This window comes from Eretmochelys imbricata, chromosome 1 (assembly GCF_965152235.1).
Source record: "Eretmochelys imbricata isolate rEreImb1 chromosome 1, rEreImb1.hap1, whole genome shotgun sequence".
NCBI classification, from domain to species: Eukaryota; Metazoa; Chordata; order Testudines; family Cheloniidae; genus Eretmochelys; species Eretmochelys imbricata.
The window spans coordinates 97,225,714-97,365,501 of NC_135572.1; the positions used below are offsets into that span (position 1 = coordinate 97,225,714).

General features: G+C 42.1%; 2 protein-coding genes and 1 non-coding gene across 5 annotated transcripts; 1 reads left to right on the forward strand and 2 right to left on the reverse strand.

Moving 5' to 3' along the window:
• Window positions 1–19,933: 19,933 nt before the first annotated feature.
• Window positions 19,934–20,006, reverse strand: TRNAF-GAA (transfer RNA phenylalanine (anticodon GAA)). The gene has a single exon. It is a non-coding gene; the product is annotated as a tRNA-Phe (tRNA).
• A 13,139-nt stretch (window positions 20,007–33,145) lies between these two features.
• Window positions 33,146–66,117, reverse strand: TGDS (TDP-glucose 4,6-dehydratase). Of its 3 annotated transcripts, none has more exons than XM_077812669.1 (12): window positions 65,900–66,114; window positions 59,353–59,419; window positions 57,116–57,184; window positions 52,319–52,409; window positions 49,262–49,404; window positions 44,896–44,994; window positions 42,933–42,992; window positions 40,937–40,980; window positions 40,406–40,571; window positions 39,382–39,440; window positions 34,989–35,086; window positions 33,146–34,508 (listed from the first exon to the last, which is right to left on the reverse strand). In XM_077812669.1, exons 1-12 carry the CDS (start codon window positions 65,986–65,988, stop codon window positions 34,408–34,410), a joined length of 1,086 nt encoding a protein of 361 aa, XP_077668795.1. In that variant the 5' UTR covers window positions 65,989–66,114; the 3' UTR covers window positions 33,146–34,407. The 3 variants fall into 3 exon arrangements, with proteins under 3 accessions (XP_077668795.1, XP_077668804.1, XP_077668811.1); XM_077812678.1 differs by lacking the exon at window positions 65,900–66,114 and adding an exon at window positions 65,276–65,628; XM_077812685.1 differs by lacking the exon at window positions 49,262–49,404 and having other exon boundaries at window positions 52,323–52,409; window positions 65,900–66,117.
• A 1,337-nt stretch (window positions 66,118–67,454) lies between these two features.
• Window positions 67,455–100,681, forward strand: GPR180 (G protein-coupled receptor 180). Its single transcript, XM_077807036.1, has 9 exons — window positions 67,455–67,596; window positions 72,282–72,440; window positions 77,076–77,276; window positions 84,239–84,419; window positions 85,962–86,011; window positions 91,431–91,588; window positions 97,768–97,959; window positions 98,297–98,374; window positions 100,078–100,681. The coding sequence occupies exons 1-9, from the start codon at window positions 67,455–67,457 to the stop codon at window positions 100,234–100,236; spliced, it is 1,320 nt and encodes a 439-aa protein (XP_077663162.1). The 3' UTR covers window positions 100,237–100,681.
• Window positions 100,682–139,788: the final 39,107 nt, after the last annotated feature.

Sequence of the window (139,788 nt, forward strand, 5' to 3'; positions counted from 1 at the left end):
ACTCTGGTCTCAAGGAAAGCCTGGTGGGCGCAGCAGGCCAGTACTAATAGTGAGCACAACTGTATTAGCACTCCAGCTGTGACTGTCTGGTGAATATGAGTCGGCTCCGGCTTTAAAGGTATGGGGGTGCTGCTTGAGATTAAGGGAGCTTTAAGTATCTCTGTGGCAGGCTGGTACAACTTGTCTAGTACTGTCAGCCCCTACTTTTCAAAGGTCTCGTGGGCACTGCGGCAGGCACTGCAAAGCACTTGTGTATCTTTGTGGGCCAGGTACCTACCACTTAAGGAAAAGATGGCTGTTAGGACATTTGGAATCAATGGATGGGACAAGCAGATCAATAAAAATTCACTGTAACACAGCGTGAATTTATTTGGAAAAGGCAAAAATCCATGGGCCTGTGATGGAGTATACCAAGCCCTCTGAGGCCCTGCTGGAGGCCTCATGGCCCTGCCACACCCCACCCCCAAAACGGACAGTGGAGAGGGTCCTCCAAGCTACCTAGAGTGGCTGTGTGGGACACAGCCAATCAGGGCCCAGCAGCCTAGTATAAGAAGAGCTGCAGGGTGTATGGCTGACTGACTGATGGAGCTGCAGAACCCTGGGCTGGGCTGGGCTGGGCTGGGCTGCCCTGCCCTGCCCTGCCCTGCCCTGCCCTGCCCTGCCCGAAGCCAGGGAGAGCAAGAAGGAGCCCTGAGCTGGTTTCTGGGACTCCATTAGTATAAGGCCCTCAGGTAAGGGTGAAGTTGGCTTGGGGAAGTGGCCCAGGGAATTAGAGAAGCCATGTGACATAGTTAAAGGGACACAGCAGATAGCTGCAATCTACAGGGTCTGTGGGCTGGGACCCAGAATAGTGGGTGGGTCTGGGTCACTCCCAGCCCCCCATTAGCCACTGGGGGGAAGTGGCTTGGACATTGAGGCACCCCAGAAGGGGAACTGAAGCATAGGGGCCCAGCTGAAGAGCTGAAGCCAGAAAGCCCAAGAGGGCGAAGACATTGTCTCCAGGGAAGGAGCCCTGGGGCACTGCTCTATCCTGGAGCAGGAATAAACTGAGAAAGAGACTGCAGGCACATGCATTTGGCCAAGGGGGCGCTTACGAGAGGTGAGTGCACCCTGTTACAGGGCTGATGATTTGTTTTAGGGAGAAAATGTGTTGGAAAAACTATGCAGTAGTTGGGAAAACTGTGACAGCTAAGCGTACCCCAAATAAAAAGATGAGAAAGCAAGCTCTCCTCTATGGCCTAGTGATGGTTTCTAGGGAACTCCGTGAACATGTAAAATCAAAACAGAAAACCATTTTCCAAGTAAGAGTGGGTGGTTAGCAGAGAGGCTGAAACAGAGAAACTATCAGCCCAGATATTAAACCACTCTCTACAGATAAATCAATCAGAGCAGCAAATTAAAGAATTCAATATAGATTTAACAAAGAGAGATAAAGAAAACTTTATTTTAGTAAAGAAAATGGAAGATTCCCAGACTGCTGTTAGAGAACTGGTCAAAGAGGTTAAAAATACAAAGGACGATTCTGGGAATCACTCTTCTATTAATTATAAAACCAGTGTTTTAAAAGAGAAGCTAAGAAAAGTCTAAGGGATGGTTAGTGCCCTGAACATGGACCCCTTAAGGATGTAAGAATCTAAAGGTTCTGATTCTGAAGGAGAAGAATTAGATGATGGTTTGAATCCATGGAAGAAACAATGGTACAGACTCAACCTTCTGTTCCTCAGGAGTTAGTGGGGCCTGACGTAAGGGAGGAGGGGATACAGCAACACATCCCAATGGCACCAATCACCACAACTGCGGTGAACTACGGCCCTAATAGGCCAACAGAGACCCGGTACAAGACCAGGCCATATGTGCCTGACCAGACCAGGGCAATGGGGAAAAATCTGGCACCTGTCAATAAAGACACTGCCTTGGATTGGCTAGCCAAGATCAGCAGCATGGCTGCGATTAGTAAGGAAGACACTGGCTTTCCTAAGAGAATGCATGAATGGGAAAGACTTTGGGGCTCTGTCGGGTGAAGTACAAGTAGCCAATGTGGAAGAGATGGCAGAGATATATGGTGCAGTATTTAAGATTTACTTCCCACATGAAAATATTTTTGGAAAAATTTATTCCAAAAGACAGAGGTCAGGAGAAAGGCGTGAGAGGTTCTTAGCTAGAAAAAGTCTATTATACTAGCTGTCTGGTATGTCCCCAAGGCCCTGACCATCAATGGGATGGCAACTTGTGACACACAGGAATCTAAAGAAGCTTTTGTGCAAGGACTATCATCCACTTTGAAAATCACCTTGGGGCCAGTCAAACCTAAAACCATCACCCTTCAAGTGCTGGAGGACAGGATCCGAGATGCATTCGAGCTGCAGCATGAGGCTTTCCCAAGCCATTGGAACAAGAAGAAAATTGCTACTGTGAAGTAGGCAAACAGTGTAAAGCCAGTGAGCTGAAGAGAAAAGGAAGTCACTTTGAAAGCAAAAATCAAGCAGCAGCATCTGAAAGGAGCCTTCCCCATCAGTGAGAGTCAGCAAGGAATCGGGAGTACAGGATACTGCAGCTGAAATGAAGGGATTTCAATCAGTATTATGGAAAAAACTGTTCAAATGCAAGAAAAGGGATCCAATTGATCATCTTCCTACAGAGGAACTGTTTAGAAGGCTGGCTAGGTACTAAGGTGGGCATGGCAGTTCTTCAGCAGAAGCTGCATCAAGACAGCCAGAGCTGCAAGAACAATGAGAGCGCCTGCTCTAAGGACATCGAGCTCTCCCACCTCCCTCCTTTGTGGCACCCATTGAGAATGATATATGGGGGAGGCCAGTAACTGAAACCATTGGAGAAATTAAATAAGTAATGATACTGGACCCAGGTGCCACTATGTCATTAATATGTACTAAAGCAGCTCCAGAGATTAAAAGACTTCCAGTGCAAGAGGTTAGGATACTGGAGGGGAAGACTGGAAAGAGTACAGTCCCCTTTCTGAAGTCTTTCTCATGCATAATAGGCACACTGATTACAGAAGCCACATTTGGGATGCAAGCATTAAACAGACATGGCTTCATCAGAATGGACATATTAAAGAAATGGGACTTAGTGGTCAACTTACCTAACCGAATGCTGAACAAATCTGAACATAAAGAAGGTGGCTTTGTTGTACCTGCATCGCACAGAGTTGCAGCCCTGAAGACCCTGGGGAGAATGGAAACACCTAGAAAGGAGGAAGCAGTTGTACAGATAACCAGCCAGTACCCAGGAACTTTCGCCAACAATAAGCTCCAATGTAGGAAAATTAAAGTGGAGGGATAATTGGGGGTCTCGACCCCAAACCACAGAAACAGAATCGATCCTCTCAAAAGCCAAGGAGGGGATCTGGGATACCATCAACTCCCTCCTGGAACAAGAAGTGCTGGTTGAAACAACAAGCACTTGTAACTCTCCTATCTGGCCTTTATTGAAGGCAGGTAAGACCACCTGGAAACTCACAGTTGACTACCAAGAACTGAGCCATGTTACACCAAGGTTAACTCTAGTAGGGGCAAAGTTCCAGGAGATCATGGTGGCCATTGCTGCAGGTGCACAATGCTTTACCATTCTTGATCTGCCGAACGCCGCCTTTTCAATTCCTCTGCACTCTAGTGCCTGGTACAAATTCAGCTATGACCACCGTCAGCTCATGTTCAGTTGGGTACCCCAGGGGTATCGCAACGTGCCATCGCTGCACCACAAGTATGTGTCTAGCATGTGGGAGTGCTACAACAACAGAGAAGATCATAAGTTACGTGGATGATATTTGAATAGCCACAGTAACCAGAAAAAACCTGAAAATCCTGAATGATGTATTAAAGAAGGTGCAGGAGACTGGATTCATCATTAGCCCTACCAAGGCTCAGATGCTCCAAAAAAAGACATACTTAGGGATGGAGCTCGGCATCCATGGACATCGATCTTATGCCATCAGGGTCGAACTGATATGCAAGCTGCCTGCACCTCAGGACATTTCAGCACTTAGATCATTTTGGGGTTTATATGGTGTTTTTGTCTGTGAGGTGGCCCGATTCTACTGTAATTAGCATGCTTTAGGTTACTTGAATTTTGAAGGGCAAATTCTCCTTTCAGCTACACCCATGAAAGTGTAGTCACTGGGGTTGAAAGGCAGATTTAGACTCAGTACATTTAGAGAAAGATAGTATGAACACCCACACAATGCATGAAAATAGCTCCTGAATGACTTTCAAAAGTACATTTTCTCAGTGTTTCCTGAGGCTCCCCCTTTCTGCCTGTCTGCATCCACTTCTTGTTGCTTGTCTTGTAGTGGATTGTAAGCTCCTGGGGCAGGGACCATCTTTATGTTTTGTACAGTACCTAGCACAATGGGGCCTTGGTCCATGACTAAGGTGTGTTAGGCACTCCTGCAAAATAAATAATAAAACATTTTATAGCAGTAGGAAGTCTAAGCCTTCACGTCCTGAGTTTATTTATTAACACCCATCTATGACAGCAACTTACATTGTCCTTGAGCTTGTGATGCTGTCAGGATGCATACAGCAACATTTCAAATATACCATGTGGATCACATTCTAGAAATATATAAAGACTTTAATTCAGTAAATTGTTTTTCTTTAAGCAGTTAAAAAAAAGGAAAAGACCATTTTTTCCCTCACAATTTAACATCCCAGAACAACCTCTTGACCAAAAAACCCCAAGCCCTTCTCTAATCTGTAGGTCTTAATTAACTACTTCCCGTTCACAATATATCAAGAATTAAAATGCTGATGCCTGGCTGTCTTGAGAACTGGCACATAATTTACTCTCTTTTTCTGATCAAGGAAGGAAAGTGAAAGAGGGTAATGACAAAATTTATCCATTCCCATAGCAATGACTACAATGAAGTTGGGAAACTATACATGAGGCTCAGGAGGAGAGCAGTCCTATGAGTTTCATGAAAGCAAGGATTTGTTTTGTATAGGTTTTTTGTTTTCACGACAGGCTATGTCATAACAATAAATTAAGCCTTATTATTTGGTTAAACGTCAAATACTTACTAGGGCAATCAGCCTGCTTTCCTCCCATCATGCATTATTGTAATACAATAATACATAAGAGCAGAGTGGTTTGTTTATGCTGTATTCACAGTATCATGCCCTAAACGTGGCTTGAAGATGAGATCAAGTTTTATTTCTCTGGTTTTGGCAGTAAATAGATTATATTTTAATTTAATGAGACAACTTATAATTGTGCAATATAAATCAGAGTTATAAGCAACCCTTACAAGTTCCAATTAGGATCAGCGACCGGCTCTTCTCTCCTTCCCCCTCAAAGTTTAGATACTTATTGTGATCACATTTTAAAAGGGAAAATTATTGCATGGAGAAGAGTGTGTGTGTTTGGAATGTCTTTATCAGTGGGCCATGGGGGCAAAAACCCTCCTCCCTCCCTCAACACAACTAGCAATGCTCTCTTCTTCTCTCCTAAACTTCAAAATGAAAAATCAGAATAGTTTACAATAAAGGGTGTGTTGGTTGACAGGAACAATAATTTCCACTCTGTGGCCTCTGTGCCTACTGTGTTCTCCTAACCCCATCTCTTTCCTGAATTTTATATCCCCCGCTGCAGGGTGGGTTCCTTTATTTTTTTTTCAAATGTTTTCTCACATTTATTCTGGGTCCTATTTCATTTCTAAGCTATGTCTACACTACAGCCTATGTTGGCATAATTTAGATCAGTCAGGGTTGTGAACAAACCATCCCAGTGAGCAACATGTTACGCTGACATTAGCACTTGTGTGCACAGTGCTATGTCGGTGGGAGAGATTCTCCTACACACAGAGCTTCTGCCATTCATGGAGGTGGGGTTTTTTATGCTGATGGTAGAGGTCTCTCCCATCAGCACGGAGCAGCTTTACCAGATGCAGCTTTGCCACTGCAGCACTGTACATGTAGACATGGCCTTAATCCGTTTTTTGTGTCTGAACTCTGACCTCCTGCTTTTCTCCTCACTCGTCTGTTTTTTCTCCTTCCTTTATTATCTCCCCATATCTGGTCTCTCTTTACCTTCCTTCAACTTATATACCTTCTTTCTTCCCTCGCTTTCAACCTTCGTATGTCACCTCATTCTTGCTATCCCTGCTCTCTGTCACACCCACACTCAGATTCTCACTCAATCTCCCCTTCCTTGCTTTGTACCAATGTTAATCATTTCCCTCCCCTCAGTGTAAACCCATTCTCTGTCTCTCTGGCTTGGGACTACTGTTCCCTCTAAGCTGTGCATGTGTGCACACGCACACATCCTAAACCCCGCGCACATGGCAAAACACCGCCCGCACAAAAATTTGCACAGAGGAAATTTTTTGTGCACACAGCCTGGCAAAAATTAGAGGGAACATTGCTTGGGACTATGAGAATGGGGCCAAAGTTTGGGCTTGAAGAGTGGTCCTAACGTCAGGGCCGGCTCCAGGATTCTTGCCGCCCCAAGCAAAAAAAATTTTGGCTGCCCCTGCTTTTTTTTTTTTTGTGCCCCCCTTCATCCACCCCAACTCCGCCCCTTCCCAACCTCTTCCCCAAATCCACAGCCCTGCCTCCTCCCCTCATTGCTTCCTGAGGCTCCCCCTCCTCAATCCCCTGCCCTAGCTCCCCTCCGCTCTGCCTGCTCCCCTGAACACGCCGCCGCTCTGCTTCTTCCCCCTCCCTCTCAGGTAAGGGAAGAGGCAGCGCATTCAGGGGAGCAGGCGGAGGCAAGCTGGGGCGGCAGGAGAACATTTCTAGGGGCGGCATGGCTGGCGCTGGAATGCTGCCCCTAGAAATGTGCTGTCCCAAGCACCTGCTTCTTTTGCTGGTGCCTAGAGCCGGCCCTGCCTAGCATTAGGGCAGTATCCCCAGACTTTCTTAAGAAACAATCAGCTATTGGCCTGTCTCTCTCAATGGCATTTATCTATTCCCTTCTAATGTGCCCATCATCATAATAACTGGATGCCAGCTTTTGTCCCCTGGGAAAGATCACTGTAAAGCTGGTGGGGAACAAACTCCTATGGCATATCATATTCATGGATCTTTCTGAGGTTTAAAATCTATTATGATCATCTTGTCTGATTAACTGCACAACACAGGCCAGGAAACTGAGGCCAAGAGTTTAGCAAGATTCAGAGACTGAGCATTTGCATGGAAAAGAAGATTACATAGTTGTAATAGTTAATGCTAACCAAAAAAAGGGGGGGGGATTGGAAGAGAGAACTTTGTTTCACGGTTAATTATTAGGGATTCAAATAAGACTTTTATGGGGCTCAGATTACTCCATATCTGCCTATGTGCACCTTCCTCTTATGCAGCTGGTGTGGGTCATTGTTGGAGACAGAAAACGGGACTAGATGGACCACAGCTCTGACCCAGTATGGCTATTCCTATGTTCCTACTTTCATCCTGCAATGAGTTTAATAACTTGTGGCTGAACTAGAACATCTTTCAGCAAGACATCCAATCTTCAATAAAATATTCCAAGTGATGAGGAATATCTCAAATTGCTTGGTAGACTGTTAAATTACTTTAATTGTTTAAAAAATGTGTATTTTTTCCAGTTTGAATTTTTCAGCTTTCAGTTATTAAATCTTGTTCTGTATTTGCCTGCTAGATTAAAGAGCCATTTAGTATCTTCTCACTGTGCTTTTAGACCATGATCAAGTTGCCTCTTATGCCCTTTTTGACCAAAGTTTTGTCAGGTTTGAGACCCACTGGACGTTCCAGTTGGCAGTAGAAATTGGTGTCAGTCAGGTATTTCTTTTCAATTTTGTTTATTCGCAAAGAATGCACAGTCCTAGATCTCTGAATGCAGAAGTACTCAAATAGCAGGAAACAGCTTCTTTAATTCACAGCATCAAGAACACCCTTTCCAGGCTGCACCCCGATCCATAAACCTCTCTAGGTTTCTTCCAGGGTCAGTCACTGTGCTTTCATCTGTTCCTTTTGGGTGTCTGTCGCCCAGTCTTGTCTGTTCTTAATTTCTTTGTGTTCTATCTCCTACCCCACCCAAAATATTCACCTCTGGGACACAGTCACACACTCCTTTTATCTTTGATGGGGCTTATGTTTACAGGTATGTTCATTGACCCTCCCCGCTGGCTAAGGTACATTTGAGTTACACCCTTTCCAGGTATTAAAGCCCAAAAATAAAGGATTACTATGCACTCAAAACTAGAGTCATCTAAGGAGTCTTCAGTGGGACCCCACGCACCTACTTAGGGCTTGTCTTCATGTAGCCATTACTCTTATTCAGTCCTCCTGGGCCCAGGAAGCTCATCTAGGCAGCAAGTTGTCTCACGCCATTGGCTGACAACAGGCTTCCCTCACCAAGGAAGAACCAGAACTCTGATCTCCTGCCTGGTCAGCCCCAAACTGAGCTGGGCCTCTTCATTTTAACTCCCTCTCTACACCTGACATCTGCTACAGGTGTAGCAGGGCAGGGCCAATTGAGTCCACAGGCTCTCATTAACCCGCTCCCTGCCAGTATGAGCCCTATATGTCCCATCACAAATAGCATTATTTATTGTTAAGGATAACTCTGTTGGTGTGTATGATGTGTGACACTGGCAGACCAGGTGCCAACTCTTGGTAAGGCATTAGGCCTCAGCTGAGCACTGACAAATTCATTGCTGGAAATGAATCTGTTTCACCTTTGTGTTAGTATGGTTAAGATGGGTACTGGACTACTAACAATGTGTGTAGTGTTTAGACTTCATGAAATGCTTGTAAGTTGCTGCCTTCATTAATCTCTTAGAATTTCTATATCAGCTGCTATAAGGTAATTAAGTTTTTTTGCTTTGTAACTGGAAAAAATGTTTGCTCTGAAACCGTGAACTGCATCAGAAGGGATCTGCCCATCAAGAAGGCCTACCAAAACTAATTGGGCCACTGTGGGACATCATAATACAGATTTATTTTTTTTTAAATTTCCACCTTGCAGCCATGAAGAGGCTAGCGCAAAAGGGCTCATCCCATCAGCTTGCATTCTGAAAAGAGAAATAAAAAATAGCCAACATGAGAATTTTTCATTTCTTTTGCTGTTTGGGCTCTCAAGTCGGAGCTACAAAACAGAACGAGATCCCCTGGGTTAACCCTAAAAGACATTCCGAACTGACAGATTACTACAGTTCTGTCACCTTTTTAAAATCATATAAACACAAATGAGTTGCAGCCTATGTGCTTGCCTGCTTTAACCTTGTAATAACACTCTCATTTCTTTTCTTAATTAATAAATCCTTACATAGTTTACTATAGAACTGACTACAAGCATTGTTTTTGCTGTGAGATCTAAGGTACAAGTTGACCTGGGGTAAGTGACTGGTCCTTTGGGGCTGGGAGTATCCTGAATATTTAGTGAGCTTTGGTGTATAGCAACCATCTATCACTGGGTGGAAAGATAGACTGGAATGCCCCAGGAGACTGTCTGTAACTCTATGATAAGACTGTTATAGTGCTTTAGAAGTTCACCCCTGTTACTGGGTTGATGAAATTTGGGGTCTCTGCCCTGCTTCTTGACAATATGTCCTTAGGTCAGCCCTCACAGCCATGAGCAACTCCATGACATGGTGCTTTACGGACGTGGTGCAAAAGGCTTGGAATCCAGCTAACTCAAGGTTTGCCTCTGTGGCCCATCAGACAACATGCATTCAGGAATTCTTAAGCTAAGAAGGGTGAATCTCAAAGGCAGGGCATCCTCGACAGCAGGCCCTCACCTCTGAAATTCTCTAAAATCCAGGCCTTGCCACATAAGGAAAGAATTATAAGAGGTGTTTTTTGGGGGGCGGGGATCAAAGCTTTTTAATAACTGCTGGCTACATTGTTTAGTCTTCGAGGAAGAGTTCCTCACTGCTGTCCTTTTAAAGTCTATATGCTGACAGGAGCGTATATATGGGAAATGCCATTGTCTTAATTTAAATGGCTTACAGTGCTCGCAGAGAGCATAGTGATAAGCAACATATAAATGCCTGAGTTCAGTATGGCTAAGTAAAGGTCTTCATACAAATATTTGACCCCAACTGGAATTTCACTTGAGTGAGGGATCAGATCAGTGAAGGATCAGATCATAAGGCTCAACCTTTAGAGGGGTTGGGTCTTTGCTCCTCCATCCACTGTCTCCTCCCTTCCCTCCAGCAGACACTCAGCATAGCAAGAAGTAGCTCCAGAGGTGCTGCACACAGCCAGAAGCAGCACTGGTCACTTCTTGAAAATTTGGAAAGAGAAACAGAAATTTGAGTAAATGATTGGTATGGCTGACCATGAGACACTGCTGTCTTGCCTGAGATGGCAGCAGGAGTCCAAGATAAAGTGCTAAAATGGTTTGAGTCCTTCCTGCAGGGAGGCACCTAAGGCATAGTGATAGGAAAGTTTCTGCACCTTCATCATTAGACCTCCTCGTTGGTGGACTCCCACAAAGATCAGTCCTCTCCAGGGCTTAAATTCTCAGACTATTTTCCAGCCCCCTCCACACACACCCCATTCAGGGCTCCAGGCTTCAGCTGCGGGGTGGGAGGTCTCAGGATTGGACATATGTTCTCCAAGCACATGGACTAAGGGTATAAAATAGAACACAGGGGTCCCATGCTTGGCCTTTTCTCCTCCCACCACCTATGCTGCAAGCAACCAGAATGCTCAGAAGACTGAAGACTCCAACAGATGAGACTCGCCCAAGTTTCAAGGGTGATATTTGTGTATTATGAACTGCAATATACAGTGAGATGAGAAACTGCTTAATCTAGATATTGCCCAGCCTAATAGGGTTGAGTGTTTAGACTGCGTGCTTATGTTTTAGTTTCTTTTGACAACTAACTCAGGCAAAAAGTCAATCACCTATGATCACTTAAAATCTATCTTTTTGTAATCAATGAACTTACTTTAATGTTTATCCTTACCAGTGAGTATGACTGAGGTAACTGGTAAATCTGCTTCAGTTACAAAGGCTACTGTATATCCATTTTCCATTGATGAAGTGGTGAACCAATTAATAAACTTGCTTTGCTCAAGAAAGGGTCTTGAACAATGCAAGATAGTATATTCCTAGGGTACAAGGCTGGGAGGATTTGGCTGGTGCCTTTCTTTGTGCATGAATGCTTCCAGAGCCACTCATGAATCACAATCTAGCTGGGTGTACGGCTCCACATGCAGTTGAACTGAGTAGAGACAGCACCTGGAGGGGTTTGCTGCCTCACACCAGTAAGGCAGTGTGAGAGACAACCCAGGATAGTGAGAAAAGGGGCACAGCGGTTCCACAATCCCAGGTTGCACCCAGGGGATCCCGTCACAAAAATATATAGTGAAATTGCTTAATGCACTACTGGAAGGTGCTCAGATACTATGGTGATGTGTGGTATAAAACTATATAGAATATAATGTCTACAAATGCTTTTCTGATGTAAACTACTCAAGTACATGTAGCATATGGTTATTAAATGCAAAACTCTATGTGGGTCAGCTTTCCTATAAACTACGTCCTTCAAAGTAGCATTGCTAGCAGGCAAAGTGGTACTTCTGCCAACAAAATGATTCTTTTCACTGTCACACTTCTATATGTTAAACAATGGTAGCATTTATAATCTTTTATTTCTGAAACAGATTTCTGTATAAATATGACTATTAGATTCATTTGCTAAAGTTATGTCTTCCTCAGCAGACTGTCATATGATCATAGAGAAGAGCCCAAATAAATCTTATTAATTCCCCCTGAAACTGTTAGGACCTTCCATTTATTTCTTTGTGAGGAGACAACTCAGTAATTATGTATAACTCTTAATTAATTAATGTGGTCACTGGAGAATACAGAATCAGAGTGGCCTTAATCACCTAACCCAAACTAATACGTGGAGAGCTGTCTGCATACTGTAAATATTGTTTAAGGCAGACAATTTCCAGGTGCTCCTAAGTACTCAGTAGAGGCGGCCTTTCCGGGCAGATATTAGTAAATGTCTTCTTTAGCATCTTTCCTGAAACTAATATCCATGGCATTGGATTCCTGCATTCAAGACATGGGCATTTGCCTACCTCACAGGGGTATTATGAAGACTACTCACATTACATACTAAGCATTTTGTGCTAAGTATTATTAATTATAGCCATGACAGGCAAAGAAGGCAGGGTGGGGAACTTGCAGGTACAAGGAAGCTCCAAATAAACTCGAGACATTTTCCACAGAGGATGTCAGAGACATACTTAGTGCTGGAAAAGGCAAGATATGTTGCTTTGTAGAGCTTTACCAAACTTCTAGAGGACTGTGAGTAAAGTGATTAATGTTTAAAGTTCCCCATATGTTATATACTGCTATACTTTAAAATAAATACAACAGCTTTCCTTTTTATCGCATCTGTACTGAATGTGTCTGTTCTGTGTGAGAAAATACTGATTGTTACTCTCTTGAAGTATGAGAACTTTCTTGCCTCTAATTCTACAAGAAGGTAATAGAGAAAAGGGAATTAACTATTGCGCTGGCAGTCTGGGGTACTCAGACTTAAGGTATGCATTGGCTGGAGAGTTAACACAGGCTCTTACTTGGGTGTTGCCACTAATCCGTCTCCCATCCACACACAAAAACTGTCACCTGAGTTAAGGGTTCTTTCAGCCCGGTCTAGCTGGCCCAGCTGGGTGTGGGGGTTAGAACCCAGGTTCTGCTTTCACTTGGGCTGGTATACCACACCCACTTTGCAACAAGGACACAGGCTCAATCACTCAAGTTCTGATAGTTGTCCAGTCTCTTTCCACAATTCCCCTACGTGCCCAGAAGAGCAGACAAATTCTCCCCCATTTCACCAGGAACAAATCATGGGTAGGTCAGCTTACGGCAGCACAAAGACCCATGACATGTGCCCCTAGAAGTTCTAGCGACACACAGTTGGGTGCAGCATAAGTGGAGACCCAATAACTTTGGGAGAGTTTTGTAGTTTAGCTGCTCAGACCCGGGTGCTGATAACCCAGGTTAACTCTATAGCAAAGATAGACCCTTAGAGGCCCACTCTCACTGGAATTGGTACTGTTTATAAGTAGGCTGAGCCCTGAAAGAGAAACAGACTGGGGGGGGAAGAATTTTGTGCACAAACAAATTTGCACTAAATATAAACATAATGTTTCCCCTTTTGACCTAAGGGGTTATTCAGGGTCTTGCTGGTTGTTTCTCTTAGGAAGAGAAATTAATGATTGAGTCAGTACTTCTTTAGAGCAAACATATTTGTTTACGAAGAATGTACACAAAGTCCTGTTTCCCTGAACACAGTCAGACTCAAACAACAGGAGACAGTTTAGTTAGTCAATCCTCCAAGCCTCTTTCTACAACCAGTATTCTGTCGAAAAAACTCTCTTTTAGCCTTCTCTCAGTAAAATTGCAAGTGCATCGCTGGCTGTCCTGGGCTTTCTGCATGTGGTGCTTCTCACTCTGTCCACACAAACATACACACTCCACTCTGCCAAAACAATACCCAGTGCCCTGCATTTGCATTCAGACCCCAGTGAAAGCACTTTGCCCACAAAGCTCAGCTACTGATTGACCTTGCATGTGGGCTGCGTTTTGGGGGGTGGCTTCCATTGTCTCAGCAATCTTATTCCATAAAAAAGCTTAACTGCTTTTTCACTTGTATCCTGAATAAAGGGCAGCTAACATGCTCACCATCTTCAACATGGTTTCACCCAACCCTAGCAAAACAATTCCATACAGTTTTTGGATCAGATATAGTACATTATATTTTTATACAAATCTAATAACCATTTCTAACAAAGATGAGCACATATCGTATATGAATTTTTAACATAAGTTTGGAAATGTTTAGATCTAGAATTTTGGGTTGGCTCATTATAGAGGTTGGATCCAACTGCAAAATTCTGGATTCAGCGCCATACCACTCATCCACAAAATTTCAGGTTGTTAAGATGTAGAATTCTGCTCAAAGCAGCTCTTATTTTTCAATTCAAGGATAGAAAAATAAATGCTATTTTAAGGCTTTGTCTAACTTTTGAATGTTCTTCCATGCTTCTAAAACTAAAAATAAGCTTTTAAACAAAAATTTTCAAGATATTAATCCATAATGATTAATGTTTTGTAGGTTTTAAAATCATAAGATCCAGGTTATTAAAGTTGGAATATGGTCTGCTTGTACATATGCTGTATAATACTCTTATTTGTTTAATATGCATCTGAATTTCAGAACAGCTTCTATATATGGATTGACATGAAAAATCATATTGGCCTCCGAACAGCCACTTAATGCCATACCATGTCAAAATACTCATTTGAAAGCATCTCTGTACCACCAAACACAATTTTTTAATGCTGTCAGAAACCTTTAGTACAAAAATTAACTCTGGTCTAATGCTAGCACTTCTAGGGACAATGCCAGGAGACATTATTTATTCACGTTACTACAATAATTGCTAACCTGTGAAAAGCTGTCTGTTGTACTCATTTAGACGACGGTGTCAACATAACCCAGTCCAGGGGTTCTCAGAACCAATTATTTGGTGGCCTCAGAGTGCGGCCACCAACTCTTGCTGGTGGCTGCTCTGACAATTTTTTGTGAAATTCTTAATTAACTTTGGGAAAAACAAATAAATATGCACATATACACGTCCAAAGCATTGTCATTTATTGGTAGCTAGTAAGTCTGCTGTGAAAAGTGATATTAACAAACATACAAATATCATACACAAACATACACTTTTCACACCAGACTTACTCAGTTCTGGCAAGCCTGGGGACAAATTAAACCCTGGATGGGTCATCAGGGGAGGTAGCGGGGGCCAGAGAGGCGGGGGGGAGGGTTAGAGCTCGAAGCCCCATAGCCCAAGGACAGAGCCCAAAGCCACACAGCCGGAGCCTGGGGCCTGCCGCAGTGCAGCCGGAGCCCAGGGCTGGAGCCTGAAGCCCTACAGCTAGAGCCTGCCACCCCGCCACCCCAGGACTGAAGCCCAAAGAGTCCCACTGCCCCTGGGAAGGTAGGGTTATGCCCCAGGTGTCTCCAGAAGGGGGCAGGGCCCAACCCCTGCTGGCGGCCCCAGAAACCAACACCAAGGTGGTATATCTAGGAGCACCAGGGAAGGGGAGTGGCCACTACTTTCCCCTCCCTCCCATCACAGCTCAGGAGGCCGTGGCTGCAAGAAAAGCTCCTGATGGCCACATGCAGCCATGGTGGCCGCATTTGAGAAATGCTGACCCAGTCACTGTCAAACATTAAAGAGTGTTAAACAGGTCCAGGGCTTGGTTATAGACAGGCCCCAACCTGCTTAGACCAGTGGTTCCCAAACTTGTTCCGCCGCTTGTGCAGGGAAAGCCCCTGGCGGGCCGGGCCGGTTTGTTTACCTGCCGCGTCCGCAGGTTCGGCCGATCGCGGCTCCCAGTGGCCGCGGTTCGCTGCTCCAGGCCAATAAGAGCTGCTGGAAGCGGAGGCCAGTACGTCCCTCGGCCTGTGCCACTTCCAGCAGCTCCCATTGGCCTGGAGCAGCAAACCATGGCCACTGGGAGCCGCGATCGGCCGAACCTGCGGACACGGCAGGTAAACAAACCAGCCCGGCCCACCAGGGGCTTTCCCTGCACAAGCGGCGGAACAAGTTTGGGAACCACTGGCTTAGATCCATTGCAAACACACCATTAAAAATCCTTTTAACCTTTTATTAAAGTGATAGCCTTTGAAATGTAAAGTATTAAGTAAACCTCTTGTTTTTAACAATTTCCCTTGTTCCCTTCCTCTTTAGCTGGACAGAGTTTTTAGAAGGAAAAAAACCCCTTGTTTGACAGCCAGCTGGTATTGTTTCTATTGTACTATCATGTTGCACTTCAGTAGGGATTTGTTCTCCTGTCTGTGCAATATACTGTAAATGCAAATGTAACAGTATCAGAGATGGTAATAACTGTCCCTGTGGCGAAAAGAGAAGAAGATAGTTGAGATGAGGCTGGTGCTGCTATTGTTGCTACTGTTGTTAAAGTCTGATCCCGTTTCATCTCAAATGCTGTTTGGGATTCCACTGGAGCTGGTAGGGTTGGTCATCTCAGCTGGATCCCTCTCTCTGGTCTATCTGGTCAGCACATCCCATAGGATTAGGACAAAGAAGGTTTGGGGTCCCAGGAGGGCAGGAGTGCCAGCCATGATGGTGAAGCTCGCTCCAGTAGCCTCCATCTGTTCTTCTATATACTTCCCTTCCCCCGATCCCAGCATCTTTTCTTTTAAGGACCCAAAAAGGGAGTTGTGGGCGGAATAGTTCATCCCTCATTATTTTGTCTACCAAGTTGGCCAAATAGATAACACACTAATTTTGGTTCATTAATTTCTGGTTCTACATCTTCTGTTTTTAACCAAGCATTATTTCAGCATAGTCCTTGAATTATATCAACATGGCCTTATTTATTTATTTATTTTGTTTGAGCTAATTTAAGCTCTCTGTCTGATTCTCTTATAGCATCCATTATTAAATGCATCTTGACTTATTTTCCATCAACATTTACTATCGGTTATTGTAACATCTTATATACATTTACACCCTTTTTACAGTTGACCTCAGCCCAATTATGTCTCACTAGCAAACAGAAGGGGAAATAAGGATGGACAAGTGGGATGAAACAAAAAGCACTTTAGCCCAAAATGATGAATGGTTCATTTAGTGTAAGAAAGCAGCATATGAACGGGTATATAGAAATTAACAAGCATGCCCAGAAAAACCCCATGTTGTTTCAGAATCACCAGTTAATAAAGATAACATTGATAAACAAATGGAGAGTGAAGGCTAAATTTTCATAAATGGGCTGTTCCAAATCAGGCTTAACACACAAAAAAGGGTACATTGAAAACTCTACATTTTCATACAAAAAACATCCAGCCATTATTTGAACTGTTTGAAAATATACTGTTGGGTTTTTAGGCTTGCCTGTGTGCTCTTCCCGCTCCAGCATCTCCAGTGTTGCCAGCTCTAGTGATACCTGCTGTTTGCAAAGAGTTATAGATTCCAAGGCCAGAAGGGACCAATGTGAGATCATCTTCTGTCCCTCTAGTCTAACACAGGCCACAGGACTTCCCCCAAAATAAATCCTAGAGCATATTTTAGAAAAACATCCAGCCTTGATTTAAAAATTGTCCATGGTGGAGAATCCATCACAATTCTTGGTAAATTGTTCCAATGGCTAATTACTCTTACCATTAAAAATTTTACACCTTATTTCCAGTATGAATTTGTCTAGCTCACGGGTAGGCAAACTTTTTGGCCTGAGGGCCACATTGCAGAATAGAAATTGTATGGCGGGCCATGAATGCTCACAAAATTGGGGTTGGGGTGAGGGAAGGGGTGCAGGTTCCGGCTGGGGGTGCGGGCTCTGGGGTGGGGCTGGGGATGAGAGGTTTGGGGTGCAGGAGGGTGCTCCCTGCTGGGATTGAGGGGATTGGACAGTGGGAGGGGGATCAGGGCTGGGGAAGAGGGGTGAGGTGTGGGGAGAGGCTCGGGGTGCAGGCTCCGAGCGGTGCTTACCTCAAGCGGCTCCTGGAAACAGTGGCATGTCCCTTCTCCAGCTCCCAGTCTGGGAACAACCCCTGACCCTCAGGGCAGGGCCATGCCATGGTTTCCAGGAGCCACGTGGTGTGACCCCCAACCCTGCGCCCCGGCTGGAGAACCAGAGTGGGGCCAAGCTGTGTGGTGTGGCCTCGATCAGGCACCGCAGCAGAAGCTCGCGGGCTGGCTTAAAACGGCTCTCGGGCCAGATCTGGCCTGCAGGCCGTAGTTTGCCCACCCGTGCTCTAGCTTCAACTTACAGTCATTGGATTCTGTTATATCTTTCCCTGCTAGATTGAAGCCCATTATTAAATATTGTTCCTCAGGTAGCTACTTATAGGCTGTAATCAAATCACCCCTTAAACTTCTCTTTGTTAAGATAAATAGAGTGAACGCTTTGAGTCTCTTGTTATACACATGTTTCTAATCCTTTAGTCGTTTTCGTGGCTTGTCTCTGAACTCTCTCCAATTTATCAACATCCTTCTTGAATTGTGGGTACCAGAATTAGACACAGTATTCCAGCAGCAATTTCACCAGTGCTAAATAGAGGGAAAGTAACCTCTCTACCCGGGTATCTGTCAGAGAAAAAAATACAACCACCCCATGCTCCGGGTGTCCCTAGCTTGACTGCCAGAAGCTAGAAGTGGATGACAGGAAATGACTCACTCAGTGATTGCCTGTTCTGCTCATTTCCTCTGAAGCACCTGGCACTAGCCACAGTCGGAAAACAGGATACTGGGCTAGATGGATTACTAATCTGACACAGTATGGCTGTTCTTATGTTCATCATCCAAGGAGTTCCTCAGGTACAAAGAAAACAACCTTAATGATTCTAAAAGTAGAAGCTTCAGCTAGAGAAGATGTGCTGAATCTACTTCTCAGTAGATGATCCATCTTGAAAAGAGAAAAAGCAAACCAATTCATCTGGAGAAAAATAATGGAAATAGAGGTAGTTGTTGGGAAGGAGAAACCTGGAAAGTGGTAATTAGCATGAGTTTGAATGTGGTATGACACAAAGGTAATAAAACAGAACAATATGGTTGATTTTCCCACAGCCTGTTAGGGTATGTCTACACTGGAACAAAATTCCCAAATGGGCAAAATGAACCCAGGTCAGCTCACTTGGATTCCTTAGTCTTGAGTTTCAGGGCTAAATATTGCAGTGTAAATGTTAAGGCTCAGTATTGAGACAAAATAACAGTTGAGAAAGGCAATCCTCACCTGAGCTTCATTGGAGGATCAAAGGCAACTGAAGAAAGAGTAAATTTGTGGTATTGGTGAGGGGGGAGCGGGGGAATTAAAACTTTAGAAATAAATTAGTAAATTACAAACTTACAGTGACAACCAAGTGCTATACTGTACTACAAAACACAGAGATGTGATTGCTTAAGCTACTACAGTGGTTCCTAAACTTTTTACCTCACATCCCCGACTCCAGCCAAGGCCAGGGTCCGGGCCATGGCTCTGGGAAGGGGGCTGAGGCCAGGGGTAAGAAGCAGAGGCTGGGGCCACAGCCGGGGGCAGGGACAGGAGCAGCGTGGAGTGGGGTGGCGCCAGTATTCCTATTTTCCATTCGTATTTTCAGGGCTTGCTTGCTATTAAAAATGTAAATTCAATAGCACAATGACAAAACCTGCCCGAACCAGGGTAAAAGTTAGCGTGCACAGAACACTAGGAGAAGATTTTTTTTTTTTAAATGGTAAGGAAGGGAGGTCCAGTTGGCGCCAGTTACAGAAGAAAAGGAAGGCCGAGGGCGGCAAAGGAGAAGAGAAGCCAAAGGGGTGCCGGGCCCGTGGGTTCCCCGCCTGACGCCGGGGGGAGGCCGCCAAGCGCGGCTGCGCGGCACGGACACCCCGCGAGCGGGGTGGACCTGGGGGCTAGGCTCTGGGCGCTCGAGAGTCAAATACTTCACTGACCGGAGTCCCCTCGAGCCGCCCCCCTGCCTCAAACGTCTTGGGCCTTTAACCCCACGGCCCAGCCAGCAGGGAACACGCGCCCCGCGGCCACCCCCACGCCGCCCCCTTTCCGGCAGCTTTTCTCGCCGCCGGCCCCCTCGCCCCGGGGCGCACTTCGGCCCCGGCACACGGGGAGGCCCGCCGCGGCGGAGCCGAGGCGGTCGGGAAGGGAGCGCGGTGCCGCGGCTGGCTGCTGCCTCGGAGGCTGCGGCGCCTGTCTGGGGGCTGCCCGCCACCCCCTTCTCCAAGGCCGGGGGCACCAGGCTGGGGAGGCCGGTCTCTCTCCGCACTGCAGCAGAGAAATGCCCCTTCCCCGGCCACTGGGAGTGCTGCTCCCCCAGCCTCTCTGCGCCTATAGGTGGGGTGCAATAGGGCCCCCCCGCGGCATGGGGCCAGGGGCCGGAGCTAAGGCGGCGGCGGGAAGAGACGAGCGGGGAGATTGCCATTGACTTCGCATTAAGCACGCAAAAGGAAAAAAAAAAATCATCTGCCGAAACCCGGGATCGAACCAGGGACCTTTAGATCTTCAGTCTAACGCTCTCCCAACTGAGCTATTTCGGCTCATGTTTAAAAGGTTTCAGGGACTCCTTGAAAAGTCATTTCACTGTGATCATCCTCCCTTTTTTCTTGTTTTATATTCATTGTGCATTATTATTTGCTAAGTACTAAAGTGGTGCGTGGGGAAAATATAGGGAAATATACATTCTCTTCCCTTCAGCAGCTCATAAACTAGTTAGTGTTTCCCATTGTGCTTGTATTAAATTACGTAATGAAATGTTTATGTTGGCACCCCCATCTCCACCATCAGTGTGACACACATGCAAGAGAACCTGAGGGAATACTTGTTTTGCACATTCTCATTGTTTTTGAGGTATATGTAAATAAAACAAATCAACCCTTGAAATAAAAAAAGCCGGTTGCTGCTAAACACATCTATTACCTACTGCATAGAATATAGCAAAAACAATATTTGCCAACAGATCCCGGTAAATACATTTTGCCTACTATATATAGATAATTATGATTAATAATAATATAAAATCCTTTGTACCCCTCTATTTCCAGATGCATATAATTTTCTGGAGAGAAAAAAAAAGATCTTTAGCAATAAAATTTCTTGTATTGCTCCTGAGTCCCAAAATATTTGCTTTGATTTTTGGTGCTGTTTAAAGGCTGATCAGGTCTGTATGGCCATCTTGGAGTTATCAAAACATGAATGAAGTGTGATGTTTTTTCATAGCACAACACTTTGAATGCCTTTATTTTGCTCCCTGATACCTCATAAACAGTAGCAGGTGTGGAGAGAGTTGTCCAGCTTGACAGTGCCCAGCCCTCCACCCTCTGGTCTTAGGAACATATAGAGTAGTTTTTCCCTCAACGTCTCCAAGGGTTTGTTTATCACCTAGTGCTCCAGCTACATGTTCTGTATGTGGAGCTCTGCACAAATTCCTTGGTTTATTTGAGTGTCTAACTCCACATCCTTGCAAAAACACAGCTTATTCTCAGTGTATACATTTATTTCAATATATACAATTATTTTAATAATATAAAGCTTTGGGGGTTACAGGGCTTTATGTACATGCATGTGGGAGTAGCTAGAGCTGGAGCAACTCATATTTGGCTCTCACACCTCTGTGCATTTATTTGCAACTCACAGCATTCCAGAAGGATCAGACTGGAAGGGGTAGCACTGTTTATATTTCCGTTGGATAGAGGGGAAAGATCACCCCCTCACTCTACTCCACCTTCTGTTTGGTAGCTTAGGTTGTTGATGGGCCCATCACTTTCTTCTTTCCAGGGGTGGGTGGAGCAAAAGAGGCCACTCCCAGACATGCCAGCTCAGGTGGAGATTGTCCAATGACGTTGTCCACATGGAGGTGGACGATATCACAGGAAACCCACATAATAGACGACTGTAAGTACCAAGCAAGAAGAACCTGCATTGAAGATAGGATACTTCATGGATACAGGTTTGAAAAGTGGAATTGAACATGGGAGCAATTTTTTTCTACTAATCTTTAAAAAAACAAATATATTGTTCCATCAGTCTGAGCACTAGGCAGCACTAAGCACCCAAATAATTTTGAGGGTTGTCCTGGTCTCTTCTGCCACACTCCTCCACATTGCCCTGTTACTCCCCTCATTGCATCTGCAGTTAGCCTGTAAGCTCCTTAGGGGACAGGAGATTGCTTTGATTTGTACTAGAAGACAGCACCCTAGGCTTGGTTACAGATGACTTAAGTCAGGGGTCTCAAACTGGGGGCCGGGACCCCTCAGGGGGGCACGAAGTTATTACACGGGGGGTTGTGAGCTGTCAACCTTCACCCCAAACCCCGCTTTGCCTCCAGTATTTATAATGGCATTAAATATATAAAAAAAAGTTTTTAAATTATAAGGGAAGTCACACTCAGAGACTTATGTGAAAAAGTAAAAAAAGTTTGAGAGCCATTGACTTAAGTTCTAGTCTTGTCTTTGCCATTAGTCTGGGCAAGTCATGTCATTTCTCTGTGGCTCAGTTTCCCTCTCTGTAAAAAAGATGATACTGACCTCCTCTGTAAAGTGCTTTGGGATCTACTACTGAAAACCAGTATGAAGCACAAGGTATTAGTATTATTATTACTGGACTGTGCCAAGCACATTGTTGAAGCATCAATGACATAATAAAAAAGAATTAATATTTGTCTTACCAAGGGGGAGGGAGTGTGTGCATTTAAGGATAGCTCTTGCACAGAGTGTAATTGTGCCTCATAAAGTGCACCTACTGGTGACTAGTTATTTACTGAGATTTGAATAGAACTTGGTGAAGGTACCTGAGAGATTTCTCTCTTTCTGAGGGCTAACCCTCAAAAGCCTTACCATCATGATCCTGCTGTCTGCTGCAGGATACAGGAAGCAATGCACCACAGCCTCTGCCCAGGCAGCCCCTAGAGAAGAACATGGTGGCATATGTCACCTCATTTATATCTTTTTTTAAGCTTTAGACCAAGCATCAGCTTTCTCAAGCTATCCCACTACCCCTTGGGAGTTCTTTTGCTATCCACTGCTTTCCCTAGCATTCGGCATGTAGCAGCGCTAGACGAGACATACACTTTCAGAACTCAGAGTAACAGCCGTGTTAGTCTGTATTCGCAAAAGGAAAAGGAGTACTTGTGGCACCTTAGAGACTAACCAATTTATTTGAGCATAAGCTTTCTTGAGCTACAGCTCACTTATGCATCCAATGAAGTGAGCTGTAGCTCACGAAAGCTTATGCTCAAATAAATTGGTTAGTCTCTAAGGTGCCACAAGTACTCCTTTTCTTTTTACTTTCAGAACTAGAAATGCTGAGGATATGATCAGTGGTTGCTCATGAAGACATCTCAAGAACAAAGCAAACAAAAGAAAAACAGGTGGAAGATTTCAATTGCAGAGAGCGGAAAAAACCCTCATTTTGCTTAGTGGAAAGGTGCTCTAAAGCAGCAATCATTTATGACAAAATGAAAATCTTGGCGTCTCATATTCTTTTCATAATTTTCCATTGCTCTGGTTATGACTGGCTTGTTCAAAACCGATGCATGTAATCAATTAGTGAGCACATCTTCCAGTGAACTAGCTCGCCTAATCTTGTAATCTTTAGAATCTTTTTAAACTCTACAGCATGTGTGACCATATTCATAAAATTTGAAATACTAGTTCCAGGAGAGTTTTCACAGCCATTACACCCAGAGCAGCAAGGGCCTTTCGGCTGGCCCTGACCTTTCTAAAATGTTTGTATTTGTTCCAGTTGATGGCAGCTACATCAGCATTCTCTCTGCAGCCAACATCAGCAGTGTAGAAGTGCTGGTCAAGAAACACCAACTCCGTACATATACCTGACACTTGCCTCCCGAAGCAAGTACTCTTCTCTCCCTTAAGTCAGGGACGAATGGCTTGCAGAGTGCAGCAAAAGTGCTTCAAAGACATACTGAAAGTACACCTTAAAAAGGGAGGCCTCAACCCAACAAACTGGGAGGACTTGGCGTGGAACAGAACACACCAACCCACAGCTCACTTTCAGGAGAACAGATGTGCTCATGAGACAGAGAAGCAACAAAGGAGGAGAGAAAGGGCACAACAGTCCAGCTGTCTATGTCTCCTCCAAGATTACATCTGTCACTTCTGTGGGAAAATCTGCAGGGCACGAATTGGGCTCCTCAGTCACCTAAAAACTCAGCAATGAACCCCCTCGGCGGACATCATCCCCATATCAAGGGATAGCCGAAGGAGGAGGCTGCTGACTTTGGGTAGTGTGTATGCAAAACTCACTTGGAAAGGTAAACTCAGTTTATAGTATAATTGTGATGGGTACCCCAGACTGAGTACCTTGTTACCCCCAGCCTCAGTAAGAGGGAGTCTTACTTGTGCTAAACTTGGAGTCAGCTCCCTAATAACACCAACCTGTTATAGTAACCCAAGCACTCTCCTCTGGGCTATGCCAGCCCTTACTTTCCCTTGCAAATTAACAATAAGTGCACCTGAGTCCCTTTGAAGCCACCCCCTGTAGTGTCTCATCCCTTATCCACTGAACACTCATAGAAATACCAGGTCTGTCGTGCACACACCACGCTTGTAAGATTCAGCAATTTGCTTAACACTACAGCACTGAGAAACTTATTTTTGTTTTCATTAAAAACATATAATTAAAAACTAGAGTTTCAGAAGATAACGAGGAAGACTATTGGAAACAAATGGTTACATGTAAAACATACAATTGTAACATGCTTTCTAGAGACTAAACTAACAAGTTAAGCTTCTTTAGATGGGAGCTTCTCATATCCCAAGTCCTTTGCAGTGTTTTCAACCAAGCTTGGCTGAAATCCCATGTTCCTGAATGTAATTGCACTGTCCATTTATTGTTTAGGTGCAGGAAGAGGGGATCTCTTCTTTCTTTCCTAAATATACAACCAATGTTCATTGTTTGTACTCAGACAGGATAACCACCCATGGCTTGTTTTTCCTATGTGTTGCTTCCCTATTGATTTCACATTGCTTTGTTAACATTTGACTTCATATGTGTGTTAAGTGTTACATCCTGACAGACAGGTATGCATTTCTTACCTCTTGTCTGATGGAAAAGCTGTCTTTCACCTTTGCTTGAGACTGATACCTTGATACAGACTTTAAAAAACATATTTTCAGTATAAATACACAACCTCTTACATAGCATCTGTACATATATTTCACAACAGTATTAACAACCAGCATGACCTTGGCTTTCATTTAAGACCTCACCGATATTCTCTGGGGAACCAGAATGTACACACCAGAATCAGGATATGCCAGTAAGCCAGTTGGCATTAAAATTTTCTTGGGTCACAATAATATATTTTACAGTTTATAGTGCAGGGTAATTAAGGTGGGCAGACATTCCTGCTACTGTTTATTTGCATTATGATAGCATGCAGAGGCCCCAGCCAAGAATAGGGTCCCCTCATACTAGGTATTGTACAAACAGAGAGTGCATACAATCTAAATAAACAAGACAGACAAAGCATAGGAGAAAGGAAGAGTTATTATCCCCATCTTACAGATGGGAAACAGAGGTAGAGAGACACCTGGCAATGGAACCAACATCCCTTAAATCACACTTCATTTCTTTCATCACAAGGCCAGCCTTTTGCTCCAAGGAGCCACCATCGATTGAACTGTTGTGCATAATTCCCTTGCTGTGTTCAATATTTATTGCTATGATTTCAACTTGTCATGTAACGTTACACTTCCCTCTATCAGCAGGACACTAGAGGACCACTGTCCTTCCACAGTAGAAGCAGATGTGATAAAGGTAAAAAAATATTCCTCCCGGGACATTTCCCTGACAGGGCAATCTGACCTGCTGAATCTAACCAGCAGGTGATAGGGGAAAAGAAATGGGGAAACTGCTGCTTGAGAACATTGGGTCAAGGAGAGCAGGAAGTGGTTGAAATGTGGGATTTTCAAAAGCACAACTTGGGCTAGGATTTTCAGATGTGATTAAGTGACATAGACTCACAAGTCCCACTGACCCTCAATAAGTCCTAAGTCACTTAATCACATCTGAAAATCCTATCCAACCTCATTTCAGTAATATTACTCACATGACAGTTATACCACTGTTAGCTAAGTCAGTGCTTCTCAGCCTTTGTAGATTACTATAACCCTTTCACGCATCTGATTGGTCTTGCATACCCCAACTTTCACCTCACTTAAAAACTACTTGCTTACAAAATCAGACATAAAAAACACAAAAGTGTCACAGCACATTATTACTGAAAAATTGCTTACATCCTCATTTTTACCATACAATTTTCAAATAGATTGATTGGAATATAAATATTGTACTTATGTTTGTGTGATACTTGAGCCTGTTTTTCACTTGTGAACCTTGTGTGAAGCCTGAACCCAGGCAGCAGGGCTGAAGCATGTATCTTAGCTCCACGGAGCACCCTATAGCGTGGAACCCTGGGCATTTATCCTGCTTGCCATCCCCTGATGCCAGCCCTGCACTTGCTACCGTCCCGAAACCCATCCCCTGAGGGCTGCAATCCCCAGGTTGAGAAACACTGTCTAGATGAGTGGAGTACCCCCTGGGGTACATGTACCACTGGGCTAAGTTAATAGCTCAAGATCAAACATCTTTGTTTAGGACACCTTTCAACAGTGATAGAGATGAGTGGGATTTCTCCAACACATCCTCCCTCCTGCTGCAGTGAGAACAAATGCAGAAGAAATACAATTTTGCAGGGCAGTTTACAAAAGCAGCCATTTGAAATATCTAAACTACCTAAAATATATGACTCCTGAACAAGAAGAAGATAAAGTAATTCTTCTGCTTGTTAAAGAGACTATATCTGGGGACAGCTTGTGATTAAGCATGTATTCAGACAATATTCAAATTCTACTTGAAATAAACCTGTTTGCTAGACTGAAATTTAAAAAAATCCCTTTTTTAAAGGATGAGATTTAAAATGATTGTTTAGTTCTATTTTTAGTCTAATGTATTTAGCCCCATATGCCTGCAAGAACTTTATTAATTAGGTGTTCGGTTACTGGCACTGAATCCTGTGCTTCTTGTGTCCTTCCAGAATATGAGCTTAATTTCCAAAACACAAATATGGAAAAGCCATGAAATGCACAGTTAAGGTGATACTTCTCACACAGCACAGCCATGCAACTTTAAATCTGCCTCCTTGAATTCCTACCTTATGGAGTCAGGGGGGTGTGGGTGGGGTGTATATTTGATTGCCAATTATTTCAAGTTAGCTACAATGCTAGCCTGGACACTCCACAAACACTTGTACTTCACCCTAGGCTGAGCCACAATCATATGTCCTGGAACAAATGTTTGCGAAGTGACCTGACTAGCATGCACAAATATGTTTGCTTACTCCAATTAATTGGCAATTAACTCACATTAAAAGCTCCACTGTATACATACCCTCAGGGAACTTGTCTTGTAACTCGAGGTAAAATCCAAGTGAATACTAGACTTTAAGCCTACCTGCTAACTCCCATGTCTTCCCTAGGATTAAGAACACACCTTTTTCCATCGTGAAAACAATGCCATGGGAATCACAGCATGTCATCCCTTCCTCAACCTTTCTGCACAGGCAAAGCGCTGCCAACCAGCGGCAAGTACTCCCCAAATCAACGGCGTATACAAACTGAAAGGACAGTGGGAGTGCATGAAATGGCGTGCTTAAGTGGAGCTTCAGGCACAGAAGAAAAACAGCAACCCACTGTTACAGTGCCAGTTCCTATTGCCAGCACCGCAGGGACGCTGACTGCATTTTTCGTCTGGAAAGTGTGACCATAGCGCCGTATTTCCTGATTACCCACCATTTGCCTTTTGGGAGTTAAACGCTCACATTTTGGAGGGGTCTAGGATACCCTTGGAATAACCATAACTCCACATTAATGACACTTTTGCACGTGAATTTCCCTTGTTTGAGTAAGTGGGCATGACTCAGAGGCAATCGCAAAAGGAACGGAGCTGTGAGAAGGTTTCCTGAGCACTCATCAGCTACCAGATGGAGGCAGTGCCAGAACGTGAGGGACTGCCTCACGGACCCCCAGACTGCATACTTTCCCATCAGGGCCCATACTCCTTTCTGCATGTTGGGAACTTCAGGAGGTTCATGTCTGTGCACCAGAGGTAGGTCATGGCTAAGCACTCCAGGAGGTCACCTGTTCACAGCTCCCCACCCCAGTCTTGGCTCTCTGGACTGGTTCCACAAAGGAACGAATGGCTAACTTTTAGATGACCAGAAAATCCCTGGAACAACATTGGGATCCACAAAACCTAAGTTAGGCACCTAGGCTCCCTATACAATGAACACCTCAGAATGCAATCAACAAAGCCACCACACTAGGTAGGGAGCTGCTTAAGAATCATCATGCTAGTAGTGTCCACCTTATAACTTTTACTCTAGGGGTTAGAACACTCATTTGTGATGTGGGAGACTCAGGTTCAATTCCTCACCCCCTCTGCCTGACAGAGAGAAAAGATTTAAACAGTGGTTTCCTACTACTCAGGAGCTTTAGAATATTATGATTTGAGTTTCCACCATCTTTCCTGTTTCACTATGGATTAAATAATTAGTCTTTGGAGCAGGTGGACTGGAGCCTAAGGATATGTCTGCACTGCAATTAGACACCCAGGGCTGGCCTATACCAGCTAACCCAGGCTCAGAGAAGAGGCTGTCTAATTGTGGTATAGATATTCAGGCTCAGGTTACAGCCTGAGCTCTGGGACCTACCTCGCTGGGTCCTAGAGCCCGGACTTCAGCCCAAGCCCAAATGTCCACACTGCAATTAAATAGCCCCTTAGTCCAAGTCAGCTGGCACAGACCAGCTGCAGATTTTTAACTGTAGTGTGGAAATACCCTAAGTCTCCTCACCACAAGATGGGTTTCCTAACCAGGCTAGAGTCATTCTTGCACGCTCTCTTGAGCCCATCTCCCTCCCCATATAAGCACTGCGAGGTTCTAACAGAGGGGCAGGATCATGTGGTACTCCTCCTTGCCTGGGTTCAAAGATACAATCTAAGTGTTATGTCAAGCACAACACTGGCTGACAGGCCTGCAGCCTCAACAGATATCTCCCATAAGTCTCCTCCTAAACCCCCATCCCCTGAAGTACCTTAACCTTAGAACACTCCACATCCCCCAAATCAACCAAAACCCTCCCCTAAACAGATTAAAAACTGGCTGACAGGTTTCACAGGGTAATTATAAGTGATCCTTGACTAAGGGACTCTAGTAGGGTCCCACAGGGACCAATTCTTGGCCCTATGCTATTTAACATTTTTATCAATGACCTGGAAACAAAAATAACTGATGAAGTTTGCACATGACAAAGACTGGGGGAGTGGTAAATAATAAGAGGACAGGTTATTGATACTGAGAAATCTAGATTGCCTGGTAAGCCTAGTGCAAGCAAACTGTGTATGCTTTAATATGGTGAAATGTAAAGCTATATAACTAGGAACAAAGAAGGTCAGTCATACTTACAGGATGAGGGGACTCTATCCTAAGAAGCAGTAATGCTGAAAAAGACTTGGAAGTCATTGTGGATAATCAACCAAACATGAGCTGGCAGTGTCACACTGTGGTCAAAAGGGCTAATGTGATCCTTGGATGTATAAACAGGGGAACCTTGAGTAAGAGTTGAGAGGCTGTATTACATCTGTATTTGGTACTGATGCGACAGCTACTGGAACACCACATCCAGTGCTGGTGTTCACAACTCAAGAAGGATGTGGATAAATTGAAGAGAGTTTGGCGAAGAGCCATGACAATGATTAAAAGACTGGAAAATCCACCTTACGGTGATTGAGCTCCTTGAATCTATCTATTTAGCTTATGAAAGGGAAGCTGAAAGGGTGACTTGATTACAGTTTATAACTATGTGAGGAACAAAAATTTAAAGCTAGATAAATTCAGACCAAAAATAAGGCGTAATTTTTAACAGAGAGTAATTAACCACAAACAATTTACTAATGGAGGTGGTGGATTTCCCATCACTTGCATTTTTTCAATCAAGGTTGGATGTTTTTCTAAAAGAGATGCTCTAGTTCAAAGAGGAATTAACTGAAGGAAGTCCTTTGGCCCATGTTATACAGGTCAGACTAGATCGGCAGATGAACACATTTTTGGGGTCAGAACCCATTTGTAAATCTTGTAGCCTGTTGTGACTCAGAGACCTCCAAAAATCCAATGTCCCCCTCACCTGGAAGGGTCTGGCAGGGGACAATAGGTTTCAAAGCGAAGATTCCAGATGCAACTGGGGGAGGGGCAGTGAGCCAAGACTATCCCCCTCCCCCAAATATACACATCCCATAAGGGGCAAAGGGAAAGTGGAAGTTGGGGGCCTGGAGGGAAAGTGGAGAGAGTGGGGGGTCTCAGGGTGCAGAGGAAGGAGCTGGGGAAAGGATATGGAGACTGGTGACCAAATAGCACCCCAGAAAACAGCCCCCACATGTAAAGGGATGGGGAAAGATCTGGGAGGCTGGGGTCCAGGATGGGTAGTGTGACAGAGGGGGAGTTGCCCAGCCGCCGAGGAGGGATATATTGGTGGGCCCAGGCTGAGAGGCCAGATGGGGGTTTGGAACACAGGGTGTAATCCAGCTGCAGGGTGGTACAACAAGGGGCCAGGACTGGAGAATGGGATAGAAACTACTTTCTCCCAGCTCCTGTCCCAGAGGGGTCTGGGCTTGGCTCCCCTCTCTGGGCATTGCAGCAAGCTGGGTTACATTGCTGCTCAGGTTTGGCCTAGCCTTCTTGACAGGAGGCTGGCCAAGCTCAATTTGTGAGAATGGTGTTGCAACCTAGTACATGGGGTTGAAGTGCCAGTCACTCAGATTTGGCCCAGTAGGCCCCCTGTCACCATTTATGCCATCTATTGCACTGGGTGCTTATGCTGTAAGCCAACCCTGAGTGACTGTAACCTTGTGCAGCGGATGGCAAGGTCTGGAGCGGAGGGCTGAGCCCAGCCTGTCCCGCAACCCTTTAACACATTCTGATGACCCAATTTTGAGTCATGACCCAAAGACAGAGAAACCCTGAACTAGATGATCACAGTGGTCACTTCCAGCCTTAAAAAAAAAAATTTATGACAGCCACCTCTGCCTTAAAAGAAAGGAGATTTAATCCACTCCTGTTTCCAAGACTGAACTGCTTTTTAAGGACAAATCATTTTAGAAACTCCCTACTGGAAAAACATGGGAGCTACCTGCCACAATCCCAGAGAGGAAGACCAGAAGCCAGCTACATCAAGCTTGTAATGTTCAACATGTACCAGGCAATTTAACTGCCAAGGAAGTGTACCACAGAAAAATGGCAATGGCAATATCAAGGGAAAGGAGACTAGACGAGCCCCCTTCTCCTTGATGTTCTACCCTTCAGATAGGTGGGATGACTCCAATAACTATGGGGGGGGGAAAAAAAAGATATAAAATTATCTGATGCCCCATCACAGCCTGAAAACCAAGGTAGAACCACCAGGAAACCTTGTTTAGTAAAAGGGAGAAGCCTCCAATGATACAAACTGATCTGCAGGGGTGAACCTCTATTTGTTCACACAAGCCCAGCTGGGTGACTGGAGACGCAGATCAACATCCAGCTGAAACTACAAAAGAATATAAAGAGAATTACAAATACCAAGCCAAATTCAATCAAGCCACAAGATCTCTACTCTTGCAAAAGTAATAGTTCTTTCACACAAAAAGTGGCCATGTACTCAGTAACATCTCCTCTGCATTACAATACCAAGACCTGCAGCATTATGAGATCAATACTAAACCAGTGCCCCAGCAGAAGGAAGAATATCACCTACTTAATCAACATTAGGACTTTCCCTGAAGGGCTCTAGTCCAAAATCTGACCCAGGTAGATGCTGCTAAGCTTGTGAGATGTCACAGAATCACAGCACAAACTGGTAGGCCTATTTGCCAAGGCAAAAAATTTTGAATTGGATCTTGAAGTGATTAAAGAGGCAGTTAAGCTGTTAGAGGACAAGCTGATGCGATCATAAGTCCTGGTACAGACAAGTAAGTGCAGAATAGCAGCATACGACAGAGGTGAGGGATCCAGGATTTATGGAGACTACAGATTAGGGAGCTGCAGTTTTCAAGATCAGAGATAATGAACTGTCATTACTATGAAAAACGAGATTGCAGTGTTGTTGTAGCAGTGTTGGTCCCTTGATATGAGAGAGACAAGGTAGGTGAGTTAATATCCTTTATTGGACAAACTGCTGGTAGTGGAAGGGACAAGTTTTTGAGCTTCACAGAGTTCTTCCTCAGGTCTAGACATGGTAACCAAAGTGACCAAGCTAAATGCAAGTTGAGACAGACTATTAAGCATAAGGGGTTCACACATGTTGTAGGGACCATTTAAAATGAAGTGGACAATTAATACCTCTGCAGTTTTTGCCAAACAAGGACATTCCACTCGAGAAGTAGATTGTATCATGGAATGGCCACCCAAATACCTCAGGAGAGCCTGCTTCAATACAGAGGGAAAAAACCCACTGCCTGCACATCTCTAGTAGTCACCCCTCAACCCACAACAGAACCTATTTGGGGCAGCAAACACTTACAACCCATATTTGATGGGGACTACATCCTGAAAGAAATCTTTCCCAAACCCCCTCTTCTGGCCTTCAAAACAACCCAACCTCATCACGAGAAGCAAGCTCCTTACTGACCAGGACACACCAACCAAAGCAGCACAAGACCCTGCCAGAACAGATGCAAAACCTGCAGTCATAGCTCCACTACTATGATGACCAATACCCCCCGCCCCAAAACACATCAAAACACAAAATCCATAGGTCCTACATACACCTGTTACAAAATAGGGTGTACCTCACCCAATATATCAAATGCCCCAACAACTATGTGGATGAAATCAATCACTGTGCTCTCTAATGAACTCAGGCAGCACAATGATAAGACAAAAATATTGTATTACCTATGAGTGAACACTTCACAAAGCAATCACTCCATATCCAGCCTCAGTCCTCATCCTCAAAGGAAACCTCAAAAGACGAGCCTGAGACCTTAAATTCATAACTTTGCTCAACACTACAAACCATGGACTTAGCAAATACACTGGTTTTATGGCTCATTAGAACAACCCGTAACACACTCTGCTGCTTAACGTTCCATCATCCTACGACTGCAGAGCTATTCATTGCCTACTTAATTTTAAGTCGTCTCCTACAAAACGTGCAAACCCTTATGCTTAACAATATGTCCCACCTTGCATTTAGATCTGACACTGTGGTTACCTTCTCTAGACCAGAGGAATAACTCTGTGAAGCTCAAAAGCTTGTCCCTTCCACCAACAGCAGTTGGTCAAATAAAAGATATTATCTCACTATCTTGTTCTCTACAAAAACCTTGGCTTTTTCCATTCCTTATGTGTTTAGTGTTACAAGCATGAGCTTATATTAAAATAGTTTATGAAACACAATTTCCCTGGTGACCATTTAATGCTCTCTCTACTTATTCACATCCTTGTCATCTCCAAGAGAGGGTAATGTCTTGTTCTCGACTTAGGGCTACTCTTCAAGGCCCCTGGAAGATTCAATTAATATACAATGCCATCATTTAACTTTTTACCAAGAGAGGCACAAATTGAATCAACTCACGCATACCAGAAGATAATCAAGTTAGACAAAAAGAAAAGGAATACTTGTGGCACCTTAGAGACTGACCAATTTATTTGAGCATAAGCTTTTGTGAGCTACAGCTCACTTCATCGGATGCATTCAGTGGAAGAAGTTAGACAAGCACTTTATATTCAAAAATCAACATTGAAAAATCCATATTAGCAGCTTTTCCATAATTATAGTTTTCTACAGAATTTTGTGAAAATTCAGGATATTTCTCCCTTAAAAAAAAACAAACAAAAAAAACATTTTACAAGGAAGTTTTACTAACAAGCAATGTTTCATTGATATGATGATCTAAACTCTGATAATGCAAACCATCCCACAACTCAGTGGGACAAAAAACTATTTAGCTTTTATTCCTCCGGCAAAAAATATTCTTCATATCACAGGACATTATAACATTTGAAATACTGTAACAAATTTCGCATTCAAGTTTTTCCAAACATTCCAATTGTAAACATGAAGGAGAAAAATTATTTGGGGTAATACAAGAGGTAATAACTGGATAATGATCACAGTGACAAAATCCTTTGAAAATAATGGAGACAGATAATGGAATGAAATTAAATACAAGCTTCATGAAAGATCTATTAGGGTGAGAACAATTTCCCAAGAAAGGTGATACATACTATTTAGGATATTTAAAATTAGACCAGACAATGTTCTAGAAATGTGATCTATAGAGAACAATACTGCAATGGCAGGGAAATAGACTGTAACCATTTAGGTCTCATCTCTACCTTTTGTGATTCTGTATACCTTTGGCAGAGTATAGAACATTTGGCTCCTTAATGTTTAAACAGCTGAACAGAAAATATAATCTTGCAGCTAACATGATGGAACAAGTATAAGAAGTGATGACCTCTCTAGTACATATGATACATTTCTGAACTTAAACATACCAATAACTTATTTTCATCAAAAATACCAAGAGTTGTATTCAAAATGTTTCTTAATCAAAGTGAACAAAACAGGTTTAAAATCAAGCGTATCAATGTATAGTGTTATAAAAATCCTTCATATAGTTATTTAAAATAAATTTCGATAAAAATTTAAAGATATTGCACTGAAAACTGATGTTAACAGATTTACATCTATAAAATCAAGTATTAAAAAGCTCTGAAAATCTTTCCCATTTTGTTCCTTATATACAACTGTGAATTCATAATTGTCCATGTATCTTGAAATATGAAAAGACTTCAGCTTGGTCACTTGACTGCAAGTTTCTATAAAGAAGACATGGTCACGAGGAGAAAGGATGAATTTCCTTTATGTTCTCTCTTCCTCCCTATAGTACATCAAGCTGTGCAAATAGTTCTCTCACAGGAAAGGGTTCCAAAGCTTTCTCCGCATTCTTCCAGTTGCGAAAATTGTCTCTGTACCATTCAACTAGCATAAACGAGAAGGTTGAATTTAAGACATAGATCAAATTAAACAGAGAAACAGACAGTTATATTTGTACCCTTTTCCAGATACCACAAGGAAGCTAACACAGCAGTAGTATAGTTATACATAAATTGCATTTTGTGAAATATATAGCTAATAGTATTTGGAATCTTCAGTGAAGTCCTTAACCAAGATACTATTGTACCATATCAAAATGTCTACTTTATTTTTGCCCCTGTTTTTAAATTATATTAATAATGTTAAGGTGACTTAATGGGTTTCTTTTTAAAAAAATACTAATAGGAACATAAGCTACTTAAAGAGGAATTAGTTCTACTGGCTAGTTTGAAGAAGTAAGCTTGGCAGCGTTCTAATTTTAGCTACTCCTAAGATAACAGTAAATTTCAAAACCAAAATAGTCTCTACTTCTTTACTCCCAAATAACCACCCCTAAGTGAGTTACAGATATTAAATGTAGCATACTTGTTTTCTTTATTCCTTCCTTCCACGGAACTTTAGGTTTCCATCCTAAGTTGTGCATTTTTTCTGAATTCATTGGATATCTTAGGTCATTGGTAGGTCTTAAAAAACAAATACAAAAATACAAGTTTAAAAAAAATACAGTTAAAGCATGTACAATATTTTTCAAAACAATTCAGTGTACAGCACTTTGCCTAATATGAGTGCTTGAGGGCACTGTAGAGCATTCTTTAATTAAAAATGATTTCCCCATTCAAACAGATCTACTTTGTCACATTTTCAAAACATTTCTATCATGCATGTGATCATGCACAAAACTCATCATGTGCAGCTGCCCAGGGAGAAAAATGAGGAGTTCGGCCCCTACAGTAACTTAAACCCCACTGTGTTAGTGTGTTTATATTTCCACCCATCCACCCACTCTGGAGGGCTTTAGAACCCAGATGGTGCTTCCCACCAACCCATGTGGCCTTTGGAGAAAACTGCAGAGAAGCTACCAGAGACTCCAGCTGATAGCGGCAGAAGCACCCAAAGCTGAGACCTCTGGTCCTTTGGGCATTCGGAGAATCTTGTACAGTTTTCACTGGACTTTCTCTGCCCGCTGCTGGTTTGCTGTTTGATCCTCTCCTTCCCCTTCCCCCACCCCCAAGTCTTTTCACCTTAGTTTCACTCCACATCTGTCCCTCTTACCCTCTTCTCCTCTACCTTTTCTTTCTCCCTTCACCCCGTTTCCTTCCCTTTGCGTTCCGTTTAACTTATTCCTACCTAACTAACTGTGTGTGTGTCCCCCAAGTTATGGAACTAACTTGATCATGGAAATTTATGTCCAGAAGAAACCTCAAGAGGTCATCAGTCCATCTGGCTGTGCTCAGACAGGACTAAATATACCTCCCAGACCATTCTTAAAGATATTTGTCTAGCCCATTCCTAAAAAACTCCAATAACTGGGATACCACAAGCTCCCTAGGCAACCCATTCTAATGCTTATCTATCTCTCTGAACTGAACTGATTAATTCTTGTCTTACCATCAGAGAACATGAAGAACAAGTGATCACCATGCTCTTTATGATACCACATAATGATATGATAGCCTTTTACATATTTGAAACCTTCAGCCTTTGCACCTTGAGAGTCAACAGGCCCAATTATTTCAGCTTTCCTCAGAGGTCATATTTTCCAAACAACCTCTTATTTTGTTCTCTGGGCTCTCCCTAATTTATTCACTTCTTAAAGCTGAAGCCTCACCAGCGCTGGGTAGGGCAGAATAATTACTTTCCATGTTTTACATAACATGCCTGTTAAGACACTGCAGAATTATATTTGCCTTTTTTGCAACAGCACCACACTGATGACTCATTCAATTTGTAATTCACTATAACCTCCAGATTCTTTTCTGCAGGACCACTGCCTAGCCAGTTATTCCCCATTTTGCAGTTGTGCGTTAGATTTTTTTTTTCCTTCTTAAGTGCAATACTTTGCACTTGTCTTTATTGAATTTCATCTTGTGGATTTCAGATCAATTCTCCAATGTTTCAAGAAACCTAATTCTGTCCTCCAAAGTGCTTGCAACCTCTCCCAGGGTGGTGGTATCTGCAAATTTTACAAGCATACTACCTCACTCCATCATCCAAGTTTTTAATGAAAATAACAATAGTACTGGACCCTGAACAGACCCCTGCAAGACCTCACTGGATAGGTCTTCCAAGTTTGACAGCAAACCACTGATAAATATTCTTGAGTAGTTTTTCAACAAGTTATGCACTCACCTTATAGTAATTTCATCTAAACCACATTTCCCCAGTTTGCTTACAAGAATATCATGTAGGATAATGTAAAAAGTCCAGATATATTATGTCTACTGCTTCCCACCCCCCCCAACCACTAGACCAGTTACCTTGTGAAAGAAAGCAATTAGATTTGACATCATTTGTTCTCGAGAAATCCATGCTGGCTATTAATTTTCACCTTATTTTTCTGTAGGTTTGAGCAAATTGATTATTTAATAATTTATTTCAGAATCTCTACAGATATCAGGCTGAGTGGTCTATAATTCCCCAGGTCCTGTTTTTATCTCTTTTTGAAGAGAGGTACTATGTTTACTTTTTTATAGTCCTCTGGGAGGTCATTCATCCTCCATGAATTGTTGAAGACAACAGTTAATGATTCAGAGATTGCTTCAACTAGTTCCTTAAGAATAGTAGGGTGAATTTCGTCATTGTCTGCTGTCACCACACAGTTTCTTCTGCTTAAGTGTTCTACCCTTCTAGCACTCTGTGTCTGTTTTATCTATTTATATTTTAAGCTCTTTGGGACTGGGACCATATACTACCCTTTGTACAATGCGTAGCACAGTGGGGGTCCATTTGGAGTTGGCTCTTCAGCACAACCATACTAAACATTATTAGTAATAGATACTAATAATACGCTGTTAGGAAGCTTCAAATATTCACCTTGTTTGAAGCTCTGAAGATATGGCAGTACTCTAGAAATCTAGAACAGCAACATCACTATTAGTGAGAGCTCAGTGCTGCTCAATACATGGAACCTAAATGTACCAATATCCACTGATGGAAAGTGAATGAGGAGAATCCTACTTATGTATTGCACCTTTTATCGAAAGTGCTGCTTACTTGAGGAGAAAAGCTGCTATATCACTGCATCTAGGAGCTCATGCACCTAGGCAGTAAGCCATAGCTACATTCCAGGAGTTGACATAAGACACAGATGCTGCTGAACCGTTTGGGTGCCAGTGGAAATATGGATAAACTATTTTCAACACTGTTCCAGTAACTGTAGTGATTTCTGTCACATAGACACAAAAGTCTTGTCTGTTAGTCTCCTCAACCACATACCTTCCAGACATTGAATAACCGTTACTTAAATCAAATAGAATATAAAGTGTCTTCTGCTACATTTTAAGATGTTATAGTACTGTCACCATAATTATTTTCCAAGATGCAGCCTACAGAGCTAGTCTTTCCAATTTCCCTGCTTTATGTTTGTTCACAGCAAGTGAGGCAGGGTTTATATTTTATAGAAAACTTAGTTTTCATAGGACAATGTCCTATTCTTCTTCAACACTTCAGGGCTCATGTGTTCCCATCTCTAAAGTTCATAAGTCTCTTGATCTTATCAACAGCACAATGACAGCTTGTGTATTTAATGCTCTAGGAATTATTCTGGGGAAGTTCTATGGCTTGTGTTATACAGGTCACACTAGATGATCACAATGGTCCCCTCTGGCCTTGGAGACATCCATCAGTCTAAATTACAGTCAAAGGGCTGCATTTGGCCCATCTGACGTATTTATGCAGCCCATGTAATTACATTCAGATTGTCCACAATCTAAGGTTTAATCTTTTTAAGTTAATAAATTTAAAGGCCTCCGAGCTGCCAAGACAACCTTCAAAATATGAACAGAATAACTGATAGTTATGGATAAGATTCTATCCCAGAGGTCACAGATTCCATGACTTTCTGGGACCTCTCTGACTTCTGGGGCAGGGCTGAAGCAGCGGCCGGCCCCTGGACGGTCAAAGCAGCTGCCGGCCCCCTGGAGCTGGAGCAGCAGTGGTCATCAGGGCTGGAGCAGCTGCAAGCCGCAGCAGCGCTCTGACAGTGTGTTGTCCTCCCCGCCCTGCAGGGTATTTTAAGTAAAAGTCAGAGACAGGACATGGGCAATATATCCATGACAGAATCTTAACCTGATAGTCTTTCTGAGCCTGCAGATCAACTGAAACAATGGCTCAGAGGTGTGACCCTCCTGCTCCATACTAATCTCACTGGGGGTGTCAATTCTAAAGCCGTTGATGCCATGTTAATGGTGATATTAACTATTCCATTATTGATCATTTCAGAATAGAGAATGGGGGCACAAGTGAAGCCTGCAGAAAGGTGGGAAATTGGGAGTTGCTTCAAGGAAGGAAATGCAGATGGAGAACAGAGACGGCACACAAAAACAGGAAGTTAAACAAATGACAGAAATAAGACTGGTTGTAAAGGTCAGAGTTTCTTCCATCCTGCATGATGGTGAATGTAACAAGGTACTGAACAAACAAATTAAGACAGTTTAGTTACGACATAAAGGCCATATTTCTACACTTTATCTTTGTGCAAATCTCCTACTGACAGTAGGCATTCCTCTGTGGATTAAGGGGAGGAAGTACCACTGTACACACACACCTTGGCCTATGACTAAACGGAATATGCCCTTCAGGGTGAGCCTGACATCACTGATCTATGCAGGAACAGACTAGTGTCACAAAAGGAGATAATTAGATTTTTTTTTGTTTTTGTTTTTTTGCGCAGTGGTACAAAGAAAGTACAACACAAAAAAAGATAGAACACATCTTTAAGATAAAAAATCCCCCAATAGACTGTTAACCAATTCCTCACCTGTCTTTGACATAATCCACCCAATGTTCCATTTCAGATTCTGAATTGGTCTTTTTTATCTGTCAACCAGAAAAGAATAAATCGTTTTCTATATTACAAACCTAGTTACAATGCACAGAAATAAATCAATATTAAGGTCTGAATTTAACACTGGATTAAGAACCACCATTTCTGTATGCTTTTTCGTTTAAATTTTATGACCTGTGGCTGGTGAAATTATTGCAAGTTAACTAGTTTTGACCATTTATAGTGATTCCAATGGCCACTCTTCTCCAGATACCTTCCAATACTTGTTTAATAACTGGATTTTTGTATATTTCTAAATTATAGCAAGATTTTACTTATGGCAATTCCACATTCCCTGACCAAAATGAAACACAGTATCAAGAAGTAGTTGTCAATTGATGACTGGTCATTAGCCTGCATGAAAAGCAGGTGGAGAGCTCTCAATGCTGCCCCCTTTAAAAAAAAGCCTTGCAACAGTGAGAAACAATAATAATATCACCACCTATTTCTTATACAGCACTTTTCATCACTAGATCTCAAAATCCTTCAAAGTCTTTAAATGTATTTATCCTCACAACATCCCATTTTACAGATGAGGAATTGAAGCACTAAGAGGCTACATTACATGCCCAAGGTCACACAGGAAGTTTATGGCATAACAGGAAATTGAACCCAGGTCTCCCAAGACCTAGGAAGATTGCATTAGTATGGAGACTGAGCTATCTTCAGACTTCTAGATAATTTCTTCCAGGTCAGGATCCCAGGAGGAATGACAAAAGTCTGTAGTGTGGGGTAGCTTGCACAGCTGTTTTGTGCACTATACCTGTGCTACCTGTTCTGTGGATCTATGGCACTTCTGTCTCTCTAGGGGACTGTCAAACCTCATCTTTCCTACCCTTTGAACATTAAACTCACATAAGCCCAAAGTAATTCAAATCCTCTGCAGTTCAATTGCAGGTGTACCATTAAGAAGAAAAGAAACCACAAATACTCTGAACTGTCTACATTGTTTACTTACTAGATGGATTAATTCTTTAGCAAGCTGTACAATGGACATTTCAAAATTGGTTCCAATGTTATAAATTTCACCTGGCTTCCCCTTCTTTAGAACAGTAAGGAATGCTTCTACTACATCAGTGGCGTAAAGAAAATTCCTTCTTTGAAGCCCAGAACCATGAACGCAGCTAAACAGGAAAAAAAGATACTGTGTGGTATAAAAAATTCTTTTAAAAACAGAAGTATCCAGTTATTCTATCAACATTTAGACGTGTGTTTTTAAGTGGATAAAACTATTAAAAATCAAATATGCTTTTTGGTTGAAAGAAGATTCTGTTTGAGTTAATTTTAAAAATAGCCTTTTTTGGTTCCTGATTGCAATGTAACTAAAATGCAAGTAAGTTATGAACATACTCAGATTACTAATGGGACTAATTTTAAAAACATTAAATTTATGAAGAACACTGCATTGATTACAATTATAACCAAAGCTTTTCCACCACATACTCCCTGCCACAAACCAAAAAAACACTGTAGAAAACAAGTTACATACCATTTCCTGTTCTGATGCAACAAAGATATAAACTTTGGAATAACCTAAACAGCAATAAATAAATAAAGTCTGTTCATTTTAGAAAAAGCTGAAGCTCTACAAGGACTTGCAAGGTGAAATCATGGCCTCACTGAAGTAAATGGGCCCAGGATTTCACCCATAAAGAAGATCTATTTAAAAACAGAGCAAAACAAAATTGAAAGTTAGATGGAAGAACTGACCTAATATATCCATTTGAATTTTAAAAGCTGTTTAATAGAAAAAAGTTTAGGGTTTTTTTAAAAGCATATTTGTGAGAATGCATGCCTTGCAACATTCATCCTAACACCCAAGCTAAAAGTTCCTTGGGCATGGAAGTTACATGCATATTTATTTTCTTGTTCAAAGTGAACATTTATATACATATCAGAAGTCTGTTCAAAGGATTTTACTCGAGACAGGAAATATGATCTCCGATTCTATGATACAAACCAGTGTAATAGTAGATAACCAGAATGGGGAACTAGAATTCATAATCTTCTGCTCTAAAAATCACTGGAGATCACAGGATCAGTAGTTTTAAATCTTACTCTCTTTAGGGAGCCAGTGAGGTCCTGATCCTACGAATATGCTTAACTTTATGCATATGAGGAGTCCCACGGACATCTGTGGGGTTACTCAAGTGCATAAAGTTAAGCACATGTGAAAGCATTTGCAGGATCAAGGCAAATGGGGCTAACCACTTGAGCAAGTATGAGCCTACCTTGCAAAGAGCTGTCACACCCAAACATCCACATGTAGGCAAAAAATTACTCAAACATCTGTGAGCATGAGTTAAAATCCGGTGGTCTGGTACCTACCTGTAACAAATCAATAGCTACAAACAATGGTTACTACAGTTGCCAGCTAAACAGCACAAACACGGCACAAAGATAGAAAGATTGAGATACTAATTTTTGAGCAAGAGTCCCAGGCTACCTGTAAGTACTTAAGTTGGCAATCGTGGTATACAGCTGTGGCCAAGTATTCATCAAAAACATATAGCTTCCTACAGAACTTTAAAATGGTTGTTCCAGGAGTTATTTTTTTCTAACTATAAACAGCTATAGATTTTAGTTCATTTTGACTCTTCATTAGTCAGTCCATTAAGTCCCTAAATATTTTTTCTTTATTCTTCTATGAGTTACCTCCAATTTGTCTAAATTTTTCCAAGATGGTCAGAACTAAAAGCAGTGCAGAGAGGCACAACCTCACAAAAATAGCACAAATATGCCTTTGCAAAATGCTGCATTTCTTCATCAAAATGTGCATTAACTTTCATTGTCATTTATCCACTATCACCCACATGTATCCCATGTTTGGATAGTAGCAATACAAAACACAACTCCCTCCTATTTAATATCTATTTTGAATTATTCCTTTCCACAAGATAAACCTAGACAAACGCAATCCACTTCAATTTCATTTCTGACCAGATTTCTGACTTTTTTAGGCTTATTTTTGTCTTTACTGATGCAACTCCACCTTCTTTCATATCTGAGGTATTTTTTAAAAAACATACTGTTCACTTCACTTTCATATTATCAATGGAGTTGTTAATTAAGACTGGAATTAACACCAATCCCTGTGGCACCCTAATATTCTCTGAAAATCTAGAAGCATTGAGTATTGTCAGAATTTTTTACAAATAGGTATATGAGACACTCTAGCAAATGCTTTATTGGAAAAATGTAGTTCCCGCTTTCCCCTACATCAACCAACATGAGTCATCTATTCTAGGTAGTTAGTTTGGTAGGTTATTAGTATCAGACTAGGCCAGATGGTGCTAATTGAGCTTGACCCATTTTGCCTGCGATACAAATTATTTTCTTTGGAAAACATTGTAAGTATATTCTGACCAAAAAAAACAAAAGAAAACCCCCCCAAAACCAAAAAAAAACCAGTGGTAAAACATCTAAACCACCTTTTTACAATGGATTAGAGAGTTAAGATAGAAACAAGCATCTAACTTACTTACTTTTTCTGGATACTGATGTGGTCCATAAACATTGCTGCTTCGTGTGATAACAACTGGGAACTTTAAAATATTAAGCACATGAGTATTATCTGTTAAGGACTGTAGACCCAAACTGCCTTAGCTTCTTCACCGACCAATTAATAGTAGCAATTCACAATTTTGTAGTGCCTATCCAAATATCTGGAAGCACTTTATGAATAAATGAACCCCCAAGACACACCTGCCAGTAGACAAGTACCTCCAGTTTAGAGATGGAGACATGCAGTCAGCAACAGAAGTTTCTGATCCCCATTCTCATTTGCATTCCTGTCTAGAGGACACTACAAACATGTCTACGGTAGACTCTATAAAGAGCCTTTATGTGACATTTCTTATTCAAAAGAAATGTTTCACTGTCACTAACAGACATCTTTTCCTGAGTTTTCCCCATCCCAAGACAACAAACTTATGAAGAACCTTCAAAGGGCCTGAAAAAAATATGATGAAGAATGAAGCAAGACAGTTTACAATTGAAATGTTTAAACAAACCAGGATCTGCATAGCAATTTAAAGCTTCAAATAAAAATAAATAAGGGAAGATGGAAGGTTGCTTTCCCCATGGGAGCAGACAATGCAATTTGGTTACCGTAACTTTGCACACCCCTACTTTGGAATATATGATTTCTTTTACGTTTAGCTCTAATTTAGAAACTAGGGCATTTAGAGTTATTTTTGATAGACTGGTAGAAGAAAGATGATAATTCAGAAGTTTACAATTACAATGAAAAAAGAGACAATCTTTGCAAGGGGCAGATGTGCCTGACTGAATGGGAGAGGCTAGGGCTCAGCCAGTCTGCATGGAGCAAGCTCCCTAACAATCCCTTTCCGCCCCCACAAATAACTGGTTCCATATTTTTCCCACCCATACCCAACACAACTCCCTCCTATTTAATATCTATCCAAGTTCACACCCAGGCTCCTTCCCAGCAATTTACTTCCCTCCCCCTCAGCTCCTCCGCTACCCCTGAGTCCCCCAAGCCTTTGCACTGCTTCTGAGGGATGTGGGAAATACGATTCTGTATTGTAGTTTAAATGAATTATTACTCAGAGTTCTGTATTAATATGCCTAGTAAGGAATATATTGGTCAAAAAACATTTCCTGAATCTTTTTTGTTGTCTGTATTGTTACAGACGTATTTGCTGACAGGCATTTTGAAATAAATGACCAAAAATAATTGAAACTGGTGTGATTATATTGTGTTATTTTGACAAATAAAATATGCAGAATTTTAAAATATTGTGCACGGAACTTTTTATTTTTTGGCATGGAATTCCCCCAGGAATATCAATGTAAGCATATACTTCCTTATATTCTATACCCCTAGCAATGACACAATTATAAGCAATAGCCAAAATGTAACAGATTCAGGCCCAGAAGGTACCTTTCTATCATGGCATGATTCCAAAAGGGTCAGTGCTTTTCTGTACCAAGAACTCCTAAAAAAATAATGTCATTACTGGTTATTGGACCTTAATGAAAGTTACCTGAAACAGTTTAGCGCTACACTTTGCTCTCTTCTGGGTTTCCCTATCTTATTTTGCTGTGTTTTCCCCTAGCCACTGTACTCCACATGTCTTTCTAAACAAACTTACATAACTAATCATTTACTGCATCTAGTATCCAATCTATCATGTTTTCCTTATTTTTAGTATTCAGCCCAAACTTTAAATATTTCTAGGGTCACTATAAGTTTAACAAACAACCCCTCTTTCTCATAATCTCATTATTTTTGGTCATGTGCTTCACGCCTATTACTTATGTCAAAATCCAAACTCAATTTAAAACTATAATTCATTCAGATCTAATGTGGGCTTACATTCCTACACACAGTGTTTACACATTGTGGGACATTTTCCTTTGACATATATGGAAGGGATGCTATTGCAATGAACCTTATAGCTTCTGAAACCTGAATAAGCTTACCTGATACCTTTCCCAGTAAGACTGAACAAAGCATTCTGCAGCTGCTTTAGATGAGGCATAAGGATTTGTTGGTCGTTTGGGTGAAGCTTCATCAAATTCCTGAAATAAAAAGAATGATAACTTTCATTACATAACAGCTTTCACCCCAAAGAATCCTACAATGGTTTTAAAGCCTCATATTGAAGCTATGGTCAGACCATTTCTACTAGAACTGGGGAAACATACAGTAGTTGTTTGACAGTACTGGAAGTGAAGAATACATCATTCAGCTGAGAACAAAGGAGAAATTTAAGGCAGAGTATAAATGCCCATACTGAAAATGGGCCAAAACAGCAGGGCTAACATTCTTACACTTTCAGAAATACCTCACCTTTTGTGAAAGAGCCTCAAAGGATAAGGATCTCTGTTTTCCGTCTTGTGTAAACCAGTATCTCCAGAAAAGTGCCTTAACACCATAAACATTATTCATACCTCAACACTGGTGGGACATTAATTCAATTCTTATTTAGACCTCAATCCTCCAGAGTTCCACATGGGCAGATCCCATTGACATCAATGGAATCAGCCCATACAGAGTTCAGTGCAGAACAGATGCCTTGGATCAACACCACATCATGCAGCAGCTGGTTCCTCAAATGTCTCCCATCCACTTACAACACATGTCCAACTCTGCTTAGTTTAAAAAGATCAGTCTGTCTCAGGTGGCACGGCTACAAGCCATAAAGATGTACGAGTTTTTTTTTTTAAATCATGGATGATGCCAAGAAAATGCTATTTTAGAACTCTACCTTAAATTCACATTGAAGTCAAAATCTCCTTTTCATAAGAAATATTCTTGATGTATTTAGTGTACAAGTAATGAAGAAGATCACATTAACTGAATGCATCCGATGAAGTGAGCTGTAGTTCATGAAAGCTTATGCTCAAATAAATTTGTTAGTCTCTAAGGTGCCACAAGTCCTCCTTTTCTATTAACATACTAGAAGGCAATAAGCAAAAACCTGAACCCTACAAAACAAATATATCTTCCCACCATACTGCAAAGGCTTACTAGGCCAACTCATCAGTATTCACTTCTCTCTAGTCAAAAATTATCTGAATCCTCTTTGCCAGTCAAACAGTATTTTGAATGGACTCCCCCAGACAGTTACATCAAGCCCAGGGCAATCAGCAGCCAGCCACCTACCTCATGAGGCCAAAGCAGAAACACTGAGACCTTCACCTCATGGTGATCAGCACATCAGTGGTCAATTAATCCTTCACTATCTATGAACTTTTCATCAAAAAGTCACCTGCTCTTTTATGCATCACAAACATTTGGCTGACACTGCAGGCCCAGTGTCGGTTCACCTCACCCCTTGAGGCTACTCTAACAACACAGGCCTAAGGAGAACAAATCCACAAGCATCGTAGCCATTCTATTCCCTTGTGGGCTCAGATGCAAGAAGAATTCACTCAAAATAGAATCAACAGAGCTAGTCCACTTAACCTACAACTGGCATTTTATTAATCTACAGACCTTCAGATGTCCAAATTTTAGGCTATGCCTACACTGCACTTTCATCGGTAAAACTTTTGTTGGTCGGGGGTGTGAAAAAACACACCCGATGGACAATAGTTTTACAGACGAAAACTGCTGATGTGGAGCGCTCTCCTGCGGACAAAGAGTGGCTACACTGTGTACCTTACAGTGGCACTGCTGTTGTGGCACAGCTGCGCTCCTGTAAAGTGTGCAGTGTAAACATAGCCTTAGTAAAGGAACTGACTGAGGTTCTGTCTGATATGGTGATGAAATTCACACCACTTATCGTGGGAAAACTTTAAAATCCACACGATCAATGGCACAAAACCTCCTACCCAATCTCTCTACTTTCTTGAAGGCAATCTCCAGACCCACACACAGCTACACCCCAGACTGGATGAGTTCTTTAGAGCAACATACCCCTGTGATCCCAGTGGGGTCTGCTGCAATTTAGAAGCAATTGGTACTGAAAAAGACTCTCTTATCACTAATTTGCTACGATGCGTAACCTTACAAATTGGTAGATCTGAGATGAGAACCTCTTAGTTAACTGGATATAGATCCAAAGTAGGCCATATAAAATTCTTTAGTGCAAGAACATAACGGCGGCCATACTGGGTCAGACCAAAGGTCCATCTAGACCAGTATCCTGTCTTCCGACATTGACCAATGCCAGGTGCCCCGAGAACAGAACAGGTAATCATCAAGTGATCCATCCCGTTGCTCATTCCTAGCTTCTGGCAAACAGGGACACCATCCGTGACTATCCTGGCTAATAGCCATTGATGGACCTATCCTTCATGAACTTATCTAGTTCTTTTTTTAACCCTGTTATAGTTTTGGCCGTCACAACATCCTCTGGCAAAGAGTTCCACAGATTGACTGAGCGTTGTGTGGAAAAACTACTTCCTTTTGTTTTAAACCTGCCGCCTATTAATTTCATTTGGTGACCCCTTCGTTCTTGTGTTATGAGTAGGAGTAAATAACACTTCCTTATTTACTTTCTCTATACCACTCATGATTGTATAGACCTCAATCATATCCCCCCTTAGTCGTCTCTTTTCCAAACTGAAAAGTCCCAGTCTTATTAATCTCGCCTCATATGGATGCCGTTCAATACCCTAATCATTTTTGTTGTCCTTTTCTGTACCTTTTCCAATCCCAGTAAATCTTTTTTGAAATGGGGCAACCACATCTGCACGCAGTATTCAAGATGTGGGCGTACCAGGGATTTATATAGCAGCAATATGATATTTTCTGTCTTATTATCTATCCCTTTCTTAATGATTCCCAGCATTCTGCTTGCTTTTTTGATTGCCTCTGCACACTGTGATGTTTTCAGAGAACTATCCATAATGACTCCAAGATCTCTTTCTTGAATGGTAACAGCTAATTTATACCCCATCATTTTATATGTGTAGTTGGGATTATGTTTTCCAATGTGCATTACTTTGTGTTTATCAACAACGAATTTCATCTGCCATTTTGCTGTCCAGTCACCCAGTTTTATGAGATCCTTTTGTAGCTCTTTGCAGTCTGCCTGGGACTTAAACTATCTTGTTAAGTTTTGTATCATCTGCAAATTTTACCACTTATCAAAATTTTGTATCATCTGCAAATCACCTCACTATTTACCCCTTTTTCCAGATAATTTATGAGAGGACCTTCCCTCTTATCCCATGAGAGCTTACTTTGCTTAGGAGCCTTTGGTGAGGGACCTTGTTAAAGGCTTTTTGAAAATCTAAGTACACTATATCCACTGGATCCCCCTTGTTCACATGCTTGTTGACCCCCTCAAAGAGTTCTAGTAGATTGGCGAGGCATGATTTCCCTTTACTAAACCATGTTGACCCTCCCACAACAAATTATGTTTATCTATGTGTCTTAACAATTTTGGGATTAATCTATGAGAAATAGTATTCCTTTTCTCTTTCTTTTAATCAAAGCGGGCTTAAGTTGTACAATTCTCCCTGCTGATTAAAAAAGAAGTTGTGAATGGGTAGTAATCAGTAAGGTTTCACCGCAATACTGAGAAGTAGTTATCGCCATTACTTTTTGCACTGATGAAGGAATCACTGCCACAAACTGTCAAACAAGGCTATGTCTTTCCTTATTTACAAAATGCCCAAAAGTGTGTTCGGTATTTTAGGGCTTTTCTACATGGCAAGTTATTGTGCTGCAACCCAGGGTGTGAATCTACAGTGCACTAGATTGCTGCACAGTAACATCCTCTGTTGTCACAGCTACAGCTCAGTGAATGTCCAGGGGTGCAGCTTGACATACTGCTACTTGAAAGCGTAGTTTGCCAAACTATGCAGATTTACACGCGGGTTTGCCACACAGTAACTTACCATGTACACAAGCTCTTAAATATATAGCAAAACAAGTTCCTGCCACATAAAGCTTACATTCTAAGTAGACAACACACAAAGAATGCCAGAAAGAACAAAATGTTCTTTAAATAAAGACAGGCTCAAAAGCACCCTGGGCAGAATTTGTGACAGGACGTTCTTTCCATACCACTTAAAATGTATTTCTTCAAATGCATTTGTTTGTTATTTTTTTTAACTGTCTACCCATTGTTCTAGGCATTTTGCATTAAATGTAATGCACAAATGATAAAAGATGATGAATAAGAGACTGTTACTAAACTATGTTTTAGTAACTATCAGTACTTGTTTATAAGTTTCATCATCTTCAGGAACAGCACAGACAGTATACGATAGTTCATTCACAGAAGTCATGGGAAGTTATTAAAATCTTATTTTTTTCTGTTTGAAATCTTTAAAAATATGCATAAAACAAGCAGAGGTACAAAAAATACAGCTGTGTTTTCAAGCTCACCTCATCAATGCTACCTCCATATACTTCATCTGTGCTGACATAAATGAACTTCTCCACACTGGCTTCATATGCAGCAGTGACCAGAACATGAGTGCCATAAACATTCACATAGGTGAATTCCAGGGAACGCCAAAATGAAAGATCTACAATGGAATGAGTTTATTTTAAAATTTAATCTCACTAGGGTAGAGAATGAAAAAAAGTTTTCAATTCAGGCACTGAAGACTTTAAAAAGATGACTTGGCATAGAGAGATTAACAGTGAACCATATCATGAGGCACTGTAGAGATGAAAGTTTCTGGTGGTGTTTTAACATGAGTTACTTGATTATAATCATGTTAATTGGCAAAGACAAATATAGACACTCCCAATATCTGCTCCAAGACAAACATTTGTACCTGGTAACAAACCATGACCAATTCCAGAGTGAACTACAACCAGGAATAAAATGTTTGCCGAGTACTTATATTTGCCTTTACAGTAGTGTTAGTTAACTACTGTATATACTTGTTCATAAGCCAAATTTTTTTTAGTAAAAAAAGGGAAGCATCAGAGAAGGGGGTCAATTTATGAACGGGTATAGAGAAGGGGAGTGGTGACACTTTTCACATCTGACCTGAGAGCAAAAAGGGCATCACCCAGTCCAAAGTCTCACAAATGACTTACAATCCAAATGTCTTGGTTTGTGAAAAGGAGTTCAGAATCCAAAAAGCCAGGTTTTCCTAATACAAGTACTACAGATGTTCAAGGTATTGTGCATGAGGGTGGGGTGGGGGAGAGGAGGGCACTGAAGTAACCTTTTAAGGCCCAGTCTCATGAACTGACAGTGCAAGAAACAAATTTGAAGGAAATTTCCTGTCTAATGGTACAAAGGTCCCATTCTAGTCAGGATGGTCCTGTGATGCTAAACTTTAAACTTATCCCTGGACCAAAAATGAACCATGCCCAGCACCTAATACCAGTATAATTTCTCGGGGGAGAGGGAGAATGGTGTGGGAGAATGGCAAAGGGAAAAAAAAAGTAAAGGAATATTTTCTCTAGCTGATAGCTTTTAAGAAAATAGGAGCTGACTGAAACTGCTCACAGTCTGGAATGTTGGTAGCAGTACCATTGGAGATGAATTACGGTGCGGAGAGCAGATAATGGTGGTCAAAAGGCATGTGAATAATGGACTTTATCATATTGATACCTTCTCTTGACAGTTCCATTGAATAATGTTAGTTCGTATTTAGGCACTTAAGTGTAGGGTTTTTTTTAAATCCTTTGGTGTCCTGCACTTTCCTGGATGTTTACATGACTCATTGATTATAAACCTCTGAAAATAGGTTTGTAATGGAAATGCTGACAGAAAGGGCCGGATTATGACATTTTGATAAGTTATGTCAAGTGTAAGATGCCCCATACCATAAAAAAAAATATATTATTTTCACAGAAAGGACACTGAATATATGAACATGAAAGCTTTATATATGCATATATACAAAAATAGAATAATAATCTAACTAAAACATATGTCTTGCAATATGCCTGTTTGCATTATAAAATAGCTTCAAATTAACATATTTTCATCTAAGATTTCTTAATTTGTAGATATGAAAACTTTATATCTACAACACAAAATCAGCTATACAGACCAGTTTACTTAAAGGAAGCTGTACAGCCTGCCGTATGTCTGTTTGCACATCACATTAATTTTAACACTGAAATTTAAAACGTTTTCCTTTGTGATTTTTGGAGAGCAAAGTCACTGATGGTGTCCTCAAATTATAAGCTATGGAGTTTGTCACTTTCGATGCACAGAATGCTTAGGTGGATAGATGTCTGCCAAGAAAATGCTGCAAGAAAAGCTCTCTTCGTGTTCACTTCTCTAGCCTCTGTCTCCTCCAGGACTATTAATTAATCTCGAGTAAACACCTCGGACACACAGTGATAACAAGCTATATGCGCGAAAGAAAAAGAATTTACCAGAAAAGAGAGACTGGTAATCTCTAGACAGGCATTGAGAAAGTGAGAAAAGCTAGCCTATATTCAAGCAAATATAATGAATATCATAGCCTATTAAAGCCTATAAATCATATATGCACATAGTTTGAAATAACTTGCTCAGCAAGTACTCAGAATATTTTGATATATAAGTATATCTTCCTTCACTTCTCTCAAAACCCTCTATCTATCCTTTTGTCAGCACTCTGATATTTACTGTGAGGGTTCTTCAAACTGACAGAGGGAAACCAACACAAATTTATCCTCAAGAGCCACTCGAACCAAGTCCATAAGAGATCACCTGCAAATTCAATCACGTGAAGCATGAATAGTGCATAAAGCAGAAAGCGGTGTGCCCTAAAATACACAACAGTATGTATGAAAAGATCAAAAGAAGAAAGAACACACTAACTCTTAAGAAAACTTAGAAAAACAGGAATGAAGGCACTATATGACTGAGCGTGCTGGACCGTAAACAAAAGATGGAGGCCTTCCAGCTATTACCAGCCAAGGGGGACAGTATACGAGAAGCAGCTGGCCAACAAAATGCTGCCTTAGGAGACTGACAGCAGACTTACTCATAAAAATACTAATTTTATAAGTGCAATTATTGTTTTTCTTCCCCTCAGCCAGGCCTCTCACCTGTCAATAACAAACAATTAGTGAAGGGTAACAGAGGTCAAGGGTATTTGTGTAGCCAGATGTGTATATTTGTCATATTTGAACGAAAGTGTCTATATTTAGAGAGAATTTCCTTTTTCCCCCCCATCTCCTTTATTTATCAGCCAATTTTGATAACATTTGAAATGGAGTCAGTTTTTTCTTTTTTAGAGGCCCCTCATATTGTGAGGCCCTAAGCTGTATCTTAGTTATCTTATGCCTTAATCCAGCCTTGCTGACAGACCCTGAGCCTTAACGGTGCTACTTGGTGTTGCTATAATAAATAGACAATTATCATCCTTTAGTTTAATATGAAGTGACAGGAATGAAAACAGCACCAATATGAATAGGTTACTTATTTCAAACAAAACACCTAGAAGATTTATTACAATAACCACATGCAACAATGCTCACCTACGTGGGTTTGTGCTGCAAAATGTAGTACTATATCAATTTTCTCAGTTTCAAAAAGTAGTTTTATAAAATGGGGTTCACAGATGTCACCCTAAAGAGAAAAACAATTAGATTAAAAACAAAGATAGCAATCCAAGTCAGCTTTTAATAATGGAGTCACGACTCTTAACTCTACCAAGTTTTATCTATAGTGTGAAAACAGCATGTAGTCTGTTTTGTTCATTTTATCCATGACTTGATGCAGGTCTGCATTCCTGTTGATTACTTGTAATACTACCACGTCAGTCCATATTTACTGAATAGCTTATTTTTAAAAAAACATAGTACACAAGAATCAAAAAGAGCTAAGCACTTACATACAAGTGGGACTACCTCAATAAGTAAATGCTCACCAGCATGAGTAAGGGCTTTACAAATTTGGCTTAGAGTTATGAAGAATGTACCCTTTGGCATTGCCGTCTATCACTGTAAAATATACTAGAAGTCTTCTCCCCCTCCAGACTCTCTGCCTGCCCTGAATTAACGCTCTTAAATTATAGTTGGAAATTTTTAACTCAAAAACTTCCTTTTTCATGAGATAGAAATATGTATTTTTTCTGAAGAGGGTGAAGGGAATGGGGAGCCGTGAGATGAACAATTCCATTTCAGCTAGTACGGTTTCTCTTCCCTCACACCAAATTCTCATTTTGGATGGAAACATATTCTACTGGCAGTTGCACCAACATACTCCTAACCCACTCTTCAAATAGCAAGGCAAATAGCTGTGTCAGTCGCCTAATTAGGTCAGCAAGGTATACAAATTGGGCAGTGTGTAATACCCTATAACACAATTACTGTTAATCTATAAACATAAAATCATAGGGGAAGTACTCTGTTGATACTTACAATAAGCTATTACATAAAATAAATTACCAAATCATGTCCAGGTGTCATTCAGTTGTTCCCTCAACACATTTTATAGCTAAAGAAATAAAATACTGTGTAACCCTCATACTTGCAGTCAAACTAGCCATACTCTTAAAATAGCAGAAATGTTACTTTAAACATAAAATGACCAGTTAATTTAACCTATACTCATTAATTGAATAAAGTTCATATTAAAAAGCCACAATCTCATGAGGGGAGGGGGGAATTCAAACCAACAGCCTCCTTGTCAGAACCTGTTGGTGATGATAAAAGAAGGATATTCTTAAATTTTAGAACTAGCTGCAGTCAATGTTAAAATAGTTTTTAAATTACACAGAACAAATATTAAGTGAATTAGCAATGGCAAGAGACACTACGTTTATTAGAGAAAACTGCAAAAATTACATCTTTGAAATGATCTAATTAGTTTACTTCAGCACTTACACTTCGAAGTTAATGTGCATTTTCATGAATTGGAATGTGAACTATCACAAAAACAGCAAGTGAAAAAACTCTCCCCTAAAACAATCTTCGTGAAGCCAGAATTCATAGGCTAAGCCACAGGGTCAAAAGTTCTGTTATTTGAAAGAATAAGTCAGTTAACAGAAAATTAAAACAGCCCATAGGAAAAAAGTAAAGTCTTCAAAGAGCAAGCAAAAGCACTGCTAAAAACAAAGAAAAGAATCACATATCTAATTTTTTTAAAAAGTGATTCAAAAACTATGCTTTCCTGTAGTTTATGCATTAATAGAGAACAAACTATAGCTACCTCTAAAAATGAGGAAACAGAAATGTACTTCATGCTTTTCAAGCAAGGTTCTCCAATATATTCAGAATCATATTTGATTTTTAAATCTCAGGATTAATTTATGTACATTACCCATTAAATATGAAGCTAAATTATCACCACTAGAAATTTTATAAACATCTCCTATACTAATATTCAAACTACTTACAAGTTTTAGCTATACTATACATAAACCATAAAGATGTTATGAATAATTAGTGAACAAACAGTGACACCTACTGGCTTTAAAAAAAGGCAGATGAACTGAACTGAAGATCATTCTAGGATCCAGTTCATAGTTTTCAGAACTGGCTGGCAATAGTTCCAATAATATAACTATTCTGTATAACTACACAGGCAAAGGTGTTAGTTTACCTTTGCTCAAAATACTACACACCAAAACACACACTAGGGAAACATTAGGTTGACATTTTCCCATTTCTCCACCTCAAAGCTAACACACACTAGTAAATGTTCTTTAAACAGCATCAGCATTATTTAGCCTTTGCTACTAAAGGTTCGCAGATTTTGACAACTCTACTGTAGGTTGCTGAGTTCCCATTTTTACGGAAACCAGTGCGTCTTCAAAAAGTCGATGAAGGATTTAAAATAATGTGTGTTCCTTATTCTACCTCCAGAGAAATACACCCTTGAGTCATCAAAATTTCAGTAATTTTCAGTGGGGAATGCTGAACAATGCTAATACTCTTAAAATTATACACATATATTAGAACCTGCAGGTTTTTGGTTTTGGTCCTTGCAATGCATAGCGCATAATACTTGGTATAACTAAATACTTTGTAGTATGCTCTTATAATCTTAAAATATATCACCAGCTCAATTATTTTTTACATTAACATTCTTCCCAGTTTCAGAAGCACTTTACAAACATCAGCTAACTAATCCGCACAACGCCCTTGTGAGGTGTGTAATGAAGTATTATCCCCATTTTACAAAGGAGGAAGCTGAGGCATGTAAGATTTAAGTAACTTGCAGAACAATCCCCTTCATCTGTCAGGGAAAAGAAGCTCTTTACTACACCAGTATATTGTTTTTAAAAGAAGAGGGGACACCATCTAACCTAATTTTATCTGAAGAAACAGCAGGAGAAACCCTAATGGTAGGGCTTATCTATATATAGGAAAGTTATTAGGTATAAATTGCCTCATGTCCACACACACTGGGTTTTTTTAACCTTATCTGGCATCTTATCCCACTTTAATTAATCCTCTTTGGAAGATACGCAACTATTTTGGAGTGAGTTATACTGGAATATAGTTTGTATGGACCCTTCCCTATTTCAGATTAACCATACCACTTCTGGAAGTCCTTCCACTGCCATCCCACAGTGCACTGTTTCACATTTAGGTCAGCCTGTTTACCTGTATGCTTTCTACTGCTCTGGGATCATCTTGACTGGATGTCACCATCCTGTTTAAATACTAGCATGTTCCCAGGTACACCCCTTTGTGATTCCAGCTCATGGCAAGCTCATACACATGAAGTTACATACCTATTACATCAGCAGCCATGCCACATTCACATCCTCGACTTTGGCTCCCTGACCAGCTGGAACATTTTGCAGAGGCACCGTCTCTTGCTGTTCACAATGTTAACAAAGTAGCTCCTTTCTCCTATCTAAGCCCTCAGTAAGCCATCATAAACCAGGTAAGCTGAGTCTCCCAGAATGACAGGGGAATCACACCAACATTCACGTTCATAGTGGTCTTGGGAGCAAGTGTCCCATTTTTCCTTGCATAAAACAATGCTGAGTTTCTGAAGTTCCTAGCATCACAGATTCCCACACTATCCCATATTAACCCTGGTTGCCCTTCCATAGCGATCAGCCAGGTCTTGCAGCATCCTGGTGAAATACACTTTTCTCCGAATGAACTCGGAGGTCTGGTTTTGGGGACAAAGACTGGACACCTGGGTCCCATCAATGACCCCAATACAATTCGAAACGCCACTGTGCAAATCCACCATCAATAACTTTCTATGGTGTGTCCAGGTTCTATGATCAGCCAGCAGCATCTGTTCTACAGCAGCATAGACCTCCATGACAACAACCCAACCACCTGATCTACCAACACCAAACTAGTTATAGCAAAAAACAGCATACCAAAGAAACTCCCCCATTCAGAAAAGCCCCTAGTCACAGAAGTTCAGGATTCATGTCTGTGTTCTCATCTTGAATTTCCACTTCAATACTCATAACTAATGCACATACAAGGTCATTCTGCTGTCTACACTTGCACTCATTCCCTGGAATCTATATCATGCCATCCTATAACCAGGCATTGTATCAGTCTGACTAGGGCAGCGGTATGAAATTGGGTTTAAACTGGTAACCTTTATAAAAGCTGTAAATACCACTTCTTCAGCAATGCCACATGCCTCCTTAGCCGACATGCCTCTCAACTCATAGCATTTCACGTGTTTACACTTACGTTACTAAACTGAATATCTGAACAGTGGGAAAGAGGAAGCCAGAGGATAAACAGGCATTTAAGGCTTCTAAACGGGCAGGCTATGTTTAAACACACATTTGTGAAATCTTCCAAGTACAGTTGAGACTTTGAGTCATGGAACAGATAACATTACCAGCAGATCAACAAGCGCACGGGAATTGACATAATAGAACATACTAGCAGCCCATATAATTCAGTATTCTGCTCTGGCAGTGGTCTGTATTTGATACTCCAAAGTACAGTTATTCATAAAGTTAGCTTAAAAGTTAGGAGAGTAAAACAAAGATCACTCCATTATGATGCAGAGGCTTGATTAAATTCTAACCTTTAGTCTATAATTATGTCTTTCAGTTTTTGAGGGGTTATGCCATGCGTTGGTGGCATATACTTTTGGATTACAGCAACTGTATCAGAAGTATGCAGTAATATGCCATGTTCACACCCATATACACATGGCCAAAAGTGGAAGTTATATAGTGTAACCAAAAGCAGAAGCCATAGTTCCATGAGAAGAAAATGATGGAGATTCCCAAATCAGGTCTCAGTTCTGCAGAAGCCCAGATATAAAAGCCTGTCCAACTTCAGATTTTACAACCATAACTTGCTAGTTTGCTACTAAAAAGTCTGCCATACCTGGATAAACTTGTAGTTTTGCTTCTCAGAAATGGTTTCAAGATTCTTCAAGCTTGCACAATAGTCCAGCTTAAGAAAAAAAAACAAAACAGAATATTACTATGAAGAGGAGTTTTCTTTAAAGATTCTATATTAGATTCTGCTTATTTACTAACTGAGCAAGTCTCTAATTAACAGTCTTGAGGAGAAGGTGCTAAACTATTGTTTAAAATAAATCTGCAGAGAGGTCAACTTCTCTGTTTAAAAGGTGTATTGTGTCATTATGTGATGATTGACAAATCTAGCAATAATCAATTAAATAAAATCTGAGAATCCTAGTCCCCCAGAATTGATCCATCTGCCCACACTTACTTTGTTGACAACATAACTCTCGGATATCATTTGGTAGCCAAAACAGATGATTATTAGATGGGGAAATAAAAATGAGAAACAGTTAAGTCTTCCAAAACAGAACCATTTTCATATGAATGCTCTGTAATAGAGAGTGTGGAAGGAATTTATGGAAGTTGTCAGCTGAGCTGTCTCTAAATGAGATTTTTCCTCACAATCTTTCAGACATAATCTGCTTTCAAAAAGTTGCTGAAAACTAGATTAATTCACTGAAGATTTCAAAAGACCTTGTCATTATTCCATGGATACATCATTAACAAGTCACAAGTTGTGTACTCAACTTTGTGCACAATTCTTTGAGGTATATAAACAGGTTTATAATGTAACTGCATAATATCATAACTCCAAGGCCAATTAGCGACCTCAAGTATTTTTAGGCAAAGGAGCACAGAAAGTATTGTGACCAGCCAGAACACTCAACTCTTTGTGCTTTATAGAAGAACCACTTGGGTGCACTGGGACACAAAAAGGTTTAAATATTTTAAAAATCCTATTTTGTCTAGTATTTATTAACGAACTGCCCTTAAATCTTCTGGAGGGACTGCTCGATCCCCATACTCTCAGGGCACAAACCAGTGGCATTACTGTTAGCGAGACGCCCTCCATAGCACCTCAGTACTTAGTTACATTGGGATTTTCACATAAAGCAGGACTAAAACACTTCTGTTTTATGCTTCAATTGAAAACAGTCTAAAAGTTTAGACACAATCTCTCACGGGTCCTTTAATTTTCAATAATTTTGGGGTAAAATCTTAAATTTTGGCAGAGGAAACATTTGAAAGTGATCCTCTTTTTAAAAATTCCCAGACTCGTTTTTTCACCCTGTAGAGATAACATTATAGATTCTGATTCTAATAATACATACATGATTAAGCATCTGCTACAGTGGGATTACTCACATGAGTAAAGTTAAGCTTCTGTACCAGTATTTTCAGGATTGGGCCAGACTTTGCTAGGACACATGCTGTTGTGGTTGGTTATATTATGAAGTGGAAACGAGTTTGTTGTGAAGGTGAAGAGTCTTTGAAACTTTTGCTCTGAGGATTACCTTACCTGGAGATTTTCAGTGATTGTGTTTTATGGGATCTGCAGTTGAGCAATCGCTACTCTAATCCAATGACTCTCAGCCTTTCCAGAATACCGTACCCCTTTCATGAGTCTGATTTGTCTTGCATACCTCCAATTACACCTCACTTAAAAAAACACTTGCTTACAAAATAAAACATAAAAATACAAACACACTATTACTGAAAAATTGATTACTTTACCGTTTTTACCATATAATTATAAAATAAATCAATTTCCACATAAATATTGTACTTACATTTTAGTGTATAGTATATCGAGTAATTAAACAAGTCTCTTAAGAAATTTTAGTTTGTACTGACTTTGCTAGTGCTTTTTATGTAGCCTGTTGTAAAACTAGGCAAACATCTAGATGAGTTGATGTACCCCCTGGAAGGCCTCTGCATACCCCTGATTGAGAATCACTGTCTAACCAAATAAGTTGTCTGGAGTAGGAGTTTCAAACCCACTGTAGAAATCATGACATGGCTGAGAAGCGGATTTGAAACTCATGGCTACTCCAAAAAAAACCACCTTTGTTTGTTAGAGTTAATGTATGTGAAACAAAGAACATGTTAGCAGAACTGAGGTGGGCTTTGAGAATTGGGCTTTGGATCAGGCCCTAAATTAGCACATAAAACGTGCCAACTCTGAATTTTAAGAAATTCAAGGTCTAATGTAAAACTTTCCATACCAAGCAAACTTTCAACATATTGTATATTAACTGATGCATATTATTTCACATTTCTTTAGAGAGAAAAAAAAGAACACAAAAAACGTACCTTATCTAGATTTATAATCAGATAGTTTGGATAGTTTTCTACAAGAGACACAACCACATGTGATGCACTGCAGGTTTAAAAAAAGAATAATCCTGTTTTAAATTACGATTATAGAGAGAACTTTAGGATATCAGATGCCTACAGACAAAACCCTAATTGACACAAAAATACACTGATTTTTTTTTTAATTTGCTACTGTTTCTTTTTTTAATCTGTTTAATAAGCATGTAATGTTAGTGAATTAAAAGCTAGAGAAATAATTTTATTCTATAATTAAAGTTCTGATTTTCTAGCCACTTCCCCTGCCCCCCCAAAAAAATCAATAAAATCATCTCATTTGTTCAATTTCAGAGTTTTCTAACAAACTGTATAAACCACATATCAGCATATCTTTGACCTCAATTGTGCATATACTTATACATGGCTTTAAAATTTACAGGTGTGTGGTTCCACTGCACAGATAAAAAAATGACTGTTTGCAAGACTGACATCTGTGTAACCTTAAGCCAGCTCAAACATTTTTTTTTTTTTTTTTAAGAGCTGATCCATCCTGGGCCACACCAATAGTCCCAATGATCTGTGCTTCAATACTGAGCTGTGAACCCCCACATTTGTTTTCACTTACCGTGGTTCTGTTCATACATTACATTCGTTTCTACACCTAAGCATATTTCAGAATTTGTTTTTTTGCATTTCTCTCTGCACCTCAATTGACCAATTAAGGTAGAGAGAGAAATGCATCACACATGGAGCCCCATTCATCTGGTTAGCAAATCTAGGAGCTTCAGACACTTCTGGAGGTGGGGGGCACAAAGAGCCCCAACATAGAGAGAAGGGGGAAATGGGCAACTTGCATACCATTTCTCCCCCCAAGCTCCCTGTGGACCATCCTCACAGCCCATCTATTTCAGGGATTCTTGTCAATTCTGCCCACCCACCCCCATCAAGGGGCTCTGTATGCCACTCCCATATCCCCCTCCACCATATTATTGTCCTTCATTCTCCCTCCAAGCCAGGGGCCGTGTGTCCCTCCTTCCCCTCTGTGCTCATACTACAGTACTCCATTCTCTACCCAATCCCCTATGCCAGGGGGTCCATGTGCCTCCCATTCCTTCCATGCAAGGGTCCCTCACTCTCTTTGCCATGTCCTTTCTTCTCCATGGCTCCCCAACATTCTTATTTCTTTTATTTCTGTCTTGAAGATAAGTAATTGAGGTTGTCAACACTTTTAAAATATTAGGAGGATGAACAGAGCTGAGATGGGGCATATTATGCTGGAAGGTGTTCACGGCTTTGATTAACCAGTTCTTTGATCTACAGATCATATCTCTGAGCTTCTATTGTAACTAAAACTTCAGGAATGGAGGTTCTTAATAACTCTGAACATACATCATGGTGGTTCTTTCAAAAGTTTACAACTGAACATTGACTTAATACAACTTTGAAACTTTACTATGCAAAAGAAAAAAGCTGCTTTTAACCATCTTAATTTAAATGAAACAAGCACAGAAAGTTTCCTTACCTTGTACAATTTTTTTTAAACTTTCCTTTTTTAAAATAATTTACGTTTAACACAGTACTGTACTGCATTTACATTTAAAAAAAATTTTTTTTTTTTTTTTGTCTTTGCTGCTGCCTGATTATGTAGTTCTGATTCCAAATGAGGTGTGTACGGGGCCGGTCACTTCGTAACTCTGAACTGTAACCACTGTACTGAAATTGCTAATTTTGCTATCCAGACACAAGGAGTGCTTACGTGTCCTCCATTTCTCCCTTCCAGTTTTCTGATTTTCACCAAAAAGCAAAGGATTCTGCCCACTGATACTTGAAACATTCCTTGAAATTTTGGAATTGATTGAATACAGCATTTAAAAGTATCACCTATGTGGCAGGCTTGAACTTACTAGCTTCTAAGAGCCCTGTGTACGAGGGTTCAAAACCCAGGGTCCCTGACACTCAGGTCTTACTCATGTGTACAAGGGAATGATGAGGAATAAACTCCATCGCCTCTCTTTTATGAGGCAAGATTAAAAAGACTGGGACTTTTCAGTTTGGAAGACAACTAAGGAGGGGATACAACAGAGATCCATAAAATCGTGAATGGTGCCAAGAAAGTGAATAAGGAAGTGTTATTTACTCCTTCACATAAGCAACATATTTAAAACAAAATTAACTTCTTCCACAGCCTGTGGAACTCATTGCCAGGTGTGGTTGTGATGGCCAAAACTATAACTGGGTTCAAAACAGAATTAGATAAGTTCATGGAGGATAGGTTCATCAATGGCTATTAGTCAAGATGGTCAGGGATGCAACCCATGCGCTAGATGTCCCTAAGCTTCTGAATGCTAGAAGCTGGGAGTGGATGACAGGGAATGGATCACTTGGTAATTGCCCTGTTCTGTTAATTCCCTCTGAAACACCTAGTATCAGGCACTATCAGAAGACAGTATACTGGGCTAGATGGACTATTGATTTGACCCAGTATGCCTATTCCTATACACAAACAAATGTCATGGAATATACCTCGCTTTGCTTGGCTAATCAACCTAGCTTAACAGATAGAATCATAGAATATCAGGGTTGGAAGGGACCTCAGGAGGTCATCTAGTCCAAGCCCCTGCTCAAAGCAGGGCCTAATCCCCAACTACATCATGCCAGCCAGGGCTTTATCAAGCCTGACTTTAAAAACCTCTAAGAAAGGAGATTCCACCACCTCCCCAGGAACCCATTCCAGTGCTTCACCACCCTCCTAGTGAAAAACTTTTTCCTAATATCCAACCTAAACTTCCCCCACTGCAACTTGAGACCATTACTCCTTGTTCTGTCATCTGTTACCACTGAGAACAGTCTAGATCCATCCTCTTTGGAACCCCCTTTCAGGTATTTTAAAGCAGCTATCAAATCCCCCCTCATTCTTCTCTTCTGCAGACTAATCAATCCCAGTTCCCTCAGCCTCTCCTCATAAGGCATGTGCTCCAGCCCCCAATCATTTTTGTTGCCCTCCGCTGGACTCTTTCCAATTTTTCCACATCCTTCTTGTGGTGTGGGGCCCAAAACTGGACACAGTACTCCAGAGGATCCTCACCAATGCCGAATAGAGGGGAATGATCACATCCCTCGATTTGCTGGCAATGCCCCTACTTATACAGCCCAAAATGTTGTTAGCCTTCTTGGCAACAAGGGCACACTGTTGACTCATATCCAGCTTCTCATCCACCGTAACCCCTAGGTCCTTTTCTGTAGGACTAGTGCCTACCCACTCAATCCCTAGTCTGTAGCAGTGCATGGGATTCTTCCATCCTAAGTGAAGGACTCTGCACTTGTCCTTGTTGAACCTCATCAGATTTCTTTTGGCCCAATCCTCTAATTTGTCTAGGTCCCTCTGTATCCCCCTCCAGCGTACCTACCACTCCTCCCAGTTTAGTGTCATCTGCAAACTTGCTGAGGGTGCAATCCACGCCATCGTCTAGATCATTAAGATATTGAACAAAACCAGCCCCAGGACGGACCCTTGGGGCACTCCACTTGATCCCGGCTGCCAACTAGACATGGAGCCATTGATCACTACCCATTGAGCCCAATGATCTAGCCAGCTTTCTATCCACCTTATAGTCCATTTATCCAGCCCATACTACTTTAACTTGCTGGCAAGAATATTGTGGGAGACTGTATCAAAAGCTTTGCTAAAGTCAAGGAATAAGACGTCCACTGCTTTCTCCTCATCCACAGACCCAGTTATCCCATCATAGGTTAGTCAGGCATGACTTGCCCTTGGTGAATCCATGCTGATTGTTCCTGATCACTGTCTTCATTTCAAAGTGCTTGAAAATTGATTCCTTGAGGATCTGATCCATGATTTTCCCATGGACTGAGGTGAGGCTGACTGGCCTGTAGTTCCCCGGATCCTCCTTGTTCCCTTTTTTAAAGATGGGAACTATATTAGCCTTTTTCCAGTCATCTGGGACCTCGCCCGATCGCCATGAGTTTTCAAAGGTAATGGCCAATGGCTCTGCGATCACATCCGCCAACTCCTTTAGCACTCTCGGATGCAGTGCATCCAGCCCCATGGACTTGTGCTCGTCCAGCTTTTCTAAATAGTCCTGAACCACTTCTTTCTCCACAGAGGGCTGGTCACCTCCTCCCCATACTGTGCTGCCCAGTGCAGTAGTCTGGGAGCTGACCCTGGTCTTGAAGACAGAGGCAAAAAAAGCATTGAGTACGTTAGCTTTTTCCACATCCTCTGTCACTAGGTTGCCTCCCCCATTCAATAAGGGGCCCACGCTTTCCCTGACCCTCCTCTTGTTGCTAACATACCTGAAGAAACCCTTCCTGTTACTCTTAACATCTCTCACTAGCTGCAACTCCAAGTGTTGATTTGGCCTTCCTGATTTCACTCCTGTATGCCTGAGCAATATTTTTATACTCCTCCCTGGTCATTTGTCCAGTCTTCCACTTCTTGTAAGCTTCTTTTTTGTGTTTAAGATCAGCAAAGATTTCACTGTTAAGCCAAGCTGGTCGCCTGCCATATTTACTATTCTTTCTACACATCGGGATGGTTTGTTCCTGCAACCTCAATAAGGATTCTTTAAAATACAGTGAGCTCTCCTGGACTCCTTTCCCCCTCATGTTATTCTCCCAGGGGCTCCTGCCCATCAGTTCCCTGAGGGAGTCAAAGTTTGCTTTTCTGAAGTCCAGGGCTAATGTTCTGCTGCTCTCCTTTCTACCTTGTGTCAGGATCCTGAACTCAACCATCTCATGATCACTGCCTCCCAGGTTCCCATCCACTTTTGCTTCCCCTCCTAATTCTTCCCTGTTTGTGAGCAGCAGGTTGAGAAGTACAAAACACTAAGTATGCACATTCTCAAATTAATAAAAACCTATTCTTACATTGATTTAGCTGAAGTCAGTCAGGAAGAGGTTTAAGCTCAATCAGTATAAACTAGCCTTTTGCCTTGCTTTAACTAATCAATTTTCAAACCAATTTAAGTTATCCTGGTGCAAGTTCTGTATTTAAGACAAAGCTATTAATTATTATTATTATTATTATTATAATAAAGGAATAAAAAAAAATTCCTAGATATTTACCTTGTCTATACTAGGCTTTGCCAGTACAGCTCTACTGGCAAACCCTCCTAGTGGACACACCACCCTCCCCAACAACATTTTTGCTAGTGTAACTGCATCTACATTAGGGCTTTTGGCACCACTGTTATGTAGTTTTGAGATGTGATTTCCCCCCTTCCCCAGTTGAAATTGACATAACTATGCCAGCAAAACTTTTAAGTGCAGACCACACCTCAGTCTTTCACAGACAGCTAACTTGATGGATCATCCTCTCCGATCTCCATTATGTGATAACTTGCATGTGAGAAATACTTAATTTATAAGATAATTAGTATAAACGGTTATCCCTCCAACTTGGTAAAGAAAGCAGAATGAGGTTTTTGCCATAAATGGCCATTGAACTGAATAACTACTTCTGTCTGAAATTGTTTGCTTACTGCTGCTAACTAAAGCTAAGATTATGTCATGCAGGATCACAGAAGTCACAGATTCCAGACTTCCGGACACCTCCGTAACATTTTCCATTTCAGCCCCATGGCAGCAACCCCGAAACTCCAAGCCGCAGCATGGGGCAACCCCAGAGCTATGAGCCACCATGGGCAGCAGGTGCTGCACAACCCTCCCCTCTCCTTCCCTCCCCAGCAGGGCTTAGGCAAGCATCCCCTTGTCAGCCCTATTGTGTCACAGTTATTTTTAGCAAAGTCAGGGACAGGTCACAGGCTTCTGTGAATTTTTGTTTATTGCTCGTGACCTGTCCCTGACTTTTACTAAACAGTGACAAAATCTTAGCCTTACTGATCACATCCAGGAGCACTATAATGGGAAACTTCCGGTTTCTTTCTACCGACCAGTTACTTACTTCATTTGACATGCTCTCTCTCTCTATATCCCGTGTATAACCACCGCAGCCCATTTCCGAGCAGCTATCCGCCAGGGCAGAGCTGCCAGCTTCCAGGGTCAGGGCCATCACCAGCTCCCCAGCTTCAGGCGCAAAGTCTTTCACAAGGCAACCAGCGAAAGGAGGGCAACGCTGAGCGTGGGAACGTGCGGGCCCGCGGAAGCTGGCGCGGGGACTCAGCGGCAGGCGCAGCCTCTGAAGCGGCTGTTCGCGCTGGGCTGGTGCGAGCTGCCCAAGCCTGCGGTTACCTGCCCCGGTGCCAACCCGGGACTCCAGCGCTCCGGGCAGGAGCAGGCAGGCTAGGACCCCCCGGCTGCCCCGGAGGAGCAGGGGAGGCGCTCGCCCCGCCCCGCCCCGCCCCCACCCGGCTCCGGACGGCCGCACAGACAGCGAGGGGGACCCTAGCCGCTGCAGGGGGATCCGGGTCGGCAGCCCGGAGCCACCGCGGCCCAGCCCGAGGAGGCGGAGCCAGGAGCGCGGACGGCAGCGGCGGGACAGCCCCGCCCCACTCCCAAGCGCCGCCGCCGTCGCCACGGGCCCGTAGGCTGCGGGGAGAGGCAGCGCGCCCGCGCCCCCGCTACTCACATGAACCCGGCGCCGCCTGTCACCAGCAGCCGCTTGGCAAAGCCCGAAGGCCCCGCGGCAGCCCCAGGAACCCCGGCACCCGACATCATCCGCACTTTACGGCACCACCGCGGCTCGCCGTCGCTTCCTGGCGTTCTGTCTCACGCCCCCCCCCTTTTCCGCCACTGCGCATGGGCGACGCGGCCCCTCTGTCCCTGCGCCCGCACAGTGAAACCCAATACTCCTGCCCTCTTCCGCCCCGTCGGGAGCGCGGGGGTGGAGGGACGCGTCTCCAGCGGCGTGGGCCCATGCTTTGGGCCGGGGCCGCCCCCCGCCAGCAGAGGGAGGACGGAAGCTCGCTCTGGGGCGTCCCGCAAAACGTGTCCACCCCCCCACCTGCCCCCTCCGTGGCAGCCGTAAAATACGGTTTCACGACACTTGGCCGCCGTAGGGCCAAGCTAAGCAACGGACACGTCGCGGCCGGCTCTCGCTGCAGGAGGGAGGGGGGAATAACAATAGGGGAGGCTTCAGAGTAACAGCCGTGTTAGTCTGTATTCGCAAAAAGAAAAGGAGTACTTGTGGCACCTCAGAGACTAACCAATTTATTTGAGCATGAGATTTCCTGAGCTACAGCTCACTTCATCGGATGCATACCGTGGAAACTGCAGAAGACATTATATACACAGAAAGAAAAGGAGTACTTGTGGCACCTTAGAGACTAACGAATTTATTTGAGCATGAGCTTTCGTGAGCTACAGCTCACGAAAGCTCATGCTCAAATAAATTCGTTAGTCTCTAAGGTGCCACAAGTACTCCTTTTCTTTCTGCGAATACAGACTAACACGGCTGTTACTCTGAAACCTGTCATTATATACACAGAGACCATGAAACAATACCTCCTCCCGCCCCACTGTCCTGCTGGTAGTAGCTTATCTAAAGTGATCACAATGTGTATGATAATCAAGGTGGGCCATTTCCAGCACAAATCTAGGTTTTCTCTCCCCCCCCCCCCCCCACAAACTCACTCTTCTGCTGGTAATAGGAGAGTGAGTTTGTGGGGGGGCGGAGGGTGAGAAAACCTGGATTTGTGCTGGAAATGGCCCACCTTGATTATCATACACATTGTGAAGAGAGTTGTCACTTTGGATGGGCTATTACCAGCAGGAGAGTGAGTTTGTGTGTGGGGGGGTGGAGGGTGAGAAAACCTGGATTTGTGCTGGAAATGGCCCAACTTGATGATCACTTTAGATAAGCTATTACCAGCAGGAGAGTGGGGTGGGAGGAGGTATTGTTTCATGGTCTCTGTGTATATAATGTCTTCTGCAGTTTCCACAGTATGCATCCGATGAAGTGAGCTGTAGCTCACGAAAGCTCATGCTCAAATAAATTGGTTAGTCGCTAAGGTGCCACAAGTCCTCCTTTTCTTTTTGCGAATAGGGGAGGCGAGGCAGGTCCTGGCTCCGCCCCGTGGCTCGTGCTCGCTTCCCATTGGTTCTCCCTCCCCCGGCTCCAGCTGTGCTGGGGGGGACTGTCACGTGACACAGAGGTGGCGGGGTGACCCGTGCGGCTGCCGGGGATGGGGCGGCTGCTGTGGCTGCTCTGCCTGGCCGTGGGCGGCAGCCGCTGGTGGCTGCGGGGCGCCCAGGGGAAGACGCTGCGGGGCCGCTTCTCCAGCGCGGGGGGCGGGGCGCAGCTGGCGGCGCGGTTCCAGTTCCACGGTAGGTGCCCGGCGCGGGCGGCCCCGACGTCGCTCCGGGCGCGGGTGGGAGCCGCGGGACCGGTTTGCAGCGTGAAGCGCCGCCCCTGTCCCCACAGCTGGGCTGGGTGGCGAGCCCTGCCTGGCGCCCCCGAGCCCGGGGCTGCCCGCGGCTGGAGCCGGGCGCACACGCCTGCCCGGAGCCTGCCGAGAGCCGGAGGGGCCCTGCCAGAGGTTTGGAAGAGCGACTAGGGCATGTCCGCTCGACAGCGGCTACAGCCCGAGCGTGAGCGCTCCCCACAGCCCTGCAAGGGTTTTTTTCATCGCTGTAACTAACCCGCGCCGCTTTGAGAGGCAGCGGCTGCTGGATCAAAGGAAATATTCTTCCATGGACTAGACTGTGCTGACAGAGTGGGTTAAGTCGAGGTAACTATGTGGCATAGGGCATGACATTTTTAATAGCCCTGAGCATTGTCCCTAAATCAACCTAAGTTTTAGGTATAGACCAGGCCTTGGAGGTAAACCATTCATGTCTACACTGTAATTAAACCCCCAGATCTGGCCTGTGCCTGCTGACGGGAGCTTGCAGGACTTGGGCTAAGGAACTGTTTAATTGCAGTATAGCTCAGGGATCAGCAACCTTTGGCCTGCGGCCCGCCAGGGTAAGCCCCCTGGCGAGCTGGGTCGGTTTGTTTACCTGGCGCAGGTTTGGCTGATTGCAGCTCCCACTGGCCACGGTCCCCCACTCCAGGCCAATGGGGGCTGCTGGAAGCAGCAGCCAGCACATCCCTCGGCCTGCACCGCTTCCCACAGCCCCCATTGGCCTGGAGCAGCAAAACACGGCCCATGGGAGCTGCAGTCGGCCAAACCTACGGACGCAGCAGGTAAACAAACCCGCCCGGTTCACCAGGGGACTTACCCTGGTGGGCCACATGCCAAAGTTTGCCGATCCCTGGTATAGATGTTTGAGCTTGGGCTGCAGCTGGACCTCTGGGATCCTCCCACCTCACAGGTTCCTAGAGCCAGAGTACAAATGTCTACACCACAATTAAACAGCCCCTTAGCCAGACTCCTGCAACCCTGAGTCAGATAACAAGGACCGGCCACGGGTTTTTGATGTCAATGTACACATACCTGAAGAGGCCTTTCAGCAATCCCAAGCCATCTAGTTTGCCTCTGCTAGTGTCCAAATATCATAATTATATAGTAATGAAAGCACATTAAGAACTAGATACTGTTATCGGTCTGTCTCAATGACTTTGCACAGGAGGTCACTATCAGTATCTCCATTTTACAGAAAAGGTGGGGAAAGTGGGGCACGTGGAGGATAGCGACATGTCCAAGGTCACATAGCAAGCCAGTGGCAGAGCCAAAAGCTTTATGAGCTTTGGCTACAAAAGAATTACCATGTAATAATAATTTTTAAAGAAGTATCTTGAGGGTATTTTGCATTATGTTTGCTTAATTTTAACAGTAACTCAGATTATGTGTTGAATCACTAAATAGTAACTAGAATGATACTTAATACTCTACATTCTTCAATCAGAAAGTTTCAAGGAGCCTGGTAGCTTTCTCCACTTACTATTAAACTATCAGGATGTTCCCAGGATGTTGCCCTTAAAATATCAGGATGTTTCCCAGAAAATGCCTCTTCTGCAAACACCTCTGTATAGAGGTATCAGTTAATAATAATAATGGTATAAAACAATTTTTGTCTTTTATTGGGATGCATGTTTAAGAAAGATCTATTTATGCAGATGAAGAATTATTAGCCTGTACCATAGACATGCATAGTGCTTTACAGATATCTAAGACATTGTCTCTGTCACCAAGTTCTTACCATCTAAGTCCACTATCCTCCAACTAGCTCTTTGTGGTGAACCCCTGCTCCTGTGTAGAGCCCCACTGAAGTCAATGGGAGTCCACTTGCTCAGAACCAGTTGCCGCATTAGTGCTTGAATTAGATACAAGTGTAAGAGATAATACACGAGAGGGTGGAAAAGAGGTGGATGTCTTTACAGTATAAAAGCCAAACAATACCGACATAAATTTGAAGACATTTATATTTTTGCTGTTTGTATTGTTTTGACTAAATCTGACTAGAATTCTCGATTCTAAGAATTTTTTCTTTTAAGAACGGGGGGGTATGTATTATATTTAATATAAAGACCACATGATGGTGTGGTATAAATGGATTTATTGGGATGAATTTGAGGATATCTGACTTAATCACAAGTGATGAAATATTGAGTGCTGCAAGTTATCCTCAAACAATAAAACTTTTTCACCATGCCATGTATTTGCCGTGTATGTCTATACACACCCCATGTTACTGACTAACTTCTAGAAGTTCTTTTTAAAAAAAAAATTGGTGCTGTTTTGTATTCGTCCACCTTATATTTAAATATCTTAGTTCTCATCAGTTCTACTCCACAGTAGATCATAAAATAATCATAAAAAGAAAAGGAGGACTTGTGGCACCTTAGAGACTAACAAATTTGTGAGAGCATAAGCTTTCGTGAGCTACAGCTCACTTCATCGGATGCATACGGTGGAAAATATAGTGGAATCTCCCCTCCGATGAAGTGAGCTGTAGCTCACGAAAGCTTATGCTCTAATAAATTTGTTAGTCTCTAAGGTGCCACAAGTACTCCTTTTCTTTTTATGGATACAGACAAACACAGCTGCTACTCTAAAACCTAAAATAATCATGATTTTAAAGATTAGTGTCTCAAGCCCTTCCAGTTTTAGAATCAAGTGCTAAATTCCATAGGGAATTTTGGAATTTATTCTTTCTAACCCTTAGGATCACATAATATCGGATGTTTAACCACTCACTAGTACAAAACTGAACAGAACAATTCCTGGACCTTGGGCAGATGTAAATTGGGAGGAAAGGGGGACACAATTACCCCTGGAAGACTTTTTTTTTTTTAGTTGTTTAAAGTGTAACATAAACATATGTTTATGTTACTAAGGCCAGAGTTAGGATTTCGTGCAAGTTGAGATCATGAGATGGTGTTCAGTGGAGAGTAGTTGGCTGGGCTTGCAAAGGTTTTGTATTCAATTTGACAGCTTTTGTCTGTCTGTAATATAATAACTTTCGAACACCACATGCAATCAGTTCCAAAATTTCAGGGAATGTTCTTGGCATCAATGGCCATTAGTCCCTCCAGTTCCCCTGCCAGCTCTTTAGCACAACCACCACCTTAAACACCTCTGCAATTGTTAGTAGAACAAACAACAGGTTGATGGCACCTTGTAACGCCTTCCAGCATAACAGTACCCCATCTTGTCTCTGCCTATTCTCCCAGTAGAGTGTAACATGTTGACACTCTGGATAACTTATCGCTCAGACAGAAGTGGGGAGGAGGAAGAGGCAGGGAGACATGCACATAGCCCCTGGTGTGGGAGGGGGAATGCGGGTTACAGAGAGCCTCTTCCTGTGAGGGGTATGGAGGGCAGGGGGAAGTGGAAATCGGAGTGCACTCAGAGCTGCTGAGTGTGGGGTATGGGATAGGAGAATGGGAATCCATCTTGTATGGGAGGAGGTGAGATTGGAGGGCCCCCTTAGCCCCGGTCAGGAGGGAGGTGTGGGGGAGTTGCAGGGTGCCCCAGAAATAAAGGGGAATGGGAGGATGGCACACAGGGAGCATGTGGGAGGGGTGGAATACAGGGATGCATTCCACTTCTGGTGTGTGCATTAAGCTTGACCTACAGATGGTACAAAGCGTGCAACTCCCTGGTTTACCTCAATGACTGTATGACTAGTCAGTAGGTATGCTAAGGAGGTTGGCTGGAGTTAGAGGAAACCACTTCCTCCAGCTTGTCTGTAGGGGGCTGAAATTTGAAGGAGCTTGACAAATGTAAAATTACCAACAGCAGAACAAAGAAGCCAGGTGTTGTGGTGGGACAGACAACTTTGAGGGATTCTCAAAGCCAGTCAGGAACTTTGAGTAGGAGAGAAAGGAAGAGATGTGTATATTTTCATAGCAGGGGGTGGTTAGCTGCAGGACCAACCAAGGTCAAATCAAGATGACCGAGAGGGAGGCTTGGTAATTGAGAAGGCAAGCTATGTCCTCCGGCCGAGGAACCCTGGACAGCACCAGAGGACTCTGATCCCAAGCCAAAGAATGATCTGAGGTGGTAAGAAAACCAAGGCAGGAAAATGCATGCAGGGTTTATTATTTTTATATAGATGTGCATATTTCTTGTGCGATTGAATAAAGAGCAATAGTGATTTAGACTCTTGTGCAAAGTCAGTCTCTGTGTTATGTGTTCTGCCCATCGCATGCACTTGAAGAATTAACCTGTGGACCCCAGAACACCAGAAGTGCTGGAGTTCTGGGAGAGAAACTACAACGGAGACTGAGGGGTCAGTATTGATCCTAAGGGCTGATTAGTTGTACTGTGAGGTCTCAGCTCTCCAGAGAAGATGTGATATAGGAACTGCACCTCAAGAGTATGAGTAGGGATTCCAGACCAAGGGCAGTGACTGGACCATGTTTATGCTCTGGTGACCTAAAGCACACACAGCCCAATGAAGTGAGCCCCCTTATGGTAGTCTGGAGAGTGACCAAGAGTGGTCCATCTGGATCTGTAACATGCATTAAAAAGGTACTGTGATAGCTGTTTAGGTACTCTTCCAGTTTTATTTGTGTGATCCACATAAGACGAGTAGTTGATTTTATTTTTTTAAATATCAAGGCGACCATGCTGTTCTGTATATCAGAATCAACAATGTAGCAGCAGCTGTTGGAAAAGAGGCCAGACTTCACCTTTTTCAAGCACAGGAATGGCTAAAGCTTCAGGACAGCACCCAGGATTATAGCTGTGGAGAGAAACTGTCCAAAGCTCAGCTGACAAGTGAGTTTATTCTTTTTTTTTTTTTCACCTTGAAGTCTGGGTTCTTTTAACTGTATGTATTTCGGATCAATTCATGGTTTAAATGAAATCAGTAAGACTTTTGTTACCAACTTAAGTGAAACAAGAATGGTCCCTTCAGTATTTTTTTGTTTAATTACAAAGAGATGTAGTTGGTTTGCTTGTGTCATTTTTGGAGGATTTTTTATTTTACAAATGATGTCTTGTTAAACAGCTGGGATACTAATATTCCTTGACAAACCAATTAGTGAAACATTTTAAGATAGGTAATTTTATATCAAGGCTCATTATAACCCAATGCTTTCATTTGCTTAGAATTTTGAAAAATACTAGTATTTGGCTGGTTTCAGAGTAGCAGCTGTGTTAGTCTGTATCCGCAAAAAGAAAAGGAGTACTTGTGGCACCTTAGAGACTAACAAATTTATCTGAGCATAAGCTTTCGTGAGCTACAGCTCACGTCATCGGATGCATCCGATGACGTGAGCTGTAGCTCACGAAAGCTTATGCTCAGATAAATTTGTTAGTCTCTAAGGTGCCACAAGTACTCCTTTTCTTTTTAGTATTTGGCTGAAATTTTCCATATGTGGGCTCCACCTGGAGATTATTCCCATATCACAATAGTGTACGATTGTTATTGAGTGTGCAGAAAGTCTTAACAGAAGACCTTAACAAAGTGCAGTCTCCAAGCCAGTTTTCAGAATAAAATCACTATGATGTATAAATGTTTGGGGGACCTGAGGGTGAGGGCAGGAATTAGTTCTTCAGATGCACAGTTGTTGTTGGTTTTTTGGGGGGGCGGGGGAGGCGGTGTTATTAGTCTCTTTGTTAGAACAGGAGAAAACAGGTTTTATAAACAAATAATTGCAGTAGATTTCACTAATTATGAATACATTTAAGAAATGTTAAGAGGTCTCAGTCATAGTAAAAAGTGCAAGTCTGTAAGGTGAGTATAATGTCTTGTCAAAGAGTAAGGCTTCCCTAAGGGTAGCTTTTTATCTGAACCTCCCCCCTCTGTGTTTTCTTTCACACCTCCTTGTACAATAATTTTCGCATTTCTCATGTCCTTTTGTAAGTTTCATCGCTCTAAAAATTAATTCAAGACTGAATTGTGCGGTCTCATTCCACAAAGTTTGTTTAATGTTAATTTCCTTTTACCATTTAATTCTGCAGTTAACTATTCATCATTGAATCTCTAATTCAAGTGTTGTTAATATTTGAGCTGATAATTATACCAGTATAGAATATGCATGCTGTGTTGTCGTCTTTTGTTTCTAGAAGAATAATTCAATTTGTTAAGAGGTTCTTTTCCCCTATCCCTGTCGAAAATGGCGTTGTTCAAAGACAGGAAAACAAAAACAAAAGGCCAGTATCACTTCTATGGAAGTGTGAATCTGTCAGCCTTTGATGTACAAAACATTGAAGACCCTCATAAAATTCAGTTTCAAAGAAGTGTTAATCAAGATAATGCTTAATTTGTGTACTAATCTAAGTAAAAAAAGTGCAAATGGTAGAACAGCCAAACGATAAAGCATTCAATAGCTCTGATTAATTATTTAATTGAAAGATACAGATACTAAAAGCATTATTTTGTACCATTTATTGAGTATAACATTAGACATTCTAATTGAAGCAAGCATAAAGTTTCCTTTTGAAATTAAGCAGATATTAGGGACTTCATTCATCAGTATCTTACATGAATGTAGCTCTATTTTCATATATTTCCCTCAGGCAACCAAAAGACCTACCATCTGTACGGTAAATAAGTGACCTCTTTGCATGTTGTCAGAATGGAACCTTAACGCAATCTGACTGTGGTGCTGCTTCTAAGGCTACCATGTTCTGAAAACAGTTGCCTTTGTATCAGCTGTTACTATACCTATGCATGATTGATGGGACATGGATAACACTAGAATAATACATGCTTAAAAGAGCTACGCGACACACATTGCATTTATTACATATGGTGGTGGTAGTTCAGTGTACAGTCCCCCAGTGGTACTCACTGCTGGTTGCTTCACGAGAACATGGAATGTGTTTCCTCCTGAATCCAACTGTTGATTCTCTTGAAGGATAAGGGAAAATAGGCCTTTATACTTTATGCCAGGTACAGTAATTTAATTACAGCTATTCATAGTGGGTTTCCATAAAGGGAATTAGACTCTCTAAGTTGTTTGTCTCAAATATCCTGGGGCAGTGTGTACTACAAGGTTTTTTGTGTGTAATTTAAGATTATTATTTTTTAATTCACAAGTTTGCTTGTCTTCCAACTTAGACCGCTCTCTTTGTATTTTGTGAAAGGGTAGCAAGGTACTCAAGTGTCCTCTATGCTATTAATTAGTTTATAAATTTGTCACTTCTTTCAGTTCTCCTTTCCCATCTAGTCATTGTTTTTTGAATCCATAATAGTGATTTCACCCCACATTGCTAGTTGTTTAGTCATCTTTTCATTGCTAGTTTGTCTCCAAAATAGCTTCAGAGAACAAATACTATTTGCTTTGTAGCACTGAAAGCTTGAAAAGAGATCCCACAAAAATAATGCAAGTGTAGAACAAGAACCTTGTATTTCAACAATAATCTGTAATTCTGTCAGGGACCAGGAAAACTCTCAACACAAGTGATTTTTTTTTCTCCCCCTTTGTACCCAGTCACGCTATTCTTGTCAAGGAAAAGAAATAGATGGAATAAAAACCATTACATGTACAACACAGAGAGCAGTTTAGGAGCAGTTTAGGAGCAGTTAATGAAAATATTGCTTCAGTGTGGCTATGATTATTAACTGAAATGTTAGCTACATAAAGTAAAGTCCCTTTTAGGGGACAAAGTCAGTTTAGGCACCTGACTTTTCATTCATGACTTACACGGGTAACTCAGTAATGCTCTAGATGCCCCTATTTCCATTTTTCTCTGTTCCCTTTTAGTCTTGCTTCCCCACCCCAAACTCCAGCCCATCTACAAGTTTCATTCAGCAGAATCTGCAGGAAACCCACAAAGATGAATACCAGGTATATATAACTTTTTAAGTGTAGTGCAATTTGAAAGCAGCTACATTTTTAGAGAAAATGGTCTCATTCCTCAGACCCAGTTCCACCTGCTAAGTGAAACTCACTCCTTCCTTAGCATAGGAGAAAAGGAAGGAGGTGCCAAATTAGACAGTACGGCACTAGATCTTCAGTATTTACAGCCACTGGCTGTGAATAGAGTGCTGTCCCCCAGCCAGCCCAAGATTCGAGAAGCTGAAAGATGGATGAGAGTGTGTGTTCCAAACACTTCCTAAATTGCATCAAGTTTAAACTCAGCAAAAATGAAGATTTAGCCCAGAGTCTTTCTTCATACAGTTTTATGGTATGCTTCAAAGTAGAGACTGTTCCTTTTTGGAGTTTAGTTATAGTGTATAGAAATATGATTGATGCTCTAAAATTAAATAGGTACATGACCCGGGAACTCCTTAGTGCCAAATGGCGAAGGGCACAAAAGTGCATAGGGTTGTACAGGGATCCACTGAATAATAGTTCCCCGAAGGTTGGCATGTAAGGTGTATACCGAGAGCCAGTTGCCCACTGGTTGTCATTGTGATTGCAAAATGGTACAGATAATATTTAAAGAGCTATGTATCTATACTGAAATTTATGTCCTTAAGGTCCTGGAGTTAAGGCGGGTCACCAGAAGATGACATCTCTCTGAAATGTTCTCTTCAGACAAGAGATAACAAATGCTTATCTCCCTATCTGGCCATTTGTATATTTGCATAGTAAGCCAGGTGCAAATTAAGAGATTGTGAAATCTGAGAGGGTGAGGGTAGAGAGAGAGAAATTAAAAAGAAACTATGTAGGAAGAAACAAACAGCAGGGGAGTGTCCTGTTCATGAGTAAAGACAAAGGATTGGTCTGATCTATCTGGGAATGCAAAGAGGCTCACTGAATCCTTCAGGTAGGAGACAAACTGACTGTGTCCATCTCATGAAATAAGGGTAACAGCCAATCTGTCTGACTGCAAAGCACTGCAAGGTTTTTTGGTGAGCAATACAATGCAAGATGAGAGTTTCTTGTTAATTAAATCTAGGCTCTAGAATGCGGGTTTATGATTTTTTTATATATATAACCATTTGTCTCCAATAATAATTATTGCTATTACTTGAATTTCCAGGGTTTGTTAAATAAACGTTTATTCTTAATTTCATATAAGCATAATTTAGTGCTGTGTGTTAAGCAAAGCAGTGATCTGATGTGGAACTGGCAATCTGGGATGTATTGTTTCTTTGGAAACAGTAAATCTCTGAACACTGCGAGTGTCCAGTGAAATAGATGCTGGACACTCCAGGAAGATGCTTCTTAGACGGTTCAAGGGTTGGGATGTGAAAATCGCTAACCACATCAGGGCCTGCAAAACCTGGAGGGGAGTGCCTATGTTGCCCACTGGCACTGGAGTTGGGGAGCTGACCCTTGGTAGACATGGAGAAGGCTTCCTCATGCTAAGGGCAGGTAGTAGGAAGGTACCTCTCAACCTGGGTTCCCCTGGGAAGCATCACAGTGTATTATATCTGAGAAGATTTAATAGTTTTCAGAAGAGTTAGTTTGTAGTACATTAAATGCTTACTTCATTCTTTGTTTCTTTTTAAAGTGCCTATGAACCACACAGAGCAAAATCTGACAGTGACCCAGATTCCATATCCAGAAACGTGGTATGTGTTTTATGTAGACAAGTTTACCTGCGAGGAGAATTATGAAAATTCTGAATCCGAGGATATTCAATTTGAAATGGTGTTACTAAACCCAGATGCAGAAGGGAATCCATTAGATCACTTTAGCGCAGGGGAATCGGGTAAGATTTTTTTCTTGAAATTAGATCAATAAGATAAGGATCTGATCATCAAATAAATCAGTGCTCACTGTGTTTAAAAAAGTGTGTATTTGGATAAATGGATGGCTAAGCCTTTCACTTATAGGACAATACTTTCTCAGAGAGTAGGCAATCCTGATGAATTTTTCTAACATGAGCCTTTCTGGATCTTTAACCTAATTATCCAACTCTGGTCTAATCAGAGAAATAGATGAATTTAAAAGGGTAACATCAAACAGTCAGCTTGTCCAGTGTTTATCTTGAAATAACTGGGATCTGCTATGGCATATTGAAGTTTTATGTTGCTGCAGTACAAAGTAGTTGTATTGTAATCCAATGTGGGCCTTTTAGAAGTAGTAAGAAAAATATGATTTATTTAATGATTATTTTCAAAGTGCTTTACATGCATGAATTCTCAACTCCCCAAAATGGGATTGGCCTTGATCAGTTATATACCTTTAAGAGAGTACTTCATTTGTTAGGTTCTCATTTGTTGCATATTCAACAGTCCTGATAATCTAATTCACCATATACTTTATTCATTTGACATGGTTAGTTCTTTAGGTGCATTAATGGGTTTTATCTCTTAGTGTCAAGGATAGAACTGTCCTAGAATTAAGATGTTCACGATAAAGATTGAAGTTTATTGAAAATTTTGGGGAGCTTTATTGCTTGTTTGGTTTTGAACTTTTCACCAAGAATGTAGACTGCAGGAACAAGTGAAACCTCAAGCTAGCACTAAAATCAGTAATATGTTGCATTACCTTCTATAATGGGTACCTTTAGGCTTGGACTTAAAACCATTCTATATAGATTTGTTTCATTGTACCCTATTAATATTTTCATAATACTAATATGGTATGGAATTTAGTGTATTAAATTTGTTGTATTGTTTCAGTTGATTGATTGGCTATCTTGTGACAGATCATTGTGGTTGACCTACTGTCAACTTAAACTTGATCTCATTTCTCCCCTTACACACACCCATCACGCAGTTCAAAACCTCATTGTCATCTTTGACTCCTCTTTTCCCCCTAATACTTCTTCCTCATATCCAGGCTGTCACCAAATCATGTCAGTTCTTCCTGTACATCGCTTCAAAAATCTATGCTATCTCTCTCTACCTCTAGAATGCACTTGTCCAAACCTTAGTCCTCTTCTCCTCCCTGCTTCTTGTTTTAGTCATCTTCAATCTGTCCAAAGCACTGCTGCTAAAATCTGTACTTCACGGATCTCTCTGTGGCACTCCCCTCTTCATATCCATTCATAGGCTTATTCTTGCCTTTCACATGAAGGCTTGTATTGTTGAAGGAGCCTGAGTGGGATTTTAGCATGGAATGCTTTTGCATCTGCACAGTTATATCCCTAAACATGTTCCCATTACCATTCTCACTCTTTGTGTACTTGTTAAAGCCTTATTCCTGCCTCCTGTTTTTGTATCCTTCATCCACTTTGTCTTCATGCCTTATTCCATGCCTTCCATCTTTTATGCTTGGAATTTGCTCCCTCCTTGTGCATCGTACACCTCGTCTACATGCAGTTTTTGTATTGATATAACATTTGGGTATAAAAAATCACACCCTTAATCAAAAGAGTCATATCAATACAACCCTCCCCCGAGTGGATGCAGTTATATTGGTACAAAGAAGTTATATTTGTTAAGGCACCATTAGCGTCTTAAGTGTCCACACTGTGCAGGTTGTACCACTGAACTAGACCAATATAGTTACAGCAGTGCAATTTATATTTAGACAAGCCCATGCTATCCGCACTAAATCGCTCCTTAGAAACACTGTGACTGCTTTCAAGAATTAGACATGAGTGTGTATAGAAACTATACATATGCAAAATACCTGCACTACAGGCTGAAACTTCAGCCTTCATTGTGTATGTTTGAATTGGATTGTCTGAGTAATTTAGGCTGTAACTCACTGGAGCAGGAACAGTGTCTTCATCTGTTTGTACAGCAGTCAACTTACTGTTGCTACCCAGTAAGAAATCAGCCCTAGGAAAACTGTTTGTTTGATCAAATCTGACACCTTTGCCAATGAAGTACCCTAGGCGTAGACTAATTCCCTTAGTCATTTATTTAGTCCTAGTCTTCGCCTTCTCTTCTTCGGCTGTCCCTTGATGCAAGGTTGATGTCTGCCAAAGGGGTTCATTGGTGGATTTTTTAGGTGGCTGAGGAGCCCAATTTGTGCCCTGCAGATTTTCCCACAGCAGTGACAGGTCTGATGTTGGAGGAGACAGTTGTTGGCTGGACTGTTGTGTCCTTTCTTTCCTCCATGAGCACATCGGTTCTCCTCAAAGCGAGCTGTGGGTCGGTGTATGGTGTGGCACCACTGTGTTCTGTTCCATGCCAAATCCTCCCAGTTTGTTGGGTTGATGTCTCCCTTTTTAAGGTGTACTTTCAATATGTCTTTGGAGCGCTTTCGCTGCCCTCCGCAAGCCTTTCTTCCCTGACTTAACTGAGAGAACAGTACTTGCTTTGGGAAGCAAGTGTCAAGCATACGTACGGAGTTGGTGTTTCATGACCTGCACTTCTACACTGCTGATGTTGGCTGCAGAGAGAATGCTGATGTTAGTGCTTTGGGTCTTCCCAACTGATCCTGAGAATACATCTGATGCAGCGCTGCTGGAACCACTCCAGCCATTTGAGATGTCATCTGTAGGTTACCTAGGTCTCACACCCATAGAAAATGGTGGCAATGACAACTGCCTGGTAAACCAAGATCTTGGTGCCTGTTTGCAGATCCCTATCATTGAAGACTCATATGAGTAGTCTTCCAAAGGATATGCTGGCACAGCAGATCCTGTATTTGATTTGTGTGTCAATGCTGGCTGTTTGGGAGAGGTGGCTGCCAAGGTATGGGAAATGGTCCACATTTTCCAGAGGTTCTCCTCCGATGGTGAACATAAGAACGGCCATACTGGGTCAAACCAAAGGTCCATCAAGCCCAGTATCCTGTCTTCTGACACTGACCAATCCCAGGTGCCCCAGAGAAAATGAACAGAACAGGTAATCATCAAGTGATCCATCCCCTGTCGCTCATTCCCAGCTTCTGGCAAACAGAGGCTAGGGACCCCATCCTGACTAATAGCCTTTAATGGACCTATCCTTCATGAACTTATCTAGTTCTTTTTTTAACCCTGTTGCAGGGTTGGCCTTCACAACATTCTCTGGCAAGGAGTTCCACAGGTTGACTGCGTTGTGTGAAAAAATACTTCCTTTTGTTTGTTTTAAACGTGCTGTCTATTTGTGGAGTACGAAGAGTAGTTTGTGCAGTTGAGGGCTGGTAGAGTACCTTGGTTTTCCCAATGTTGAGACAGACACCCAGGCCGTGATAGGCATCTGCAAAAAGATTTAGGGTGCTTTGCCTCTGTGTGTGCGAGAATGACACAGTCATCCGCATACTGAAGATCAGCGATGCCAGTTCTTGTGATCTTAGATTTTGTTTGGAGATGCTGGAGATAGAGGAGTTGGCCATCCATACAATACTCAATCCCAATTCCAACAGGAAGGTGGTCGCAGATGAGAATCAGGATCACGGCAAGGTAAATGGAGAAGATTGTTGGAGCAATGAAGCCCTACTTGACACCATTGCGAACGATTAATGGTTTGGTCTCTGAGCCATTGCACAGAATGGTGGCAGTCATCCCATCATGGAGTAGTGTGATGATGGAAATGAATTTCTGTGGACAGCCAAACCTACACAGTACCTTCCATAGGCATCATGATTGATAGAGTCAAAGGCCTTGGTTAGGTGGATGAATGCTATGAACATTCCTGGTGTTGCTCTTTGCACTTCTCCTGAATCAGTCATGCCACAAAGATCATGTCAGTTGTGCCTTGGGATGGCCTGAAGCCACACTGTGATTTGGGGAGGAATTCCTTGGCAAGGGGGAGGAGGCAGTTTAGTAGGATCTGGGCAAGGATCTTCCCTGCAATGCAGATGAGGGCAGTACCTCTGTAATTCTTGCACAAAGATTTGTCCCATTTCTTGAATATTGTAACAATCTTGGCGTTCTTAAAATCATGTGGAATTTCTTTGCAAGTCCAGGTTTTGTCGAGGATTTGGCAAAGTTTGTGCTGAAGCATTGTTCCACCAGCTTTAAAAACCTCAGCTGGGATGCCATTTGGGCCTGGTGCCTTGTGATTTTTTTTCTTTTTTTTTGTCTGTGTGATGGCATGCTCCTGGACTTCCCCTCAGAAGATGGAGGATCAGCACGGTGTTGCATTGCTGAGCATTGTGGAATAAACTCAATGGTGTCTTCAGAGACCGTGAATTCACAGTTTAGTAGGCTCTCAAAGTGCTCCTTCCAGCATTGTTTAATGGCTGCATTGTCCTTGAAGAGGGTGGAGCCATCCTGGGAACGTAAGGGGGTTGGCCTTTGGAGCTTGGCCTGTATATAGCTTTTGTTGCTTTGAAAGAAAGCTTCTCTTGTCATCCTGATCTACGAAACCTTGGATCTCAGAGGCTTTGTTTTTGACGTCATGTAGCCTCCTTTGGACTTCGGCTTTGAGCAAGTGATAGTCCTAGTAATTCTTTAAGAAATATATAAGATTTATGGTACAAATCCAGAATACACTGTGTGAACTTTCTGCCAATGAAATTTCAGTTAAGTATGTCTAAATCATCAAGGACAGAATAAAGCAAAGATTCCCCCTATAGCTAGGGCCCCAGCTTCTAAAGCCATACAATTATGGTAGTCCCATCTTTTATTGAAAAAGTACAAATTTCCAGCCTTCAAGATTACAAAGAAAAGCTTGAAAAAGTGACCCAAGCATAACAGATGAAGGCTGATATGAACTGCTTTACATATCTCAATTAAGAGTTAACTCCAGGGCCCACTGCCTTGGGAGGCCCCACCAACACAACCCTAACAGGAGAATATGTTACAGAAAAAGAGTGCAGTGAGCCTGGCATGCCCTCCCACCCAAATAGATTTAGCTCAGCAGGTGAGCTAAGTACTGGTTGTCCTCTTGCTACTCCCAGAAGGGGGAGAGTGAGTGGAGGTGGGGGAAAGGGGCTCTGTGCTCCTGCCTCTGAAAGGAGGGAGACCCCTATGTCATGGTGTTTCTAGGGTTCCAGATTGAATTAATCCAACCTGTAAATCAGTTTGCATGACATTTTCAATTTCAGTGGAGCTATTTATGCAGTAAGGAACAGCCCAGTGCAAGTAAAAGTGGTGGAATCTGGTACAATATACATATTTTCCCTATAAAATAAAGAACTATGAAGAAAGAAGAGAAATGGATAATCTAGATGGGAGAAACAGAAGGGTCTGTTTATAAAAGGCTTGTAATGAATATCTCCTTATTAGCTTCTTAACATTTGAGGTGTAAGGAGACTATAATTCCATCCACCATGTGTGTATCCATCATTGACCACCTTCAATCTTAATCTCTAGCTCCACTGGCAAATGTTCATACTTCATCCACACAGATTCCCTTCTTTGGTTAATAGACATGGAACCACGTATGCTTGTTCTAGATTTCCTATCCCATTTAACTAGCTGTTGGAAATTCTGTGTCAGAACTGTTTTCTATCCGAGAATGCAGATTGTTGAAATCAAAATGTTCTATGGAGATGGTCCAGTTTCAACAAAAGTCTGTTAGAAACCAGGTAGGTTTTCACTGGAAACATGTTGGTTTCCTGACAGCTCACCCATCAAGCTCATTGGCAGCCTGCCCGGCTTGCCAAGAGCCTGATTTCCCCCACACTGGCTCCCAAGTTTGAGGCTCCTTAGCAGCTTGGGCTCCCAGGGTCTGTGGCTCCAGGACAGTCAGCCAGGCAAACTGCCCCTGAGCCAGGGACCCCAAGTCTTTCCCTTTCAGAGAGAATTTTGAAACATTTGGTTTTCATTCCAAATTGGAACAAAACCAAATTTCAAAATATCAAAATCTTCCCCAAAATGGAATTACCTTTCTTCACATAGCTCTGCCTTTAACTTCTCCTTTGGACACAGGTGCTATCTGGGCTAAACATACTTCATTTTATGTGGTGTAAGAGTGACACCCAGTGGTTAGACAGGCTTACCTCAAATGTGTATCTGCTGTCTCTCCTCATCTCAGATCCTGTCTTTGAAGATAAATAACAGTTTAAACTTTTACCTATTTATTGTAGATGTTCCTGACTACCCATTGAGCTAGGCTATGGTTTACTTTATAGGTAGGATTAGATTTTTATTGGTAAATACTGGTAAACCTCGACTTCACTATAGACACATATGACAAAAAAAATTCTAGTGATGATGATAGAAATTTACAGATAGTCAAAGTATGAAAAAATTGGCTGAGAATTTTTTAGCATTTGATTTAAGGATATTTACTTTGTATGTTTTGACATGTGCTGCTGACAGTTTGTGTTCGAATGGTTGTAAAGCTTTAACTTCTTGAATCTCAACAGTCATTAATAATTGTCTGACTCCCCCCCCCCCCCCAATAATTTTGTGCAACTGTGAAAATTTAAATTGATAACTTTAAAGCCTTTTTTATGTTTAACATCAATGTTATCTGTCAAAGTTATTAAAAAAAAAAAAATCAAATTCTGCCAAGCCTAGTTATAGGAAACTATTTACGATTTTCCAATAATTCTTACATATGTTTGTGGGGTTTTTTCAAAGATAAATTGTTTACAGAATGCCTCTTTGAATTCAAGATAGGTATTTTTGGTGAACAAAGACTTTACAGGTCAAATAATGACCAGCCACCTTAAAGAATTAAACTGACACATAAAGATTTTTTTCTTCTATTACTGTGTGGGAAGGATAAGAGAAAGTAGTTGAATGCTAATCCGTCTTTACTATCACTTTTATGTTGCTATGTAGTAACAACTACATAACTTAATATTGCTTGTCTTGTGGTAAGAGCATCTTAGGTAGTACTTGTTATGTGCCATAATTCACTTTATTATATTAAACTGAATTTCTTCTCTTCCCAGGATTACATGAATTCTTTTTTCTACTCATCCTAGCATACTTTGTAGCTGCTTGCATCTATGCTCAATCACTATGGCAAACTCTGAAGAAAGGTGGACCTATGCATACTGTCTTAAAGGTTCTGTCAACAGTATTAGTGTTTCAGGCTGGCTCAGCATTTGCCAACTACCTGCATTTCTCAAGGTAACTTTAATTAGTTGTCTTTCCATTTTCAAATTCCCTTAAATGAGGAAGGAGGCAGCTGTAGAGATCAGTAAGGCTAGAGGTAATGATGGTCATGACCTGTGTTCCCTCTAAACTGCGCTGTTGGGTGGTCGCCCAGGAGTGATTCAAGTGCTGCGCACTTGATTAGCAGAGCTGCGCACATCCGGCAGCATGTGTTCAGGTGCCCCTCCCCCCACTGCTTTGCAACCACATTGCTCCTGCAGCTGCTCCCAGGATCCTCCTGCTGGCTATGCAGAGGGGGTGGGGGACTGTTGATGTCAGGGTGTACCCCATCTCCACAGAACAGGGGAGAGGGGACAGCCTGGCTCAGGACTCGGAGGAGGAGAGAGCTGCTGCTGTCTGAGGTATGAATGAGCCTTCCCTTCCCAGTGAATGAGCACCTTAAAGAGACAGTGCATGGCATCTCTCAGAAACTTCCCCAGCAGCCAGCACACACTGTCTCTTTCACGCTCGCCTCCCAACACATACTTGTATTTTTATTGTTGTTACTTCTTGGTACTTTCTGCATTGCACATATATTCTCTGTAATTTTATTCTTTCAAAGTGTGTTGTTTTAGTTTTTTGACTGGTCTATGCATTTTGTAATTTTTATTTCTCCTACACTTAAATTTAATTCTTTGAGTAGCGAGTTCTAAAATGCCTAACCTGTCCTGGCTGGAGTAATTATCCCTATGGTAACTTTTAAATATAAGTTTTTCATTTATACTGGTGGTGCACATCTGCATATATCTCGGTGCACATAGTAAAATTTATTCTGCATATGGATGGAAAAAATTAGAGGGAACATTGGTCATGACAAAACTTGTAGGGTTGACTTGTTACAACTATGTACACCTCTACTCCAATATTACGCGACCCAATATAACACAAATTCGGATATAATGCAGTAAAGCAGCTTTCTGGGGGGCAGGGCTGCGCGCTCCGGTGGATAAGCGCATGTGCTCCGATGGATCAGCTCTGAGCGGCGTGTTAAGGGTGCCGGGCCGGGGCTGAGGGGTTAGATAAGGGGCAGAGGGTCTTGGGGGGGCGGTCAGGGAGCAGGGGGGGTTGGATGGTTGGAGGTTCTGGGGGCGGGGCGGTCAGGGGATGGGGAACAGGGGCGTTGGATAGGAGTCCCGGGGGAGCCTGTCAGGGGGCGGGGGTGTGGATAGGGGTTGGGGCAGTCAGGGGACAAGGAGCAGGGGAGCTTAGATAGAGGGTGAGGTCTTGGAAGGGGTGGTTAGGGGTAGCGGGTCTCTGGAGGGGCTAGTCAGGACAAGGAGCTGGAGGGTTTGGATGGGTCAGGGGTTCTGAGAGGTCGGTCGGGGGCAGGAAGTGACTATTAATAACGGAAACGCCCGAGGCCAAAGCAAGTTCAATATAATGCGGTAAGATTTTTTGGCTCCCAAGGACCACGTTATATTGGGGTAGAGGTGTAGTTACTTAGCTGTATCTCTAAGAAGGAAGAGAAATTTAATACTGACTAACTTAGACCATTTATTATCTCCTGTTTTTTATTAGTTACGCTAAAGATGGAATAGGGGCACCTTTTATGGGAAGTCTGGCAGAACGTGAGTATGCTTAAGAAAACGTACTTTTTTCAACATGTTTATGCAGAGTAATGTAGAGAAATCGGTTAAAGCATACTAACCAATGCTAACATTTAGAGTCAGATTCTGATCTCAGGTATATATCACTACTTTATTTTAAATATGTGAAACGCAGCTATTTCTTTAAATAGTGGCTTTTTTCTGGGTATTATTAAGGTGTGATTTAAGAATGCCCTAAAACCTAACCTTGCAGACATTTAAGCATATACCTTTTACTCAGCAAATGTTCTCATTTAAGTCTAGGGGACTATCATATGAGTAAGGTTATCCACACGCTGCAGCATTTTGCTGGATTAAATTGTTAGTGTGTGTTTTCTTGAGTACTAATGCGTTTTAAAAATTTATATCCATTTTATAATTTATGGACGCTCCACTTCTGTATATAGAATTGTTTTTAATGGAAAATGCTGTATTTTATGGCACAGCATTTTAAGATTAGAGCTGTGCCAAAAAATTACCCTAAGACTCAGTATTAGCACAAAGCAGCTTTCTTGATTTCATCCAGCTTTGTTGAATGACTAACTGGAACCAAAACACCCTAGAGCATCCTGTCCCAACATGCACTAGTTATGTATAATCTTGGTTGGCTTCTTCACAGGCTGCCGCTGCTTCGGTTGTTCTGAAGTTCTGGTTAGAAATATAGAGGGGTTCTTTCCAAGATAATACATTTGCCTTTCTACTTGACTGAAACTTTCCAAGAAACTGGCACTCAGGTGTAACATGCAGTGTAAGAACCTAAATAGCAAAGTATCTCCTCACAAGTTATCACAAATCCTGGCCTGCTGTTCTGGACTTCCACAGACCTCTGGCAGCCGAATTGGATGTCCTTTGGAATCTTTTTGGGAGCTCTAGTGCAGCCCATGGTCCAGCGCTCACTTTACTCAGTGATTATTAAGTCACTTGTTTGCATGATCTTATATCTTAAAATAGAGGGCTTGACAAAATTTGTCAGACTCCTACTGGCTGGAGGAATAAACCTACCTAACCACAGGTAGATACAACAGACAAGAGAGGAACTCCACCAGTGAGGCTCAGTGGCAAAAGCTAGATGAGAAGCCCTGACCTCCCGTCTAGAACCTATTGGTTTAATATAAATCCCAGCACCTTCTTCTTCTAGAGTGCAGTCTCTGAACCTTACTGCGGGGCTCCTTAGCAACTAGTAAGTGTCAGACATTTTTAAGCCAGTGGGACTACTTGTATTGCTGACTGATCACATGTGGGAGTAAGGATCATAATCTGGCCTTTAGGAAGGAAATCATACAAACTGTATTAGTAAGTGAATATGTTTGCTGAAAACTGAATAAAAGATTTGAAGTTGTGTGATGAAATGATGCAAATATAATTTTAGGCTCATGTCACCTTTATAGAATATTAACACTTACTAGTACACACCTGATAAAGTAGATCCCATAGTTTTGTTGCCAGGGGTCTGTAATCAGATTATTTTATCTGGCTATAAATGTGTTCAAGCTGAAGGTTTAGAATTTGTACAGGTTTTATACTGGATCCCACTTTCTGACCCCTTCAGTGAGCAGAAATCTGACAGCTGTTGATCAGGTTGTCATTAAGTTATGGAAATTCCCGTAGATAAAGTTCCATTTCGTTAGACAGCAGGGATTCAATTTCTATGCAAAATAAAGGAGTCTTTGATTATTGTACTACTTTGGTAAGTGTGATTGTTTTACAAATCAGTGTGTCTGAAAGTGTTTGTTTTTAGCTTTAAGGATGACATATTTTCTTCTCTACCACTATGACATGGCATATAATTTTGTACACTGTCTCTCATTAGCCAACAGAAACAATATCCAGAGTCCAAATACTTGCAGTTGGAATTAACAGCCTCTTGGTGGCAGCTGGCCCCACAGTAACTTACATTAATTCTTTGTTTTGGACAGTTGAACTAGTGAATCCAAACTGACTGTGCATTAGCCATGTGATTAAACCCTTTCTTTGGCCTCCAGAGGTGAGGTTAGATGGAATATATGAACCTACTCAGAACTTCTTTGCTGAGGCCACGGCTGTGCACTTCCTTGTATATGTTGGGTTGCTGTGTACTGTGGGTTTAGATTCTGTTCTTGGGGTAGTATTCACATTGCAGCCCCCACCAGATCTTCATATCCTCTTAATTCAAGGGGGTAGTTTCTTCTCTTTGTCCCATTATCTTTGCTTTAAGAATAGTTTAATTTAAAAGGTGTTTTGGCTCTGAGAGTTTTCCTCCCTACTCCTTTCTTTTTGTGATAATAGTTTCCAAAGGAAGCAGGAGGGCAGAATGAAAGGATAGAAATATGGAAGATTTCTTACTGCCACAACCACAGCTCTGAGGGATGGATAATACCAAGTGTAGGTTGCAGAAGTGCAACAATCTCTTCTAGCTGCTACTGCTCTCAACACAGATTTTTTTTTATGTAAAGAGTGAAATCCTGATTATATTGAAATCAGTGGCAAAACTCACATTGACTTCAGTGGGGCCAGGATTTCACTCCAGATATCTGGTTCCGACACTATCCCAATATCTTTCTACAACTTCTCTTATAACCTAAGGGCCTGCTTCTACAACAGTTTAAGCATGTACCTTCACTCACATGAATAGTTCCATTGACTTCAAGCACTGTGAGAAGTCAGTAGATCCTTTTAAGTTTAGGCAGCTTCTGAATGTGAGACTCAAACAGTGATTTTTCTGGATATTGGAAAGCCTGATGAGAGAAATGAATGATGAAGAAAGCAGGTAAATTTTATACCAGCTGAGTCTGTGCATGGCTCTACACTGAGCTGTGGTACTGGTGGGAGAGGCGTTTTGAAAATCTCATCAAACAGTAAGATAACCTTATTGGTCTCAACCAAATTACAAAAGTTATCAAAGGGGACAAAAATAATATGATTTTATCCAAGAATCCACGTACTGCATTATGGAAAAAAGGAAACATTAAGACACATTGAGCTACCAGTAGAGTTTATTCAGCTCTCAATCTGGTATTCCACACACACAAATGCCACAGCACATTTCACAATCTCTAACTCTGAGCTGTGATTAAAAGAGATTCTGTTTGTCCATAGCTTGTTAGTAGGGAAGAGGTTATCTTTAAGAACGGTAGAGTAGTCACTTTTCTTATTCATCTAGATTTTCAGGCTGTTTTGTTTTCAGTCATCTCCCTGTTTTTGATTTTTCTCTGCCATGGCAGATGAATGCCATATCTACAGCCAAATACTGATGGCATAATAAAGTTGATAATGCCACTCTACAGAATAGCGGTCAGACCTTGTTCCTGAAGCAGTTGATCCAGTACTGTAGACCTGATTTCAAATAACCAAAATAATTCATGCTGCCTCCTCACCTATAAGCCTGGGAACCCAATATTATTTTGCTCAGATAAATGTGGTTTTATGATTTTAAAGATAGAACTTAGTACATCTTTATTAAAATGGCCTGAAAATAATTTTTAAATAAGCAAAATGAGGACTCCAAATACTGGAATCGTTAAGGGTCAATAAACTACCTTTAATACTATATAAATCTCAGGGGCAGTATCTTGGGTCTTAATTATTTAACATCCATGTTTTGCTATTATTACCAAACATCAAGGAAGTACTCTCACTGACCACCATTTACCATAAATATAATCCCTTGAGTGGGCATGTAGCCCATAACATTTTGAAGACATTTTTTGTGTGTGAAAAATACTTAAATTTGTGTGTGATACAGAAATAATGCCATTATTTCTATGTTAATATTTCTGTTCAAAGTTTGTTTGTCTCGGAGTCTTCCATAACAAGTTTACTCAGTTTATTAAAACTAGAGAGCTGATTGATCTAGCAAAGCTACACCAGCACTGTCAGCAACTCAATCCAAGAGCTAAAAGTCAAGCAATGTTCTTTCTGGATGGTTCATTTGGTGCTGGTGGTAATAAATGTGTGACTGGAGTATAGTTAGTAATCCATTTTCCTCTCCCCTAGCAGTAGCACCATTGGAAGGCTAATAGGAGTTAAAGGTTGTAATAAAAATTTTTTAAAAAAATTCCCTTTGCTGGAGTGAGCAGATATGACAGCACACAAACGCACACAGGGATCAGAGTTGCTGATTAAGAAGGTGCTTGTACACCTAGCTGTCAGGTGGGGCCAAGCAGTGGCAAAAAAATGGACAAGCTCCCACAGTGAAATTAGGAAAAAGAAAGTTTATTTAAATTCCAAAGTTAAACCAGTTAAGCAAGGACTAACACCCCAAATGAAGTGTTGGTCAGGGTTAGTCACAAGCTAAGTTAGGAAACCCCAGTCAGTCTTTGGTTATTCTGTAGACAACTCAGAAACAAAAACCCCCTCAAGTTTTTCCTCAGGTTTTCTCTTACCTCACTGAGGCCTGGACGCATCCTTTCCCACTCACCAGCTGGTCAAGCCACTTATAAAATGAGCCATTTCACCAGCCAGTAGAAGACCTCAGACCTTTCAAATCCAGTTTCCTCTGATTCTGGAAAGAGTGTCTTCTGTTTCATAGAGGCGCCCCTTGTGAAAACGTGACTGCTCTGCTTTTGTAATCTTCTTGGTTATGTACTATAGGTGGAGCCCCTCCCCGGGGCTTGGCTGTGGTAGTAGGTGCCACAGGATAGGGTTCTTTTCATTTGCTGTCTCCAGGGCCAATCACTCACCCGTTTCTGCCATGGCCCAATATGGGGTTTGTAAACTTCATCACAGTGCCATGGGACATAGTAATTTGTCCAATCATGCCTGCATTTTAAATATGAATGGTCAGAGTTTGTCCTCACTTCCACCTGTGAATCAGTATTCAGAGAGTAGAATTTGTCCTAAATGTGTGTTTCTGTTCAGATTGATGTATTGTTCCTTAAGAAAGATACAGCTTAACTTAAAGAAATTACTGCAGGAATCTGATCTTGGAAACAAAAGTCCTGCTGGGTAAATAAGGGAACCCATTCTAATATATTTTGTATTTGCAGGGTAAAGACATATTTAGTAATTGATATATAAACTTCAGTTTTAGTTTCCTGACCTTACAAACAGATTAATGAAGGTGGATGCTTGAGCCCGTGCTTAGTCTCTTGTCTTCAGTGAGATTCTGCATGATATAATCATCTGCCTGTATGGAGCTACTTGCAGGATTGGGACCTTAGTAAGGGAATGTTGATAATGATGTAATTCACAATTGATTAAATAAAATTTCACATAGAGAATTATCCACAGCATGAAAATCCATATAGTCACAGTCTCAAAGTCTATAGCATTTAACAAAGAGTGAAAATTATATTGAGAAGTAATAAATTTTACAGTAACTGGTTTACCTTACAGTTGCCACATTATTCTGTTTTTTCTGCTAGAGAAAGGAATTGCCATTATGTTGTTGTGACTACATTTAACTTTCTTTCATTCCCGCTAGTGTGTGACATAGTCTGTCAGATACAAATGCTGTACCTGTTGCTGAGTTTGTGTATGGGTTGGATGATCGGCAGAATGAAGAAATCTCAAAGCAGACCCCTTCAGTGGGATTCCACTCCAGCGTCCACTGGCATTGCTGTAGTAGTTGTTGTAACCCAGGTTTGTATTTGTGCTGACTTTTCTTGCTGTACTGTACGCAAACTGTAGTACTGTTACCTGAGCAGCTGCTCCTAATAACTTTGGCAGAAGTGTATTGATAAGTATGACAGAACTGGGAACATCCCATTTCAATATTTTATGACTTTGGTGAACGAACATCAGGACCTTCAATCTTTTTTAAACGCTTGAGCAGATTAAAATAACAAAAACGCAAGAGAGTATGTAACCGGCGATAACACATCCGCTATCGTTTACTGCAGGGATCGGCAACCTTTGGCATGTGGCCTGTCAGGGAAATCCACTGACGGGCCGGGACGGTTTGTTTACTTGCAGCATCTGCCGGTTCGGCTGATCACGGCTCCCACTGGCTGCGGATCACCGTTCCCAGGGCCGGTGCAACCACTAGGCGAACTAGGCGGTTGCCTAGGGCGCCAAGTGGTTGGGGGCGGCGGTGGAGCGGAGGTAAGCTCGGGTAGGGGGGCGCGGGGAGGGCCACCTGCAGCAAGTAAGGGGGGGGGGGCGGCACACAGGAGAACCGCTCCCCGCCCCAGCTCACCTCTGCTCCGCCTCCTCCCCTGAGCACCACCCCGCTCTGCTTCTCTCCCTCCCAGGCTTGTGCGCCAAACAGCTGATTGGTGCCACAAGCCTGGGAGGCCGGAGAAGCGGTGGCATGCTCAGGGAGGAGACGGAGCAGAGGTGAGCTGGGGCAGGGAGCTGCTGTACGCGGCTCCCCGGGCCGAGGGGAGAGAAGGGGCGGCGGGGAGCTGCCGCAGGGCAGGGGTGGGGGGTGCGGTGCAAGGTGGAAGTTTTGCCTAGGGCGTGAAACCTCCTTACACCGGCCCTGACCGTTCCAGGCCAATGGGGGCTGCAGGAAGCAGCGTGGGCCAAGGGATGTGCTGGCCGCCTCTTCCCGCAGCCCTCATTGGCCTGGAACGGCGAACCGCGGCCAGTGGGAGCTGCGATCGACCAAACCTGCGGACGCTGCAGGTAACCAAACCGTCCTGGCCTGCCAGCGGATTTCCCTGACAAGTCGTGTGCCAAAGGTTGCCGATCCCTCGTTTGCTGCTTAGCATTCTCAATTCAGGATCCTGAGATTAGGGTATCTAGTGGTCTTTCAGATCCACCTAGGAGAATTGTTGAGCTGTTTGGATGCAGAATTGGTCCTGCAAATATAAAAATGGTCTAGGACATACACAGAAATGAGTTGAATTAATGTAATTAAATAAAGTCAATTTAGAGTAGCAAATAAATCATTAACATTATAGTAAATCTTATCTTATTGGAGTGCCTAAAAAAGTGATTAAAAATAGAGAAGAGAGAATCTGAGAAGCACGGAGAAGTGGAGGAGCAGAGAGAAACTAGAGATAGTAGTGAAGGAAAGTAATGTTGCCAGTGTATGGCTGCTGGTATTAGAAAGGAGCCAGAAGTGGACTGGCACAAGATTTTTGGTCATCTTTGTGACCAGTACTGATCCCAAACAGAAATTAAATGGAGACTTGGAACTCTCTTAATAGTAGTTGGTGGTGTTCCCTGCTAAGTACGAGCCTGAACCAAAGTCCACAGAAATCAATTGGGAGTCTTCCCATTGGTTTCAATGGACTGTGGATGAGACCCTAAGTCACAGAAGAAGGTGCTGGAGAGAGCATACTAATTCAGGTAGGAGGGGGTGTCAGTTTTTGAGAGCTAGTGCCTATGGGCCTAATTCTGCTCCTCTTGAAGTCAATTGGCAAACTCCCACTTCAGTGGAAGCAGGATTGTGGTTCTCCATCAGGTTCCTCTCAAAGGAGAAAATGGAATTTAGCTGCAGCTTTGCTGCTCTAGGTCACTACATTATTTGAAATTTTAAATGAGTGAATTTTTCAAAAAATGAGGGAAGTCAAGAATCAGACTCCTTCCCTGCTAACAGACGCATCAGTTGTACTTAATATGTTAATTGGTGATGCCAAAGGAACAGTTCTAGCTCTGTTGCTTTTGGTAGCATGGCATTTTCAGGCAAGAAGAGAGAACCACGGCTCTTGTGCTGATAGCTGGCACCATGGTCCTATCATAAATAGTTCTGTGAAGAAATGAAACATGTAAGTACAGTATTTACTCTAAATGTACTTTTTTCAGAGTAACAGCCGTGTTAGTCTGTATTCGCAAAAAGAAAAGGAGTACTTGTGGCACCTTAGAGACTAACCAATTTATTTGAGCATAAGCTTTCGTGAGCTACAGCTCACTTCATCGGATGCATACTGTGGAAACTGCAGAAGACATTATATACACAGAGACCATGAAACAATACCTCCTCCCACCCCACTCTCCTGCTGGTAGTAGCTTATCTAAAGTGATCACTCTCCTTACAATGTGTATGATAATCAAGTTGGGCCATTTCCAGCACAAATCCAGGTTTTCTCACCCTCCGCGCCCCCCCCCCCCCCTCCACACACACACAAACTCACTCTCCTGCTGGTAATAGCCCATCCAAAGTGACCACTCTCTTTACAATGTGTATGATAATCAAGGTGAGCCATTTCCAGCACAAATCCAGGTTTTCTCACCCCCCCCCCGCTTTTTTTTCCAAAAACCACACACACAAACTCACTCTCCTGCTGGTAATAGCTTATCCAAAGTGACCACTCTCCTTACAATGTGTATGAAAATCAAGGTGGGCCATTTCCAGCACAAATCCAGGATTTTCTCACCCCCACCCCCAAAATACCCAAACTCACTCTCCTGCTGGTAATAGCTCATCCAAACTGACCACTCTCCTTACAATGTGTATGATAATCAAGGTGCGCCATTTCCAGCATAAATCCAAGTTTAACCAGAACGTCTGGGGGAGGGGGTAGGAAAAAACAAGGGGAAATAGGCTACCTTACATAATGACTTAGCCACTCCCAGTCTCTATTTAAGCCTAAATTAATAGTATCCAATTTGCAAATGAATTCCAATTCAGCAGTTTCTCGCTGGAGTCTGGATTTGAAGTTTTTTTTTGTTTTAAGATAGCGACCTTCATGTCTGTAATTGCGTGACCAGAGAGATTGAAGTGTTCCCCGACTGGTTTATGAATGTTATAATTCTTGACATCTGATTTGTGTCCATTTATTCTTTTACGTAGAGACTGTCCAGTTTGACCAATGTACATGGCAGAGGGGCATTGCTGGCACATGATGGCATATATCACATTGGTGGATGTGCAGGTGAACGAGCCTCTGATAGTGTGGCTGATGTTATTAGGCCCTGTGATGATGTCCCCTGAATAGATATGTGGGCACAGTTGGCAACGGGTTTTGTTGCAAGGATAGGTTCCTGGGTTAGTGGTTCTGTTGTGTGGTATGTGGTTGTTGGTGAGTATTTGCTTCAGGTTGGGGGGCTGTCTGTAGGCAAGGACTGGCCTGTCTCCCAAGATTTGTGAGAGTGTTGGGTCATCCTTCAGGATAGGTTGTAGATCCTTAATAATGCGTTGGAGGGGTTTTAGTTGGGGGCTGAAGGTGACGGCTAATGGCGTTCTGTTATTTTCTTTGTTAGGCCTGTCCTGTAGTAGGTGACTTCTGGGAACTCTTCTGGCTCTAGACAAGCCATTTACAACGCACACTTTGCTTCTCTACAAAAGAAAAAGGACACTAAACTTTCTAAACTACTACATGCTACAAGGGGCCACAGCAATGGTTCCCTCAACCCACCCAGCAATATTGTTAACCTATCCAACTATACTCTCAGCCCAGCAGAAGAAGCTGTCCTATCTCGGGGCCTCTCCTTCTGCCCCTCCACCCCCATGAACATGATACAGTTCTGTGGTGACCTAGAATCCTATTTTCGACGTCTCCGACTCAAGGAATATTTCCAAAATACCTCTGAACAACATACTAATCCACAGAGGCCTCCCTACCAACATTACAAAAAGAAGGATTCTAGGTGGACTCCTCCTCAAAACAGCAGACTGGACTTCTACATAGAGTGCTTCCGCCGACGTGCACGGGCTGAAATTGTAGAAAAGCAGCATCACTTGCCCCATAACCTCAGCCGTGCAGAACACAATGCCATCCACAGCCTCAGAAACAACTCTGACATCATAATCAAAAAGGCTGACAAAGGAGGTGCTGTTGTCATCATGAATAGGTCGGAATATGAACAAGAGGCTACTCGGCAGCTCTCCAACACCACTTTCTACAAGCCATTACCCTATGATCCCACTGAGAGTTACCAAAAGCAACTACAGCATTTGCTCAAGAAACTTCCTGAAAAAGCACAAGATCAAATCCGCACAGACGCACCCCTGGAACCCCGACCTGGGATATTCTATCTACTACCTAAGATCCATAAACCTGGAAATCCTGGGTGCCCCATCATCTCAGGCATTGGCACCCTGACAGCAGGATTGTCTGGCTATGTAGACTCCCTCCTCAGGCCCTACGCTACCAGCACTCCCAGCTACCTTCGAGACACCACTGACTTCCTGAGGAAACTACAATCCATCGGTGATCTTCCTGATAACACCATCCTGGCCACTATGGATGTAGAAGCCCTCTACGCCAACATTCCACACAAAGATGGACCACAAGCCGTCAAGAACACTATCCCCGATAATGTCACAGCTAACCTGATGGCTGAACTTTGTGACTTTGTCCTTACCCATAACTATTTTACATTTGGGGACAATGTGTACCTTCAGATCAGCGGCACTGCTATGGGTACCCGCATGGCCGAACAGTATGCCAACATTTTTATGGCTGATTTAGAACAACGCTTCCTCAGCTCTCGTCCCCTAACGCCCCTACTCTACTTGCGCTATATTGATGACATCTTCATCATCTGGACCCATGGAAAAAAAGCCCTGGAGGAATTCCACCATGATTTCAACAATTTCCATCCCACCATCAACCTCAGCCTGGTCCAGTCCACACAAGAGATCCACTTCCTGGACACTACAGTGCTAATAAACAATGGTCACATAACCACCACCCTATACCGGAAACCTACTGACTGCTATTCCTACCTACATGCCTCCAGCTTTCACCCTGACCACACCACACGATCCATCATCTACAGCCAAGCTCTGCGATACAACCGCGTTTGCTCCAACCCCTCAGACAGAGACAAACACCTACAAGATCTTTATCAAGCATTCTTACAACTACAATACCCACCTGCGGAAGTGAAGAAACAGATTGATAGAGCCAGAAGAGTTCCCAGAAGTCACCTACTACAGGACAGGCCTAACAAAGAAAATAACAGAACGCCACTAGCCGTCACCTTCAGCCCCCAACTAAAACCCCTCCAACGCATTATTAGGGATCTACAACCTATCCTGAAGGATGACCCAACACTCTCACAAATCTTGGGAGACAGGCCAGTCCTTGCCTACAGACAGCCCCCCAACCTGAAGCAAATACTCACCAACAACCACATACCACACAACAGAACCACTAACCCAGGAACCTATCCTTGCAACAAAGCCCGTTGCCAATTGTGCCCACATATCTATTCAGGGGACACCATCACAGGGCCTAATAACATCAGCCACACTATCAGAGGCTCGTTCACCTGCACATCCACCAATGTGATATATGCCATCATGTGCCAGCAATGCCCCTCTGCCATGTACATTGGTCAAACTGGACAGTCTCTACGTAAAAGAATAAATGGACACAAATCAGATGTCAAGAATTATAACATTCATAAACCAGTCGGGGAACACTTCAATCTCTCTGGTCACGCAATTACAGACATGAAGGTCGCTATCTTAAAACAAAAAAACTTCAAATCCAGACTCCAGCGAGAAACTGCTGAATTGGAATTCATTTGCAAATTGGATACTATTAATTTAGGCTTAAATAGAGACTGGGAGTGGCTAAGTCATTATGCAAGGTAGCCTATTTCCCCTTGTTTTTTCCTACCCCCTCCCCCAGACGTCCTGGTTAAACTTGGATTTATGCTGGAAATGGCCCACCTTGATTATCGTACACATTGTAAGGAGAGTGATCACTTTAAATAAGCTATTACCAGCAGGAGAGTGGGGTGGGAGGAGGTATTGTTTCATGGTCTCTGTGTATATGTCTTCTGCAGTTTCCACAGTATGCATCCGATGAAGTGAGCTGTAGCTCACGAAAGCTTATGCTCAAATAAATTGGTTAGTCTCCAAGGTGCCCCAAGTACTCCTTTTTTTTTTTAAAATGTACTTTGTTATTGTTTTGCAGAGTATTTTACTAATTTGGGAGCAGTTTGAAGATACTAATCATCACAGCTACCATTCACACCACAGTTTAGCAAGTGGACTTCTTATTGGTCTAAGAGTTTGTCTATCTCTGTCATTGGCCTGTGGACTCTACCAGATCATCAGAGTGGAGAGAAGTACACTCAAAAGGGAGTTCTATATCACCTTTGCCAAAGTAAGGCTCACATCTGGAAAATTAATCCCTTTCTTTTTAAATATTCTTATGATATGCTATTGACTGGACTATGCTTTAGCTCCATGGGAGAATTAATGATTAAGGATTTGATTTGATGAAATAAATTGCATTCTTTCTGTATACACTGAGTAGTTAAATTTGATGTGATAAGGATAAAATGTGACCTAAAGCATAAAGTGTGGTTTTCATTCTGTTGCTTGACTGCAGAATGATGGAAAGATGGAAACATGTAAACGTAATTCCCCTAATTGTCATATCCATCTTCTGTACTGACACATCAGAGTAAATGGTATAAAATGCCATTATTCTCTTTCAGGGCTGCATTTTGTGGTTTTTGTGCCATCCGGGTCTTGCAACCGTTTCTGTGCTATTTAGAGACTATCAAAGAGAGAAGGTATGTATGGACAAGATAAAAACGATGTGGGATCTGATTAGAAATTCTACAGAAACTGCAGAGGAGCTGTTCCTTCTGTTGGGCTTTCTTTTATTAGAAAACTCATGTTCCAAGGCCTCTAACCTTTACATTCCCACAGTAACCTATGGAGTTTTAGCCATACTTTCACTGACACAAATGGGAATCATGTGGCTGAAACTCTGCATGCCTTATAAAATGTAAAGGTAATAGTTTGTAGGAAGAAGAAGGAAATGCTTGCAAAGGTAAAGCAAAAAATGGTTCTAGTAAAAACCAGCCTTGATGCTGGGGGGTTTTCAGCTCTCCTGAGGTAGAATTCAGTGCAGTGCTTTGTGATATGTAGAGATCTGGTAGGACACTGTAGGAAGATTTCTGCTCTTGGGTACTGGAGAAGTTTGATCACTGTGCTTGGGCAACTACAGTTCTGAAACTATGAAGATTTAACATTGTTTGCCTTTTAATTAAAAATATAGAAAAATATGTGCTCAGTGAATGTCACATTCAGTTGAGAGAAACAAGTATTTAAAAAAGATTTATATAGAACTTCCTCAAAGTGCCTACACACGCAAGTAAACTCTCACACCCCCTTTGCGAGCTGGGTAACTATTAACATGCACGTTGTCTACAGATGGAGAAACTGAGATTAAAAGGCCTTGCCTACACTAGAAAATTAGACCACTAGATCACCATCATTGCAGCTCCACAGACAGAGGGTGTACTACAGACAGGGCTCATTTTACTACTGTGTCATCTGAGGGCTAAATTCACAAGGGGAACTTAGGCATGGCAATGCTCAGTGTTGGTCTGTAATTATTCACACACTCCCTCTTTAGCCCAATGACTCTATAAGTATTTGACACAAAGTGGAACAGCTTCAGCTGAAGAGATTGAGCACTGCACCCCAGAAAACTCTCCTGTAACCAAGTGGTTAGGGATTCATCTGGGAGGTGGCAGAGCTAGGTTCGAGTCCCTGCTCTGAATCAGGCAGAGGGGGGATTTGAACCCAGGCCTCCCACATCTTGGGTGAGTTCTCTAAACAGTGGATTACAGAGTATAAGGGTGGGTGGCCCTAGCAATAGTGGCATCTCCTCCAGCCATCATTGCATGTTAGGCGTGCTAAAAGCACATTTATCAGACTTGGCCCTGCTGGAGAGTTGGCCCTTCCTCTTGAGAAGTCCACCAAGGTTTTTTTTATGTGAGACAGGCTCCAAGTAGTTCAGTGGTGTCAGGACTTAAGTGGCTTTGTGCATGACCACTGGCAGAATTTTAGGTGCCTCATGGATTTTATCGGTGGAAATGTAGGTACCTATGGGATTAGGCAGCAACAGAGCAGTGGTTTTGTGAATGCCAGTGGTACCTAAATGTCAGATTTAGGCACTCAAGTCCCTCTTGTGAATCTAGCCCTTAGTCGTGGTGAACTACAAGACTGAGCTTTCCAAGAGCTGACGCGGGCAGAAAGGTTATGTGACTTGTCCAGGGCTACCTACTAAGCTAGTGTAGATCCAGGATTACTAGGCAAGAGTTCCTGTATCCCAGACCCATGCTCAAACCTTTTGTAACTGCTGCAGTAGCAAAAGGTGTGCCGTAAGCTTCATTGTGCTTCTAAAAATAAAGTCAACTGATTTATTTTATTCTTTTTTCAAAGCATTCACTTTCTCTTTCCCCCACTCCTTTTTTGTCTTTAGGTTATTACCATAGGTGTTATCCTCTGCCAGTCCATCTGCATGTTTATCCTCTACAGACTTTTTCTATCTCATAGTCTATATTGGGAAGTGTCTTCTCTGTCATCAGTGACATTGCCACTGACCGTGGCATCTGGACATAAAAGTCGACATTACTTCTGAGATACATTTAGGAAAGAATACAGTGCAATAATGACCCAAATACAGCTATTTTCATCAGGTCAGTGTGCTACATCAGTGTCCCTGGAAAAACTGAATCATAAAATCAGAGCACATCACTGATCCTGGATCTGAACAAGTCCCCAAATTAGGTACATTATTTTTTTTTTTTTTAAACTGGTGGTATGAAAATATATTTAAAATCTGAATGTTTGAATAGAGATTGTTTTTGTGGCACATGCAATGCTGTGTTGTATGACAACAAAGGAGGACAAACCTAACCTTTCCACAGTGTTTTCACCCTAATAACTCCATGACTTTGTATCAATATTAAGTTTGAAGGCCTAGAAGAATCCAGTGCTTTAAATGGCTCTGAGCTCAAACAAGTCTGAAATAAGCCAGTTATGAAATCGGTGTAATACACGGAATAAAAGTTTGCTTTTCTTTTTATTCTGTAAAGAAAATGCATTTTGTGCTTTAAATGTAAAGGACTTGAAAAACAAAATTGCTCCAGAAACCAATGTAAAATGTTTACAGCTAACTGTGCAGTAAGCTTTCTTTCATTATTTGTGCAAAAGGAAAAGCACTTTTTTTCCCCACCAGTGTTGGTATTAGTTCAAATTTTAACTTGAGCAGCAATGGAGTTTTATCCATAACACTTTTGAGAGAAATGTTACTAAAAACATAACATAGGTGTGATGGGCAAAATGCTATTTGAGACTTTAAAGACGTGGCAACACTCGTAATAAAAACAGCAGGCTTGCTTTTTTTAGGAAAGAATGTGTAATGTGGTACTAGAATTTTAATCCTGATATAATTCATTTCTCTTACATTGAGGATTCAATCATAATTAAGCCATATACACAGATTAAATTAACAGAAGCATTTCAAATAAATGGTGGTTTCAGTCATCAACTACTCATGTATTCCTGCCCAAGGATACTTAATCAGGATTAAATTTTCTATGAATAATTGAAAAACAAAATACTCACTGGATTTGTTATAATCCATGTTGGCATTGGGTTCTAAGTAGTTGCCATCTTCCATCCATTGTAATAAAGCCATACATCTTTGTGATGCCCTAGCATTCAGAATGCCAGTGTAAATATGTACTTTATTGAAGTGCCTATTTATTGAGTGTGATTTAAATCATTTTGACAATTTTTTTTCTGTATCATGTGGACATTCCTATTAAGTCATAGTTTGAAATCTTCTTGTTTGTACTTAATTTGATATTTGTCAAATTGTCTAAACCTATTATTGTCACATTTTGTTTCTTCACGGCATTTATTTTATTTACTAGGAAGTGTATTGAATTTTTAAAAAGAAATGAAAATTAATATTTGTAATAGATTATTGTTTATATAGATTTTGTTCATGTTTGCTTCAGTTGTACACTTGTTTGAAACTAAGTATTTCCCTTTTAGTTTAAAGATAGATGAAATATTTGCCTTTGACTAAGGCAAAATGGCAACATGACAAAGTTGCTTATTTAAATCATCTCCTTGCTAGTTCTTCTCTCTAATTCAGGTCAAGAATGGCAGGTTGAGACTGGAAAAGGTGAGTTGTTATAATTTCACACGATCTGCAAAATAATTACAAAATTAATTATCACATTCATCTGATAATCACATCAAAATGGTGTTGGTTATGTCTGTTTTCCACTTCCAAAGGAGAAAGCTTTCTGTTTTGGTGTAAATCTCAAATAATGGAGTAGGAATAATTCTGGGTCTCCTCATGTGCAAGACAAATGTGTATTTCACACATTCAAAATATATACTGATTTTGGAATAGAGACAGGAATTATATATTATGATCTGACATGATAAAGGTTTCAATTTATGCAGGAAAGCTATAACTCTCTTAAGGAACACTCAGTGTTTTCTTTACCCAGTGCACTCTCTTTTGTTATTTAATATAAATCGATCTGTGGCACTTTCCTGTTAATATAAAGGTAAACAATTCCTTGGCATCACATGATAAACACAGTGAATACAAAATCCTAATTCAGAATTCATAGTTCATCTGAAACTAAATATGTAGTATGACATTGTCTTTTCAACTTCTTGAATACATCCATTGGTCATCAGATAACCTCATCCTGCTAGTTTGCGTCATTCCAGATTATCTGAAAACATCAGTTTAATCTGTCGTTTAGTGTAACCATAGCAGTTTAGTGTCACTCTACTGGTAGTAAGCTGGGCCACATCAAGAAGCTTTTCTCCTGTCATCTAGCATCTGACAACCTTGAGTATCAACTCATTAATGTATTTTTACATAACTGCCCGTTTTCTAGATTATTTCATAACTGCAGAGACTAATAGCTTTGGGAAATGATCCTTCCACACACTTTGGTTAATGCATTATGACTTGAAAACTTAGGGCCAGTTTATCTCCTGCACTAAGATCAACTTGAAACAGGAAGGGGCATCAGAGAGCAGGTTCCTCCACCCCGATTCTCAGGCTGCAGCTGCTCTGGCCCCCTCACTGTCATAAATTACAGCAGCCTATGAGCTTTCCTAATTTACCCTAAGGGACCATACACAGGCTGAGACTATTCCCCTGATACACCCAGTACCCTGGTATAATGGTTGACACAGGAGTCAGCTCATCTAATTTGTACAAACTGAAAGAGGAATTCTGAAGCTCAGCATCTCCCACAACTGATCCATATGGGCTGCTCCCCTCCTGTCTTCAGTTGGAGAAGACAGTTCAAAAGCTGTAGCGCAGCCCATGCTAACCACATCCCCTTGTCCAGCAGCAGTCCAAGGGCGGGTCGCTTTGTTCCCTTTTCCTTGCTGGCCTTTTATTTTATCTGGTTTTTTGGGCAGTAGCAAACAGCTTTTCTTCTTCCTCTCCTGGATCAGGCATTGAGTGGGGTGTTTTCAGCCATCCAGCACCAGCACGGCAGCACCTTCCTGCCAGACTCCTCAGCCCCCTCGCAGACATGGCAGAGCTGTCGCGTGAACAGTGAGCTGACGCCAAATGCTGCTCTATTTGTGAGGCAGCTTTCCAGGCCCTTCAGAAGGTGAATTGTGCCCTGTTTTTTCTCAGTCAGCCCACCTTTTTGCTGCTAGGGCACAGGGCTCTGAGTCAGACAGGCATGTTGTGTTCCCTCCTCGCTACGTTTGCCCTGAGAAGCCATGGCTCCAACAGAGAAAAGCCTGATCTGGAGATGCAGAGCAGGAAGAGTCTCCAAGCACAAGGAGGACTTCATCCTGCCAGCCCCAGCGGTGAGTCTTGGAGCACAACAGGTCTGGAAAGCAAAATTCCTTGAGGGGCTCCAGGTCCCCTTGCCCAAGTCCTAAAACTGGTCTTAAATTCTCTGGGGTTTGAAGCGGAGCTCATATTCAGAAGCCGTTCTCCCAGGTCGAAACCCCATCCCCCAGCAGGGGGACCATGAAGGGGAGGACACCGAGGATACAGTCTACACTGCATACACCTTATGATTCCACAATACGTGTACTACAGGTATAAATAGTGTGGATTGTGAAGCGCTGCTTAGGCTAGTAAAGACGCACCTGAACCCTGTGAGTATGTACCCTACCCAGCTTTCTACATGACTAAGCAATGCTTTCCCTGTCTACATTGCTATTTTTAGCAGGATAGCATCCCACTGCTGGAGTCTTAACCTGTTGCCTGCTTCTGCCAGAGCCTTTCACTGACACATGTAGCTACGTATGGATGCAGCCTGCTTTTTACTGTGGTATGTAGCTGCACACACCGGAGGAAGGGGACCTCTCAAATTCAGGCTCTGAGCAGCATGTGTAAAAAATGCAACAGAAGTTCCCCCCCCACTCCCTGAAATATGCAAAAAGGTTACAACCACAATCCAGATCAAATGTGAGCAGGTGCTAGAGGAAAACCTAAAGGCAAATACCTATCTTCTAAATCCTTGCTTGAAACAGTAATCGCACTGCTCTCATCTTTTGAGGATGTGATCAGAGAGGAATGGGGAACACCTGATAAGGGTAGATGCAAAAGCAGGTGTGCACTTTTATATTACAGGGATGCAAGAGCCAAAAAAAACCCCAACCTATTACAGATATACCAAAGGTCAATGCTGAAATAGCTTCTTTAGCAAGATGTGGTAATTCTGTCTGAAGGCGATATCTTTCCCCAGGATCCTGCTAATAGAAAGGTGATAGCCCCCCTCAGGAGGGACTTTAAGACTTTGTCAGTCTCCTTTAGAGCATCTACAAGGGCTTTAGAAGGGTCATAATGTCCTGCCTGGATGAACTTAAGGCCGTGAAGGACAGACCATCCCAAGTTCTGATCTACACTTAAGAAAAGTTCCTTAGCAACAGCCTCTTTGGCAAAATCCTCAATGGATGCAATGAGCTTTTCAGCCACATCTGGCTTTGCCTCTGGAAGATTGAGGCTCACTCAAGCAAATTCTGTGCACATGTACATTCACAGGCTTTCTCCTCTCTGGTGAAAAACTAGACAAAATAATGTCAGAAAGTGCTGCCAAACCTAAACCATCCCTTCTTCCCTTTCCCTCCCAACTCAACACTCTAAGGTGGGACTATAAACCTAGCAACAGACAACAGTGCTCCTTTCGTCCACCCTCCTCGCAAAGCTATCAGACAAAAGACAACAGGTATATCAGGGAAAATCCTGGAATTGAAGATTGGGTGGAAAATCCAGAGGGGAATCTACCATCTCTAATAGCATTCTATGGCAACAAACAAATGTACCTCTGCCCAGACCTGAATCTAGAAGGCAGAATTTCCCCCTTCTCAGAAGAATGGTCTCAACTGAACCCAGAGAAGTGGTTGAGAGAGGTAGTGAGTCATGGACACTCCCTGAAGCTCCTCATCCCAACCCTTCTTCATCCAATCCCCCCATCTCAAGAGATGCCATCAAATGTGAGCTGGTGTTACACAGAATCTCACATCTCCTGGAGATAGGAGCAATAGAAAAGGTTCCCTTCAAAAAAGATTCTTAGAACTCAATTTTCTTCATTGTCCAGAAGCATACTGGTGGGTCAGAGCAGTCCTGGAGTTCAAGCAGCTCAGCAAATGATAAAGAAAACATGGTGGCCCTAGCTTCACCAGGAGTATCCTTGCCTCAAGTGGACTTCCATTGATCTAAAAGATGTATAACTTTACATTCCTATATGACTGTACTACCACAGATTGCTGAGATTTGCATATGGCACAGCCCACTGCCTGTATCGAATGCTTCCATTCAGCATCTTGTTGGCCCCTGGGTCTTTACAAAGATGCTCGTGGTGATACTAGCTAGCCTCAGGCTCTTTGGAGTGCTTACCAGTAACCTTCCATCCCTAGTTGACATCTTGATCTGCGCTCCGACCAAAGCAGCAAACACACAGTGCCACAATCCAGATGCTGGATCTGCTTCAAGCACACGTATTTGTGATAAAGACAAGAAGAGCTCCTTGACTCCCTCCACAAAGATGATTCACCTGGGAATGGAAACAGACACTTCTGTGACAAAGATCTACCCTGAACAGATTCCACAATATCCGGAGCCCAATATCCATTTTGGAAAAGTCTGCAAGGCTGACCAGAGCTCAGTGTTACAGCTGCTTAGCCTCCTGGTTTCATGTGCAGGAATCACCTCCATGGGCAAGGTCCCACATCATGGGCGAGGTACCTCCAGTCCTTTCTCCTGAAAGTATGGAACCATTTATCGGAATGCATTCCACACCAGATACTGTTCTGAATCTCAACTCTCTCAGATGGTGGACAATCCCTCAGAACATCTGCAAGGGTATTCCTATGTAAGTCAACCTGTTCGCTAATCTCAAGAGCACAAAGTGGCCAAAGTACTTCATCAAGAAAGCAGACCCCAAATCCCTAGGGACAGGTGCTCTTTTGCACAGATGGACACAAGGCCTGCTACATGCATTCCCAACCTTTCCACTTCTAGGAAAGGTGATCCAGAAGGTAGGGCAAGAAGAAACAAAGGTGATAGTGTTAACTCAGCACTGCAAAGGAGAAGAGAGTTCTCCAGTGTGATAGAACTGAAATCAGAACCACCATTGCCACTACCAGTGAGATCTGACCATCATTTACTAAGAACGTAACAAAAGCACATAACAAAAATCCCAAGGATTCCTAGTTATCCTGGACTTTCTTCAAGAAGGCGTACACAAAGGACTTCAGTGCAGCACCATAGCGTGCCAGGTGTCAGCTATAACTAGTGTCCAATTTATAGGATCCTCTGGTTCCTTAACAGAGAATCATCAGGTATCCAGATTGCTCAGAGCAGTCAGATTGACTAAACCTGCAGTTAGACCAATCTTTCCGAAGTGGTACCTACTGCAGGTTAAAAGCCCGAACCACTGACATCAATATCTTCATTCTACCTATCCATCAACACTCTTCTCTTGTTGCCATCATGTCTTCTAGACATGTTTCTGAACTTGGCAGCTGTATCTATGCAGGATCCCCACTGGGTGTTCCATGATGACAAGATCATGCTAAGAATCCTAGCATCGTTCTTGCCTAAGGCAAATTCATCTTTCCATGCCTCACAGAAGATTGTCCTCCCTTCATTCACCCCCAAGCCACAGCAACCAGCAGAAAACTGTGGCTCACGTTAGAGGTTCAAAGAGCACTGAATCAACAAGAACACTGGGCTGCTTGTTTGTCTTCTTTCATCTGAAGTGCGAAGGACTCAGGATATCCAGGTCATCACTAGCATAGATGGATCAAGCTATGCACAGTAGAGGCATAGAAGGTGTCAGGTGCTCCTATTCCAGAAAGCATCAAGGCACACTCCACAAGATCTATGGTGTCTTTGTGGGTGAATAGAGCTTGTGCTTCCACTTCAGTGATCTGCAGGGCAGCAGCGTGGTCCTTGGTTAACACCTTTATTAGGCACTATAAAGTGGACTTTCAGTTCTCCGCAGAGACCTCCTTTGGCAGGCGGGGCTCCAGTAATAGCATTTCTGTTTTAGGGAATTAACTCGGGAGAGCAATGTCTTCCCTGTCTCATCTTGCTTTTCTTATCCCTCCCTACTTCTGTTCACTGCTTGCTACTTCCCAGACATATCAGAATCATGGGAGATGCTGGGCTGCAGAATGGAAAATTTCTTACCGGATAGTTTCCTTTCTGCTAACATCATCTCCCATAATTCTATCCTCCCTGTCTTCCTAGGTTGGCTTCCTAGCCCAGGGACAGTGTTTAATTTTGATAGTTGTGCCAGTAGGCCATAGCCCTACTACATAGTTGATTGGTTGGCATTGAAATTGTTGTTACTAATCATATTATGAGTTTTTACACAGCTTTGGAATGAATCATCTGGCATCAGACTGGAGAAGGGGGTGTGGTTAGCACAGTCTGTGCTACGGCTTTGAACCACCTCTAAAAACTGTAGACAGGAGGGGGATAGCTCATATGTAGCAGAACTGTGGGAGACACTGATATCAAAAAGGTAAATTTCTTACCTGATAAAATCCTTTCTCAGCTGGGTATCTATGGCCAGACTGTAGTCTCTTTGCGCCACTGCAGCCGTGTAAAGGAACCGAAAGAAATGGATGCAAGGTCCATGTGCATGTTACACTGCCAGCCAACAGTAGGCTGGAGGTGAATGATACCATCTTACTTGTTAGTTTTCATGTGGTGACTTACTGAATATAGACTTCTGTGTTATCTAGGGGATGCTGTTAAATACTCTCCTAAATTACTGTAGGTAAATAGCAATGTTCATGAAAGGTGCCAAATAGTGAAAAGGCTGGAAACTAAAGTTGCCTGGATTCTGAAGGAACCCACTTCATAGCCATGCCAAATTCTTGCCTTCTTCACTGGCATATCTGCCAGCTGTTCCAATTATGATTTTTTTCTGTTCATTAGGAATTAGACTGAGGTCGCCAATTCACTTCACAAAGGCCCCCAACAGCCTTCACGTGAAAATAATTTTCCATTTCTGCCAACTTGGGCTGGATTTGAACCATTGGTCTAGAGGGGAACAGTTCTGTAGCCCATTACCGAACCCCTAAGCCATACATTCCTGTTCCATACAAAAATACGTTTATTGTACTTTTAAAAGTGTTCAGCAATGGGGTACTATACTGACAATTACATACAATTTTGTATATTAATAGACTGGGGAAAAAATCAAAATTCTATCTAATAGAGGGTACATTCTCCTTCCCACCCACACAAATCAAATTTTTAGAGCCACTTCTAATGAGTACTCTTTCCGGTTTCTGTGCCAATGGAAGGCCATTCACCTCTTTGTTTGTTGTTTGGATCTTAGTTCTGCACACTAAGACAGGTCAGAGAGCATTTTTATTTGATTTGATCCTGTTTATTAACTGTACTATGTTATACAGCTAATTTTGCAGATGATACTAAACTGCTCAGGATAGTTAAGACCAAAGCAGACTGTGAAGAGCTTCAAAAAGATCTCACAAAACTAAGTGATTGGGCAACAAAATGGCAAATGAAATTTAATGTGGATAAATGTAAAGTAATGCACTTTGGAAAAAATAACCCTAATTATGCATACAATGTGATAGGGGGCTAATTTAGCTACAATTAATCAGGAGAAAGATCTTGGAGTCATCATGGATAGTTCTCTGAAGACGTCCATGCAGTGTGCAGCAGCAGTCAAAAAGGCAAACGGGATTTAGGAATCATTAAAAAAGGGATAGAGAATATCTTATTGCCCTTATATAAATCCATAGTACGCCCACATCTTGAATACTGCGTACAGATGTGGTCCCCTTGTGTCAAAAAAGATATATTGGTATTAGAAAAGGTTCAGAGAAGGGCTACTAAAATGATTAGGGGTTTGGAACAGGTCCCATATGAGGAGAGATTAAAGAGGCTAGGACTTTTCAGTTTGGAAAAGAGGAGACTAAGGGGGGATATGATAGAGGTATATAAAGTCATGGGTGGTGTGGAGAAAGTGAACAGGGAAAAGTTATTTACTTCTTTCCATAATATAAAAACTAGAGGCCACCAAATGAAATTAATGGGGAACAGGTTTAAAACAAATAAAAGGAAGTTCTTCACTCAGTGCACAGTCAATCTATGGAACTCCTTGCCTGAGGAGGTTGTGAAGGCTATGACTATAACAGGGTTTAAAAGAGAACTGGATAAATTCATGGAGGTTAAGTCCATTAATGACTATTAGCCAGGATGGGTAAGGAATGGTGTCCCTAGCCTCTGTTTGTCAGAGGGTGGAGATGGATGGCAGGAGAGAGATCACTAGATCATTACCTGTTAGGTTCACTCCCTCTGGGGCACCTGGCATTGGCCAATGTCGGTAGACAGGATACTGAGCTGGATGGACCTTTGGTCTGACCCAGTATGGCCATTCTTATGTTCTTATATTAATTGATATTATTTAGGCATTATGGTAAATAACATAGATTGGGCTGCTTAAAACTGACAACATGCAGTAGATCTTTTTTAACTCTTTTTTTATTTTTTTAACATGGGTGACTTTGTGTTCAGCATGCATGGTACAATGCACAAAAGACAAATGAGTCCTAATACACTTTCAATTTTTTTAAAACAGGTCTGTTCTGCAAATTTAAAATGTTAAATGAAAAAAGTAGATGTAATTTTTATTTATTTATGCATAGACCACCCGCTAATGCCAATACAATTAGGTATGGCATTCTAAATATACAAGTTAAATATTATGGCAAAAAAAGTAATTTCAAAATGCAGCCATCTTTACTGGATCTCTGTGTCCCATCTTCCGGGAGCACATTACAAACACAATCTTCTTCAAAGTTCAGGGCACCATTTCTTTTCATCTTTCTCAGAACTTGTTCCCACAAGCACTGTCAGCATCCACAATCAGGCTCTTACTTTCTAGCTGTTATGAGCTTTCCCTTTTTCCCCCATTCTTTTTTTTTTTTTTTCCTCTCCCAGCTTCTTGTTTATTTTGCCTACCAACCAAGTCTTCAGTCTCCTCACCACTCCGACCCATGTCCTCACCTGCCTTCAGCATTATCCTGGCCTTTACCAAGTGCTTTTCCTGCTCCCCAGGTGCTTTGCTGCTATTTCTTATTCACAGTATTTCTATTGCATGTAAAATCCTGTGGCTGCTCTGCCGTCCCCTTGTGTAGTCATTTATGTCTCTGCAAAGTGGTTTGGCAATGCTACCATTCTGAGTGGTTAGCATTTCATACCCATTTTGTATTCACCCTGCACAAGTGTCAATGACTGTGCAGGGGCCAGAGTAACAGCCGTGTTAGTCTGTATTTGCAAAAAGAAAAGGAGTACTTGTGGCACCTTAGAGACTAACCAATTTATTTGAGCATAAGCTTTCGTGAGCTACAGCTCACTTCATCGGATGCATCAAATAAATTGGTTAGTCTCAAATAAATTGGTTAGTCTCTAAGGTGCCATAAGTACTCCTTTTCTTTGTGCAGGGGCCAAGCAGTGCAGAATCAAACTGTATATATCTTAACTTTCTTTTTCATTTTTATAGGCCACCTTAGATGTGCTCAGTGACAGGACGAAAGCTACTTTGCTATTTCCATGGGGCCAAATTGTTTACACAGATATGCCTTGGCAATCCCATACATGGAACAAGGTGGTGTGCCAACTCCGGAGGAAAAGAGACAGCCCATCTCTATGCAGAATCTGCTGAGGGAAGTGTGTGTGTGTGTGTGTGTGTGTGAGAGAGAGAGAGAGAGAGAGAGATTTTAAACCATTGCCCCATGAATTGGAATAGTTTTCATCAGTGAGCTCACTTAAGGCCATTTTTACACACATCAGCCATATCAAACAAAATGGTAGATGGCTTCATCAGTTTGCAAATTTGAATAGTATTTTCTCCCTTTGGGTAAACCACTCTGAAGAGTTTGTTTAGGTTGGCTAATGAGTATTTTATTCTGCAGTAAAACAGCTCACTGGAAAAGCTGTGGGTAAACATGCAGTCTGAAAGCATCCACCGATTTGTTTGAGGTGGTAACTAGATCTGCGTGGCAATAGCAGTAAATAGTTTTTCAAACAATTGTTGACCACATTACCCTCTTTAAGACTATGGAATTATTAATTTTAATCCAAGGATTTAAAATGTGAGAGTTAAGGACGGATCAATATGTACATAAAACCTCTATCGACCATGAAAATTTCCTTCAAGCTAAAACTTGCTATTCAAAGTTTAGAGCATACAAGAGCAAACAGCTTTAAAATGTTTTCCAACTTCTAGGAGTACCTTAAATTGTGTTTAAAAAGAAAAAATCATTTGGAAGTGTACCAATTTAATTTGCATTTTGGCGCTTGTGTAGCACAAAATAGATTAGATTAAAAACCAAAATTTGGCAAGTGATTAGTCAATTACTTGATTTTACTGCTTTTGGTATTCTGAAAATAAAAATGAACAGATAGGTTCTACTTTGAAAAATGGCCGATGCACATGTGCTTTAACCGCTTTTCAGTAACATCCATAGAAGGCTTTCTACAGTACGTGACACATACACTAACATCCTGCACAAAGCTCAAATATGTATTTATATGATAGACTGCAGTAGCTAACAAAGACCCAGTGCGGGGTCAATGATCTACTTTTAATACATACTTTAATGCACTTTTATCTGAATGTAATACAGAGGGACTGAATCTAATTTATAAAATGTAGGAAATTCAGTCACAGCTGAAAGTCAGGGCACTGTTGTCCCTAAATAGAGTATTTCCATAGAGACAGTAGGAAACTGCAAGTCTGAACTAATAGACTTTAGGCTGGAACGTCTGTTTGGGAAGGTGGATTTGTCCCACCAAGGAGTTAGTAAGGAGTTAGGCTCCCAAACACATGTATTCCCCAATATACCAAAATGATAGGCGCTTAGAAATATCTAAGATCGCATTCCTCCATAAGCCAGGGCCATCCACATTGCACTCTTGTGCCTCTTCACAGCCATCATGGCTCGAATGCCTCCCTGTTGACTGCTACTTCTAACCCCCGAAGAAAAGAGTGTGCTAGATAGATGTTCGAAATAACTAAATGTCTGTGTTTGGAATTAGTAAAAACCAAGTAACTTCTTGACCAGACTTCCCCATAAAAGAATGTTCTTTAGGATTAACACTTGAGACTGTGGAGTTTCAGCAGAATAATGATTACGCTTCAGATAATGCTACTCAGATGGAATGAAATTTACCCTTTTGCATCATGTAAATCCCACTTAAGCCCTCAAAATAGAGTTTAAGAAGGACTTAGATGGTGCATAAGCTTTGTGCTAGAACTCTGCACGGGTGAATTTCACCCTGGGTATTTATTACAGGTAACTATATTATCGCATATCTGATGGACAGCACAAAAATGTTTCTGTGAAAGAAATGTGGTACAAGGAAACATAAAGGCCAGTATGATCCACATTATGCAGAAAGATCATTCTCTTCAGAAGTGCCTGTTTTAATCCTCTTTTTCTTTGCCCCCTTGGAAACGAAAAGCACAATCCCAGGCTCCAAGTCTCCCCATTCTCATGACTTCCTCTAGAAAGTTATCAGGGAGTGGGGGAAGGCGCTCTTCTCTCACGGGGATTAGGTGTCCTGGCTTCACTGTGTTCCCAGTTCCTTCCTATCTGCGCAACAAGGGATGAGCCAGGGACCTGATCCCTGACCCCCTGCGTCACAGTTTGTTACGTTGCCACTAGATGAATGACCTGGTCACTGAATCTATCTGGAATCTATGTTCATGTTTCTGGGACAATGTTTCTTTCATCCAACAGCAGAGGAGATGCTAAATACATACAGGTGATCATAGTTGTACATAAGGGAATTTTCAATGTAATTAACATGTCAGGAGGTAACCTGTTTAAGATGCAAGGGATTTTCTATCACTAAGCTTGTCTTATATATTGAACATTTGTTTCAATTTCTCATATCCAAGCACTGTTCTGAGCTCAAATTATCAGTCCAAATAATACTTAGTTGTTAACACAATAACTATTTTCAATTCACATGTTGTATTGTGAAAAAGTTTGGAATAATGGAAAGTATGGGATCAAACTTATGAATTTCAGATGTGAAGGTGAATCCATTCATCAGTTCCATGGACACCAAATCCACCAGGGAATACTGCAATTCTACATGTCATCTGAGTCCTAGATTTTGCATCTGGATCTCCAATTTTGCTTGAAGCCGGTGATTTGGGGGGAGGGATAGCTCAGTGGTTTGAGCATTGGCCTGCTAAACCCAGGGTTGTTAGTTCAATCCTTGAGGGGGCCATTTGGGATCTGGGGCAAAAATTGGGGATTGGTCCTGCTTTGAGCAGGAGGTTGGACTAGATGACCTCCTGAGGTCCTTTCCAACCCGGATATTCTATGATTAAAAACATAGAAGCAGACATTTTCCCATTGGCTATGGATCTGAGAAGGCTTCAATGCTTACATTATTTCATGAAATGTCAGTTGTAATTTAAATTCCAAAATTGGATCTAAATCCTCAAGGAAAAACATATGAAGGGCAAGTAATTCTGGTCCTTTTTGGCTAAGGCACAATCCACAAACAGGAACACAGACAACAAGGAAGACCACCAGTCTCATTTCCTACATGCATCAAATCCACATCAATAGAAGCTGAGCTGGCATAGCAAGAGCAATATATGGACTTATACTTGCACCAAAAGAAAAATGGTCAATGCAGTGCACTTTTTAGGGTACGTGCTATGGAAAAGAACCCACTATTGGAAGAGTACTGCAATATCTAATCATAACTTGTGTTCAAGATAAGGAGATTCCTCCTCAATTTGATGGACAATATGCTACAAAAGTATTATCCATATGATTTTGGGATGGACATGGGGCGGGGGGAACTGTGAGGGCCTGGGGAACTTCAATTTGAGTGACATATTCTAGAATTCTCATGCTGTCAGTACTAAAGTGTCATTGGAATTTTAAATATTATAGATGACAGTTTCCTTCCTCAGAAAGTGTTGCCGTCAACACGGGGGAATTATTTATTAGACTTGGTCGTACCAGATAAAGAAGAACTGATCATAGAAGTAAAAATTAATTGTAGCTTAGGTACAAGAGATCATGACTTGATCACATTTATAATAATGATAAGCGGAATAAAGTTGAGAGAAGTAATATATGTACTTGGTGCCTTAATAGGACCAATTTCACAAAGCTGGAAACAACTATAAGCCAAATCAGCTGGGAGGAAGAATTTAATCAGAAAAAATTTGAATTATAATTGGGAATCATTTAACACCACGTTACTAGATGCCAAAAAAGCCACAATTGAGGAAATAGGTCTTCATGATTAAAAAACTGACCTGGTTTAGCGAGGACGTGAAGGCACCTATACAAAATGAAAAAAATAATATTTAACAAATGGAAGAAAGGGGAATTTGATAGTAATATATATAAATCAGTAGTTAGGAATTGTAGAAAATTGATAAGGGCGCAAAGGGACACAAGGAGAAATCTATGGCTAGCAGAGACTTCAGTACCTCAGCCAGAGGTTATGGGTCTACTACAGCATTGGGTGAATGAGGTTCTGTGGCCTGAAAATGTGCAGGAGGCTAGATTAGATGATCATGATGGTCCCTTCTGGCCTTAAAGTCTGTAAGTTAAGGACAATAAATAGGAATTTAAAAAATATATTAGGAACAAAAAAGAATCCTGACAATGCTATTGGTCCATTACTAGATGGAACTGGTAGAATTATCAAAGATAATGCAGAAAAGGTAGAAATGTTCAAAAATATTTCTGTTCAGTATTTGGGGAAAAAGCAGACGATATAGTCTCATCATATGGTGATGATAACTCTTTCCATTCCACTAACTTCTCTGGAGGATGTTAAACAGAAGCTACTATAGACTGACACTTTTAAATCAGATAATTTGCACCCACGAGTTTTAAAAGAGCTGGCTGAGGAGCTCACCGGATCATTAATGTTGATTTTCAATAAATCTTGGAACATTGGGAAAGTTCCACAAAATTGGAAGAAAGCTAATGTGCCAGTTTTTTAAAATGGTAAATGGGATGATCCAGGTAATTATAGGACTGTCAGCCAGACATCGATCCCAGGCTAGTTGATGGAACAGCTGACACAGTACTTGATTAATAAAGAATTAAAAGAGGTAATGCAATTAATGAAATCAGCATGATTTTATGGAAAACAGATCCTGTGGAACTAACTTGATGTCTTTTTTTTTTTTAAATGAGATTACAAGAGTGGTTAATAAAGGTAACAGTGTTGATGTAATATACTTAGATTTCTGTAAGGCGTTTGACTTCGTACCACATGACATTTGGATTAAAAAACTAGAATGATATAAAATTAACCTGGCACACATTACATGGATCAGAAAACTGGTGAACTGATAGTCTCAAAATGTAACAATAAATGGCGAATTTTCATCAAGTGGGTATGTTTCCAGAGGGATCCTGCTGTTTAACATTTTTATCAATGACCTGGCAGAAAACGTAAAACTGTCACAGCTAAAGATTGCTAATGACACAAAAAATGGGAGAGTGGTAACTAATGACGAGGACAGGTCACTGATTTAGAATGATCTGGATTGCTTAGTAAACTGAATGAAAGCAAACAGTATGTGTTTTAATACTAAATGTAAGTATATACGTCTAGGAATAAAGAATGTAGTCCATAGTTACAGAATGGAGGAGTCTACTCAGGGAAGCAGTGCCTCTGAAAAAGATTTAGGAGTCATGGTGAATAATATGGAAGTGAGGTCCCAATGTAAAGCAGTGGCTAAAAGAGCTAATGCATCTTGGAATGCATAAAGAGTCGGGGTCTTAAGTAGAAGTAGAGAGTTATTTTACCTCTGTAGAGGCACTGGTGTGCCCACTGCTGGACTACTGAGTCCTGTTCTGGTGTCCACAATTCAAGAATGATAAAAAATTGGAGAGGGTTCAGAGAATGATGAAAGGATTAGAAAACCTGCCTTATAGTGATAGACTCAAGGAGCTCAATCTCTTTAGTTTAACAAAGAGAAGGTTAAGAGAGGAGTTGATTACAGTGTTTAAGTACCAACATGAAGATCAAATATTTGATGGACTCTTCAGTCTAGCAGAGAAAGATACAACAGGATCCAATAACTGGAAGTTGACGCTAGACAAATTCAGACTGGAAATAAAGTGTAACTTTTTGACAGTGAGCATAATTAACCTTTGGAACAATTTACCAAAGGTCATGATGGATTCTCCATCACTGACCATTGTTAAATCAAGATTGAGTGTTTTTTTTTAAAAAAAGATATGATTTAGGAATTATTTTAGGGAAGGTCTATGGCCTGTGTTATACAAAAGGACAGACTGGATGATCACAATGGTCCCTTTTGACTTTATAATCTGTGAATTAGATCTGTCAATGCAATCCTGGGCTAGGAATCTACTACTGTAATTTTATTCACAAGTGACAAAGGCATGGCCAGCCAAGTCCATATAAAACTTTTATATCCCACCTCTCCATCATGTGTTTGGTACATGCCTCGTACATTACAAAAATACTATTTTAGCAATGTTTAAGGGTTTTATAGTTTTTAGGTACCTTGGCTATGGGTATAGTTGTAGGGGGCTCAGAAGGAGCCATAAAAACTACCATGAGTGACCTAAAATGTCTTGTTTTGTACCTGCAAGTATCACCATTTAGAGTCCATTAAGTTAGGTGTCCATGGCTAGATTATGTGCTCTGCCCATCTCAGTGGGGCTCTGGAAATCTGTGATTTTTTATGTAAGGAAAAGCTGTGGGCTCAGGACTGAACTGAATCTTGCTATTTCTCAGCTTTGAGAAGATGTAATTTGGGGGGAATGAGGAGGAAACATTTCTGGGGAGAGACTGATGGTGTCTGAAGCAGCTCAGGGCTCTGGAATGTTCAAATAAGTCTGAGGGAGAAAGGAGATGAATGAATGGGCAGAGTGCAGGTGAACCTATCAAAAAGGGCATGATTAATTCATTTATTATATGTCTCTGAAAAATGTGCTATGGGTGTCAGCCCCTCAGATGGAGTATATACATGCATTTGTGTATCTAGGTTTGTGTGTGTGTGTGTGTGTGTGTGTGTGTAACTACATAGTCCCCACATATGTTTCTCTATACTTGAAACCAGAAATGTGTGTTCTTGAACAGCAGTGGAAATACCACTAGGGGGGATTGTTAAGCTATTTTGCATGGGGAAGAAAAAAAAATATGACAACTCTTGAAAATTACTCCAAGTTTTATTATTTAAAATGGTCATTAGACAACTCTGAGCAGCAGCATCATGCTGGAACTCTAATTCAATCTTTGTAAGCAAACTCCTATCTCTCCCAAAAGCAATCCAATGCCTGTACACAGGCGTTTTAATTGCAAACGGATTAATGTAGCCTTTGAAGTAATAGCTCTTCCCCCGCGCCCCCCCCCCCCCCGTACCTGCTTTCAGAGACCGTTGTTCTCACAATACCACTACAGGCAAACCTAGAAGCATTGTCCTGATCTTAACATTTAGACTCCAGCACATGGGCAGAGTTCATTCTCAGCTCTTGTTTTTAGTCAACTTTGAAATCTTTAACCACATCCTTAAAATAAATTGGTGGGGTGGGGGGGAGATCTGAGCATTTTCTTTGCAAGGATTATTATAGTGGGGAGGAGTTGCAAGAAGAGGCCAAAGCGGTGACATGTTATTGTTCTGACAGATGCAGTTTTAGGAGTATCAGGGTTTTGTTTTGTTTTTTAAAGGGAAATAGATAATACTTACTGGGCAGTTTGAATGAGCCGCTCCTAGGATGTAAAAGAATTCCTAAAACAATCTGAATATCTCGCTTCCTACATCTCTCTCCAAACATTGGGCACTAGTGTCAGTGCAGCCTGAACATTTTGGTGGGGACCTTAACCAGGATAAATTCACGGTTGTTTGCCATACCGACTGGCATTCTCCCTCCCCCCATACACACAATTGTTTTACTAAATCTGAACCACTATTTCAGTGGAGTTTAGGGAAATCCAGTGCCCACTTTATTTGGCATTACAGCAAATGAAATGAATGAGTGGGTAGTTTTAGGAAGAGAAGTGTAGAATAAAATGAGTAGAAAAATCCTGGATGACAGAATGTGTGTGGTGGGTTTTTCTCCTGCCAAAGCAGAATGTCAAATACTGTCCTTTTATTTTTATTTTTTTTTAAGCACGCTAAAAGGAAAATTCTTCACAGAATCTTAAAGAACTTTTTGACACAACAGCTGCAAAATCTATTTTCTAAACAAAGATTTATACATATTTATATGAGCTTAATCCAGATTTTTTTTTAATAAATCATTCTCAGAACTGCAGAGGTAAACTATATGTAAATACCTCAAGTAATAGGCTTGTAGTGCAAATCACATCATTTTATCTTCAATTTTGCATTCGTTTTTCTGGCTTAAAGGTGCATCAGAGATATGCATTTTAGCATATTCAGAACACGGGGCGTGAAATTAAATGTTTGACAGAGTGAGAAAAATATACAGACTTTGGAGATGCCTTAAAAATAGTAATTTATGCAGATCTAGAGGAGTGAAATCATTTGCAATGGAGTGACCCTCTCTCCAGGAATTTTTTGCGCAGTGTTCTTCTCTAATCTCCTGCTGTATCTTCATTTTTCATTGAACTAGCCAGTTTTCTGCGAAGCAGTCTTGTAGATAAGGGAAGTGCTAAAAGAAGAAGAAAGAAGAAGCTCAGTGGGTCCGTTTCCATTGCACTTTTACCCAAGGCAATGGGCAGAATTTAACGGATTCCTTCCAACATATGTTTTTGCCAGATAAGTAAACAGTGTGTGTCGGAAATGAAAAAGCATTTGCAATTTAATGACATTACAGCTCTCAGCTTAGGCTGGCGTGCTGCGAGGCGAAAAGCAGAAAGAGAGAGGAGAGTAGAAAGAGAAAAAGAACAAAGTTCATCTTCCCTTTTGTGCATTTTTATCAAGGAAAATATTACTTCTTTCCCCCTCTTGTTCTCTTTTCTTTTTCTCTTTGCTTTTTTGTCTCACTCATTTACATTTTTTTCTTTTCTCCCCTTTTCTCTCTTCTGTTCACTTTTACCTTTTTCTTATACTGCCACTGAATCATCCCTCCTCCCCCCACCCCATTGTGTTGACTTATTCATCTATTTGGGCCATTCATTTTTTACCTATAAGAAGCTGTTTATCCAACAATGTATCTTTCTTCCCCCTGTGTTGTACTCCTAGTGCTATAGCTCCCAGTCAACAGGATTGTTGGGGGGATTATAACGTTTCATTTCAAAGCACTACAAATCTGCTCTCCTTCATTTGGTTCCTGCTCCTGTTTCTTCCGATACTTGTCATTTCATTTCAAATTCATTGCATTCTTTAGTTTTAGCCTCCCAAAAACCAAGCGGCCTGGCACTTAGACCCAACTAACGGTCCTCCAGCTTTGCCTTGGGTTTGAATGGCTGGGAACTTCCTTTGGTAATTGAAAGGTACCAAGTGGGCTCCATTGGTGGACCATCCACATTAAATTTTAGTTCGATCTCCAGTTTTCAAGGAGCCACTTGACATGGAACAATCCTTCCAGTGTGACAGCAACATCTGCTGCTTCTTTGTCTCTTTGATGATTGACTGTGCCTCTGTCTGTCTTTGCATATTTGCATGTGTGTCTTCTAAGCCCCTAATTCAGCCCTGCCATGGCGTTCCGATCCAAAATCCCATAAAAGATCAAGTCCGGTGCCTGTATCAACATTGGAGGACATTACAGCCCAAAACACTCGGTGTGACCCTATTTCAGATACACTTTTGTATCCCGCTTTCTATCCTATGGGACTTATTTGCATATGGAAAAGACAATGGTCATGGCTGGACAGGTCAACAAGGGCCACTCTGGGACCCAAGGACACCATTTCCCTGAAGCGCACAGCACTGACTGGACACCTTGGATTGTCCCCTTGTCCATAGGCATGTCCAAAGATCAACAAATTAGCTCAGAATACCCAAAGCACCAAGGTTTCCTATGTTGCTTACATCCTGGTTCACTTTTTAAAGGCTGTGCAGCTTCAAATTTTAACGTGGAGCTATCCTAAAAAAAACCCTTTAATTTAATGCCACAGATTTTAACACTAATTATATTTTGAGAATGGTACACAAAAGTCACTTGCTACACCCTAAGGTTAACCTGCAGGTTGGGTGTAATTGAAAGTATCTCTAGTCAGTTGCAAGTCCTATCATAGAGGCACATATTTGAAAAGATGTTTAAAGAATATGTACTTGTCTAAAGACTTGTGCATGTTTTTTACCATGAAATTACATCTTCCACATCTTCCAGATCCGGTACTTGGTAAGTAAAAAGGGAAATCTGTTTGGACATAAGGAGGTAAAGTAGCTAGAGGTGGTAATTTAATCAACCAAGGATATATTTCAATGTTTTTTCTGGTCTTCTAGGCATTAGCACTTTAAATTCATTATGTCTGTTTGACAGATATATGCAGCCTTAAGGATCTAAAAATGAAATCCAAGGATAGCCTGCTAGAGGACATATATTGAAGTTAAGAGATTAAAATGGTCTAACCATTGCAAACAGAATGGAACATCTCACATTTCTCATACCTTGTAAGCATGAGTATTTTGCAGATGTTAAATACAGTCTGCTCTAATTATATATTTTGTAAAAAAAACTGCTCAAGAGCCCTAGCTTTCTAACTTTTATATTGATGAAGTGGATATTAGAAAGGCAATATTAGCTGCCATGCAGTCTCAAGATGGGGAAGCTTTACATGGGGGATTTTCTCTATCAGTAATTTAATAGGGAGGGTGCAGCCGAAGCAGCCTTTCTACATGCTTTAAAGACTCAAGAATCATGCATGAATTTCCTATAAGGCAAATAACAAAAGAGCCAAATGAGAGAGCGAGTCTCTCTCTGTCTAACTGGGACATGGAGGACTCTGTGTCATTAGAGTAATTTAACGATGTTAATGATCTGTAATATTAATACATCATACTTCAGAATGGAGAAAAGTTGTCATAATTAAATGCATTAAGCTACAATTAAAAAGTCATCTAAGCAGTTGTAAAGATACCAGTGATGATAAGGCTGTTCATTACATTCCAAACCTCTCTGACCACATAACTTCCTCACTGGCAGGTTTGGTTACAGGCAGTCCTCCTTATTCCAGCATCAGACATGTCAAAATAGCAGCCACACACAAAGTCAGTGGCATATCCTGTATGGCCTTATCAGCCCTTTCCATCTCCAGCTACAGTTTAACACTTTCTGTAGGGGAGTCTGTGCTAGGCGGCATTTTAGCATATCTACTTTAATTCCTCAGAAGGAAAAAAAGGACAAGCTAGTGAAATACATGTGTCAGGACAGTCTCTCACGAGATTAGGGTCATTTTTTTCAAATCACATTTCAAACCACATTGAAATACACCTTTTGATACTGTGTTTAAATGGAGATACTATAGCGTTTAAGCATAAACCCAAGTTATCTACCATCTGATGTCTGATAATCTCTTAATTCTCTTCCTTGCCTATTTGAATTCTCATTTTAAAATGCACAGGTCTGGAGTCAGAAACAGTGTCAGACCTGGAAGAGATAATACAGACTATGCAGTGATGTATCAGGACTGGGATGAAAGAGGAACAATGATTAAAAATCACCCTATTCTGTGCCATACACTGTATAAACCGAGAATAACACATGTTCTCCGCCCAGAAGATTTTCCAATCTGAAATAATCGCAAGCATTGTGTTTCTCCAGCTTTACATACAGCAGGGAATCAAAGGCTCTCAAAATCAAATTAAGTAGAAAAAAGATGGGCCTGATTCTCTACCGCCCTGCACATTGTACATACATTTAAACCTGCGTGAAGTGGGTCTAACAATGCTACCAAAGCAGTATTCTCCACTCACGCAATTTACAGCTCTTCTTACCCAATTCACACTCATTTTGCGGAGATAAAAGGGCTAGACACCACTCCCCTGTAAGTCAATGGGAATCTTTCCGTGGACTTTAATAGGAGTTGGATTGGGCCACAAGTGACTACAGTGCAATATAGAGTCAGGGCCTGTGAAACTGACCTTTTCTCACATTGGATGTTCTTACTTGGATGCTAATATCTGAACTGTATTGTTAAATTTATTCATCTAAATTTGGGTGATTGCTGATTATGCACTATATGTATCTTATGACTTTTAAAACAAACTGTCTATTTGTGGATAATCTAAGCACTATACCCAGACGTACAGACACTTTTTTTAAGCTGCGTACTATATAATTTTTCAACATTAACTTTAATAAAAATTTTAAATCTGTTCTTTGACTTAAGAATGTATGGGAGAGTCCTCAAATGGTTGAGAGCCAGCATAACCCCTTCCTATACCACCCTACTATGGAAGGAATAATTTAGACTTGATTTGAGAACTACTGTGCTCCAGCTAGTCTCGGCTGGTGGACTGACCGCGGGGGCTACAGCCAGCCACAGTATTTTAGATCAGCCCTGAGATTGCTCTAAAATATGCTGGGGTCAGAGCACACTCCCACATCCCCTACTCCCCCCAAAGTGTCCAGCAGAAAATGAGCACAGCTAAGAAATCTAGCCTTTGATTTTACATCCACAGCTCAACCACTTGGAACGCTTTATGCCCAGACAAAACGGTGTTTCGAATATTTCACAGATGTTAGGCTGTCCTCCCATTACCAGCAGGGTTGGACTGGATCTTCGGAAGCCTTGTCAACATGTCCATTCTCACTGATTCCACTTGCATAGGTGCAGTGTTAGTAGGGCTAGAAAGCACAAGTACTGTACTGACCCAGTTAGTCCTCCCACCACAACCCTACGGCTCTCCTGCTCTTTCTTTTAGGTGGCAACAGCTCAGATCAGTCATTCTGTCACCTGTCAGACATACCTCAGGCACACGTCTCTAAACTTGTTCCGGGCAAGCCTGAGACCCAACACCACCATCACGCACACTCACAAGTTCCACATAGGCCGGAGAACAGATGGGGTGGCGGATGGTCATTTTTCTCTCTCCTTGATTCACCACTCCCCTCCCTGAGATCCACACAGGCCTCAGAGCAGCTGATGTACTTAGCCATGGGCAGCGGGTATAACAGGCCAGGGAAGGCTAAGCCTTCCCCGGTGCAGGTGCCCCTGACAGACACCTGGGCTGCAGTGGCCCCACCCCTTCCCCGAGGCCCCCACCTACCACCTGCTGCCACCTGCCTACCTGCACTCCACCTCCTCCCACCCCAGGTCCCCGCTGCTTGGCACATCGCTTCTCCTCGGTGGCAGGGGAGTGAGGAGGGACACTGCGAGGAAGTGGTGGCCGCAGGGGTCTGGTGGGGGAATGAGGTGGCTCATCTTGGGGGGAGCAGCTCAGCCCGGCACTGGGGCTTGAGGGGGCTGGCCAGGGAGGGCTGGGGTGGGCAAGCTGGAGCTCCTCGGGGGGAGGGGATCTCAGGGCTCCTCCTGTTTTGGGGGGTGAGTTTCGGGGGCTCTGGCCTGCAGGGGGTGGGGCATCAGGTGGAAGAAGTGGGGCTGGCAGACTAACCTCCCAAAACTGGGGGTTGACCTGCCACCCATATACTTAGCTGTTTCAGCTCTGCCTCCCCAGCATACTGACACCTAGGAGAATAATGCGGGATACAAACCTACTTTCAACCAAAGTTTACTTTGAAAATATTTATAGATTTTTGGGGCACAAAAAGAGTAAAACAACAATTGTTAGTGAGCAGATAGAATATACAGAAAGAGAGCAAGACAGCATTCATCAAAATAGCCTCCAGACTCTGTAAGGCAACAATTTGCAAGGTTTCCATTGACCTTCTGCCATGATGTCTGCATGGATTGGATAGAGGTGTCTCTTATGACTCATGAGTGGAACCCTAGGCAGGATATCACCATTCAAAGCAGGAACTGGAAGAAAATAAAAATATGAAGCAGTACTGAGTGATTATTATTGTTATTGTTTGTTAACAATTGGCACTTATATTGCACTAGGTTCTATACAATAAAAGAAGGCATAGTCCTCTCCAAAGGCCTTAAAATGTAAGCTGTTTGGAGAAGGGTCCATGTTTTTGTTCTGTATTTGTACAGCACCTGGCACATGGCCTGAGCTTCTAGGCACTATGGTAATCATTAATAATAATGTACGTGACAAAAAACAGTAGGAGAAAAGTACAATAACCAAGTAATATTATCAAGGTGATGATTCACCAAATCTTAATGATACAATATTGTGATAATAAAATTTATATATATATATGTATATACACATTAGGGCTGTCAAGCGATTAAAAAAAGTAATTACGTGATTAATCGTGTTGTTAAACAATAATGGAATACCATTTATTTAAATATTTTTTACACTTTCAAATATATTGATTTCAATTACAACATAGAATACAAAGTGCACAGTGCTCACTTTATATTTATTTTTAATACAAATATTTGCACTGTAAAAAAACAAAAGAAATAGTATTTTTCAATTCACCTCATACAAGTACTGTAGTGCAATCTCTTTATCATGAAAGTTGAATTTACAAATGTAGAATTATGTACAAAAAATAACTGCAGTGAAAAATAAAACAATGTAAAACTTTAGAGCCTACAAGTCCATTCAGTCCTATGTCAGCCAATCACTCAGACAAACAAACTTGGTAACAATTTGCATGAGATAATGCTGCCCACTTCTTGTTTACAATGTCACCTGAAAGTGAGAACAGGTGTTCGCATGGCACTGTTGTAGCCAGCATTGCAAGATATTTACTTGCCAGATGTGCTAAAGATTCATGTGTCCCTTCATGCTTCAACCACCATTCCAGAGGACATGCGTCCATGCTGATGACAGATTCTGCTTGATAATGATCCAGAGCAGAGCGGGCTGATGCATGTTCATTTTCATCATCTGACTCAGATGCCACCAGCAGAAGGTTCATTTTCTTTTTTGGTGGTTTGGGTTCTGTAGTTTCCACATCTGAGTGTTGCTCTTTTAAGACTTCTAAAAGCATGCTCCACACCTCATCCCTCTCAGATTTTAGACTGCACTTCAGATTCTTAAATACTGGGTCAAGTGCTGTAGCTATTTTTAGAAATCTCACATTGATACCTTCTTTGTGTTTTGTGAAATCTGCTGTGAAAGTGTTCTTAAAACGAACATGTGCTGGGTTGTCATCCGAGCCTGCTATAACATGAAATATATGCAGAATGCTGGTCAAAGGACTGAGTGGACTTGTAGGCTCTCAAGTTTTTGTCATGGATATTTTTAGTAAAGGTCAGGGACAGACACAGCTATCAACTTTTCATTAATATATTTGAATAGAAGAGGTCATGATACAACAAAGAGAGGTAGAGTTGCTATCTGCTTTTCATTCCTCTGTAGAGTTAGGCAGGTGGGGCCATATGGAGGAGTTTGTTTATTTGCGCAGGGATGACCCTTGAATCCTCCTGAGAGATCTTGATGAACTTCCATAGAGGTACACTGTTATGCTCTGCCGAAGGTTTTTAGGGAGGGCAGCCTTATTTCTTCCTCCATGGAAGGACACTTTCCCACGTCAGTCAGCAATAACTTTGGCAGGCATCATTGCAGTAAACAGATTACTGGCATACAGGCCTGGGAGACTTCAGGACACCACCAGATGCTGTGCTTTGTGTGCCTTTGTTACCCTTAGGCATGAGATATCAGCTAAAACCACCACCACCTGTGACACATAAGTGCCAGTATTCAGTGCCAGTGCCCCACACTCATAGTTTCATGCAACTGATCAATTCCCGTCCTGTTTCCCTCACCCCTGGTGGGTCCTACTCACCATGGCTTGAGCTGAGAGTGGCACCACGCACAACCACTCCAAAGAAGAAGTGTCAATAAGCTTGTGTTGTTTAACACTTTGGGGGAGCAAGGGAAGGGGGCAGTACTGAATCTTAAGTTTCACTTTCCATTCCTACTATACTGACAATGGTACATTTGTGTGTTTTATCTGTAGCTGCAGCTGTTGCAGCCTTGAGGGATGAGGAAGGCTGAGGGTTAAGGAGGAGAAAAAGGGAGGACATGGGAGGGCATGTTCTGTGAGATCCTTCAAGCCAGTGCTGCATCAGACCTTGAACAGAGGGCTTGGAGGGTCAATACTGCAGACTGTCAGGAGCGAGAAAGAATGGAGAGGAGAAAGGTACAGGAAAAGCAGAGGGAGATGCACCAGGACATAATGAGCCTTCTCAGTCAGCAAACTCAGATGCTGCAGACTCTTGTGGATCTTCAGGATCAACAAACCTGGGCTTGTCTCCCATTGCAGTTGGTGGAGAACTGCAGCAGAGAACCTCCCTCCATCCCCCTTCCCTCAGCATTCCACCTGGCCTCAGGGCCTGCATACCTACTCCTACCACTGCACACCAGGTGAAAGCCTGGACAACCTCAGCTCCAAAGACACTGACCTATGAAAGCCACAGCTGATGTACGTGTAGCTACAATGCAGATCAATGTCCTTCCCCTTGTTCACTTTTGAGTTCTTTGGATTTTTTTTTTTTTTTTTTTGTAGTTGATTTTGTAAGTGAATAAAACTCTTTTGTTTTGAAAGCTATTCATCTTTATTGGTTTACGGCACATGGTGCACCATGCCTGTGGGCAGTGAAAGTAGTGGTCTTGTACACCCACAACCAGTAGGCTCACTGGCAAACAGTGTAGTCATCCTAAATGTACAGCCAACACCCTCACATTAATGGGTGCCCTGTCAGTGATATTTGTACAATTCCTAATAGATCCCCAAACTGCAGCGCCAGGTTGAGCACAGCACACCACAGCACGCGTCTGTGGCTCGCTATCAAAGTGCTCTTTCAAAATGTCCCTAAGCTGTATAACTCCTCGTTGAGCTCATCTGATAGCCGTGGTGTCTGGCTGTTCAAACTCAGCAAACACGGCCTCTGCCTCCTTCCTCCACCCCTGCAGTAAGTTTTTCCCCTTTGCTTCATTAATATTATGTGGGACACAACACAGCTATAGCCACTGGGATATTTTTTACCCTGAGATCCAATCTGGTGAGTAACCAATGTCAGCACCCTTTCAATCTAGCAAAAGCTCATTCAACTCTCATTCTGCACCTGCTGAGCCTGCAGCTGAAACTTTTCTTGGTGCTGTCAAGGTGCCTGGTGTAGATGAGGCGGGTTAGGTTGGATCCCCCAGGATCACTACTGGCATTTTGACATCACCAATGGTGATCCACCAGTGGGGAAAGAAAGTCCCTGCTTGCAGCTTTCTGAACAGTCCTGTGTCCTTAAAGACGTGCGCGTCATGCACCTTCCCTGACCAGCCAACAATGATGTCAGTGAAGCATTCCCAGTGATCCACCAGCACTAGCATAACCATGGAAAAGTAGCTCTTTCTGTTGCTGTACTCTGCATCCAGGTGCTCTGGGGCCGTAATAGGGATGTGTATGCCATCTATTGCTCCACTGCAGTTTGGGAACCCCACTGCTGCACAGCATTCCACTATCTCCTTCACATTGGCGAGAGTCACAGTCCTGCGTGGCAGGAGACAATCAATGGCCCTGCACGTTTGTAAGATAATGGCCCCCCCCACTGTGGATTTTCCCAGTGACTTCCCAGTGACCACAGTGGTCTGGGCTTGCAAGTTTCCATAAAGTGATCACCACTCGCTTCTGTACTGTCAGTGTAGCTCTGTTTGGTGTCCATGTGTTGGATGGCTGAGGAGAGTTTGCCACAGATATCCAGGAATGTGGCCTTGTGCATCTGAGAGGTCTGCAGCCACTGCTCTGCATTCCAAATCTTCATGGCAATACGATTCTACCATTCAGTGCTTGTTTCTCAGACGCAGAAGTGGTGCTCAACCATTTGCACCTGCTCTGTGAACGCCACCAACTGCCTTGAATTGATTCTCACTGTGTCCCACAGCAAACTGACCACAAGGAAATCGTCATGTTCCCTGCAGTTCTTCTTGCGGCTCTGCAAATACCAGAAGGTGGTGCATCCTGGTGCTTGCAATGTTCATGACAATAATGCAGAGCTCTGCAGACTCCATGTTTCTGTCAGAGATGGTGGACGGTGACAAGTGCCGCATGGGTTTGTGGGAAATTGAAGGTAGGTACAAAAATCACGGGCTAGAGATGATATTATGGCATTGCATTATGGGAAGTTGGCGCCCTTTTTCACAGTCACTCCTGCACAAGTCATTTCTACCCCATCTTGCATTGCCAAAACAACCCAAAAGACAGTGTGCTGAACAGTGGTGGGTTGCACGCTGGGATACCTACCCAGGATGCACTGCACTGAACATCAACACAAGCACTCCTGGTGAGTACGTGCAGTGCCGACACAAAGAGCCAAGTACACATGCACACAAGCAATATACTAACTTCAGCAGCTGGATGCTAACATAACTTGCATCAGCAAAACTACAGTGTAGGGTAGACATGGCCTCAGGTACTGACAGCTTGGAATGGTGACAAGCTGTCAGTCAGAATGATGTTGATTTACTTTGGGTATACGTGTGAAATGATTAATACCAGATTATAAAGATACAGGAGCGCATTCATTTAACTCACACTATTGGAAGATGCTTCAGCCTTTTGTAGGTGTTGGTGGCACTGCTCTACAATACCAGGAGCAGAGATATTGGTATTTGTATATTCTGGAAGTAAGCACTCCTCTCTAATTTGGGCTTTGTTTATATTCAGGACCTTCACACCAGTGTAACTTCACTAATATTGTTTACATTGGTGCCAAGCCTTAATATAGACACGCTACACCAGATCACAGCAGCACTTACACTGGTGCATCTTAGGGCGTGCCTCAGGGCCAGCCTTATGCAGCGCTGGAATAAGCCCCTACACTGATGGTATCAAATGGTTCGATAAGGTGTCCTTCAGGTGAGCAAGGCCTTGGTGTTCCCCCAGCCATTCCAGGAAAGCAGGCCTTTTTTTTAAAATTAAGCAAAATAAAAGTCATGCCATTTTCTTAACTTGTTTACACCATCAGTTCTGCAGTTAAGAGACAGAATTAAAACTGTGCGCTTAGGTACAACAAGTATATTTTTTCTTAAACGTTTGTTTTCAATACCAAAAGAGGCCTGGCATCCTGAGAGAGTGACAAGGCCTGTCCATCAGTGGAGGACCCCAAGGGCTGCTCTGTGACGACCTTCCAGATGAGAAGGAAAGCACAGGGAGAGGCCAAAGGAAGAAGTATGGGATTAGGGGAGCACGTGTGGCGCAGAAGGGCGCACTGCTCCTTCAGGGGAGTGCTTTGAAGTTTCAAGGGGGCACTCTTTGGTGAGGTGGCTTTGTTTCTGAAAAAGGGGGAGCTGCTCTTTGTGGGTGAAGCTTTGGTTTAAAAATGCAAGGCCTTCGTGTTTTTCATAAGAAGGCTTCTCTTTTCTCAGATTAGGGGAAGCTGCCATTTATGGGAGGGTTTGGTGTCTCCTAGTCAGGGAGAGGGTCTGCTTGGGGGCTTTAACACTGCATATTGGAAGAGCTCCCCTTTGCAATGGGAGCCATGGTGGCACAAAGCAAGGAAGTTATTTTTTGCTGGTGAGACCTTCAAGCCACAGAATGGAAACTGAGAAGATTTTGTGAGAAGCTTTAGTGTTTCAAAATGAGGGAAGTACTCTTGCTCGAGGAGCATTGGTGTGTCAAACTCCTACTTTCCCTGGGAGGACGAGGGAGGCTCAGGATCACCAATTCTGAGTAAGCTGCTTTACTTGGCAGTGGAGCAGGCTTCCTGAAGCCTTCACATATGCTCCATTATGTCATCATCATCATCATTATAATGCAGTAGTGCCAATCAGGGTTCAATGCCCCATTGTATTAGGAACTGGACACACATGGAATAAAAAAACATTTGCCCTCCCAGAGAGTTTACAGTCCTCGTCTATGATGCAAGACAATAGGAGGATACAAAAGACAAACATGATGAGGTAAGAATAAAATCATCATGGTTATTATCATAAGGAGCAGTCAAGAAAAGCGGCTGCCTAGCCACTGTTGAGTGTTTTGTAGGTATCATGGCAGAGGTGAGTTTTAAGGAAGGATTTGAAGGAGGACAATATATTACTAGCATTACAAATGAACGGCTGGCTTTACAGAGAGCTCCTGCCATGCATAAGTGACAGCACAGGAGAAAGCATGGGGGTTGAGGGAAAACTGGTCCATGGGCACTGAAGGCTGTCATCACTGGCAGAGCAAAGGCAGAAGTTGAAGTATCAATAGTACATTAGAGTTGATACATAGGATGGAGCTAAGATTAGAAGTGTCTTAAAAGCAAAGACATGTATTTTGTGTTTGATGTGGTAGAGAAAAGGGAATCAGTGGTGGAATGCAAAGAAGAAGGTGACATCATAAGGGATGATCCCAGGAGGTAATTTTAGCAGCAGAGGTATGACTGGACTGGAGGAGGGAAAGATTACATTTGTCAAGGCCAGAAAGGACTTTGCAGTAAATAAAGCAATATGATAAGAGGTTTGAATAGAGTTTTGGTCAGGTAGCAAGAGAGGAAAGGCCAGATATTAGAGATACTGAGTAAGAAGAAGCAATGAGTTATAGACACAGGCTGGAAATGTAGGTGTAGAGAAGGGCATGAATGAGAGATGACACCTAGATTACAGGCTTGAGCGACTGGCTGGGAGATAGATAGTGTTATCTACAGGGCTTTAAAGCATGGAAAAGCTTTGTGAAAAGATTAAGAGTTCAGTTGTGGCCATGTTGATCTTAAATTGAGCTTTGGACATGCACAAGGCACTATCAGAAAGATAGGCCAAGGTTTTAGTCTGGGCTAAAGGAGGCTGAAGCACGGAGATAGGGTCTGTGAGTTGTCAGCATAGAGATGATAGGTGAAGCCATGTTTTTAAATATGATCACCTGGCGATAGGATGTAAAAAGAGAAAAGGGGTGGGTGGGTCTCTGTTGGACTTTATTAAAAGGGGCAAGGGAAGGGGGAGGACCCACTGAATGAGTCACTGCACGGTAAAAGGAAGAGAGCCTGGAAAGGACAGGATCACAAAAGCCAAGGGAGAACAAGATTTCAAAAAGCATAGGTGATGGTGTCAAAGGCAGCTGAGAGGATGAGGACGGGGATGAAGTCCAGGCCCTGAGATATGGCCAGGAAGATGTAATTAGAAAATTTGGTGAGAGCAGTTTCAGTGAAGTGTAGAGGGTAGAAGCCAGACTGAAAAAGAGTCTGGGATGGACTGAAAGAAAAGAACTCCAGAGACCAGCTATAGATTGTGCGTGCAATGAATGAAGAGAACAACAGGAGTGAGATATTGGGTGGAACAGATTTTGCAGTCCAGGTGGAGGTTTTATTGTGGGGGAGACTAAAGCATACATCTGTATCATTTCTGCTTCTAGTAGGAACTGCCAGCTACTGTGACAGGTTCCACCTGGGGTGCCACCTGGAATTGGGGTACCATGACCCACCAGTCTGGGCTCCCTCTCACACTGTATTGCTGTGACACACTGCAAAGCCCTCCAGCCTGTACTTTCACCACCCTTCATACAGATAGGGCCACACGCAGCTGCAGTTACATGTAGGTCTCTGACAAGCCCCTGCATAGGAAGGCTACAGTTAAGGCAACTCCCACTCCCCAGGCGCGCACCCCCTCTGGAGTATAAACCCAAAATTATACCTTCTTCTGCTGCACAGCGACCTGTACAGCATAAGCTCATAAAATTTGCCCCCTCATTCAATGTAGAGAGGAATATGCAACAGTCTTTGCCCCTGAGTTATGATTCCCACACAATTCACTCCAACTCACTGGTTTAGATAAAGCAAAAACAAGTTTATTAACTACAAAAGATAGATTTTAAGTGATAGCAAACAGATCAAAGCAGATTACATAGCAAATAAACAAAAAACTCAAACTAAGCTTAATATACTAAATAGATTGTATATGAATAGCAGATTCTCACCCTAAGAGATGATACAAGCAGGCTGAACATTCTTAAGGAACAAGCTGCACTTGCTTTATAGCTTGGAATCCCAAGGTGTTTCATTCACAGGCTTGAAATCCCTTTAGCCTCAGTTCAGCACTTCCCCTCTTTCAGTCTTTTTCTTCAGGTGTTTCCAGGAGTCTTCTTGTGTAGCGAGTGAAGATACCAGATGATGTCACTCCCTGCCTTATGTAGTTTTTGCATATAGCAGGAACCCTTTGTTTCAAAGCTTGGGCCATGTCTACACTTGCCATTTAAAGCGGGAAAAGTCCCTTTTTTGCTCAAAAACCATGGGAGCATCTACACTTGCCAATGACTTTTTGCAGTGAAACTCAGAAGTTTCACCGCAAAATGAAAACCACCTCCACGAGAGGCATACAGCTCTTACCGGTGATGCTTTTGCAGTGATGTGCAAGTGAAGACACGTTCTTCCTGTTTACACAGCTTTTAGCTTCTGGAGGATATTCCACAATGCCTAGGTGACCACTCTAGCCGGCAGCTCTGCTGCTCTGTTGCCAGGTGAACAGACATTCACCCCTCCCCCTGTAAAGCCCCCAGGAACTTTGAAACTCCCCTTCCTGTTTTCTTGGCAAGTGCTCACTTATCTGGCCAGGTAACAATGGCTTCTCCAGGGAGCAAACAATCCGGTCCTTGGAGCAATGCTGAGCTAGTGGAGCTTATCAGTGCTTGGGGAGAGGAGGCTGTGCAGGGACCCAAGATGCCCCACGATCATTCCCTGCCCCTTTCCCACAAGACCCATCATCAAACTGGAGAGAGCTGCACTGTGGGATAGCTGCCCTAGAACACTGCTCTCATCCGCAATATAAGTGCTGCTAATGTAAACACTTTCTGATGCCTGAGGAATTAAATGAGTACACAAACCAGCGCTTTATTTTCACCGGTTCCCTATCACCGGTAAAACTTATAGCGCAAAAACTCTGCAAGTGTAGACATACTCTTGGTTCCCAGACTGGTCTGTGGAAAAATACTGACATCCCAAGATGGAGTCTAGAGACATGTGGTCTTATCACATGACCTTATAGAGTCATAGCAGCCATTACTGGGAGGCTGTCTGTAGCGTTTACAAGAAGGCTCATCACCAGGTGGGAGATCAGCTTCTCCTAGGCAGTGGTCCCCAACCTTTCTTGTGGGAATAGCATATTGCTATTCCTAGAAGACTGTGGTGGGCGCCAAACACCCTGCCACTGAAATGCTGCTGCAGAGAAGCGGCAGCGGGAAGAAGCATCGCTGCCGAAATGCCGCCTAGAAACGGCAATGCTTTCTTGGCGGCATTTTGGCGGCGGGCTGTCCTGTGGGTGCACAAAAATGCCCCGGCGGGCGCCAAGGCACCCACAGGCCTTGTTGGGGACCCCTGTCCTAAGGCCTATTGTTCTTTCCTAATGGCCCTTCCCCACCCACTATCTAGACCGAAAGCATCTTGTCCAGTGGGCGTTACCCAGGTGTTACTACATTTGAAATACAGATACATTGTCAATATTCATAACTCCAGATACAAAAATGATATATGCGTACAAATAGGATAATCATATTCAGCAAATCGTAACTTTTCCAATGACACCTCACATGACTTATCTTGCATAAAATACATCATCATTATGCCACACATATAATAATATCACTGTGAAGAATATGGGCTGCAGTGTCACATACGGTGAGGGTTTTATTGTGCGGGAGACTAACACATACATCTGTATCATTTCTGCTTCTAGTAGGAACCGCCAGGCCTCACAAATTTTCAGCTACTGCAGAGCTTTATATATATGTAGGCATCTCTGTATCTATGAGATTTGTCAGTAGAGTGGTCTGGGTATATTCCTTTGGTAAGGCAGGATGACGTGACCTAATCTGTGTTTAGCACTTGTAGTTGGTCATAAGTAAGTCATTTTTAATAGATGAGTTTTTTTAAAAAATAGACTGTAAGTCTACAGAAAGGCAGCCACCACCAGGAATTAAAAATAAAAATCTATTTTTAAAAAACAGTGGCCTTTTTTTCTGCTGAGGGCAAATTCATCCTCAGACAGGGATTTATTATTTGTATTGAGGCAGTGCCTACGGATCAGGGATCTAGACACCACTGTGCTAGTCACTGGGCAAACACATAATCAGAAGATGGTCCCTGCCCCAAAAAACTCGTAACATAATACCTGGATACTTCAAAAGCAAAAGACCTGCACCAAGGGCAGACGCTGAAAGCGAAATACTTGTTTCTGCTCACTCGGGGGGTCATTGAGCATATTTTCGTCATTTTTCATACAAATGATTTTTAAAATTTAAGATCAATAAAAAAAAGAAAAATAATGAGGAAAAGGGTGAAAAACTTTAAATATGTTTTAATCTTTGTGGTCGTGACTGTTCTAAGGCTAACATTTCCAATAAGTAAATCCATGGTCCCATAATAGCACAGAGTAGAGCCGGATGTAGTCAGTCAGGCTGACTTTTTAAAAGCTCATGCTGTATAAGTAAATACAAGTATTTTTGTACTTTCCCTGCGACAGTGTGAGACCACATGGTTTTCACTTTTGTGATGATTTATCCCTGAAGGTTGCACTGGTTGACAAAAAGTGTGTAGACTACTCAATGTGTCATTTTCTCTCATCTGAAAAAGCTAATTTATTAGGCCTAAATAAATACTAATTTTTGTATCATCAAATGCTCTTTCAACCTTTTAGTTCTGTAGACAATAGGGAGCTGACTGGGTACATTTGTTTTTAAATTTCTTTCACATAACTGAGAGAGATCCAGACACAACATCAAGCATTCAGAAATATCATGTTTTCAAAAGGATTTATGACACTCCTTGTAGATTTGGAGCCCATAAACTAGTTAATTTATTGTAATGCTACATATAGGCAATGGGTGAAACCCTTGTCCCATTGACGTCAATAGGAGTTTAGTAATTGATTTAATGGGGCCAGGATTTCACCCAATATTTTAATCTGTGACCCATATAATCTTGTTGCAATTTCTTTGACATTAAAGTTTTAGTCTGTTTCAGAAGATAATACCATTACAATTGTTTTTTTAAATACAGTAAGGTGAATATACTAATATAAGATTTTGAATTAAAAAATAGTTATGTAACAATGGTCCTTGATTTGAGAAGATGAGCGAGAGTGAAAATTGCTTATACAAAATGTTTTGGTAAATATTGGTCAGCTATTCTATATTATCGGACTACATATTTTGGATTGCTAAACTATATGCGGCTTCTAAGAACGAAGAACAAATATTATCTAGCCACACGTTGAATATTTAGGTCATACATGGGATAGATGAGCTGTCTGTACTCTGCAATTTCAGACCCATATTCTTTATTCTTCACAATATACTAATCACAGTGACTAAAATGGTCTGGTAATGAAAAGGCTATGTAATATATATTTATTACATTTGATCCTGGACTGCTTCTGTTGGAAGATATTGTGATGAATGAAGGATGAGGCTCCAAAGGTTGGAAGGTTTGGATAAACACCACAAAGTATGTGTGTCTCAAACTTCAAACAGACCCAGTGCTGCCCTTCTTGAGCACTCAAAACTTCCTTTGACTTCACTGGCTAAGAACTGCAGAATTAGGACCCCTTGAAGTCAATGGAAGGATTCCTACTCACATCAATGTGGGTTGGATCAGACCCATAGGCCCTCTTTCTCAACACCTGGAGTCTATAAAACTGAGCTGGAAATCTCATAAGAACAGTTTTCCTTTAAAAGTTTCTGAAGTTAATGGGAGCTTTATCACTGACTTCAGTGGGGGCAAGATCAAGCCCAGTTAATAAGAAACACTGAGAATTTCTCCTGAGAAAGTCAATAAAAGGTCTATAGATTTCAGGAAAATGTATGTGGACTATTTTTAAGCTTTTCAGTTTAGATAAGTAAACATATAGGCTTACTCATGTTCTTATATAGTGTACTTCGTCCCATCAATGAGGAAACAAAAGGATTAAACAAGAAATTCTAAGCAGGATTTTCTAAATGTTGTTTGATACTCATAGACTCTAAGGTCAGAAGGGACCATCATGATGACCTAGTCTGCACATTGCAGGCCACACTCACCCACTCCTGTGATAGACCCCTAACCTCTGGCTCAGTTACTGAAGTCCTCAAATCATGATTTAAAGACTTCAAGTTACATAGAATCCACCATTTACACTAATTTAAACCAGCAAGTCACCCATGCCCCTTGCTTCAGAGGAAGGCAAGGGTCTCTGCTAATTTGACTAAGAGGAAAATTCCTTCCCAACCCTAATTATGGTGATCAGTTGGATCCTGAGCACGTGGTCAAGACCCACTAGCCAGATACCTGGGAAAGAATTCTCTGTAGTGAATCAGAGCCCTCCCCATCTAGTGTCCCATCACCGGCCATTGGAAATATTTCCTTCTAGCAGTGGCAGATCAGCTTTGTGCTATTGTAAGCAGTCCCATCATACCATCCCCTCAATAAACTTATCAAGTAGCTGGTCAGATCTTTGTGTAACAAGAACAATTTTGCTAGCAGCTTTAAAAGAGATGATTTGTGTTACTTAGATTTTTGACTAATGAATTAAACATAACTTTAGCCTTAAAGATTAGATACAACTCTGCTTAAAATGCTCTAGCCCTTGTCTATAGAATGGCGTGGATGTCTCTGTGATGTTAATTGATTTCTGTTAAAGCCAATTCTCCTTTAAAATGTGTGTAGATTTGATGCTTCTTACTCCTTACTTGTTCATAATGTTGCATCACTACCGAGTATGTGGCAATTTGGGATATTTAAATGATTTTTATACACTGTTCATAGACACCTTCTTGCTGGAAACTTAGGCTTTTCTCTATTCCAAAATAGCCAAATGTCCAATTTTCTAATGAAAGGAATGGCTCCTTTATGCCACCAGTATACGTGCAATCACCTTTACTGGCCACCGTTTGTCAAGAATGTACACTTTGAGGTTTGAAGGAGGATTGTCCTAAACAGCACACATGTATGTCAAAGTCCAGTTATTAGGATAATTGTGTCACCCTAGACCAGTGGTTCCCATACTGAGGTTCATGAACCCCTGGGGTTCATGAAATGTTACAGGCGGTTCTTGGGAAAAATTCCCTAATGGCGGACAGAGCTGTCCCTGGGGACCCCGGGCAGCACAGGGCCAGCAGCCCGGACCCCTGGACTTCCAAGAGCTAAGCAGATCAAAGCAAGCATATCTATCACACTGAGACTTAAACTTCAAGACTCTTTCTAAGAAATGGAAAGGGAGGTGGATATTTTTTGCTGTATTTAAAATTAAAAAGGCAGCTAATATTGTCTTTAAAATTATTATGAAGAACAAGTTTAAGCTTTGTTGTAACATGCGTTGTGTGCCTGGACTGTTTAAGACCTGAATGCTTGAGTAGGAGGAACTCTTTGAGTTGGCTTCTTAAATACCTTCATGCTGTTTCACATCTGATGCTCCTTCATGAACCATAGGCACCTTGTCTTATAACAGGCTTATTCAAAGTGATACAAGCTATGAGTGAGATCTTGGAAGAGTGTTGCCATTTTCATAATGTAATAAAAATACTGTCAATGATAAATAATAATTAATAATAAATAGGGTGTAATAAGCATGTCATAAAAACAAATTTTATATTTCCAAGATCACTGCTTTTATAATTTATACCCCGGTAAAGGGGAAAATCCCTGGAAATATTCATTTTTAGGAGGGGGTTTGTGAGACTTGACATTTTAGTGAAAGGCAAGGAGTACTTGTGGCACCTTAGAGACTAACCAATTTATTTGAAGGGGTTCACAGGTTGTTAAAGTTTGGGAACCACTGCCCTAGACAAACGTGGACAGTTGCGCCTAAACAAAGAAGTAGTAGCTAATTTGACCTCTCAATCTGCTGAATAGAAAATGCCTCTTAATAATGTACCAGAGTCAGCTTCCGCTTCTAAGTGAAAGGATAGGATTCAAATTATTATAGTTAAAAGTCCAAATGTCACTGGGATCTCTCAGAAAAAGACCAATAATTTAAGGCCAGGATTATGATTTCATATTGTAAGTAACCTGGCTAGATAACTTGTAATTTCCTTGGCTCCATCCTTTCTCCCCCTTCTCCTTCTCTTCCCCTTTCTCGCGCTCCTCTCCCACGCACACACACACACACCCCAAAAAAAAAAGAAAGAAAAAGAAAAAAAAAGACGAAATAGTTTGACTTGGCCCTCCTCTACTTTCTATCTGATATATCTCATATTTCATTTCTGGCAGGTAAAGAAATCTGAATAAAAGGAAGGTGCAGAAGTATTTCCCGGGGAATAATTTGATCAGGAATACTGCCGGGTTTTGGCATTAGTCCTGAAATGTGTTAAAAGTTGAACAATCCGGGCTCATATTCTTATAGTCTCTGGGTTCTTTTCTGCGTTAATTTATTTTTCTTCTGCTGAGCATGGATAAAATTGATATGAGTGTTTAAGTGTTGTTGTTGTTGTTTCACTTAACCAAAGCTATTTGATCACATTAAACAGTCTGCTGCCATGTTACCCAATCAGCAGCCAGACACCAGCTCTGTCCCTTTTATCTTGTTATCGCTGGCGCCCAAAGCTTCTGCAAGCAGGTGGAAACCTCCACTCAAGGAAAATGGAAACAATCGCATAACGGGGCGGGCCGCGTCTCATTGCCTCTCTCTCTCTCTCTTCCCCCGCCCCTTGTAGACACTGGATAAACGAGAGGGAAAAGGAAAACAGGGCGCTTCTGAAAAGAGGCTGCAGCCCCGCTTTTGACTGGGACAACAGGGGATTGCAGGAGGATTTTCCTGGTGGAGGGAAAGGATGGCCCGCAATGCTTTCCCTTTGTCAGGTCAAACTCCGGTGTTCCTCAAAGCAGCCCCTTCTCTGCACACTGAAAATGGATCGTTCTCAGTGCTCCGAGGTATAAACCAAACCCCGCCTTGACTCCTTCAAGGGTACTAAAAATATCTCCTCATCTGTTAGCTTCAAACCCATTGCTCTGGTAGCGGGTCCGTCCCAGCAGACATACTGTGATCCGCAGCAGACGCTGATTCTCCTGCGTTAGAGGCGGAGCCAGAGCTGGAGAGCGACGAGAAACCCCCCAGGAACGGGAGCGGTTCTGTCAGGATTGTGATCAAAAGGGTCCCAGCCGATGGATCTCCGTCTCGGCGTGTCCGCAGGGGCATTTCGGCTACACACGTGTATCTGTCCACGGAAACAATGGGGTGGATTGTTTTTGTCTCCCCCTGGGTTGTGCCACACGAGCACAGGCGCGCCACGTTTCGCTCCGGGGTGAGTTGTGTCGCACAGCAGCAGGGCAGACTACCTAGCGACACAGTCTCCTCTGTAAGAGACCCGCTTTCACACAGAGAACAAGTCCCGGCCGCAGCCCCGCAGGGTGCGGATTGGGCCGGGCACAATTCTGCAAGCCTGAACAAGAGCCGGGGAGTGCCTGTGGGCCGGCACGCAGGGATAGTCCACGTGTGGACAGCGATTTTCACTCCACTGGTGAGGGCTGACCTAGCACCACGGCATGGTTGCCTTCCCCGCCCTGAGGTAGGCAGCCAAGCCTAACTTGTGGTAAAAAAGAAGTCTTCCCATGGCACCAGGGCGTGCTGCTGTAATAGGGAGGAGGCAGATTGAGAGTCAAACCCACCTACAACAGTCAAATGATCTGATCCTAATGGAAAAGCTAACTGGAAGCTTTGCAAGAGAACTACAGTAGCAGCGAGGAGAACGGACAAGAGACCAAGCCTACTCCTGCCCAGCTTCCTGTTGC

Coding starts and splice junctions, on each gene's coding strand:
- TGDS (XM_077812669.1), bottom strand. CDS start 65,988: ATGATGTCGGGTGCCGGGGTTCCTGGGGCTGCCGCGGGGCCTTCGGGC. Junction 57,185..59,352: donor TGATTATAAATCTAGATAAG/GTACGTTTTTTG, acceptor TTTTTTCTTAAG/CTGGACTATTGTGCAAGCTT. Junction 44,995..49,261: donor ATGGAGGTAGCATTGATGAG/GTGAGCTTGAAA, acceptor TTTTTATTTCAG/GAATTTGATGAAGCTTCACC.
- GPR180 (XM_077807036.1), top strand. CDS start 67,455: ATGGGGCGGCTGCTGTGGCTGCTCTGCCTGGCCGTGGGCGGCAGCCGC. Junction 97,960..98,296: donor TCTATATCACCTTTGCCAAA/GTAAGGCTCACA, acceptor ATTCTCTTTCAG/GGCTGCATTTTGTGGTTTTT. Junction 98,375..100,077: donor GAGACTATCAAAGAGAGAAG/GTATGTATGGAC, acceptor TTTTGTCTTTAG/GTTATTACCATAGGTGTTAT.